Genomic DNA, 123,808 nt, shown 5'->3' on the forward strand with positions numbered 1-123,808 from the left:
GTATTTCAGTGATTCCCCATTATAGTCTATGACAGAATCAGCACCAAATCTTCCGAAGCCAATTCAGCCAAATCGATTTGGGACAGTGAACCCCAAATTAAATTGCTGTCCTCCAAATTGGCTGAATCCAAATCTGAATTGAATACTTCCGTATTCACACTGGCCTATCATACACCTTGTGCACTGAATAAAGTAGAAATTCTAAGGAAAAAACAGTATGTGATCATTAATAAAACTGTATAATACTGAATATTTTGAAGTCCAAATTAAGATTGTCTATGTTTTTATTAATGACAGCTACAGTCTATAGTAGTGGTTTTCAATCTGTGGTCTGCAGACTCCATTCAATTTTTTAGGGGTCCGCAAATGAAAAAAGGTTGAAACCACTGATCTATAGTCATTAAAATGTCTACAAGCCTTCAAGTTTGCCCCTCTTCACTGCTCTTAAATTTTCATGGTTATTGTCTTCAGAGAAGTCCTGGTGGGAGTTTCTGTTAATCTAGTAATGTACATTATACTTTGATATTTTTATAGGCTGAATGAAACCTCATAAAAGTTGGTGACACCCTTCATTTTAAATTTTTGTAAAAGCCATTAAGCACCATTATTGGACTGGGTAATTGAAACAATAGGGCCTCACCCCAAAATAAAGCCACATCAAGCCTGAAATAAAAGTCAAGACAGGTGGCCCTGAGAGAGGAGGCCTTAGAGCCTTCCAGTACTGGCTGGGAAGGGGCCTGGAGCTGTGAGTAAACGCTTGGTATCTTGCTGTTTGATTCCTTCTCTGTTCAGGGAAACCAGATTTGGTAAATACATAGGATTACATCAAAGAAACTTTTAACTCTATCAATCTTTTTCCTAATCAAAACAATCTGCTAGAACCAAATTTTGGCCTACCACTTGAATCATAATAATAATAATAAATTTAAAGGGCAATAATAAATTTTGTGTCCCATAATGCATTTCGCTACAATGTTCATACTTAGGGACCTACCAAAATCGCAGCAAAGTGTGCTGTACAACAGCCTTTTTAATCTTGCTATTTTCACCACATGCCTCCCCTGCCATTGGACAAGAGGCCCCAGCAGCCCTGCCACTTGCCACTTACTGGCCCGGATGCCAATACTGCAGTTTTAGATACACTAGTTTTTGCCTCCCCCTGCTGATTGGCTGAGGGGCCCCAGCAGCCCTGCCATCTGCTGATGATAGGCCAGGAGTCAAAAACCATGGCATATTTAACATCAGGATTTTTGCCTTCCAACCAATCAGCAGCAAATGATGGGGTCACTGGGGCACCTCCACCAATCACTCCGCCGCTCCCCCCGCAAAGAGATAAGCATTTCCCCTAACTTATTTCTTTATAAACTCCTTCTTGTTGGTTCTCCCTTCCATTGTTCATCTTTTATAGATTCATAGATGTTAGGGCTGGAAGGGACCTCAACAGATCATCGAGTCCAACCCCTGCATAGACGGGAAAGAGTGCTGGGTTCAGATGACCCCAGCCAGATGCCCATCCAACCTCCTCTTGAAGACCCCCAGGGTTGGGGAGAGCACCACCTCCCTTGGGAGCCCATTCTAAACCTTGGCCACTCTAACTGTGAAGAAGTTCCTCCTAACATCCAGTCTAAACCTGCTCTCTGCTAGCTTATGGCCATTTTTTCTTGTGACCCCCAGGGGCGCCTTAGTGAGTAGAACCTCACCAATTCCCTTCTGCGTCCCCATGATGAATTTATAGGTAGCCACAAGGTCGCTTCCCAACCTTCTCTTGTGGAGGCTGAAGAGGTCCAGGTGCCCTAGTCTCTCCTCGTAGGGCTTGGTCTGCAAGCCCTTAACCATATGAGTGGCCCTTCTCTGGACCCTCTCCAGGTTATCCACATCCCTCTTGAAGTGTGGCACCCAAAACTGCACACAGTATTCCAACTGCGGTCTGACCAGTGCCCGATAGAGGGGAAGGATCACCTCCTTGGTTCTGTCTGTCATGCATCTGCTGATGCACGATAAAATGCAGTTAGCTTTTCTGATGACTTTGTCACACAGACGACTCATGTTCATCTTGGAGTCCACTAGGACTCCAGGATCCCTTTCCGCTTACGTGCTACCGAGCAGGTCATTTCCTAGGCAGTAGGTGTGCTGGACATTTTTCCTCCCTAGGTGCAGCACTTTGCATTTCTCCTTGTTGAACTGCATTCTGTTGTTTTCTGCCCATTTGTCCAACCTGTCCAGGTCTGCCTGTAGTTGTTCCCTGCCCTCCAGTGTGTCCTCTTCTCCCAACGGTTTTGTATCATCCGCAAACTTGGACAGAGTAGACTTCACTCCCTTGTCCAAGTCACTGATGAAGAAGTTGAAGAGTATCTTCTTTCCACTGTAGTTTCATTCATTTCATCTCCCCTACCCCTCTTATCTCTCACAGGATGGTCATGTACATAGCACCCGCAAGTGGCTTGTGGTGCTGCTGATAGGAAGAAAAACCAGAATGTCATGAGTCTAGACCAGGGGTTGTCAACTAGGGGTACATGTATGCCTGGGAGTACTTGAGAAGGCCCTAGGGAGTATATGTGGTTAGGCAGGGACAGAGCACTGCCATGCATCATCCTGCGCAGGCAACACCTGCCCAGCTGGATGTGGGGAGCGGAAGATTGCATGCAGCGGCTGCCACTCTGCATTCTCCTCCACTCTGCATTCGGCTGCCTGCTACCCTCCCACCCTGCTCTGTGTCTGGCTGCCGGGGGTACACTGACCCAAAAAGGTTGAAAACCCCTGGTCTAGACAGTTTCACTATCTGCTGCTACTAGAGAAGCTTTGAATACGAGCATCTGTGGCACAGCCCAGTATTCTCTACTGATGGTAACAGAGAAAAGACTGACACAGACCCCTCCAAATAAGAGGTGTACCAAGCCTACCACAGTGCTAGAGGAACCCCATGCTGTACAAGGGGATGTCTTGGTCACATTTTGTGCTGAATAATGTTAGAAATATTATTAAAAATGCATTATCAATAAGTCTTGTTAAAACAGTGCAGCTGTCAGCCCTCCCTGGTGAGAGAACTGGGAGAGCTACTGAGAGCTCTTTGTATTAAGGTATCACTCCCTCTTTGTTTTGCAAAGTTACTATCTCTTTGTTACAGTAAAGCATACACTCCTCAGCTTTTCTCATGCAGATAAGAGTAAATTGCAGTTCTAGCCTTGAAGCAAGGAAAATTCAGACTTTTGTAACCTCAGGTACTGTCTGCCCATGCGTAATGAATTAATACATATAAGCCTATCCGCCCCGCATACTTAAGTAGTTAATTATAATACACATGCGACGTATGATTCGACGTATTCACATACATGTTTGTATGAATCGAAAATGAGTTGTAAAAGTTCCTCCTTCTGCACACGTGGTCAGGAGAGAGGGGATAAAGCCAGCTGGGCAGTTTCCCTCGGGGGCAGCAGAGTGTTTGATCTTTTGTCTCTCTCTCTGACCCTATTTGCAAATATATACCTTTTGTGTTGCTAATAGAGTGTGTCTGTGGCTGAAGGTTTTCTTCGCCTCCCAAGAAACGAACCGCGATTTTTACATCAATAATTGGCGCCCAACGTGGGGCTTCTCGAGGACTACCCCGGAATTCAGTGACGGAGCGCCTCCGGTACCAGGGGAAGTGCGCACCGAGCCGACTTTGGACTCGCCCCTGGAATTTGAGGTTTAAGTCCGAATATCCGGGAAGTTAAAGGAAGTATCCCATGTAAATTCTGAGTTTCTGGAGAGGCAGACACACTTTGGAATTTGGATCGAGATCTCTGGGGTATCTGAGTGAGTATACGAATTCCCTTTGCCCAATCTGGTGTACGGATCTAAAACAAAGGATGTGTAAGTTTGCTGAGAAATTCTAGGCTCAGCTCTCATTGTAAATCATCTGTTGTTGAGATCTTTTTGGTATTTGGTGTGCCTTGGGCGCATTTTTGTGGGCAAATGGGTACGAGTCGCTCTCGTGTAGAAAACAATATTGATACCCCTCTAAAAGTCTTATTACGTCATTTTAATAAATTTGCAAAGCCGGCCGATTATGGAATAAAAATGAAAAAAGGTGATTTAACTAAGTTTTGTCAACTCGAGTGGCCAACATTTGGGGTCCACTGGACCCCGAAAGGATCCTTTGTGCTAAAAGAAGTGATAGCTATCCATGAAATTGTTATGCAGAATGGGTATTGGAATCAGTTTCCTTATATTGATTGTTGGTTGTGGGTGGTTCAAAATCAGCCACCTTGGATTAAGAATTACTTAGTAAAGTCTCATGTGATGCTTGTTAAGAAAAAGACTCGGGGGGGGGGGCACCTGTACTTCCTGAGTCTAATGAGGGGGGGGATTCTGAAGTGGCTGAGTACCGGACCCGCGCTCCGGTTGCCCTGTCGGGTAGCGAAGATGAGTCAGATGCCTCCTCGGGGTCCAGTCCTTCTGCACCACTGCCCCCTCCCTTAGAGAGACCACCACCGACGTACCAATGCATACCTAATGAGTTAGAGCGTGAGCCTCAGCCAAGTGCCTCATCTGAATCAGGAAATAAGGGTTATTATTTGCGCAAGCCTGTAGAGTCACAGCCGGTGTTGAACTGTCCGATGCGAGAGGTTATTGGGGAAGGAGGCACTGCAACTTTTGTCTACACCCCATTTAGCACTTCAGATTTATTTAACTGGAAGAATCAGAGCCCCTCTTTTCGTGAAGACCCTGAAAAGATGAGGGACCTGTTCCGATCTATTGGGCAGACTCATCGACCCACTTGGGCTGATGTCCAGATGATGCTCCAGACCCTCCTAACCCCGGAGGAGAGGAGATTAGTGTTGGGGACAGCGGAACGTATTGCGGTGGCTAGAGTTGAGCCAGAAGGTGCTGCTAGTCGTACTTCGCGTGATACCTGCCCTGTAGAGGAGCCAAGATGGGATAATCATACTGCAGAGGGCAGAGAGCTAAGTGCACGGTATCTGGGAATTATAGTGGAAGCAATGGGAAAGGCAGTGCCTCGGGTTACCAATCTGTCTAAATTGTATGAGGTGGGACAAGGAAGAGAGGAGGATCCCTCAGCTTTCCTTGGGAGGCTGTATGAGGCGTTTCGCAGGTTTTCGGATCTGGATCCAGAAGCCCCGGATAACCAGCGCATGGTAAATCTTATGTTTATTGGTCAATCTGCTGCTGATATCCGTAAGAAGTTACAGAAAACTGAGGGAGGTGCTGGGAAACCGATTTCAGAGCTGGTGGAAATTGCATATAAGGTCTATGGGAATCGTGAGCAAGTGCAGGAGCGCAAGGAGGATAAAAAGGCTCAGCGACAGATGGCAGCACTAGCAGCTGCTATAACTGGAGGGAACCCTGGAAAGGCTGGGATACAGAAGAGGAAGGGAGAAAGAGTGGGAGCAGATGTTTGTGCTTATTGCAAGGAGAAAGGACACTGGAAGAGGGAATGCCCGAAGTTGAAGGAGAAGAGAGAGGGGGAACCGAGAGGTCACCTCATGCGGGCAGAAGACAAGGGTGAGGATTCAGAATGAAGGGGACAGGGATCTAAGACCACTACCCTTCGGGTTGGAGCCCGAGAAGATCCCATGGTAACCATTAGGGTTGGTGGCAAAAACTTTGAAGCCTTGGTGGATACTGGGGCTACATTTTCAATGATTCCAGAAAAACCCCCCTGTGCAGGAACTAGTGAAGAGCATGTACTTGTGGAAGGGATTGAGGGAATGCAAACCCGACTCCCTGTTTGTAAACCACTCCTCACCAAGGTGGGGGACCATTTGCTCGAGCACTCCTTTGTGTATTCTCCAAGTTGCCCGGTTGCACTCCTTGGGCGGGACTTACTCACAAAATTGCAAGCTGAGCTCTTTTTCAGAGACGATCAGATGGTGGTCCAGCTACCTGTCAAGCAGAGCTCGAACTATCAGATGGCTCTCCTGGAGGACCGATGCCCTGCAGTAAGTCCAGAAGATCACATGATTGGAGTAGACCCCTCGGTATGGGCTGATGGAACCCCTGCGCGAGCTAAGTTCGTCTCCCCGGTAAGGATTGTACTCAAGGATGGGGAGGGGCCCGTTTGGGTAAAGCAGTACCCACTTAGCCGAGCGGCCAGAGCTGGACTCAAGCCGTTAATAGAGAAATACAAGAGGTACGGATGGCTAGTGGAAGGGTCCTCACCCTATAACACCCCCATCCTTGGAGTGCCGAAGGCAGATGGGGTCTCATACAGGCTGGTCCAAGACCTACGGGCAGTAAATAAGAAGGTCCTTTCAGATCATCCTGTAGTCCCGAACCCTCACACGATTTTGAAACAAGTACCGGGGGAAGCTAAGATATTTTCAGTGCTAGATTTGAAAGATGCTTTCTTCTCTATTCCCCTTCACCGAGAGAGTCAAAAATTGTTTGCTTTTGAATGGGAGGATCCAGATACTTTCCATAAAGCCCAACTCATGTGGACAGTTCTTCCACAAGGATTTATAGCAGCCCCCCATATTTTCGGACTTGCCCTTCAGAAGGACTTGGGGGAATGGAAGGGATCACACCCTGCAGTGACTCTCCTCCAGTATGTGGATGACCTGCTAGTTGCAAGCCCAAACTTGCAGCTCTGCGAGGAAGCCACCAGGTCACTCCTAAACACTCAGGGGAAAAAAGGATATAAAGTCTCTAGAGAGAAAGCCCAAATATGTCAGCCTGAAGTCACATTTTTGGGATATAAGCTCTCAAAAGGAGTCAGAGCCCTGAGTGCAGATCGCATACAGGCGATTCAAGGTCTAACCCCACCTAAGTCACCCAAGGAGCTGCGGGCATTCCTAGGGCTAACTGGGTTCTGTCAACTATGGATACCAGATTACGGTGGGAAGGCTAGACCACTGTACGAATCCCTGACTAAGGAAAGTCTCACTAAATGGAAATGGAATAAAGAAATGCAGCATGCTTTTGATCTGCTGAAGGCAGCATTAACCCAGCCCCCTGCCTTAGCCATCCCAAACAGTAAAAAACCATATCGACTGTATGTTCATGAGAATCGAGGGGTTGCATCAGGGGTGCTGACACAGCCATCGGGCCCGACCTGGAGACCCGTGGGATATTATTCAAAGGTTCTAGATCCAGTTGCACTCGGGTGGCCAGCCTGTCTTCGGGCTGTGGCAGCCACAGCAGTGGTTGTTGAAGAGGCCCAGAAGATAGTCATGGGTGCGGATATGGAAATACTCACTCCTCATGGAGTTCCCCAGATCCTAGGGACTGAGGGAGGGAAATTTCTTAACCCCTCCAGACAATCACGGTATGAGATATTTTTGCTCTCTAATCCAGGACTTACTTTCAAACATACTACAGCCTTAAACCCTGCAACCTTGCTGCCGGAGCCAGGGCAACCGACGCATGACTGCCTTGAGGTCCTGAATCAGACCACGCAGGTGCGACCTGATCTTGCTGAGGACCCAATTGAAGACCCAGATGTTGAATACTTTGTGGACGGCTCCAGCTCTGTCATCGATGGAAAAAGACGAACAGGATGTGCAGTGGTAACCTTGGATAAGGTAGTATGGAGGGAGTCATTGCCGAGCTCATGGTCGGCACAGGCCACGGAACTCACTGCGCTCACCCGAGCATTACAGCTGGGGACAGACCAGCGGGTTAATATATACACTGACTCTCGCTATGCTTTTTCTACAGTCCATGCGCACGGACTATTGTGGAAAGAAAGGGGTTTCATTACTGCCTCTGGGAATAAGATTGCTAATGGCCCCCAGATTATCAAACTACTAGAGGCACTCCACCAGCCTAAAGAGGTAGCAGTCATTCATGTGCGGGCCCATGGGAAGGCTGCTGAGAAAAAGCATAAGCTTGGAAATGCAAAGGCTGATGCAGCAGCAAAGGAAGCTGCATTTATTGGGGGAGAAGCGGAAGAGGTATCCAAGCAGGCCATGTCCCATGCCATATGGCCATACGTTCAGGATTTAGTCCCACAGTATTCCCCTGAAGAAGATAAATTTGCACAGAAAGCTTGTGCAGAAAAGAACTCCCAGGGGTGGTGGATAGTACCAGGAGGAAAAGTCATGATACCCAGGCCATTACTTGCGGAGGTGCTGCAACAGCTCCATGCAAGAACCCATATGGGAGGTTTGGCCATGGGTGATCTAGTGATCTGCCAAGCAGTAGCCCCAGGGCTATATGTAGAAGCATAGCGCATTGCTACCAAGTGCATCACATGCCAGAAAGTAAACCCTCAGAGGAAACCCCCTGTGCCAATGGGAGGTAGACCCTGGGCAGCGTACCCTGGACAGGCATGGCAGATTGATTTTGCCGAGCTCCCACGGTCCGGACATCACGGGTTTTTACTTGTCATGGTAGACCAGCTCTCTGGTTGGGTCGAGGCTTGGCCCACCAGGACTGCCACTGCAGCTACAGTAGTGAAGTATTTGTTACAGGAGATCATTCCCCGGTATTCCCTGCCCGAGTCCATCGAGTCGGATCAAGGACAACACTTTGTGGGAAAAGTGGTTCAAGAAGTCGCACAAGCTCTCAAGGTTACTTGGAAACTACACACACCATGGAGACCACAGAGTTCAGGACAAGTGGAACGCATGAATAGGACTTTAAAGACTTTGCTTACCAAAATCTGTATTGAAACACGCCTTAAGTGGCCTCAAGCATTGCCGCTAGCTCTTACTTGCATTCGAAACACTCCCCGACGGGGCCTCAAATTGACCCCATATGAAATTATGTTTGGCAAGCCGCCTCGAGTCTTACCTCCTGGGATGCGAGAGAATGTAACTTTTGAATTAGGTAATAGTGAGCTTCATATGTATGTTATTGCCTTGCAGTCTGTCTTGTTTTCTCTTCACAGGTATGCAGCCTCCTTTCAGCGTCTGCCTTTAGATGTACCAGTACATGACTTCTCCCCAGGAGACTGGGTCTTGGTGCAGCGGTGGAAAAAGGAGCCTTTGACTGAGAGGTGGAGTGGCCCTTTCCAGGTACTTCTAACAACCCACACCGCTGTAAAAATTACTGGCCATGATCGTTGGATACACCATACCCGTGTGAAGCGACATCCACGAGCATTAGAGGACATCAACTCCCGAGACGAACTCACTCCGGAAGCTGAGTCGTCTTCGGAACAAGAAGCCAGCAAGTGGAGTTGTGAACCTACTGGTGATCTCCAAGTGCGCCTGAGACGGCTTAATCAAAGCTCAGAAAATTAGACAAGAAAGTAAAAGGGAAAATATGGTGGGAATCTTAATGTGCCTTGTTGTTATCTGCATAATGAAAGGAGCAGAATTGAGCAGCCTTAACCGCTGGCTCACACCCTCGCTTTCCCAAATTGCTCCCCCAGGGACAAATTTGTATGTTGATATGATGGAAAGAATTGCAGGTACTTTTAATCTTACCAACTGCTGGGCCTGTGGGGGGCTCCAAGAGGCCAGAGAACAGTGGCCTTGGAGGGCTTTTCCTTTGGCCCCAAAATGGTTGGTCAGTGACAAGGCGGATGTTAAGAGTACTGGTCAAGAATGGGATGAAAACCGCAGCTGGGATCTTTCCCAAGTGGCATTAGGAGAGTACTGTATTAGCAGTAATGGTACGGGGAGAAGTTTGGGACATAGTCAGTGTACATGGACATTGAAATGGGCCCAAATATGCACCAAGTATGCTGATCAATGGAATTCTGCTGTTAGCATCCCAATCTCCCCGCAGATGCAACAGACCAAAAAGACAAGAATAGTACCTTTCGATTCTAACCCTACCAGATGTCAGGCATATGAAAAGGCCCGAGGTGAACAATTTACCTATGTCTATAGTTGGAAATGGGTACACCCGAATGGCACGGTGGCAAAGTTTAATACATATTGGAGTGCCTTAAATGACACAAATGAAATAACCAAGTGCGAGTATAGGGATAAAGATGGCATATGGAAATGTCAGGTTAAACGGAGTAACTATTACACTGACCCTTTAGGGCAGACGGGCAACAAATACTATCCCCTTCTTTTCCACAGCCGTGACCCCCTAGCCTTGGGAGGGGAAAACAGGGCCCTGAAAGGACATTATTGGATTTGTGGAAGGAAAGCCTATACAGTACTACCACGAGGGTGGACAGGAACCTGCTATGTTGGAGTAATTGTACCATCTTTCTTTTTGTTACCATCTGAGGTCGGAAATAAGCTGGGAGTCTCTTTGTATGATGATTGGAAAAGAGCCAAGAGAAGTATTGATGTAAGTTTGACACAGGGTGGCTCCCAAAAGTGGAAGGAGGATGAGTGGCCTCCTCAGAGGATTATTGAGTATTATGGACCAGCTACATGGGCTAATGATGGAAGTTGGGGTTACCGGACACCAATTTATATGCTAAATAGAATTATCCGGTTGCAGGCCGTCTTGGAAGTAATTACTAACCAGACTGCCACTACTCTCGAGTTGCTGGCTCGACAAAGTTCCCAGATGAGGGAAGCCATATACCAAAATCGAATGGCTCTAGACTATTTACTCGCAGAGGATGGCGGAGTCTGTGGAAAGTTCAACCTTTCTAATTGTTGCCTCCAAATAGACGACAACGGAAAAGCAGTCTTAGAGATTGCCAAAGAGATTAAGAAAATAGCCCATGTACCAATACAAACGTGGGAACCCACATGGAGTAAAGACTGGTGGTTTCAATTATTTGGAGGACCCTGGTGGAAAAAAGTAGGATTTGTGCTTTTGTGTGCTCTGACTGGTTTGATTTTTATCCCTTGCCTTATTCCTTGTCTCACTAGATTGATAACCACTACAGTAGAAGGAATGCAGGTCGCAGCAGTTCCTTTGAAAGCACAGACTGTAGCAAAAGTCATGGTCCTCAGAAAAATTCCTCGTAATTATCTTGATATGCCCAAATGAAGTAAAGATCAGAAAGCATCTTGAGGGGGGATATTGTTAGAAATATTATTAAAAATGCATTATCAATAAGTCTTGTTAAAACAGTGCAGCTGTCAGCCCTCCCTGGTGAGAGAACTGGGAGAGCTACTGAGAGCTCTTTGTATTAAGGTATCACTCTCTCTTTGTTTTGCAAAGTTACTATCTCTTTGTTACAATAAAGCATATACTCCTCAGCTTTTCTCATGCAGATAAGAGTAAATTGCAGTTCTAGCCTTGAAGCAAGGAAAATTCAGACTTTTGTAACCTCAGGTACTGTCTGCCCATGCGTAATGAATTAATACATATAAGCCTATCCGCCCCGCATACTTAAGTAGTTAATTATAATACACATGCGACGTATGATTCGACGTATTCACATACATGTTTGTATGAATCGAAAATGAGTTGTAAAAGTTCCTCCTTCTGCACACGTGGTCAGGAGAGAGGGGATAAAGCCAGCTGGGCAGTTTCCCTCGGGGGCAGCAGAGTGTTTGATCTTTTGTCTCTCTCTCTGACCCTATTTGCAAATATATACCTTTTGTGTTGCTAATAGAGTGTGTCTGTGGCTGAAGGTTTTTTTCGCCTCCCGAGAAACGAACCGCGATTTTTACATGAATAAGATGCCACAGCACCAGACCTTCAGACGAGAGCAAGGACTCTAACCCTGATGTCCTATGTGGGCACCCCCTGTAGTTTCAGACTGATAAATTACTCTTTTTTTGTTCTGTGGTGTTACTGACACACCTTATATACCATACTTCACCTCAGAAAGGGCTCTATTCTGATAACAAGGAATGTGTCCCAAGACTACCATTGTCAGTCTTTTCAGGATCGTGTGGAAAGAATGTCTTGTATAAGTGCAAATTTATTTTTTATTTCATTTAGTTTGCCTTTCTGTATTTCATATATAAGTAGTATTATTCTTACAGATCCTTTTAAATACTTTTTCCCCTTTCTAAATAGTTTTTTTTTTTTTAAATCTTGTCTTGTCCATATATTTTTTCTTTCAATTTTTCCTTCCTTGGAACATCCCTTTTAATATATGGGTTTAGCCATTTACTGATTCATAACATATTAACTGTAATATGATTAATCTGCAATTTGCTAAAAATATAAATTTTGTCTCTTCTGCCTCCTTTCTTCCATTAATACTGCCAAGAAAAGGACTTACCTTTTTTCTTTCTTAGAATATTTTATTTATTCCCTTTCCATCGTATGTGGGTTTAATAGGTTAGTCTTGGCTCTTGTACTCCTGAATGTATTCTGAGAAGAATAGACAAATATAAATGTTTAAGATGTCTATCAGGTCAGATTTTTTTTCTTTCTGTTATTGTGTCCCTGTTCCTCTTTGTCCCAGTTTAGGTAAATATTGGAAGTTTAAATCTAAGTCGTATTGTTCCCTTGGTGATTATGTATTTGTTTACATACCCAGAGTTATTTATTTAGGGGGTTTTTTGGTGGGGAGGAGGGGTAGAGGATGGAAAGATGGGTTTCTTTCCCAAGTGGAGACTTGAATGAAAACTCCTCCACCTGTACAGTTCCATTGTCCTAATTAGGAGCTCTGTAGCTACACATTCGCACTCTTAAGAATGTTGCTGGGCCAGCTTCAATGACGGGCAGAAAAGCTGCTTTCCACTTTACATAGGAATTGACAAAACTATGCAAAGAGGGCATTTGCTGTTTCCCCTTTCCACGTAGGTGCTAGTGAACTCAGAGACTACAACATATTAGCCGACTTGGTTCATACTCCCCCATGAGGCTAGCTGTTAGAATAGGGGTGACTCACAACCTGATTTCTTCTTTCCCAGTAGCTGGGTGCAGAGGAAGAGGCAGGACAAAGCCCGGGTCCCCTTCCATCAGCAACATTTTCATTACTGTGTCTAGTGAGTCCAAACAACCAACTTCAATTTTTGTTTGGGACATAATGAATTGTTTGGCCAAAACTGGGGGGACACATGTTGTTAGCAGAGTTTGGGAAAATTGACCCTTCTTTTAGTACTTTATCCTTTTCCAGTGACTGCTGAGTAAGATTAGAAAATAAAGACCTAGGGAACAATAATGATTGATTAATCCATCTCAGTACTGTAATAGCTAGTTGGTTTGCTATTTCTGTGGTCTGCAGTGTTTGTTTATATAATGTTTAGGAGAGTTTTTTGCATTTTGCATTTTGATTTTGAAATTTGCTAAGAAAGAACCAAACAGTATTCACAGAAAGTGTAAAGCTTCTTATTCGATGAGAAAATGCACTGATCTCCTCCCTACTAATATTGTCGAAAGTGTTATACCTAAAGCTGACGTGCGGCTCGGTTCTCATAGTGTATGCCTCTGTGGTACAGAGAAGTTTATATGCGTGGGTTAACATGGGCTCATGGGATATAAGATATTACATGCCCATTATTCACTCTGAACTTGTGATAGCGCGGTTTTCTGGACTTGGGAGTATAGGTGCCCACTCTTTATCAGCTCATGGAGAAACCTAACGACATGAATGATGTAAGTACCTTAGAGAAACAGGCCCTAATCTTTAATCCTCAGAATATTTTAAATACTCCCTCTTCTAGGGTTATTGCTCAGCAGTGCTTCTCCCTAGGAGATTTGGGGCACCTCTCTTTTCCTGATGAGTAATAAGCTGTAAATGCCTGTCCTCTGCTACTGAGAGAGACAGGGGTCTCCTCCTTTCCGGGGGTCCTTCTTGAAGTGACAGGAATTTGTGCTCGGGGCAGATCCGTGAGGACCCTTTCCCCCTCCTAGTGCTAGCAGGAAGGAAGGGTCTGTCCTCCGCCATCCCCACCAGATTTGGGGTCGCCTCTATCTCCCCCCAGCAATGAAAGGCAGAAAGAAGGTCCGTGTCCTGCCCCTCCCCTGCGCGGGCAAGTCTCGGGGACCCGGGCACGAGGGCGAGTGGGCAGGGGCCAGTCTCCGCAGCGGCGATGGGGGGACGGGGAGGCGAGGATGCCGCCTGGCAAAGGGGCTCCGTGGGCAGCGGGGAAGGGGAGAGGAGGGGAGGAGGCCCCGCGAGAGAGCGGCGGGGGGCAGGTCTCTGCCGGGGCTGGGGCCAGGGTGACGGCGCCTCCCGGCCGCCGCCATCTTAAGCGCTTGTCTCCCTCCCGCGGCCGGGCCGGGGCCGCCGCCAGCGCCTCCCTCCGCCGCGCTCGCCGCCCTGGCCCGCAGCAGCGGCCCCGAGATGGCTGCTCCGCGCCGCCGCCAGCTCCCGCGGGCCGAGAGCAGGCCGAGCCCCAGACTCCCGGGCGCAGCGGCTGGCCCGGCACGCGGCTCCGCGCCTGCCGCGCGCCAGGTACGGGCGGGCCGGGCCCGGGGTCTGGCGCGGGCGGCTCCGCACCACCGGGGCGCCTCCCTGGCAGCGCCCGGGGCTCCTAGCGGGGGTGGCGGGGAGCGGTGGGCAGGAGGCTCCGCGCCCTCGCCAGCGGCACCGCTGCACGGCGGGGACCGCACACGTGTGTGTATCTGTTGTGCACTCTGCGTGTAGCAGAATCACTACCTGAGTGCGCGCGTACCAGTGTGCAGCACTGGGTGTGAGTGTGCGTGCGTACCAGTGTGCAGCACTGGGTGTGAGTGTGCGTGCATATCAGTGTGCAGCACTGCATGTGTATATGTGTGCATGTACCAGTGTGCAGCACTGCGTGCATGTATGTGTACGTACCAGTGTGTGCGCGCGTACCAGTGTGCAGCACTGCATGGATGTGTGTATGCGTGCGTATCAGTGTGCAGCAACGCGTGTGGGTGTGTGCGCACTCACATGGGGTAGGGGGGTGTTTATCCTCTCAACTTTACCTGCTAAGTCCCTTGCTTTGCTTGTTTTCTAGCACCGTTACCATGATGTGAATGCACTCGAGGGAGCAGCTGGCCACAGGGGTGAGTGTCTGTGTGTGCTGTCAGCCCTAGCTTGGACTCACTTGTTCCCTACTTTCATCTGTGACCAACATTTTCTCCTGTGAATCATCTGCTGCAGGCACCTTGCATCGCTCCAGCCTGCCCTCTTGCTTTCTTTTTCAGACTTTTATCTCCAGGCAGCACAGGGCAGTGCAGGCTGCATTTCTCAGATAGACGCTTCTCGTTTAAAATATTGGTTAATGGTATGGTGGGGTGAGGAAGGGGGGCAGTTGGCAGGCCTAGAAAATTGCAAAAAATGGCTAACAGTTTACAGTGTGTCACAGGGGTCAACGGAGTTGAGTAAACAAGGCTAAGCCTCCCCATCCTTTTACAAATGCAAGAATCTAAAGGCTTCTGTCAGTCTACACTCACCTTTGTCTGGAAAACCTGACAATTGCCTGAAAGTTCATAGCTATAGCAAACTTCAGTTTGATTAATTATAGCAAACAGTTTGACAGAATAAGAGGATATGGACAGATATTTGGCTGGGGTGATATGATCCCAGCACTCATTCCTGCCCAGGGCAGGGGGTCGAACCTGACGATCTGCTTAGGTCCCTTCCAACCCTAAATACTACGATACTAAGTTGTTTTTCATTTATTTTTTTCAGCTAGTATATTATTTGGAATTGGCAGCAGCGTATGAATTGTTGTTTTTTTTAATGCAGGAGTTTAATAGGAATAAAACATTTTCTAGATAAAACACACAAGTTCAATTGGAATAAAATAGCATTTTCTAGATAAAACAGTCTGAGGCTGAGTGTAGATCAGGCTTTAATTTCACTGCTTCTTCTACCTGGTCACTTATTTCTGGTTTCTCTGGTATCTAGGTATTCCAGTTTAGCAGCAGACAAAAGAAAAAAGAAAAGGAGAATATTAAAATTGAAAAAAACGTGTAGAGGGCAAAGAGGCTTTTTTAATATATGAAACTACAGTTGGAACAGATCCCATCATTTTGGAATCTAGTCAGTTTCTGGTATCTTGCCCAAGTTGATGCAATTACTTTGTATTTGCTTTAGAAGACACTGACTCTTGGCTATACCCTTAAAGTAAAAGAGTAAGAACTGTACTAATCACTTCTCCCCACTAACTCCAAGCTTTAATTTAAAACACTGTGATGATGCAATTAACTTCCTCCTTGTTGCTTTTATTATGCTAGAAGCTTTTTAAGGGAAATCCAGTAAGTCTGTTTTTCCTCTATTACAGAAGAGCTCTCTTTTGAGGAATGTTAGCCATTTCCACAGGATTTCTACTTAGAATAAAGCTTTGTCTCGCCCTCAGGGTCATTTTATTTTGTTGCATCCTGTGGCGAATCAGGTGACAGACATTCTGTAAGAGTGATCTCAGGATGCATTAACAATCTGTAGAACCTCCTCAACAAAATTAGCATGACACTGGTAGTGATCCCAACTGAGAATAGTAGTGATGGTAAGTGAGAAGATTTTTTTTATGGGCTTCCTTATACTTAATTTACTTTTAATGAAAAGAAGAGATGTGAACTAAAGTGGTTTTGCTGTTGTGAAAAGCAGGTCTCGATTAACCCACTGGCAGAATTGTCCTGTGTATTGGATCCAGACTCAGGAGATCATATGACAGCATGACAATTACATCAATACAAATAGCCAGAAACAGACAAGATGCTGAGTAAGCTGTCTCCTGTGAGGCAACATGTTCTGTTGCCTACACCACTGTGTAGTGTCTGTTTCCCTAAGCAGATATTGTCTATCTTAGCTGTTTGTGCTTTGGGAGGGGCCCATTGCCTGTCTAAGGAAGAGATGTATATTCAGAGCTTTCCAAAGAGTAGAAGTAGCAAGTTCACTCCATTGTAAGCTTCTTTCTCAGACTGCTTTGGTTCACCACAAAGATGACCCTGTCCGCTTAACAGTCCCATTGGAGTGGGAGTCTCACTACAAAATTTAAGATGGTTGAAGGAACGGAGAGGGTGTATCTGCACTGCAAATTCTGGTTCAGATTAAGTACCTTTGTTAGTTTTCATCTAGCTATCAGGGGCAACGATAATAGTAAAAACGTGCTACCGTGGACATCAGCACAGACTAGCAGCTGGAATAATTATACTGTCAGAAACCTTCCAAGTGTGATTAGAATTGAGGAACTGACACCAGAAATGGGCATAATGCCATTTTGATGATTCACAGTGGGGGTTGGGCTAAATAATGATGATGAGGCACTTTGGTCTACAGCAGTGGGGAGGGGGCCAAGCCAGCCCTTGACCAGTGGAGGTTTGCTGGGGAGTTGCATTGATATGACTATATGACAGACCCTCCTATACATCTAGTTTATACAGGCAATAAAGTGCTTTACATAGCATACAGGGGTATAGGTTGTAGCCATGTTGGTCTAAGGGCATAGGCAGACAAGGTTCTTTGGGTAAATCTGATATATTTTATTAGATCAACTCAAATACATACAGCTTATGCCAATTGATGTCCTAAGCAAAATAAGCTATATCAGCAAAATAACTTTATGCCACGGTAACTGCATGTATCCTAGAGCTTTCACAGTTATAAAATGTCAAGAAAATATCTCATTCAAGCCAATATTACTGTACTAGTAAGAGTTTTCTTGTCCAGATTAGAGTTCTCGCCAAATCAGATTTGGATTTGGATAGAAAAGGCACAAGGTAGAAGGGGGCAAGCCAGAATGTGGATGCAACAGACAGAATGGGTTGCTCCCACTAATCGGAAGGATGCTTTTGGCTGATAGAGAATCAAACTTAGATGATCTTTAGGAAGACACGAGACTAGAATATTTAGAACTACTGCTGATGGGAGCCTTGATTTTGTTTCATGCTCTTTTACTGGTTGCATTATTGTAATATGTTAGGTGGGATTATAGCCAAAGGCCACTTAAACTGCAGCTAGTGTAGTGTTTTGTGACTGCCTTCTTTCTGGAATTTCACTGTTAAAATCTCTTCCAGTCCACTTGGCATGGCAAAACCAAAATTTGGTGCCCTTCGAGACAAATGGCAAAATTGGTCTGTTTTCTGTTCTGAAAGTTCTGTTTAGGCCTTGCTAGAAGTGGCTGTGATGGTTTTCTAGTTTTTGTAGGCTGCAGGTCTGTGTGTCATGTGGTAGATAGATTGAACATCTATTTTAAATTAATCTAGACAAGTGTATACATTGTATGCACTAGATAAACAACTAAATTCCTCTAGAATGGTAACAGAACCTCTTTCTTGGAATGGGAAGGATAGCCCCAGACTAACAGCTAGGTTTGGCTGATGAAGCTGCTGAGTCTAAATGATTGATTTGAAATTATGCATTTATATTGTAGAGTTACTAGGCATTCTTTAAAAAAAATATGCATAAATAAAATCATGAAAGAAGTGTTAAGAAATAAAAATGCACAGCCAGTTCAGGCCTGAGGGGTCTCCTGGTTGGAGGGTTGTGCTTTGCCTGTCTTGTGCTCATGTGTCCAGACCCCAGCCTCTTATTCTAAGGATAGGACCCAAAGGGCTTGGAGAAGAATACTTTACTGTATATATAAAACTGTCATCAGTCTTTCTCCTAATGGCTAAAGCTCTGAATGAGGACTCAGGAGACTGGTGCTTTGGTAGACCTCTGGCGATCCCCATGTGTAAAATGTGGATAAAGATGCTGACCTTTGCAAACTACTTGGAGATCTTCTGGTGAATAGAACTTAGAGGTGGGTGGTAGTAGCACTGTCCTGGAAAATGTGAAAGTCTGCTCTTTATCAGTTTTCATGATAAAAGGATGCTGACTATTCCTATTTGACTTCCAGTCTTTCCACATCCATCTGTAGACTACTAGACTACACCGAATTGCTCATGCCCCCCCCCCCCCCCCCAAACATAACTTCTAGCCTATGTTTTCAAAAGGGTTCACTTTTTTAAGTTTTATGGACACATTGGGCAGGAATGAAAACCAGGAGTCATATTAAATATCTGAGGTATTGTAAAATTCTTAATCTAGTTTAGTAGGTAACTTAATTTTTGACTGTATTATGCGTAAAGAGTCTTACTAAATGGTATATATTGAGTTGGTGTGGTCCAAATGGCTTATTTGGATCATTGTTCAATCAGTAACATTGTAGCGTTCCGGAAGACTGAAGGATATAGTGTGTTAATTAAATTACAGGCTGACATTAAAAAAAAAAAGAAGAGTAGCCATTAATAATAATCAATCCTCTTAAGAAATACAAATCTGGGCATAGTTTTCAGAGTGAGGTGACAGAATCCTACCCCTCTCATCCCAAAAACGATCTCTTTCACGCAGGTTAGGGCTTGTCATCTAGGGCTAGAGAGCATTTATCCTCTGCAAAAGGTATCCTTCCCTGCCTGGCAGTCGCCTCTCAGAATAACTGTCTTTCTTCCTGTTGCTGTTGTAGTGAAGAGATGCCATAGTCGTAGAAAGAAGTCTAAGTCTGTAGTTAGTAGTTGCTTCCAGGCAGGGAGGTAAAGCAGTCTTGCAGAGGAGAAGTCACAAGGCTTGTCTTCACAAGTGATTTATACCTGTATAAACATGGCTGCATCTATGTAAAAAGATCTGTACCTACTGGCACAACTCTTTGCATTAGTGTTACTGACTAAACACTTTGGAGATTTTACTCCTCTTGTGTTGGGAGTGTTTTTACATTGGAGCAGATTGCTTGCTATGTTTGTAGTACTACTGTGCTTGGAGTCATTCCCATATTGCTGTGCCCTGCATCAGGTGACTGCTTTGTTTGCCTGTGTGGCCTTGACTGCTTTTGGCTCATACTGACCACATATAACCTCCCTGTCCAAGTTCTGGTTAACAGCTAAGTTTTGCCTTTTTGAGAGTGCCGAAAAGGAACAGAAGCTGATATTACAACCTTGGCACGCATGTGAGGACATCTTGGAAATGAAGGACATTCCTAAGGCAAGAGAAGGGAAAGAATGGAGAGAAGAAGAAGAGGTGAGAGGCCAAGAAAGAGGACATCACTCATGTTAAGGAGCTGGTGGAGAAGGCGTTTGATTAAACCCAGGAACTTGTGGCAAAAGGGCTTGCAATAACAGCAGAGTCTGGCTGTGACTGAGTGGATGATACAAATAGACTTAAAGATGTAACAGCAACACATAGAAATAATGAATAGGCAGCTGTTACTGGAGAGCTCCATCAGAGTTGCTTTCCACCTTCTGTCTCTTTGCCATTTGAGTAAGCCAAAAGATTTATCAGACCTGGCTTTAGAGCCATATAAAACAAGGTATTCTTCTTCATTTGGACTTCCTCCTGGAAAGAGCTCCTTTGACCTTTCAAATCCATATGCTGTATCTCCCACAATCCTGAGTGGCTACAAAGAGGAAAAGCGGCTTACTTCAGCCAAAAACCTTTCATCTCTGAGGGTCTATTAAATCTGGTTGATCTTTGAATTCAATACCTTCTACCCCATTTGCATTGTTTGCACTTTAAAAATCATATTTTATAAAATAAGAGTGTTGTTTTATATTTTCCAATCAGTTGAAACATTGCTGTCAAAACAGACCTGAATTTTGCAATGTAGTTTGGGAACAAAGATGTCAGTGCAGTTTTGGGTCATGTAAAATTATGGAGTAGAGAGGTAATAACGTATGGATACGTGGAAGTCAAGGAGAAAGGGATTTGGTGGTAGGGGTCTGCTACAGACCCCCGCACCAAGGGGAAGAACTAGATTTGGAGCTCCTGAGGCAGCTCTTGGAAACCATAAAGACTAGAGAGGCGGTAGTCATGGAGGACCTAAACTACCCTGATATCTGCTGGGAGACGCAGATAGCAAATTCCCACCGTTCATGCAGGTTCCTATCCTGTGTACAGGACCTCCACCTGACACAGGAGGTACATGTTCCCACTAGGGGGAATGCCTTCCTGGACCTGGTATTGGCAACAGGGGATGACATGGTGGGGGACCTACAAATCAGTGGTCACCTGGGGGACAGTGACCACCAAATACTAGAATTCATCATAAGACGTAGAGTGGGTAAAGTAACTGGTAGGGTGGAAGTGCTCGACTTCAGGAAGGCCGACTTCAGTGAACTCAGGCGTTTAGTCAATGATGCACTGCAGAGTAAGAGATTTGGCAAGATGGGAGTCCAGGAAGGGTGGCTGTGCCTTAAGGAAACAATCCTTCAGGCACAGAGGGAGACGATTCTGATGCAGGGGAAAGGGGGCCAAGAGGCTTCCTTGGCTGACCAGAGAAATCCAGAGCAGCCTAAGGGCAAAAAGGAGGGCATATAAGCAGTGGAGACAGGGAGAGATTACTAAAGAGGGAGTATGCCTCCTCAGCAGTTGTAGGGAAGCAGTTACAAAGGCCAAAGCTACCATGGAGCTGAGGATGGCATCCAAGGTAAGGATAACAAAAAATTGTTTTTCAGATATATAGGGAGTAAAAGAAAGGCCCAGGGTGGAACAGGACCACTACTGAATGGGCAAAAGCAATTGGTGACAGACAGGGAGGACAAGCCTGAACTTCTCAATGAGTTCTTTGCCTCAGTCTTCCTAAACAAGGGGCAAGACAGGTCTCACAATGGGATTGTAGAGAGGCAACAGCTGGGCGCCAGACTACCAAGCGTTGACCCTGAGATGTTGCGGAGTCACTTGGAAGGACTGGATGTGTTTAAGTCTGCAGGCCCAGATGAGCTCCATCCGAGGGTACTGAAGGCACCGGCTGATATCGTTGCACAGCCACTGGCAAGAATATTTGAGCACCCATGGCGCACGGGACAGGTCCAGAGGACTGGAAAAGGGCCAATGTGGTCCCTATTTTCAAGAAGGGGAGGAAGGAGGATCCAGGTAACTACAGGCGGGTCAGTCTCACCTCCGTCCTTGACAAAGTCTTTGAAAAGATTATTAAGGCTCATGTATGTAAGAGCCCAGCAGGAAAAATTATGCTGAGGGGAAACCAGCATGGGTTTGTAGCAGGTAGATCATGCCTGGCTAATCTAGTCTCTTTTTATGACCAGGTTACAAAACACCTCAACACAGGAGTAGGAGTTGATATTGTTTACTTAGACTTCAGAAAGGCCTTCGATAGGGTATCCGACTCCATACTGGTGAACTAGTTAAAAGGCTGTGACTTGGATGATTACACAGTCCGGTGCATGGCAAATTGGCTAGAGGGTCATACCCAGAGAGTGGTAGTGGATGGGTCGGTATCGACCTGTGAGGGAGTGGGTCGTGGGGTCCTGCAGGGTGCGGTTTTTGGACCAGTACCCTTCAGTGTCTTCATCAGTGACTTGGATGTGGGAGTGAAGTGTACTCTGTCCAAATTTGCAGATGATACAAAACTGTGGGGAGAAGAGGACACACTGGAGGGCAGGGAACAACTACAGGCAGACCTGGACAGGTTGGACAAATGGGCAGAAAACAACAGAATGCAGTTCAACAAGGAGAAATGCAAAGTGCTGCACCTAGGGAGGAAAAATGTCCAGCACACCTACTGCCTAGGAAATGACCTGCTCGGTAGCACGTAAGCGGAAAGGGATCTTGGAGTCCTAGTGGTCTCCAAGATGAACATGAGTCATCTGTTTGACGAAGTCATCGGAAAAGCTAACTGCACTTTATCGTGCATCAGCAGATGCATGACAGACAGAACCAAGGAGGTGATCCTTCCCCTCTATCGGGCACTGGTCAGACCGCAGTTGGAATACTGTGTGCAGTTTTGGGTGCCACACTTCAAGAGGGATGTGGATAATCTGCTCCAGAGACGGGCCACTCATATGGTTAAGGGCTTGCAGACCAAGCCCTATGAGGGGAGACTAGGGCACCTGGACCTCTTCAGCCTCCACAAGAGAAGGTTGAGAGGCGACCTTATGGCTGCCTATAAATTCCCCATGGGGGCGCAGAAGGGAATTGGTGAGGTTCTACTCACCAAGGCACCCCTGGGGGGTCACAAGAAATAATGTAAGCCATAAGCTAGCAGAGAGCAGATTTAGACTGGACATCAGGAGGAACTTCTTCACAGTTAAAGTGGCTAAGGTTTAGAATGGGCTCCCAAGGGAGGTGGTGCTCTCCCCTACCCTGGAGGTCTTCAAGGGGAGGTTGGATGTGCATCTGGCTGGGGTCATCTGAACCTATCACTCTTTCCTGTCTATGCAGGGATTGGACTCAATGATCTATTGAGGTCCCTTTTGACCCTAACATCTATGAATCTATAAGATTGAGCACTCGTGGCTATGGGAAACACCTCTACCTAAGATAGAGGATTACTGGCCTAGAAGGTTGGGGATCTGCTGTATTCTTTTACCGAGGCCTGATCTACATACTAAAGTGATGTCAACAGGACTTTCCTTTTGTTGTCCTAGGTCTGAATAAAACCTTTTCCAGGAACACAAGCCCTCACCTTACATTCTGCCACCAGCAGAGGTGGGTGTGGATTCAGTCCAGTGACAGCTCTCATAACAGCTATTAGCCCCTGGACTATTACCCATTGTGCAGCAGGTGTTCTGTCAACACAGTCTCTTTCAGTGAGGACATAAAGCACTGGCAAAGGACTCTGCGTGTGCTTGCACTTCAGCAACTTAGTAATGTCAGCAGCTGTAAACCTTAAAGATTTCTGGAGGCAAAACCTTTGTACATGGACATAACCCCTGTACAGTAGCAGCAAGCAGCCACAACCCTCTTACAGCCACAGCAGTTATGCTTGATTAGGACAGGGATTCCCATTTATTGTAGCACCTCTTTCTAATTCCTTTTTTTGAAAGAAATATTACTTGTATTAGTGTCAGAACTACAGTTATATGCCAGGCCGCATATGCACAGAGGTCAGTGACAAAACAGGACCTGTGCAGCAGGTGAGTAAAGGGAGAAGTTCTTTAATTTAGTTGGCCATACTGTTAGGTTAGAGACAGATATTCATAAAGTCTGAGCCTGAATTGATTTAGTCTTTGCAGGTTAGTCTAACCTGGCTAGGTTGGACTGGTTTGTAACTGGACAATTATTCTCTCTGGACTGAGGAAATTCAGACACATGCATGCAGTGGCTCATCATAGAAGCCGGGGGGTGCTAGAGCAGCTCCCCACCCCCTTCTCTTGTACAGTGCTGAGATGAGGGGGTGGGTAGGCAGGCTCTAGCAGGACCTCTGATTAGGGAGGTCTACCTGCACCAGGCTTTTCCACAGTTGCTGCTCAAGGGCCAGGAGTGTTGCCAGACCCCAGGCCCCTGCTAGCACTGTGAGGCAAGGGGGGAGTATGCATGTATGTGTCTGTTCATGATACAGAGCTTTTCAATCTCCTTCCCTACTTCTTTATAATGTCTGCAGCAAACTGACAGGTGAACAAGCCAGCAGGGGGCTGATAACAGTGTTTATCACCTGATCAGCAAAACAGTGACCTTTCTGATTTCTTCAAACTCTTCTTAAACAGTTTACCAGCTGACCTGTTGATTAGCTCCAAACAGCTCTGAGGTCTGTGTGGCTGGGGGTCCCTGTTGCAGGAGATGGGAGGGAGGGGGAGGATTTCCTGTTTGAGCAACCAGCAGTTGTTGGGGGTAGGGCAGGGGGAAGCCAGGCAGACCCTGCTGTCCCTACAAGTCTGTGCCAGAGCTCCAGCCAGAGAGCAGAGGGGAGGGGCCAGCTCTGCTGTGGAGTAGAGAGGTCTGCGCAGCCCAGAGAGCATGCCTGAATGCTGGGGGACTCTGGTTTATCTTAAACCAGCAAGGGGTCTGGGACAAACATTGCATAAACCATTTGAGCCAAATCAATTAAGTCTGATACTACATTCAGCCAGGTTTATCTCAAACCAGTTTCGGCCATTTTCAAACTGGTTTATGTACTGTACACTGACCGTTACTGTACACTGACCGTCTGTTTTGTTACACGTTTAAACCAGTTTCTGATCACTTAAACCAGTTTATGTGTAATGGCTGTCCCTAGCCTTAAAGTGCTTTATAACGTTAATGTGTAAGAGAAGAGAAGCTCGCTCCAAATTACGTAGAGTAAATAAGAAATTATTTTCCCTACTATTGGGTGTGATCTCCAGGACCTTATAGCATTAAAAGTCACATTGAAATCAGTTACCTTTTAACAAAAGCAAAAAGCACAGCCGGAGGTAAGCGGGCTCGTGGTGGGAAGGAGTTAACTCCTCGCTCCCTGGGAGGAGGCCGCTGCGTGCAGCCGGGCCGGGTCAAGCCCCCTCCCAGGCCTCTACTTGGCCCAGCCCCCCAGGGAGAGAACAGAGAAGGAGTGGGTACTCACCAGTCCCCCTCCGGTAGGGCAGGGCCCCCCAAATCCCGGGCAGGGCCCCCCCTGGCCTGAGAAATCAGCTTTCCCTGACGGCAGGCCCACTGCACATGCGCGCAGTTAAAAAGGACCCACCAAACCGGGAAAAAAGCTCAGTTAGGCTCCAGAGCAGTGAGAGATGCGTGGGTGAAGCCCACTGCGCCCCTGCTCCCCTGAAGCCCCCCAGACACCCCCTCAGCAGCCGCAGAGCCCCCTGCCAACCCCCAGCACAGCCAGAGGTAAGCGGGCTCATGGTGGGAAGGGGTTAACTCCTCGCTCCCTGGGAGGAGACGACTGCGTGGAGCCGGGTTGGGTCAAGCCCCCGCCCAGGCCCCTACTTGGCCCAGCCCCCCAGGGAGCCATGCGACCGGAGCCGCACGAACAGGCTGCGTAAACAGGCACTCGAGTTAGCGTGGAATTCGCGCAGGAGGGAGCGTGGGAGGGCACGAGACCCTGCCTGTGAACCCCCCAAGGTAGACAGTCCCAGCCGTAGCCAGCCTATCAGAGGCATGACACGGATGGGCACGTGCCGCACCCCAAGGGTCCCCTCGGGCTCTGCGGCACCCCCATTGGGCACCTCAGAGACGGCCACCCAGACAGAGCCCATGGTTCTGGGCTCCACGCAGACGGAGCCCCTGGCTCTTGGCTGCGGGGGCTGCCTGTCCCTTTTTCAGGCTCTGGGGCCCAGGAGCATGGCCACCTCCCCTTGCGGGGTCTGCTCCCTACTGGGGTCTCTGGCGCGCCAGCTGGAGGAGCTCCAGGCCACAGTCCAGAGTCTGCGTGCCATCAGGGACTGCGAGCAGGAGATAGACTCCTACTGCCAGGCCCTTCTCCCCCGGGAGCCACAGGGGAGAGGACTGTCTTCCTCCAGGACTAAGGAGGACTCTGGGACCTCCCGCTCTGCCCAGTCAGGGGCATGGACCAAGGTGGTCAAGGGCCCTAAGGCCTGCCGCACCAAGGCCCCTCCCTCGCCAGAGCTTAGCAACAGGTTCACACCTCTTGCAGCCCCAGCAGAGCCTGCTCAGTTGCCAGCTCCTGCAGGCAACCCAGGCTCAACCACAGCTACCGCCCCCGCTCTCCCCAAGACAAAACAAAAGGTGTTTGTTATGGGAGACTCCATCCTGCGGGGTACTGAGGGGGCAATCTGCCGCCCCGACCCCTTAGCCCGGGAAGTCTGCTGCTTCCTGGGGGCCCGCATCTGAGACATTGCGGAGAGGATCCCAGAGCTCCTCTGGCCCACAGACCACTATCCCATGCTCCTTATTCACGTGGGCCCCAATGACACGGCTTGGAGCACCCCCAGCCAGGTCATGAGGTGCTACAGGGAGTTGGGAGTGGGGGTTAGGGGTCTGGGAGCTCAGGTGGTGTTTTCGTCGATCCTCCCAGTCTCGGGCTATGGGCTGAGGACGGAGAGGAGGATCCACGTAGTGAACCAAAGACTGCGGAGCTGGTGTCATCGGGAAGGCTTTGGCTTCCATGACCACAGCCCGCTCTTTGGCGAGAGAGGCAGCGAGCTGCTGGGAAGAGATGGCCTCCACCTCTCCCCCCTGGGGAGGAGGCTCTTCTCAGCCAGGCTGGCTGACCTGCTCCACCGGGCTTTAAACTAAGCCTGCTGGGGGATGGGAGGACTACTGCCACTGCTGGCCCGCTGAGCAACCCTTGCAAAGCCAGCAGACCAAGGCACTTAAGGGAGCCCACCCCTGCCCCAGCCCTGGCACAATCTGTGGGCAAGGCAAGAGCCCCCAAGGGCACACTTGCCTGCCTGTACACTAATGCCAGGAGCCTGGGCAACAAGCAGGAGGAGCTCATCCTCCTGCTCCGTGCAAAGAATTATGATGTCATTGGGATAACCGAGACCTGGTGGGACTCCACCCATGACTGGACCACGGGTATAGAGGGCTATACTCTGTACAGGAGGGATCGTGTTGACAAAAGGGGCGGGGGTGTAGCTCTCTATGTCAAGGAAAGCTACATGTCCCTGCAAGCTGATGTTGGTGACCGGCATGGACAGCTAGAGACCCTCTGGGTAAAAATTCGTGGGGAATACGGCACAGAGGACACAACGGTGGGAGTCTACTAGAGACCTCCCACTCAAAGTCCCGAGCTTGACCAGGAGTTTGCCCGGGAACTGACTGAGGCCGCTTGCTCCAGGACCTTGGTTGTCATGAGTGACTTCAATTACCCGGACATCTCGTGGGAAGATCACTCAGCAAAAACTGAGCGGTCGCAAAGCTTTCTCTCATGCGTGGTTGACCTCTACCTGACTCAAGAAGTCTATGGGCCAACGAGAGGCAAAGCGCTGCTCGACCTGGTACTGGCTACGGGGGACGACCTAATCGGCGACCTAGTCATCGATGGGAAGCTGGGTGACAGCAACCACGAGCTGATCACCTTCACCATCCGCCGTAAAGCTGGCAAGTCAGTCAGCAACACAGAAGTCCTTGACTTCAGGAAAGCCGACTTTGACAAGCTCAAGAGGCTTGTCGGTCAGGCCCTCAGGGACCGTGACCCCAGGGAGATGGGAGTTCAAGAAGAGTGGTTGCTTCTCAAGGAAGTGATCCTCAATGCACAAGCTAAATCTATTCCAACACGGAGGAAAGGCAGCAAGAAGGCACAGTAGCCCTCCTGGCTCTCCAGGGACCTAGCGGACCTCCTGTGGCTAAAAAGGAAAGCCTACAAAGGATGGAGGATGGGATTCACCTCCAAGGAGGATTATTCTGCACTGGTCCAGTCCTGCAGGGAGCAAACCAGGAAAGCCAAGGCTGCAACTGAACTCCAACTAGCTTCAGGCATCAAGGACAACAAAAAGTCCTTTTTCAGATATGTGGGGAGCCAGAGGAAAAGCAGGGGCAACGTTGGACCCCTGCTAAACCAGATGGGTCAACTGACAACTGATGCCCAGGAAAAAGCCAACCTATTAAATAGGTACTTTGCATCAGTCTTTCATCAGTCCCATGGGACACCCATGCCTGCTATGGGACAGGGAGATCCGGGTGATGGGGATCCCCTACCCTCCATAAATGCTGACCTCGTGAAGGAACACCTTGAGAAGCTGGATACCTTCAAGTCAGCCGGCCCTGACAATCTGCACCTCAGGGTACTCAAGGAGCTGGCGAGCATCATAGCCCAGCCCCTGGCACGGATCTCTGAAAACTCCTGGTGCTCTGGTGTAGTGCCTGAAGACTGGAAGAAGGCCAATGTGGTGCCGCTCTTCAAGAAAGGGAGGAGAGTGGATCCAGCTAACCACAGGCCCATTAGCCTGACTTCTATCCTGGGGAAGATCTTAGAAAAGTTTATTAAGGAGGCCATCCTTGATGGACTGGCCCAGGCTAACATCCTAAGGGATAGCCAGCACGGGTTTGTTGTGGGTGGGTCTTGTTTGAACAATCTCATTTTCTTCTATGACCAGGTGACCAATCACCTGGATGAGGGAGAAGAGATTGATGTCATACATCTTGACTTCAAAAAAGCTTTTGATCTGGTATCCCATGATCATCTCTTGGCCAAACTGGCCAGTTGTGGCCTTGGCTTCACCACGATCTGCTGGCTGGGAAATTGGCTCCATAGTCAGACCCAGAGGGTTGTAATTGGTGGCAGTCACTCATCGTGGTGCCCTGTGAGCAGTGGGGTCCCTCAAGACTCTGTCATTGGACCCATACTGTTCAACATCTTCATTAATGATGTGGACATTGGAGGCAGGAGTGGGCTGGCCAAGTTCGCCGATGACACCAAACTTTGGGGCAAAGCATCCACGCCAGAAGATAGGCAGGTGATCCAAGCTGACCTGGACAAGCTCAGCAAATGGGCAGATGAGAACCTGATGGTGTTTAACACTGAAAAATGCAAGGTTCTCCACCTTGGGAGGAAAAACCTGCAGCATCCTTATAGGCTCGGCATTGCTACGTTGGATAGCACTACAGAAGAAAGAGACTTGGGGGTCATCATTGACCACAAGATGAACATGAGCCTGCAATGCGATGCTGCGGCTAATAAAGTGACCAAAACCCTGGCTTGCATCCATAGATGCTTCTCGAGCAAATCCCGGGACGTCATTCTCCCCTTGTACTCGGCCTTGGTGAGGCCGCAGCTGGAGTACTGCGTCCAGTTTTGGGCTCCACAATTCAAAAAGGATGTGGAGAAGCTTGAGAGAGTCCAGAGGAGAGCCACGCGCATGATCAGAGGTCAGGAAAACACATCTTACGATGACAGGCTGAGAGACATGGGACTCTTTAGCCTGGAAAAGCGTAGGCTCAGGGGTGATCTGATGGCCACGTATAAGTTTATCAGGGGTGACCACCAGGATCTGGGGGAACGTCTGTTCACCAGAGCGCCCCAAGGGATGACGAGGTCGAACGGTCACAAACTCCTGCAAGACCGTTTCAGGCTGGACATAAGGAAGAATTTCTTTACTGTCCGAGCCCCCAAGGTCTGGAACAGCCTGCCAGAGGAGGTGGTTCAAGCACCTACATTAAACACCTTCAAGAGTAAATTGGATGCTTATCTTGCTGGGATCCTATGACCCCTGCTGACTTCCTGCCCTTTGGGCAGGTGGCTGGACTCGATGATCTCCCGAGGTCCCTTCCAGCCCTGATGTCTATGAAATCTATGTGAATAACTACAAAAAAAAATTCACCTTTTGCACATTGAAAACTTGCTTTGTTGTTTTTCTTATCAAGTTATACCTTTTTGTCCTTTCAACATCAAGCTATGTGCTGGGTACATCCGCCCACATGTGTATTTTTGTCACTCTGCTCTGCTGTATGTGTACAGTATTCATAGATTCATAGATGCTAGGGTCGGAAGGGACCTCAACAGATCATCAAGTGCTACCCCCTGCCTAGGCAGGAAAGAGTACTGGGGTCTGATGACCCCAGCCAGATGCCTGTCCAGCTTTCTTTTAAACACCTCCAAGGTAGGGGAGAGCACCACCTCCCTTGGAAGCCCATTCCAAATTTTGACCACCCCTACCATGAAGAAGTTTTTCCTGATATCTAGCCTAAATCTGCTGTCTCAGTTTGTGACCATTGTTACTTGTTACCCCAAGAGGCGCCCTGGTGAACAGAGCATCTCCGATCCCTTGCTGCATCCCCCTAATGAATTTGTAGGCGGCCACAAGATCACCTCTTGCAGAGGATGAAGGGGTCCAGGTCCCTCAGTCTCTCCTTATAGGTCTTGTCCTGTAAGCCCCTAACCATACAAGTGGCCCTCCTCTGGACCCTCTCGAAGTCTATCAACATCCTTCTTGAAGTACGGAGTCCAAAACTGGACACAGTACTCCAACTGCAGTCTGACCAGTGCCTCGTAGAGGGGAAGCATCACCTCCTTGGATCTGTTTGTCATGCATCTGCTGACGCATGATAAAGTACAGTTAGCTTTGCTGATGATTTCATCACAATGGTTATTAATTGTTGATGGTGGGTGTGGTCAGCAACAATGACCTTTAATGGGAACACAGAATTAAAAATCAAAGTTTTCTCTGAAAAATGATTTAATTTGTTATAAACAAAAGTTTAAATTGTACTAGACTGAAGTATATCATTCACTTTGCATTTGACAGTACACTGTACATAAAGTGTTGTTCAGTATATGTTTATGCGACATCTTTGGCACTACTAGGAAGAGAGGCACATGAACAACCTACTTACACATCAAATCCAGAAATGCAGGAGTGAAATTCCTGTGGAGGTGCTTCCTGCGGCCACTGTGAAGACTGCTTGAGTGGCTATGGGAGATGCCCTGAATTGCTCAAGCATGGTGTGCTTGGATGGGAGCAAGTAGCTAAGAAAAGATAGGGAGGGAAGACATGGGCCCCAAAAGGCTTTGAGAATGAAGACGAATTGTGTAGGTATGATGTCCCAGTAGAAGGATGACAGAGAGATGAAAGAGCCAAATTGACAAGCTAGGAAAGCAATCTTTGCAGTAGCGTTTTGGATTAAATTGTCTGAGGCAAAATTGCATTTGTTGAGGCCAGATGCAATAGTGAGCAAGATGCCAAAGGATGAGAGTCTGGACAAGAGTTTATTTTAGAACTGTTATGCAGTAGGAATCTGCAAGACTTAAATGTAGCCTGGATGTGACAATTTGAGTGAAGACCCAGTCAAATATGTCACCCAGATTACATTTCTGAGCATCACTGGCAGGATGATGTTGTCCAGTGATTGAGAAAGGAGGCAATAAGAATGGCATGCTAAGAGATTAAACTGCCGAGCTTGAACTGACAGAATGGCATCAACAAAGAGATCTTTGAGAGCCAGGCCAAGATTTTAATTTGGAAGAAAGAAACAGGTCCAGACTAGAGAAATCAGATCTGTGAGTCATCCACATAAAATGAAATTCATGTTTATGGCTGAGGTTATTCAGGCATAAAATGTAGAGGAAGAGCAACACAGGACCAATGATAGAGCCTTGTGGGACTCCCACAGAAAGCAGAGGTTTCGTCTTCAGCAAGCTCTGAAGGAAAACATTTAAAGGTGGGAGGAGAACTGGGGAAGGGCAGAGTCAGAGAAACCATGGAGATGGCAAAATTTCAAGAGGAGCATGATTGATGCTATCAAAGGCAGGTGGAGAAAGGATGAAGATGGAGTATTGATTCTGAGATTTGGCTAAGAGGAGGCCATTAGAGATTTTGGTAAGGGATGTTTCATGTGAATGCGGTAAATGGTAACTGGAATGGAGAAGGTCTAAATCATGGATTCTTTGTCTGTTAAATACAAGGCACTCTCCATAACTTTCCTGAAATTGACAGCACCCTGTTGAGAACTAGTGTAAAGTCTTAGCTTATCTACCTTGGCTTATCTCCAGGTTGCCATTGCCACACAGAACTCCCACAGCCTGTTCTAGATTTTGCAGAAGCTGAATGTGACTGTGCCCTATACCCAAAGAATTTCCCCAGAAGCTTTTGATTGTAATTCCAATTTATTAATTGCCAGCCAGGAAGGGAGGGGAGCAAAACCCAGCTCAGACAGGAGTGCCTGCTTCTACTGCATAGCTGCCTGAAACAGAAGTGTGCAGGGCATTTTCGCCTAGCAACAGCAGTGTCAGCACCATGGTTTCTTCAAGGGGTCTCCAGCAACTTAAGTGCCATGGCACACCGGTTGAGAACCACTGGTCTAAAGGAAGGATTGGAGGAAAAGAACATCAGAAAGTGATTGAAAAGTACACTTGGTAAGTATAGAGATGAAGTAATGGTAGGAAAGGGTATCGGGGCCATGGTTGGTTTTTCATGTCAGAGAGCTGAAAGCATTTTGTAGTGTGAGGTAAGAGCCAGAGGTGAGCAAAGGTAGGAAAGGGAATGACAGTAGATGTGTAAAAGCGGATAATGTGCTTATTGGCAAGTGAAGATGGAACAGAGAAAGGAGGATGAGAAACTTTTTTGTCTGTTGAAGGGAGGAGAGAATTGCAGAGCAGGGTGGAAGGTTAGTCAAAGGTAGTGTTAAGCAAGTTACTCCTATGCGCTAGATGGTAGTGTGGCAGTCTGTTTTCAAAAGCAGTGTTATATATGATCTGACAGACCTGGCTATGTTAAATTAAACTAGTTAGTTAATTCTGGTCCAGTAAGAGAAGTGCCATAGTTTTACATCCTGTTGCTTCATGGTAATTTTGTTTTTCAATCAGAAGAGCTAAAATTACCTTCTCTACCCATGCCAAATCATTTTTTACATTTGAGGTCATGATTTGTGTTTTGGTTTTAATGTTTCAGTTGACATTTTTCTTAGAATTTAAAGTAGATTTCCTTCTGGATTCGAGCAGTAGCATTAGTTGTACAGCTCTTCACTTGGTGAATTTTGTGTGCTTGCTGCTATCAGTAGACAAGAATAATAGTCAAGAGGCAAGGATGTCTTCTTGGAATCCATCCAAATGATTTTGAAGCTTTTTATTTAATGAATTTTTTATTTCTCTCTCTTCAGATTTGCTCTTTGGACATATTCACAGAATCTGGCCTGCTGACAGAAACAAGGACTTTTGGAGGGGACTTAGAAATGCATTTTAAATAATCAGACAAACACCCACTCCAAGTTAATAAAGTGTTTGTGCTTTTCTCATTTCTTTTACAGATTAGAACATTCTGTACTTTGCTTTTGAAACAAGCGGCAAAAGAAAATGGATGGCTTTTCAGACTACAGTACAAAGAACTTCTCTTCAGCCAATATGTCTAATGTCTCATCTGGCAAATTGGACTACCAATTCAACACCACTGGTAGTCCTCCTTCAATGTCGATAAGTAGGCTTTTCCCAGCCCTGTTACAGTGCTTTGGCATAATCCTTTGTGGATATATCGCTGGAAGAGCCAACATCATCACATCGACTCAGGCCAAAGGTCTGGGAAATTTTGTCTCCCGCTTTGCACTCCCAGCTTTACTATTCAAAAATATGGTAGTACTTAATTTTTCTAATGTGAACTGGTCCTTCCTTTACAGCATCCTAGTTGCCAAAGCTTCTGTATTTTTCTTAGTCTGCATTTTAACATTATTGGTAGCCAGTCCTGAAAGTCGATTTAGCAAAGCGGGTTTGTTCCCTATTTTTGCAACACAAAGCAATGACTTTGCACTGGGATATCCAATAGGTAAGAAGTTACTTATACTTTCTTGTTTTTTTAATGTTGTTTTTCTCTGTTTAGGCATTTTGCTTATGCTTATACAGTTTTATGCTCTTGTATTTCTTAATTTGAGATGTCTTACAATCTGAACTGAAATCTTAAGCTATGTAATACAGCCCTCAGGCTTGTCTACCTGGGGAAGTTACTGCAAAGTTAGGTGAGGTATAGGATGAAGTAGCTTACTCCATTTTTAAAGAGGAGGGAGAATTTTATATACTGTTACTTTGCATACATGAAATGTAGCTTACTTAAAACAGACTATATTTAAAATAGTGTTATATGTACCATTACTGACATGGCCATGATTAATTAAATCAAGGTTGTTTAAGAAACTTTTAAAGTGAATACATTGCCTTGCACTTACTGCCTACTAACAGTGCACCATAAAGGTTTAATGCAGAGTAGCTAGTGCACTGCAAAAGTCACATCCTGTATTTTCCATAACCTGTCTTGGAGAAAAGCCCTCAGTGAAAAAACTGCATACATTTACCAGCACAAAGTTATGCATGTGGCTTCAGAAGTGTTGGCTAGATGTCTCTGGTGCTAGAAAAGCAGGGTACAGAAACTTTTAGTTTCTAATCTGTACATTCCCATCTGGTATGTGAGAATTTACCATCTGTTAGAGGTGAAGATTTTTTGTTTGTGGTATCTTTTGACCAATGGCATGGTTGGGATAGATATAGACAAGCTTTCAAATGCTAGGCCTTCTTCAGGTCTCTTCATTTATTCTCTATCATCTGTCAGTTTAAGTGGCAGATCCTATTCTTAATTTTAATTCTATTTTTAGATTTAAAGAAAAATATTAATCTCTACTTTTCTGCTCATTCATGTAGTCACTTACCACCACTTTTGGGAGGCAAGTTTTTTGTAGTTCTCACTGCTTGACTGCTAATGTACTTTTTGGTGATTCATGCAACATGTTTATTGCACATCCCACATATACTTGAAAGAGTGTGTTTTGTAAGTAATGCTGCATTTTTTTACTTTTAAAGACCTGTAATATTTTATAAAAGCTTTTTAAAAATAATTTTAAAATTGTACACTTTCAGCTGAAGTTCTGTAGAAAACTTCAAGAGTTAGCACATCTGCAGATTAGGCAGTGATCTTGAGCGATAATTAGTTTTTAAAAAACAGTGAAAAGCATCTGCTGGTTTCCAGACAAATTTTGTGATTCTTTTTTGTAGCTACTTTGTTCTATTCCTTTAAAGGTTTTCCTGTCTTGTGCTGTGTAAAAGTTCCTCACGTACAAAAGAATCTGACAGGTGGTATGGACAGACATTCATTGAAGTCCTTCATATCGCATTCCAATTTGGAGTGCTTTAATGCCACACAGACATAGAGGCCAGGTACAGACATTACACTTATAGATTCATAGATGTTAGGGTTGGAAAGGACCTCAGTAGATCATCGAATCCAACCCCTGCATAGACAGGAAAGAGTGCTGGGTTCAGATAACCCCAGCCAGATGCCCATCCAACCTCCTCTTGGGAGAACACCACCTCCCTTGGGAGCCCATTCCAAACTTTGGCCACTCTGACTGTGAAGAAGTTCCTCCTAATGCCCAGTGTAAATTGGAAACCAGCCTGTACCTGTAACAAAACAGAAGTTGGACACACACAGACTAAGAGATCATACTGGGCTTAGAAAATCCACTTGCTTCTGAAAAATGGGAATCCTCACCTAGACAGGGAGTGGCTGATGTCACTGTCTGCAAACTATAATTTTATTTCAGTTAATTTACAAGGGCTAGAATTATTCCGATAACTTTCCAGTTGTCACCTGATTATGGTGATTTGATGTGTTTGTTTTGAGTTCCCCCATAGCCTATAGTTCTGCGGAACAGCTTAAAACCTATAGTTTTCCTTGACAGTGTATCAAGATTTTGTGGCTGCTTCTGGATGATACTTTTGAACATTCACAGGAGAGTTATTCATAGGACTGGCTGATCCAAAAATGGAGGCTGGATTCCCTTCTGTGCTTCACAGCAGGGGTGGAGGTGGTGGAGCTGCATACTACAGACACTGTAACACCTTAGGAGGTTCTCAGGGGTTTGGATGGAGAGAGTGGTTTACCTTTTACAGCTAATATGGGAGAGATTGCATAATATAGGGCTCAAATATAACTAAAGCTTGTACATAAGATGGAGGCAAAGACAGCCCCTTCCTAGTTGCTAGTAGGTAGGCTGGTTTCCAACTGACAGCATATCCCTAAATCTCACTTTCGGGCTCCCTGCTATTGCATGTTTACTTCTGATTGATGGATCTAGTTCCTCTAGAACTATGAATATTTCCTCCTCTGAAATATTTTTCAAGTCGAAGCTCAGCTGTCCTCATAAACTAGAAAGCATTTCTAGTATGGATGTGTTTTCTGTTACCAGTGCTACACTTGTGCTGACATAGCTATTGTTTCCGCTGAATGAAACAAGCTGTACCACCAAAAGATCAGCTTTGCAGGTATAAGCTGTGTCTACACTACCAAGTTTTTGTTGGTACAGCTGCATCAGTCATAAATTGCACCTCATCACAGTTTTGACTGACAGCTGTGCCAGCAAAAGCTTGGTAGTGTAGACCTGGATCTAGCATAGTCCTGTTTTGTACATAGTACCAGTACTGTCCTTGGTTTGAGTTCTTTATAATACCTTCACTGAGCTGTTTTTGCCCAAGGCTCTTCAAGTCCTTGCCTAGTGTTTTGTTTTACTATATATTCAGAAATGTGCTGGACATTCTGAAGAAAAAAGACCCAGTTCTTTCATTGAAGAGTTTGCAATTTAAGTAGACATGACATAGCAAGGAGAGTGCAGATTGGTTTATGCATCTTAAATCTGACAACAATCCTGAGGGGATTCATGTTGCACTATTTGTAGTAGCTTGATCTTCTGCATTCAGTGAATTTTGGCTAATCATTGATTTGTTTTGCACTAATATATCTTTGAATTTATACTCCCTTTGTGGTACTAATTAATACATAGAGTATCATATATAATAATGCTATACGGTAAGTACAACCTGATAGTTTACACTTGTTAGTCATCTATCAGCAGTAGCGTAATGGGGGAGTGAGCATGGCACCAGCCTGGGCACTGGCTGTTGAGAGGGCGTGCCCCCCCTGGAGTTCTTGCAATAGCTGGAGAAGTTTTACACTGTCCAGTCGTAGGAATTGGGCAGGTGCTGCCTTCCACCCAGCAGTATATCTGGGGCAGGAGGGGAGTGAATAGGGCACCAGGGACAGCTCATAGGGATTCCACCGCACAGGGCTGCTGCAACCCGAGCAGAGGCTGCTACAGCAGCAGCAGTAGAAGAAACTGGCTTCGCTGTCCCGAGAGCTGAGGCAGATAAGACATGGCGACCTCTCCCTTCTCTTATCTCTGCCTGTCTCCAGTGGTCAGCAGACTTCCTCCCTGGGCACCGAATGAGCTCTCTATGCCTCTGCCCATCAGGCAAAGCACACAAAGAGATGCCTAGGCCTATGTGGCAGATCAGGCTAGGCATGCCAGTTTTTGTAATCAGTGGCACACAAGTGGCCAGCATTACAATGAGCCACTTTCAACTCCCTGACCTAAATGCATTTACAGCTACATCAACTGGTGATTGTCTTTGGTACAAGTCTGGAATGAGGGTTGAACTTGTCCGTTTGGATCTGTGGCCTTAACTGCTCTCCTGCCATGCTCCATGCTCATCAGTAGTTGGTTACATTTCAAAGTGAGCAGAAACATAAGCAAGAAAAAAACTTGCAAAGCAGGTCCTTAAAATGTGCTGGTAACATTCGAGAACTTATGTGATTCTGTAATGTGCAGCAGGTGTAACTTTTTCATCTCAAATGCTGAACAACCTATAGTGTAGGGCATGTGATATTGCTTGTAGCACAACAGTGACTACTGGCCCTGTGTGAATAGGGAAGTATTCGATTTGGATTTGGATTCAGCCGATTTGGAGGACAGTGATTCGATTCAGTGGTTTGAATCACTGTCTCCATTCAATTTGGCCAAATCAGAATCAGAGATTCAGTGCTGATTCAGAGATTTGGATTGGCTGGGGAGAGGCAGGCACAGCCAGTGGCTGCAGGTTCTCCTACGGCTCCTCCAGGTGTGCCTGCATCTCCCTGGGCAGGGGGAGCTGTGGGAGGAGCTGCCATGGCTGCCCTACCCAGCCCCATCCCATGCCTGGCCCCAACCTAGTCCTGGCACTTAAAAAAAAAAGAAAAAAAAAAGAAAAAAAGCCCTGTACTCACCAGCTGCAGCAGTGAGGCTTTGCGGTCTCCTGGCAGAACTCCCCCCTCACAGCCCTCACTCCCCAATCACCCTCCCCCCACCTGGCCCTGCTCCTGTTGGCTGCCCTGCCCAGCCCCAGCCTTCCAGCAGTTAAAATAAAAAAAGGGCTCCGCACTCACTGGCTGTAGCAGCGGTGGTCAGGGCCTCTGAGGGCTTGTGGCAGAGCTCCCCCACCGTGCAGGCTGGGTAGTGTGGGGCAGCGGGGATGGCTTTCTAGAATTGCCGGCACCCGCGCAGCAGTTGCCCCGTGGCACAGGTGCAGCATACCTCGGCAGGGCACTGCACCCTCTCTGGGAGCTGGGGTGGCTCCAGCAGTCAGCCAGAGCCTGGGACTGCTGAGCCCCAGTGGCCCCAGCTCCCAGATAGCTGCTGGTGAGTGTGTGGCTTTTTTGTTGTTGTTGGAAGGCTTGGGCCAGGCAGGGCAGCCACAGGGGCTTCTTCTGCAGCTCTCCCCAGCCGATCTGAATCTCTGAATCTTTTCCAAATTGATTTGGAGTCTTCAGATTCGATTTGGACCTTTTAATGGGTTTCCCAAGTCGATTCGGATTCAGAGATTTGGCTGCCAAATCAGGCCAAATCTCTTCTGAATTGAATTGGCTACTGAAGCTTCGCACAGCCCTAGTGACTACCTACAGACATGCAGTTTCTTCTGAGAGTGTCACTGCTCTCCCAGGAGAAATGCAGTGTATAGGCATTCATGATTGGAAGAATGTCCCAAAAATGGCCATTCTGGCAGAAAAATAACTTGGGAATAACCCACGTGAAGTAGTTCCCAGGAGAATCTCTCTCAGGAATATGAATATCTGTATAGGTACAGTAAGTATTACAGCACTGCTTTAGAGTGAATAGCTCTGCTGTGCTTCTTAGATATTCATAGAACTGTTAAGTAACACTGGATAGTTGATAACTGTTAACAATATATATTTTAATATATGTTTTTATTGCTTACTATTTCTATTTTTATTTTATTATTTTTCCATTAATTTCTCTGGCCTAAAATGGAGTTTCAGGTTGCTTTCATTTCTATCCTTACAATATCATCTACCACTAGTTGTAAATGTTCATCTGTTAATGTGGTTAGCACAACAAAGAACAATATTTTTGTAGTTTTGTGAGAACAATAGTGTTTTAATATGAATATCTCTTTATATTGTGAAGTATAGCCAATAATTACTTCCCTTTTCCTGTTTTCTAGTTGAAGCTCTGTATCAGACCACTTACCCAGAATATCTCCAATACATTTACCTAGTGGCTCCAATTTCTCTTATGATTTTAAACCCTGTTGGATTCATCTTCTGTGAAATCCAGAAATGGAGAGAGAATCGTAGTACGTCACATAACAAAATCAAAATAGTGGGACTTGCTTTGCTTCGAGTGTTGCAGAACCCAATAGTATTCATGGTCTTCATAGGAATTGCCTCAAATTTTATTCTTGGCCAGAAGATTCCAGAATACCTTGAAAACTTCCTTGATGGACTAGCCAGTTCATTTTCTGGTTCAGCACTTTTTTATCTTGGACTCACCATGGTGGGACAAATAAAAAAACTGACAAAGGGTATGTTTATTGCACTGATTCTTCTCATCACAGCTAAACTGTAAGTTTGACCTATTTACTTTTTGCATTTATGGTCTTTAGTATTTTTGTGGATTTCAGCATTCTGAAAAGCTTTAAAGGGACAGGGTCAAGATTATTCCGTTTTTCTTGAATAAATCCATAGCTTTTATTTTTAATAGTTAAAATTGTTTGGGTAACTTTTTGACAAATATACTCTTCAGCACCCTACATTATGGGTTGCCAACCGTTTGCAAACACAGGCTGCAGCTTGGAACCCTGAGGTCAGCTGCTCCAGCAACAGCGAGCAGAGGCTGCAAGGGGAAGAGCAGCCCCTCCATGGGGGCTGTAACAGTTGGCTGGAGGGGTGAGGTGACAGTTAACAAAATGTGAACCAGATTGAATGGCTGAGTAATTGGCCTGCCCTTAGTAAAATGTGGACCAGACCACCCTTTCATGGGCTGGATCCAGTCCCACTGTGGGCCGGCCCCTGCTCTGAACTGTTTGGTCTTCATAGGTAATGAAACTGAATTATTCAGCTTCACTTGTTCATAGTATTTCATAGAATAATAGTACTGGAAAGGGACTGCAGGAGGTTGTGTCCAGCCCTCTGCTCAAAGCAGGATCATTCCAGTCTAAGGATGCAATTGGATGTAACAATTTAGACATTTCTAAGGGCTAGCTGTTCTAACATTATAAAAGCCTACGTCTGTCTGTCTGTAACGCTCTAGTCACGCTCTGATTGGCTGACAGAAACAAGCATGGGAGAGTGCCACCATGATTCCATGAGGACCGGACAGAGGGTGGGGGAGCTGAGGCCAGCAGCGCTTCTTGCAGGGGGCAGGGTAGGGGAGCTGAAGCCAGCCAATTTTTGATGGGCCATTGGTTACTACAGATATACTAGACCTTTTAAAATGTTCCAGAAGTGACTGAAACACTCCATCGTCTAAAGAAGGCCAATTTTGGAAGTAGTATTATGAAGTGTTTCACTTCTAGTTACATGTGTACAGGGGCAGCAAGCGGGAGATGGGTTGGGGTTGGGATTGGGGCTGGAGCCAAGCATTGGGGTTCCCCCCTGTCAGCTCCCTGCAGCTCCCATCGACTCTGGACCTGGGCCCGTCAACCCCAATGCCCTCTAAGAGGGAGAGGCGAGGTTTAGGAGAGTTTGGGAGCTCCCTCCACCCTCCTTGCCTGTGCTCCAGTGCACTGTTCTTCCCACCCCTCTAGTTCCTGTCCCTATGAGGGGAAGAGGGAGTGGAGAACTGAAAGCAGAGCTCTCAATTTGGGAAGTACTTAACTGTTATTAATGCTTTTCTTTGCTTTGATTTTTTGTGTAGATCTTTTTCCTTCCCTTTCTCTACAGGCTCAGAGACCTTTTTGTTTGGTAATATTGGTCAAGATTTTTAAACCTAGTTGCCTAAAACTTGTCTTCTAGCTCCATATCTGAGGTCCTAAAAATAGGAGGCCTAACTTTTTCAAAGGTGGTAACATGCCTGTTTATTGATCTTAGCTCAGCACCTCTAAAAATAAGTCATTTATATTGACATACATAAATGTGAGGTTGTATAAAAAGCCTTTTAGTATATGATGGCAAAATGGGTTTATATGGTAGAGATTCCAGTTCTCAGTGTAACTTATGCAGATTTATTTGTTGCTTTTTTATTTCAGATGGTGTCAGATATTTGGTATTTGCATGTTAGTTTGTGCCATTAACCCTGTTTCAGGTTTACAGAAAATCTCTTGAGAATCTAAGCTTACCACCCACAAAACTTTCCCATCGGGACTAGTTGCTCACTGTCTTTTTCCTGAGAGAGGGCAGAATGCTCCCAATTATTTAATTTCAATATTTGTGGACAAAAAATATTTTTATCTGCTAGCATCCTATTCACCATGCCATGCTTGCGTGGTGATATTTTTCTGTCTGCAGCCTGTTGGGTTTCCTCAGTTCTAATACAGTTGTCCCCAAGAGTAGCTGCCACTATACAGCAAGTTTTCCCCAACTCTGAGAGCAAGATATACAGATTACCTAGCTTTCTGTGGCTTTGCTACTCTAGAGACTGCCTGGGAGATGATGGGAATGCTAAGAATAGAAACGTTCCCATTGTCGCAGCCCCAAAATCATGATAAGATCTAGATTGTTTTCATCCACGTAGTCCAGCTGCCTGAAATAAGGAGTTTTTTCTAAATTCTGGGCCAAATTCTAATCTCAGTTGTACTGATTTAAAAAAAAAAACCCTCACTGATTTCAATGGGCATTATATCTATCCTTAAAACTGTAATATGCTCTAAAAGATTTCTGGTGGTGAGTCTGAGATGGGAGTCTGAGGTTTTATTTGTAGCAGTTCATATAAATGTGTTGCAGTAGTTGGCCAGTATGTAAACTGACAAATAAATCAGTTTTACTGTCTTTCTTTAAAAATGGTGTCACCTTCATTTGGACATTGGTATATGCACCATTGTAGGCAGGGGGATGCAGTTGTTAAAAATAAATGCGCTCTTTTTCTCTGTATATCATTAACAGTAGTATTCAGACAACCTTAAACTTCCCTAAATTCCTTTTCTGGATAGAGCAGAATCCAGGAAAATGTGATTAATTGACTAACATGTGTCCCTTGTTTCTCTCCTTTTCCTTTTCAGACTGATGATGCCATTTCTCTGCAGAGAAATGGTGGAATTGCTGGACAAGAGTGACAGCTTAGTCAACCACACCAGTTTATCAAACTATGCATTTCTGTATGGAATCTTTCCAGCAGCACCAGGCGTGGCTATCTTTGCATCTCAGTTTAACATGGAAGTAGAAATTGTAGGTTCTTAATGCTTTACAAGCCCAGCACTGACCTTTGATTTTAATTTTACTGAGCAATAAAAAAACCCTTTCTATCACATTGATGCAGCTGGTTTGCTTACACTCTCTAGAAATTAGTATCTAAATTATATTTCAGATTAATAATTAAACTGTACCAAGGCCTTTTCTGCTTTCTGTTGCATATGTTCAGCTTGCACATTCTTAAAGGAAGTGCTGTTCCTAGAATCTACACTGAGAAGATGTAAAAACTTAAATCGTTTACATGTGGGATTTTTAGAAGTTTTCAGCATTAACCTCACTCTGCTGCTGCTGAAGGCAGTGTCACTGTTGGCTTCAGTGGGAGCAGACATAGGCTAATATTGAATAGTTAAAAATCTGATGACCTTTACTCCCTTTTGGTTCAATAATAAGATAAAAATTACATTCAGCTTTTGTTTCTTATTTAAGGGACACCAGTGCAATTTACTTTCTGGGTGTAAGATACAAATACGTTTTCAGCATATAACTTGTTTTATAAAGTAAGACAGGCTCTTGCAGTCATTATGAATGCCCTTTTCTGCCACTAGAAAACTGCCAGCCAGACGCTATGGTGGGAAGTTCTGGCAGCCAATGTACATTTTGTTTTCTTGTGGCTGCTATCCAGAGGTCCCCATCTGGATTATTAAAAATGCTGAGAGAATCTGGGAAAGAGCATGAACATGGTGCTGATGCTCCCTTGAATCTGGGCATGTGCTGATGCTGGTAAGAGCATTTAGCATAGTTACAAAATCTAGTTCCATATGCCTGGATGTCTGTAACTATTTGGATTTTTCACTTCTTTCTGGTTAAAGGAATATTAAAATATTTCACTTAATATTTAAAAATACAAGAAAAGTAAAAATAGCTGATTGTAAACTTGAATTTTGTGTCTAATGAGTGTGGCAATATCTGCTTTTAAAACAGAGGGCTGTCATATGAGTAGAAGCTACAGTTTCACTGAATTCCAAGCGTGTGGAAACCCTGGGAAACCAAATTATAAGTAGCTTCAATACATCCATGGCTGCTGCTTCTCTTTGAGTTTGTGGGACAGCTCAGGCATTTTTTTTCACAACAAAATATTACTCATTTATTTCAGATATAAATCTGTAGTTCAGAGGGAGGGGCTGTACTCAGTCATTCCAGTCCTGCATTAAAATTACTGGAATGACTCTTACTGGCATGGGGAAGCATAGTTAATGTGTAAGAATTGGCAGAGGTGGACCTCCAAATTGTAGTTACTTTAGAAGAGACTTGTTCTAAATGTTCTAAAACTTTCAACTGATTCTTAACTATCTTCAAAAAATGCATGTTCCCTCCAACTTATCACCTAATTTTTAATAGTCCTCTGTCCATATGACCCAGTGACTATAGTAGAATTGCCTATGGTATTTTAAATCAGGGTTAGCGCAGATGTTGCTTTCCTAAAAACATTATTTAATGAGAGATCTGATATTTTTACCACTGTTGATTTCCATTTGCAGATTACCTCAGGAATGGTGATAAGCACTTTTGTGTCTGCTCCTATCATGTACGTTTCTGCTTGGCTGCTAACCATTCCATCTATGGATCCAAACCCACTAGCTTCAGCAATCCAGAACGTTAGCTTTGATATCAGCATTGTCAGCCTTGTCTCCTTGGTAGGTATTGGCTTCCATTGCAGTCAGGCAAAGGAAATATAAAACCACAGTAAGTGGTGGTATGGTAGTGGTTTATGCAGACAACAAGCCAGGAGATTGAAAGATAAAACTGATATACTTCTTCACTCCCATATCCTGTTTTGAAAGGCTGAAGGGTGAGAAGAGAGATAAAAGCTCATACTGGAATGGTTAAGGGTCAACTGTAAAACTAATGTGAAACTTAAGTATTTGTCAAGTTGATTTTTGATGGTTAGGGCACCAAAAAAAGAGGCATGGGGAAGCCAGTGATTGGTTCCCAGTTCTTAGCTTCAAACTTCCAGTGTGACCTTGGGTATGTCATTTAGTTTCTGGCGTCTGTAAAAATAGGACTCATATTACCTCCCAACTTCCTAAGTATTTTATGAGCGTGAATATATTGAAGAAGATTAGCTGCTTGATCCTATGATGGGGGAACATGTAAGTGCTTAAGATAAAGATTGGAGCCCACTGTATGTGGACTGACTGCCTCTGAAGTTTGGGTCAGTGAGGACATTAAATGTGAAAATTGTTTTTGGTTTTTTTTGGAAAATTCATGCCCTAGCAATATCCTCTAGTTTCCTAGTTCAGCTAGGAAAGCTGAACAAGACACCCCAGTATGAATCCTGTTGTGACGCAGCTACCCAAGATAGCTTTTTTTCAAAAGATTTCAAATAAAACTTCTATTTTTAATTGTTCTGACAGTCTGATTCAGCATGGTTATGAGCACAGTCCTGTCTAGCAGTGCAGCACATTTTTTGAATGATCTCACACTTGAACTAGAATATAGGGCTGAGAGGGGCCTGCAAGGCATCAAGTTCAGTCACCTGCAAGGACAAGAAAACCACTTATTTAAAGGATACGCAAGACTCTATTTTTCTGAGTCCTCTCATGCACCTCAACCACAAAGCACCATGGGGAAAATAGTCCTACAGCATGTTCCATGTAAAAAGCCAGAAAAGCTAGGGTTTTGTTCTGTCATTCCAATGGGAGAGAATTTTTTTGGTTAGTATATGCTCAGTTGATCCTAGGAAAAGAACCATGCTTGGTGCTGTAAAAGAAGACAAAAAAATCCTATGGTCCTTGTCCATCTGACTTGACCCTTAAGAAGAAAGACATTACAAACCATGTGTATAGATGAGTTCATAATAAACAAAATTGTCCTAGTAGTCTCTTAGAGAGTTTGCTTCTGGACTTACAAATGCCAAACCATCTTGTATTTTGTTATGTCAGTATTGTTGACCTAAATCCTTGAGTATTTAAACAAAGACTTAAGTCTCAAAGCAACAGAATACAGAGTTGGTCATTGACTTTTTCATTAAGAATAAGGTAACACAGCCACAAATAGAACTTGCCACTTGCCATCACCAGGTCTTGGTAGGGTTTAGATAAGGACGAAAAGGATAGGGGCTAAGCCAAACAAACTAAAGAAAAGTAAAAGGAAAATAAGCCAAAGTGGCAGATTAGTACATTGCCAGCAAATTAGGTGGCTTTCTAGCCTTTTCTATGCTCTTAATCTTCAGTGGCAAGTAGCTCAAAATAAAAGAAATAGATGCTTTAACTTGCACTCCATTCACTATTTATGCAGCCTCACCTGGAGTGCTGTATTCACTTCGGAGCACTTTAAAGCAAGACATGGGCAAATTGAAGGACTCCACAGCAGAACAACAGAAATGATTACAGGTTTAAATGATATGAAAAATTGTAATAATTGGGATTATTTAGTCTGGAGAAAAGAGAGCTGAGAAGTATTTGATTTAATCTAAAGAAACAACGCTGTGATATAGAGGGTGCCCATCAGTTGTTCACAGGGGGTAGGACAATAAGGAATGACTTTAAATTACAGTGAGGAAAGATTGGATATTAGGAAGAATTTTCCAACTATGAGGGTGGTAAAGTACTGTAACTATAGAAATTGTGGAATTTCCAATATTTAAGTACAAAATAGGCAACACTGGGCTGGGGTGGTTTAGATAGGGTTGATCCTGCCTTGAGAAGGGCCTTGGACTGAGTATCTCCTGAAGTCCCATCCAGCCTTATTTTTCTATTTCTGTGTGACTCCCTTTCTCCAGACTCAATTACCCGTCCTCGGTGCATAAAATCACTCTGGCTGTGGGAATAGCAGCCAGTGGTTTAGATCTGCCTGTTCCAAAATTACTATCCAGAAACATAGTAAAAACTAAAGGTTTGTCCAGTATTTAATTTCAATCTTTATGTGCCTAGGTATTCATCTTAATTTTTAACTGTTAATTTGAATTCTTCTGTTTCTTCCAGATATGGTCTCTGGCTGTCATTCTTTTAAGTAAGAAATATAGACAGCTTCCTCATATGCTTACAACAAATTTACTTGTTGCTCAGGTTAGTATCATGTAAAATATATATATATTCTGTGCGTGTGTACACGTTCTGGAGTACTGCATCCAGTTTTGGGCTCCACAATTCAAAAAGGATGTGGAGAAGCTTGAGAGAGTGCAGAGGAGAGCCACGCACATGGTCAGAGGTTGGGAAAACAGACTTTATGATGAGAGGCTGAGAGCCATGGGGCTCCTTAGCCTGGAAAAGCGCAGGCTCAGGGGTGATCTGATGGCCACCTATAAGTTTATCAGGGGTGACCATCAGTATCAGCAAAAGTGAATTATGTACCTGTTCTACACTAGATATTTTTTGTAACATTTTGCCTTCAATATTAAAATGATTGGAGCTTCTCTCTTCTTTTACAGTTTATTGCCTGTGTTGGAATGGTGACGTGGAATTTCATTATTAGGGAGAGAGACATCACTGTGCAGATCATCATATTTAGCTTGCTATATAGCTCTCTTTATAGTACCTACTTGTGGACAGGTAAGTTAGAATGTGACTAATTTCTGATTTTGCATAATACAGATGGGTACTAAAGCATGTAATTAACATTCTGGAGTCATCCTTTCTTACATCTTATATTAATGATTTAATCATGTCATAAATATTCCCAGTTCTACTCAGTAGTAGATCGATGCAAGGCTGAAGTGTCCATATTGTATGACTTCAAAGCCCCACTTTGGTCATTTTTAGCTCATTGATAGGTTAGAGAATGGAGACAGTGGGTTATTGCTGTTAGTGTAGGCCAGGCAGATGAGGAAGATGGAAACAGGGTATCACGTTGGGCAGTAGGGAAGCCAAATGAAAAGTGATAGAAGAAATGAGGCAGGAGGCCTGAGGAGATTAAGAGGAAGGTGACCTGATAACAAGAACAGGAATCTTAGTTACGCTAGCTAGAAATCAAGGTGCTTCATCACATTGGTTTTGTGTTTCAATGTCCAACTCCTTTTTCTACTTGGAAATGTAGGACAGTCATCATTCACACACAGTTGTAACATACCTTTTATGCTGATTGTAGAAATGTGTGCTGGTTAGGTTTCTACTGTAAACGATGCAAAGCCTAAATGACTACATAACTAGACTTACACTTTTCAAGCTTTTTGTGGTCCGTGATGAAATATGAATAAGCATAGAAAATTGCTTGTAAGAAGTGTAGCCATTCTTTAAAAGGACTTTTAGCTCTTTTGCTACTTAATCATACATATATCTCATGCATATGTATGACTTGGTGCACTTGTATTATGTACCCACTCCTGTAGATTTGGATTCTTGCACTGTCTTACACAGAATGAATGAATTGCTAAATAGCTGGGATTGTTTGTACGTAGGGTTTTGGCTTGGATCTGTGGTGTCCCACCAAACAGTTCGTACATATACTTAATCATACATACCAGTTTTAAGTTGGCAAACTCTGCCCTGGCATGCCCATATTTTGCAAGATATTTCGTAATGGGGATAGCTGTTTGCTCAACACTTTTAAAAATCTGACCTCCTGTTTATGCACTCAGGGATTTCAGGTCCCAGTTTGGTTTCTTGTTTCTAAAAATTCTACCCACAGTCATACTTTCTCATAAATTATGTAAGAATTTTTTCAGTATCCTTATAAATAAGCTTTTGTGCCTATAACATGCTTAAAACATCTCTTTAAACTTTTCTTAACCTTAATATTAAATGTGATAGAGTTTTTCATATTTTTAAAATACCTACCTAGGTAACCTTTTTAAATTTTGTTAGAATAAAGCTGGAAAATCATTGTGGCTTATTTCTCTGACTTAATATATTAATAATATTAATAATAATAATATATTTTGAGGATCTGGAAAGAAAAAACTATCCAGCTGCATGAAGTGTAGTTTAGATTCTGTAATGCTTGTAGTACGTTGAATAATAACTAGCTACAGTAAATTCTGTTATCCAGCATCCCTGGGGTAAGGGGATTGCCAGTTGCATAAAAGTTCCAGTTATTTGAAATAACCCAGCAGGGTTTTCAAATACCACGGTGTAGTGGGGTGTGGTCGTGGCTGCATGCGGAATGGCAACAGCACAGGGTGGTGAGTGCAAGCTCCTCTCCCCCCCCGCCCCCCCCATGTCTGGCCGGTGGAGTGGGGAGGGGGTGTGGTGGTGGTGGCCACACACAAAACAGCGACAACGCAAGGTGCTGGGTGGCAGTGGCAGTCACTGCATGTGTCTTTTCCCCCACTCCCCCCCACCCCGCGTTCAGTCGGCCGGCTGGAGTTAATGGAGTATTCTGGTTGGTTAAGTACCAGATAGCAGAGTTTTTCATAAGGATCATAAAAAAGCCAGGCTGGAAGGGACCTCAGAAGGTCATCAAGTCCAGCCTCCTGCTCAGGGCAGAATCACCCCTGACTAGACCATCTAGTCTAGTCTAGACCATCACCATTTTATTGTACTCTGTTTTTGTTTAGGTCTCCTGTCCTTCTCTTTATTCATGTTAAAGAAAAGAGAAGTGTTAAAAATTCCTGCTGGATACATCATCCTGACAGGATGGGGGTAAGTTTGTATGAGGATTTTTTTCTAGAGAAAATGTGAACTTGCCACATAATTATTTTTGACGCTTTTTGTATTTTGATGTTTCAGCTTCCCAACACTACTAGTGGGTATCTTATTAATTCTTGGTGAACGTAACAACGATAGCATCGACTCAGCATTTTTTTATGGCAAATACCAGGTATGAATCTGTTCTGCTTCCACCTTTCCTGATACCTGTTTTGTCCAATACATTATAGAGAAAGTGTTTATATTCTTTGTTTGTTTCGTACGTAATTTAAAAACTTTCCTCCAAAGCATGTTTTGCATTTCTAGCAATACCAGATACTTAGGTTAAAAGAAGTGCAACCCAACTTGGAGGTTGTGGTTATTAAAATATATGTATAACAAACCATTGTGGAAGTGTGTTAGAAATAACGATATTGACATTTTTGGTAACACTGACTAGAAACGAGGGCAAATAGACCTCTTGGGAGGAAAGAGCATGGGCTGGATAGCTTGGGAATAATAATAAAGCCCTTCCCTAGTTTAACAGTGTGAATCTGGCATAGTTTGGTAATTATCTAAAACTGTTACTATCTAATGGGTAAATAGTTGTCTTGGTCAAGATCCTAGTAGAAGATGCAGTAATCTTATATGGACATTTACATGACAGTGGCTAGTATCCTTGTTCAAGTCATGTCAACGAAGCCAAGAACTGAAAGCATCTGGAGTATAAACTACATTTTGCTCCTTGCATCTTTGGGGTAATATATACAGTGGAAGTGTACCTTGGTAATGTATCTTTTCTATGCATAGAGAAAATTCCACAATACAGACCTGTCATCTGCATTGAAATAACTTTAAAATGGGTGGATGGGTATTGGTGACAGATTTGTCAGAAGGAAATATTAATGGGACTCCCAGGTAGAGAGGAGTGGGAAATGGAGCCTGGCAGGTAAAAAAAGAAAATGCTGTTGTCCCTGGGATTAAGGTGTACTTGGACAGAATCTGAAAAGAGGAGGAATGGTCCTGGGGCAGAAGGAGAAGGTGTGAGATCTGGTAATGTGGAAAGAAGATCCTGACAGAAAACAGGTCAAAGAAAAACAGTTGTTCAAATTATCTGCATTAAAAAAATCAGTGTGGCCAGGTCTTTGAAGTTCACCTCTTTAGCCATAAAACTTAATGGTAGTTAACACGGAAGTACATTTTGTCTACATTCAGATTTACTTTGGTATAAAGTGTTCTAGATTCGAGAATATTATAGATATCAAATGTAGAATTTTAATGCTCTTTTGCAGTTTTTTTTATATTCAGGCATATCTCTTTGTCTGTCTTCTGCCTTTGACAGATAATTACTACAGCAGTGACTCTATTCATCAGCTTATTGATGTCAGGCATTTCCCTTATGTGTATGAATCGAAATAGACAGGAATCAAACTATGAAGTCTTGAGCCCATATTCATCTAATAGCCAAATAGAAGAACCTGAAAGAGAAAGGAATGAAGAAAGCCAGGCATCAGTTGATAGCTCCCAGACTTTCACAGATATCTCTGCAGAAAGAGGTACAGAATAGGGGAGTTGGGGATAATCCAATTTAACTTATAGCTAAAAGAAAAGAAAACTTGTTTTCATTAATGCTTAAAAGTGCTAAGCTGTTGGGATGGGTTAATATGTAAAGACCTAGAAAATTGTATTTGGATTTCTGTAATATATTTTAGGGGAGCTTTCTTCTTTATCATCATATATAATACTATGTGTATGTGTATTTAAAGTGTATAATGGGGTATATGTGATATCCACATCATTAATTGTATTTATCAGGTATTTTTTACTATTTATCTGCATCTGGCTGTGTCTCTGAAGACAAACTAGACACCTACAACATGTTTACAGATTGCTTAGTGGTTAAACCATTCCTTATTTTGCTTAATTGGGTTTACTTTTCTTTATCAGTCATAATCTCCCCAATATTGTCTGCAGCTGACAGTGCTTATGTTGCTCCTGTAGTTGTAATGTCATGTTGAACAATTCTGTATATTAGATATCTGAAGTTGTTCTGCTCTGAATTGGAAACTAGAAGACGGTTCTTAGGTACTCTGGATTTGGGATGTATGCAGAGACACAGTACATGCTGTTACTCTTCCATTTAAAGCTATACGGATAATTTTCTCATCCATCACATCATCTGAAAGAGGCTATAACTGTTCCTATATTTTATATGTTAATAGGTTGCTGCTCCTGCCAAACAGTGAATGGTGGATTACGCTGCTCCAGAGAATGTGAGCCAGTGTCAAAAGCTAATACTAATGGTAGTGAGGATCCTTCAACTGAGATGGGTACAGTGATAATGTATTCTCACCTATTGTTCAGACTATTACACTAAGTTATTTAGTATTCCTGTGAGAGACGTAACATTGAATTTGGGATCTCACTTTAGCAACTCTGACTGTCCTCTAACTGAAGGTAAAATTTAGATACCTGGCATCAGCTTAACTTATTGTAATTTACTGCCTTCCATCAAAGACTATTATCAGTAGTTTCTGATGTCCAGGACCAGCAATTTGCAGCAGCCAGTTTGGAAACCTGCAAAGAATGCAGCTATTTGAGAGGATTTGGCTTCTATTTTTTCAATGCAAGTCCTCTCCAGTGCTGTGTGGCTGTCACAATGAGCTCTATCAGCTCATTGTTAATAATTGGAGTTCTGGAGGCCTAACCTCAAACCCACAGAAGTCTCTCTCTCTCTCTCGATTTCAAAGGGTTTGGAGTTAAGCCCTGTGGATCTAATTTTGCCATTTCATGTGATATTCTTCAAATATTTAGACTTCATTTTGACTCTACCATTTTGCAGTTTACCTTACCTACCTTTGTTTTTGGTTCCCAGAGGGTTTCTGACATGTAATGAGAGCCCTTGGTTTAAGCTACTTCCATTTCAGTAACTCGTAGTCAGTTATTCACACTGTAGCCTTCCTCTGTAGTGTGTTTTTGCAAGCAAATTCCCTTCCATACTGTTGGCACAAGAAACACATTTTCAACGCGTCTGACTCTGAAGTGAAAAATATTTCTCACAGTAACACCTCAGTAAAGACTGATTCTACACAAAATTACATCACAAGGGCATGTTTTATTGGTTTAAAAAAAGCACTGCCTTTTTAACTTCAAGACCTTAATTTGCTCAAACTTTTGAAAAATAGTAGGCATAGCCATGCAGGGAGCGCTCAGCTAAAATTGGGATTAGAATGAAAGCAGTTAGGTTCAGCTTCAGTGATTGCCAGCACTGCTAGTACTCCTATTGCAGCTGCTATGAAAGATGCCCATTTTCACCTGTGTAATACAACTGCATCATGCAGTTATTTTACTGCCATCTAGTGGCAGATACTGAGAGCTCCCAAAGTACTGTGAAAAAACAAATATCCATTTTGTAAGCTTATTTTTAGCTCTGTTTAGTTGGTTGGGATTATTGTAGTATATTTCAGTATGCGTCTTAAGAAATCTAATAAAATGTATCCAGCTGCATTGAGTTTGCATATTGACAGAAATAGGAGGAGATTCATTGGTTGATGAAGAGCAAAAGAAAACTAAGCTTTACAGCAAAAATTAAAAGTGATACTATTTATTGAAATATGTCTTTCACTGTGTAATAAATTCTGCAAAACTTACTACTTTAGTGTTAGGTATGATATCTCTGTGCTGAGTACTACTGAACACTGTGAGTGTAGAGATGTAATTTCAGGAAGCATACTTTTATTTTATAAGATTTCCTTAATTAACTACAGAGTGAGCATATGTGCCAAAAATCAGCCATCATGCAGGTTGGTTGGGACAGGTGTCTGAGGAATTCATTATCAAAGCTAGCATTAACATTTAATGTACACACCCTTAGAATAGGAATTTAAAGCTAATATATGTGTGGGTTATACAAAATAAAAAATGTTTTCTCATAAATTTGGAGGCAGAAGCTGTTCGAGATTAGTGTGTGGTGGGGTTGGGGAGTGGTATTTCAGCTGTGGGTAAATCACCATGCTACTAAATATGTAAAGAGGAAAGACTGTCATTAGATTACATAGGCCACAAATATGGTAAAAATTCTGTTTGCAAGTTCTGCTTATTCACATCCTTTTCCCATCTCTCACCAAACTTTCTCCTCCATATTTTTTAAAGAGCTGCTATAAGATAACTGGGTTCTTGACTGAGTGTTATACAAAAGACCTAATTATGAATTCTGATTGACTTCTTTGCAGATCAGTGTGCAAACCAGTGTAGTGCTCAAACCTGCATATTGGCACAGGAAGAACAACTTCTACAAACTGGAGACAAACAGCTGGCTAGACATGTGCTGCTGTGTTTACTTCTCATCGTGGGCCTGTTGGCTGTAAATTTCCTCTTTTTGACACTGATTAAATAATTGTTCTGGGATAATTTACTGGGAAAGCTACATAAACAGCCCAAGTTCTGTTTTTTGTTTTGTTTTTATGAAAAAGAACTTCTGGGTCTGTGTTTACTTAGTCTGTGGCATTACATTCAATGAATGGATAAGTCCAGGTCACTTTTAGCAAATGCTGTAGGGATGAGCACAATACAAGGATGTGCATAGAATGAACTACATGAATATAATTGTTTCATAGATATAGATATAGACACACACACACACAGAGTAAAAGCTTTGTTATCTAGCATGAGTGGGGTAAGGGGGGTGTCAGTTATCTTAAAATTCCAGGTATCCGAGAGTTATACCGGTCGGTCCCTGCCGCGCACAGATCCCTTCCTGCCTCTTCCTCCACACCCGGTGTGGGGGGCGCACACATGCATGCTCAGCTTCCCCTTCCTCCCCCCTCAAATTTTCTCCCTCTGTCTATGTGGATATCAACTAGAATGGCTCCCAGCAGCTCCTCTGTTGGCAGCATCACTGACTGTAAACAGTAGAAATACTTGATGTGCATGCCGGATAGACTGAGCAAAAATTCTGGTTGCTAAAGTGAGGATTTGTATCGGGGTATATTGAAAATTCTGGTTAATAGAGTATTTCAGTTAGTAAAATGCCAGTTAACACAGCTTTTACTCTGTGTGTGTGTGTGTGTGTGTGTGTGTGTGTGTGTGTGTGATCACACAGATAAAATAATACACTGGACACTTCAGTAGTGCAGGATTATTTATTGTCTTCCAATTAAAGAGCTGAATGGTTATCTTCTGCTATAAAATATGTAGGTGCAAGTGAGTCAGGCTTTATAGATCTGCCTTGCAGATTCTTTGTTATTGATGGCAAGGCAGGAGAAGGTACACCCAGTTTGATTATTAGAATACAAGTTATACATGTAAGGCTGACTATAAGAAAAATGCATCATTTTTGCTAGTAAATGGAGCACAGAAATGAAGAGGCAGCAAACATCAACATCATGGTGATCCATGGTGTTATTATTAACATTTTTCAGCATTAATTAAATTATTGATCTTCTAAATATTAATTATCCATTGTTGTATACAAATATAAATACATTTGTGGTTATTTTTTCATATGGGATGGCTTAGCCTGGCTTTTGACCCCCATTTTGAGTTTTACTAACAGGTACTCAAATTCACAATGTTTTTTTAAAGTTGTAGAAACTTGAAAAAAAATCCCATTTTAAAAAGAAACCCTATTACTATTAAAGAAATTACTTTTGCTTATCAAGATTGTGTAGCACTGAAGCACATACCAGCAATGTTATATCTCTTAAAACTTTAATAAAATTAAGAGACTGTCAAAAACATTGGTGCTCAGTTCAGCAGGAATATTTGCTTTCTCAGATTTGGAACAGTCAGTGATTAACTAAGTATGCACAAAGCATAATCCACAAGAACAAACTCCTTTTTTTTTTAAGGCCATAAAGGGTGCAGAGCCATCCACATTAGTGTTCTGCTTACTTACCTTTAAAATTTACTGGAACATATGGCCCCTTTTACAGCTACAGAAAGAATACATTTGGTTACTTATTTTTTCAGTTTTTGCATTTGTTGGAAATGACTTGTTGCATTAAAGACAGTAAAATTGTTTGGGGTTTTTTTGTTTATCCATTTTATAATGCTCAACTTACAATTTTTTTTAACAGAATCTGTCCAGCTGCTTCTGGTGGTTGTTCAACCAAGAGCCAGGAAGGCTGTATGTGGAATTGCAGTTCTTTTGCGCAGTATTTAATTTTGGACAGGTACTTATCAGTCTCTGCTTTTGAAATTGCTTGTTTCTGGGTATCTGCTAAAGGTAAGAAGCTGCCATTTTTGTACATCTTGGCAGCTGGCAACAATTCTGTACTGATTGAAGTGTCCAGCATGCTGAAATTCCCTATTTTCTGCTATTATTTTGTTTTACTTCCATTGTTTTGGCTTCTGGTTTCCTGAGAGTTTTCAGTTTTACATAATGTTTATGTACACACTGGGGGAGAATTGTCAAAGACACAAATGGCAGCTGAGCACCCAGTGCCTAATGCAAGGTCCTGTCTACAGGGAAAAGATGCACCATTAAAACTCCAGGGTGTGAATTTATACCGGTCTTATTACCCTAGTGTAAAAGGCTGAATGTATATTCTTAGTACAGCGTAACTGTGGCTTATTTCAGTTTAGCTCATGGTGATGAGGAACAAATTTAATTAAACTAAAATAAGCCACTGTCAGGGTAGAAACAGACATTGCCTAACATTTCATTTCTAATACCATAGAAATTTTTATGGCCACACAAATGGTGAGCAAATAGGTGTTCCTGCTCTGTTGCACCACATCAATCCTGCGCACCCAGGGAATTACCACCCATTATTCAGCCCCTTGAGTCTCCAGAGCACCTAGTTTCATAGTTTCTAGGGTCGGAAGGGGCCTGAGGAGATTGAGTCCGACCCCCTGGCATGGCAGGAAAGAGTACTGGGGTCAAATGACCCCAGTGAGGTGTTCATCTAGCCTCCTCTTAAAGACCCCGAGGGTAGGAGCCTGCACCACTTCTCTTGGAAGTTGGTTCCAGATCCTAGCCGCCCTGACCGTGAAGTAGCGCCTCCTGATATCTAGCCTAAATCTATCCTCTGCCAGCTTGTGACCGTTATTCCTGGTCACTCCTAGTAGTGCTCGGGGGAACAGGGACTCCTTCTCTTGTGGAGGCTGAACAGGTTCAGGTCCCGTAGCCTCTCCTCATAGGGTCTGCCCTGCTGCCCCCTGATCATGTGTGTGGCCCTGCTCTGGACCCTCTCCATGTTGTCCACATCCCTCTTGAAGTGCAGCGCCCAGAACTGGACTCACTACTCCAACTGCAGCCTGACCAGTGCCGCATAGAGGAGGAGGATCACCTCCTTGGACCTGCTTGAGATGCATCAAGCAAATGCTCAGCAAATGGGCGGACGAGAACCTGATGGTGTTTAACACCGAAAAATGCAAGGTTCTCCACCTTGGGAGGAAAAACCTGCAGCATCCTTATAGGCTCGGCAGTGCTACGTTGGATAGCACTACAGAAGAAAGATACTTGGGGGTCATCATTGACCACAAGATGAACATGAGCCTCCAATGCGATGCTGCGGCTAGTAAAGCGACCAAAATGCTGGCTTGCATCCATAGATGCTTCTCGAGCAAATCCCAGGACGTCATTCTCCCCTTGTACTCGGCCTTGGTGAGGCCGCAGCTGGAGTACTGTGTCCAGTTTTGGGCTCCACAATTCAAAAAGGATGTGGAGAAGCTTGAGAGAGTCCAGAGGAGAGCCACGCGCATGATCAGAGGTCAGGAAAACACATCTTACGATGACAGGCTGAGAGCCATGGGACTCTTTAGCCTGGAAAAGCGTGGGGTCGGGGTGATCTGATGGCCACCTATAAGTTTATCAGGGGTGACCACCAGGATCTGGGGGAACGTCTGTTCACCAGAGCGCCCCAAGGGATGACGAGGTCGAACGGTCACCAACTCCTGCAAGACCGTTTCAGGCTGAACATAAGGAAGAATTTCTTTACTGTCTGAGCCCCCAAGGTCTGGAACAGTCTGCCAGCGGAGGTGGTTCAAGCACCTACATTGAACACCTTCAAGAGTAAATTGGATGCTTATCTTGCTGGGATCCTATGACCCCAGCTGACTTCCTGCCCTTTGGGCAGGGGGCTGGACTCGATGCTCTCCCGAGGTCCCTTCCAGCCCTAATGTCTATGAAATCTATGAAAATCTGTGGATGCATGAGAAGGTACGGTTGGCCTTCCTGACTGCATCCCCGCCCATGTTCATCTTGGAATCAATGATGACTCCAAGATCCTTTTCTGCTTCTGTACTGATGAGAAGGGAGTTCCCCAGCCTGTTGGTATGGTGCCGGTTGTTCCCCCTCCACATGCATCACCTTGCACTTGTCGGTGTTGAATCCCATCCTATTCTCATCCACCCACCCCTGTAACCTGTCTAGGTCCAATTGCAGCCTGTTCCTCCCTTCTAGCATGCCCACATCCCTCCACATCTTAGTGTCATCAGCAAATTTGGACAGGGTGCTTTTTACCCCCTTGTCCAAGTCGCTGATGAAGATGGTGAACAGCACAGGCCCGAGGACCGAGCCCTGCAGAACCCCACTGCCCACATCCCTCCAAATCGAAAGTGACCCATCCACCACCAAAGCCAAACCTGCCTGGCTTTTCCTGCTTAGAGACATGCCCTGGGGAACCTTGGGGCACCTTTCTGTAAGTGGAGAAAGGTGGGGTTCTTCACTTATGAAGACCTGTCCTGGTCTCTGTAAGTGGGGAAAGCCTCTGCTGTGTGAAGGCATGGGACCCACAGAATCCCTGGCACCCCATACCTCCATGCCAGGGCTTGCACTGACCTGTGCTTCACACAGAGGCATGGTTCAGCAAGGAGATGTGGGGAGGCATAGGACCTGTGTGAAGCATGGGTCACTGCAGGGCATGGGGCACTAAGAATTCCCCAGGTTCTGCATTGCCATGTGCCTTCTTGTTGGGACCCACATTACCCCCTACTTCTAGGGCTGGGTGAAACGGTTGTGTTTTGATTTTGGATTTGGACGTTTCAGAGGACAATGATTTTGTTTCGGTGTTTCGGATCACTTTCCTGTTTCATTTTGGCCAAATCTCCTCTGAATCAGTTTCAAATGGGCTGCAAGCTTCACACAGCCCTACCCAGCTGGGTGAGGCTTGGTGCCAGAGGCTGAAGGGCCTCAGTGGGGAGCAGGATGGAGCCATGGGTGGTTCACCTGGGGAAGAGCAGGCAAGGAGACCCCCGCATGAATCTCTGATTCCTGTCACGCCGGGTCGCGTGGCAGGGAAGCAGCGCAGAGCAGCGAGCAAGCCTGCTGGTCCCTGCCACACATCTTGGCTCCGCAGGGAGCAGAGATCCATGCTGGGGGACTCCTTGCTGCCACTGCCCGCCCTGTGCTGCCCCAGCGATGTGGAGTGGGTAGCAGTGGCAAGGAAAACCTAGCCTGGATCTCTGCTGCCTGCAGAGCCAGGTTGCACGGCAGGGATTCCCTAGTCCCTGGTGCGATTTCCCCCTCTCTCTGATCATTTGCCCAGCTCTTCCTGGAGGGTGCGGGCCTCTGGATCTGAGTGTCAGGTTTCAGTCTGGCCCCTGGATCCGTGTGTCAGGTTTCAGCCACACCACAGTCTTCCCAGCACTCGGCACAGGCTGTGCCAAGCATCTGTTACTGGTTCCAGCCTGCAGCGGCAGGCTGCTGAAACCCTGCAGGCAGACCCCCTTGGGAAGAGCTGGGGGAAGTGATCGGAGAGCTGGGGAATGGAACCGGGAGCTAGATGACTACTTTGATATTGACCTTACCCTCCCTCTTCTTAATTTTTGTTTCCCTGCAAGCCCAGCTCCAAAATTCTCCAAAACATTTCCAAAACATTTTGGAGCCTTCTGACTAGTTTCGGAGCTGTTTCAGAGCTTTCCATTTCAATTCGGATTTGGTTTTTCGGGTGCTGAAATAGGCCAAAACACCTCTGAAATGAAACGACTGCTGAAATTTTGCACAGTCATACCTACTTCATGCAGAGACATGGGTCCTGGCATGGAGGCTTAGGGTGTTGGGGATTCCCCAGGTCACACACCAGCTCATGCCCTGGCACAGAGCACAGGGCGATGTAGGTCCTGGCAAGAAGGCGTGGAACAACAAGGAACGTGGGGTATTTATGGGCAAGGGGAACACATTGCTTGTTGTCCCATATTGGGCCACTGCCCAGTGCAGGACAATGGGTGACGTTTGTTTTGCCCAGTGCAGTGGAGTAGCTATGGCAGGATGAGTTCTGCCCTGGCTTGATCTGCTTCATTTGGAGAGGTTTGTTTTTATGCTCAGGGTCTGGATGCAGATATGGTTGGAGCCATTACATAATGATAATGTTTCAAAAGGGTGGCAGCTGTTGCCTTCTAATTGTAATGTGTGTCCAAGCCAGGAACATAGTAATGTAGCCAGTCACTTCAGCTTTAACACTCCTTCATCCAGGATTAGAGTTGGAGCAGTTTTGCTGTATTTGTAGTGTCCCAGCTTGTCCATATGCAACAAGTAGAATGTAACAGCTTTTGAAATGTCCCCCTTTTTGAAGTGCTCTAGCTGTACCTGTCCATGCCCTCAGATAAGTATCCACTGAGCCTCTTGAATCTATATAACTACATTGGCTGAAAAGACAGCCCAAAGTTATGGCAGCACAACTGTCTTGAGTTGACAAGCCCTCAGGTTTTTGTGGCTTTGAGGTCTCCCTCTTACTTTTTCTAGTAGCTGTCATTTGGCTAAAATGGCAAGAACTGATTTAGGAGTATTTTCCTCCTGTGCTCACCAGATGCTGTGGTGAAAACATTGCTGGAATTATATGAAATGCTCTTGCAGCCAAAATGGAAGGTAATCCCACCTAGTGCTAGTGCTTCCTAGGAGCTGCAAAATGTCCTCAGCTCTCCATGATGTCGGTTAACATTTGACACTGATAACAGATGATGGCAGATGGCGCTTCCCGGAAGGAGCTAGTAGATTGCAGATCGGAACCATAATTTGCTTGCAGACGCTGGTTTAAATGTGTCAGATTTCATATTGTTGCCCTGCTTTGATAAGCTGTTTAAAATGTATAATCAAAATACCATTATATTAAATGTCTTCAATATTATTTTACTAACATATAAACTGAAGAAGTTACATTTAAAAAAAAATCCTTTCCAGCCTGCATTGATCATTTTAATGTCATAAGTTAGTCGCTTCACTATCTGAGAAGAGATTCTGATGTTACTTGTGTTGGACTGATGTGGAGAAGCCTGATAAGAGGGTCATATCTGCATGTATATACACAGATAGATCTCTTAGTTATCTGCTGGTTAGTTAATGCTGGCAGTTTACATGACCTTTGGATGGAGGTCTGATCAAATGAGATGCATGTCAATTTTGCTAGAAACAGCTGGTAATTTTTTTTTTTTAAAACAAATCACTCATCCTTGGCTTCTATAGCATGATATTTTCTGCTCTGCAAGTTATTTATATAATGCCTTCTGTTTGCAAGTAAGTTGCTATCTGCGTATTTTTCCCATTATTTTAACTGGTCCCTGAATGCAGACTCTGGAAGGATTTTGCTATGTTTGTAGCATCATGCGAAATAGTTATCTTAATCAGTAAATTTACCAACTCTTTGAGAGGCTCTTGGACAGCTTGTTATATGTACCGGTCTGTCTCTTTTAGACTTTTGGTTCTAGGTTTATCATGCTGACATTTGCGTGTGTGTGTGGTTTTTTTTCAGGGCTTCATTTCATTTGGTATCTTTGGTTTAGATAAACATCTAATCATTCTGCCATTCAAAAGAAGGTAAATTGAATCTTTAAACATTTATCTAAGCAGAGTAAATGCAAAAGACAGTTATAAAATGTTACTGGTTTTCTAAAATGTCAACCTACATTTCAGCTTTTGCTCCACACTTCTCCTCCCTTTTTGTATTAGGCTAATTCAGTGCACAAAGGCTGCTTGCAGACATTTAAAAATAAGTAAATAAACCAGTGCTTTACTTTAAACTTAGTGTTCCTGTGCTGAGCCCTATGCCTGCGCAGAAGAAGTGGTGAATTACTTCAACCTGGCTTTGCAGTTTCTGGAAAGATTGAGTGCTTTAGTGTCTCTCTCACCTCCTCTGACCCTCACTGCCACACATTTGCATTTTCGCTGACCTGCATTCAGCATGAGATACTACTGGCTTCTGTCTCATCCAGGAAGAACACAAAACAACTTCAGACTGTCCCTCTGTCTAAAGAAGGGTGTTTGTACCCAAAAGCTTGCAAAGAAGAATTTTTCCAACTATTTTAGTTGGACTAATAAAAGATACCAGATTTACCCAAAGAATCTCGTCTGCCTTGTGCTTTAGGGGGGCTTTTTGACGGTTTTATCTAAAAGCTGATTGACTCAGCTTTAGCTAAAAATGCCAGAAAGCCCTGCTGAAGTGCCCTATCTCCACAGATGCTTCAGAGCCAGGTTGATATAACATGCTGATGCTGCTGGTAAAATGCATTTTTTTTAACATGTGCACCCATAGTGAGCTACAGTTTTCTGGTCCTGCTCTAATGTCACTGCCACTGGCTACTGGTGAATTGCAGTCTCAAGACACCAGTGCAATCCCTGGCTGGAACCGACAACCACCTGATTGTCAACCCCAGCCCTGACCTGCTACACATTCAGTTTAAGGCACCATAAATTGGCCATAAAAATATTCGTTGTTATATGTAGAACATTTTAGGGTTGTTTTTCCATGTTATAATGACTTAAATTGGGTGCACATGTAGTCTCCTTGCCATTAATGCCATGCTTGATGTGTTAGTCACAGCATAAATGTAACGTGTAGAGGGGGGCCACAGAGAGATAACAATTTTATGCACAGTACTGATGACAGAAATAACTTAGAGAAAGTCTGTCTGAGTTCTACATTTTTTAATGTTTTCTTTCTAAAGTGCCAGTTATTTTTTTGATGTTTGTTTTTTCTTAATTACTTTTTAGATTTGAATTCCTCTGGGGTGGTAGAACAGCAGCAGAACATACAGATTCCTCTGTTCCTGAGGAAATCAGAATGACATGCCAACAATTTGTTCGCTATCATAGAGATCACTGTGTCAGGAGCATTGTCAAAGACAGGAGGTGAGTCTAGTGCTGTGGAGAAGTTCATGTAAACTGCATTAGAATGTTCAGAGACCATCGTATAGCAGTAATAATGCAGCATGTCCCTGAAAGGAGACATCAGTTTGAAGACTGAGAATGTAATTTTAGGCAAGTGTTTTCATACCTGAATTTTACATAAGTAGCCATATTGTTACGTTCAGGTGGAATGACCTGAAAATTGGACCCAACAAATACTACACCGAAGAGCCTTGTTCTGCCAGACTTCAAAGAATGTTGAGTTTAGAAGCAATATTGTGTGTGTTAAATATAGATCTTTTCTAGTTCTGTCCTGCTTTTGGTTTTGTTTTCTAAAAGGTTGTTTTATTACTAGATATGTCTTCTTCAGTTGGGAACTTCTAAGGCTATAGATGTTCTGGAAGAGTGGGGATGCAGCATATGGTGGCAAAAGGGATTTTTCTGCCAGTCCAGTTAAACTGCCTTCCAAAAAATACAAGCTAAGCTAACTGAACTGATATCAAGGTTTTTATTCATTTAACTACACTGGTCAGGGGATGTCATATTTCCTCATTTCTAGCCAGTGTGCCTGTGCTTGCAGAACTTTGCAGCACAGACCACACCTCAGAGTATTTGCAGGGGAAAAATTTTTTAGCCTAATCCCAAAAAGCCTATGCTCCTGAGTGTGTACTTTTTCAGGTGTTAAGGCAGTGGTTTTCAACCTTGTTATACTCCAAACACCCCTTGGAAAATGCAACTGGTTTGAATTTGGTAGCACCCCTGGTTCAGGACCACTATTGTATTGCTTCCACCTACCTCAGTGGTCCTCAACCAGGGTTCTTCTGCAACACTCCATCCTGTATCAGGGTTTTTTGATGAACCTAAAGCAGGCAGGATGTAACTAATGACTTTCATGTCTTAGGCAACACTCCCCTGTGCCCCTTGGGAGAAAAGGAGGGTGGTCTTACCTGCCCTGGATGTCCCCACACCTGGCTTCTGCAGCCACATGGTGCACAGGGCTGCTCCAGTCCAACTTGGCTCCTGTGGCTGGGTGCTGCACAGGGCTGCTGCATCCCAACCTGGCTCCTCTGGCTAGGCAGCACAAGGGTCTGCAGCTGGAGCATGTGCTCTTGTTATAGTCCCTTCCTGGCCCAATCCCACATGCTCCTCTGAGGAACAGAGGGGTAGAGGACAGTCCCACCTGCCTGACACCCCTCTGTTTCCAGGAGTGTAGGATCTCAGACCAGGAAGGGCTGCAGGTAGAGTGCATGCGCCAGCTGTAGCCATGTCACGATCTGCCTTTGCAGGAGTCACACAGGGCAGTTCAAAATGGCTGAGGTGGCACCAGTGCCACCACAGCTCTGTTGAGAGCCTCTGCACTGGAGCAGTTGTTCTCTTGCAAGAACTCGGAGCACAGCAGGTCAGACATTTTTGACACTATGATTTCCTCTGTGAAATCCCTGAATTTACCTTGTGACTCATGTAGGTGTTTACACACCTAATAATGCTAATATTGTGCAGCACCCTTAAAAGGAATCTCACCCTGGTGAGGAGTTTTTCTTTGCCAGTTACAAGTTCGCACATTCGTGTTGCTTAGTCTTTGACATCTCTCAGAGCTTTCAGAAATACATTATGATGCCCCAAATTGAGGATTATGATTTCCAGTGCTGGGGCGGGAGAGAGTTAGGATGGAATTGGAGGAAAAGCAGCAAGAAAAAAAATCTGTATAATAGATAGATAGTTCTGTATAATATCCATTGTGTTGTCACAAATAAAGAGTGGTTCTAATTAAGATGCTTCTGATTTTCCTGTGATGTATAAGCAACTTGTAAGGAAGGTGAAGGAAAGCAGTCTATGGAGCCTATTTCATCTACACAGAGGCAAAATATGGCTCACCAGAAAATAGTTTTATAAAGTAGATGAAGTATGCTTTATACCTACCTGTTAAGATAAAATGTTTATCCTTCTCATTATTGAAAATTGTTGTGCTTTAGTTTTTGTCTGTCATCTGCCAACTAATTGGATTTGACAGTAGTTCAGTTTAAGAACATTTTCTCTCCAGACAAAAGTGCAGCTGGATAGACAGTTTAAATGATGGAACAGACTACTACGGAACAGAGAGAAATGTAATATACATTTTTGGGTTTTAATTTCTATTTTTGGAATCAATTTTTTTTTTAATTTTATATTTGGATATTACACAATGTTTCCAATCTTTTTGTCATTTGTGAGAAAATAATGTGCATCCTTTTATTGCACCTCTGAATATCCACTCATTTAATTTTTCACTCATTTCTCTTTGATTTAAAGATACTTTTTCTGTGATACTATGTTTGTAATATATTTCTTCTTTTGTTGCTCCATTACTAGGTGCTAACAACCTTACCTTGTTTTCACTATTTGTTTCTAATTAAAATATAAAAATGTTCCTTGACTGTTGCCGTCTCATATAGCTGTTAATCATCTTTGTTTGCTCAAACTTCAGAAACCCTGCACTTGGGTTCCATAGAACAGATTTTAGATAACCAGAAACATTCATTGCTAAAGGTAAATTTCTGAATAATACTTTTAAAAGTACTGGCTAGAAGTCAGTAGCATTGCCTCATTAGCGTGGTGGAAATGAACCCAGTCTTATCCTAAATGTTATATTATTCTTAGTAGTTCCCCTCTGGCAAATACTTAGCTGAATAAGCCAGTTAAGTTACTTACTTACACTATATAAAAAGTCCATCCATGACCACACACAGGTAAAGAAAAGTTTTATAGATGGGCATTAAATTGCAGCCAAATAGCTATTGCTACTGGCACACCATATGTTATTAAATCAGGTATTTTGTTACAGAAGTGGTCATGCTAATGAATACATATGAAGTAAGTATCCAATAAATATTATTAGTGTGTTTGTGTGGTTTCTTAAAATTGATCTTTAAGTTAAGCTTATTCTCACAGGCATAACAGCTTTGCATGCATTTTGCTTTTTTACTGAGGTGTTTTATAGGATAAGGTACTGAAAACTGGCATACCCGTAGTATACAAAACTTGCAGGTTCCCTTCTAACATACTTTTAACTATCATGCTGTCTTTCCTTGTTTCCCCCTATTTTTCCTTGCTTTCCCCCACTGTGCAGTGGTGATACCAGATTTACAGAACATATGGGTGAATCCTTCCTTTGACATACAGGTGTGGTGCAAAGATATCAACTGGTATCTTCTTTGGCTGTGACCTGGTGAACTGGCTTATCCAAGTTGGCCTTGCCTCTGACCGTGGTGAAGCTGTGACGTATGGAGACAGACTGGTGAAAGGAGGAGTTGTCCAGCATATTACCAATGAATTTGAATTTCGGGATGAGTACTTGTACTACCGCTTTGTTCGTAAGAGATCTGCTGTGAATGAGAGGTACTAACCTGGGCACGTACTCAAAAGAGAATCAAGAGCAAGCAAGTTCATCTCCCCTGCTCTCACTACTGACACCTGATGCATTCTGTTTCTTCTGATTCCTGCAGAATTCTGTTTCTTACTTGTAATGCATAAGAAATGCTGGTTCTGCCTGTCTCTCACTCTCAAAAAACTGTAGCTAATGACCTGCTTTGAATGCTCACTCACGCCAACATCTATTTTTAAATAATGTAACTTAAACCACTAGAAGATACTTGGCATCAGCTATTTTTCCAGTTTGAACAAAACAAACAGGAGTTAAAAGATTCCTCCCCTCATTAAATCCACGAACAATATCAGTGAAACAACTGATAGTTGCCAGTGCCATATAGAAAATGTATGCATTCTAGTGGGATTATATTCTGTATTTTACCATGTTTTATGCATTTACTCGGGTGAGATCCTGACCCTGAGTTCAGACGGTATGAGTTTCTCCATTGATTTAATGGAGCCAGTCTTTCCTTCTACTGCCCTTCCACCATCTTCCTGTTCTTGTCACTTTGTACACTTGCATAAAAATGAGGAACTTTTGCTCAACTGTTTATTTATTAGCCTAGGTATTTTATTCCTCCCATAAACATGAAATCCTCTGCTTTTAATGACATAATTGGTGTGAATATGATTTATGTCAAAGGTTTAGGAGCAAGAAATTAGCAGCTGAACAAATAACAACAAAGATCCTGGTTTTATACAAATTAATCAAGTCTTAAAGAGACAAAAAATGTCTTGCAGAAACAAAAAAAGATGGAACTAATTCTAAACAATTTGTTATCCAGGGTGTTTTTTTTCCATTTGATGCATGTAACTCTGTAAAAGGAGAATGATTACCAGATTATTCATTCCTTCTGAGTATCAAGTCTTTTCATCTTCAAAATCTGGAGGTAGTAAGCTACTGTGGGGAGTTGAAGCTGTGGGTATCTATGCAAATCAGGTCCAGAACTTTTAACGCTCTGACTTTTAAATTTGTCTAAAGAAACCTTATGGAATTTCTGAACATGATTTTAGAATTTCTAAGGATTTGAAAAAATAATGTTCACTTTTTTGTCAAACATTTCTTTCATGGATATAAGGTAATCAAATTCTACTAAGACTCAGGTATCTCCCTAAAAATTTCAAAGCGCTCTCTGTTGTTTGTATCCTTTCGATATACAAAATAGAGTTTGAGAATCCATATTATCTGAAATATTTTGAAATGGCTAATAGAATCGATGTACGGAATAACTAGTGCTCTTTTAAAACTGCCAGACCAATACTAAATTATTTCTACCAGACTTTTAATCAACACTGTAACTGGGGGGACCCACAAAATAGCCTTTTACTCGAGTAGAGTAGCCAAGTATGAAAATCTCCCTTTAAATCTTTTTTTTTTTTAAGGAATTTTTTCTTTGACATGAGAAACCAAATCCTTTTGCTGACAAACATGTAGTCTTTCTTGCACATTAATCTGCAGCGTGCATAGATGCAGACAGCGTACTATTGTGTGCGGTACAAATTGGGATATTTTACCTTTTTTCATAACCAAACAACCTGACGTTTATAGTAACGTGGCTTAGTATACGCCACAGATAAAATGGATGCTTTACTCTTGTGACATTGCAACAGCTGAAAACAGATGTGTTAAACTATTTTGGAAGAAATTTTGAATCTATATGCATATATACACTTACAGTATATATATATGGAAGCAGTGGTTATCACTGGCTTCTAAATGTTGCAAATTCTCAATAAATCTATAGTTGTTTTATCTGGTGTTTCTGAATATTTTGTTGTAAAATGCGATGGGGTACTTCTGTAAGGTAAACACTGCAAGAACTATTTCTGTCCTTTTTGAGGGTCCTCTTATATTAGTGATTTGGCAATCCCATTTGTTTTCTCAACGGATTTTATCAGTGTGTCTTCTTAACTGGCTGGAGGACCTACTGTGAATTGATCTCTTTCAAGTGAAGAATAACTGACTTATACCAGCTATGAAATACTTTGGGACTAAGCTGGGACTAAGCTCCTTTTGATTGGTTTTCTGCATTTGTTAAATTATCCACTTGATGACTAATGGCTAGTTTCTTGAAAGTGTGTTGTCAGCCAAGTAGTCATCTTTTCTCTGATTTTCCTTATTTAAAATGGTCCTGCTTATTCCCTTTCTTATGATGCATCCAGTCTGCCCCAGGTTTACATGCAAAATAATCAGTCTCTGAGGGAAAAAATTCCCAAACTGTCTCTCTAAGGAAAAAGCTCCTTATCACATTGTTCTCTTTAATTGAAGTGGAAATCATCATCTTATTACTGAGTTACAATATTGTGACCATTGATACTATACCATCATCCAATTATATAGTCTGCAATAGTTAATTAATTTAATGAAACCGTAAATTAAATTCAAGATATTTATTTTATTTTTGAGCACACTCGGCACCACTAGAAAATGAGCAGATTTTAGACAGTGCTCAAAAGCTGGTAAGCCCCCATGACAGGAAGGCAGGTACTTGCTTCCCAGTGGTGTGGAAGCATTTAAAGTAGCGTGAGTGCCCGCTTCCCAAACATCTGAATGAATGGGGACTTTTGTTGTTAAAGACCTGAAAGGATGTATTAGGCTCTTCTCTGTTTCAGGTCAACTAGCTTGGAATGACGGGATTAATTTATAAACTGGAACCTATATGTCCAAAATACACTTCCACCAATTCAATTGCTCTGTCCTGTGAAGCACTGAGGTTTAACCTTTTTTTCCTGTAACTTATTGAAGAAACCATGGAAGAAACATTTAATTCATACATGCTTTCACAACAGTAGAACACATTAGGTCATAAGTTCCAGTGACCTATTTAAATAGTCTCTCTCAACTGCCTGGTGCTCCTAACCCAAATGTGTGTTAAGGTTGCCTCCTAGAGGTCACTTAAACTTTCTTACCAATTTCTTTTAGTTCTTTATTTTTTTCCTAAAATAATTCTTCCCAAGAAGAGCTCATCCAAAATAAATCCCATATGACAGTAAAAGGAAGTGACATCCATCACTTCACCCACCTACAGACTGAAGCAGGCCAATTACAATGGTATATCACTTAGACCCAGAAAGAGAAAACAATATGGCAGCTACAGGGGAATAGTCTAAGCGTAATTGCCTGTGTTGGAATCTGGGCTGACCTCCCTGCTTATTACCATGAGATTATGACTAAGTGGTAAGCAGTCCACTTTGTGGGCCTGTTTCACTACTGTGTTACTTCTGTTTTATGCTTGTATAACTTCATTGATTTTACAAGAGTTGCATAAAACTGGAATATAGCAGCAGCAAAGCAAGTACCATAACAGATACCATAACTTTACAATGCTGCCTAACACTGTCCAGGGGCAGAACCTAATTCACCACAATAACCAATATAGCTGTTTGTAGCATCTGTTTTAGGACTATTTTAGGTAGTGTAATGAAGTCAAAATTCAAGATGGAATGACTGCTAAATGATTTGCTGTCAAATAAGACCTACATTAGGAACTGAGAAGGAACATGGCAAATAACACTTTATTGAATCATTCTTTTTCCATTTCATAAACATTTCTGTATTATTGAACTCCCAAGAGATCTTGTTCTTTATTAGAAGAATATGATGGCAATAGAGATGCAGAAGGATGCAGTTAACTGAAAAAAAAAGTTTTTATGGAAAATGTTTTATGTAATGTTGGCAACACCTAGAGTTACTATAACTAAGCAACAGGAATTTTCAGATTACTTTGTATGTTCAGCAGCCAGTTTCATCCCAAGACGGGGGGACGAATCAGGGCGACCGCCCTGGGCCCAGAACTTTGGGGGACGCTGCCACCGTCAAGCACTGCCGGTGGCAGAAGCAGGGGGCTAACAGGGCTTAGCTCCCCCAGAGGGCAGTGCCTGTTGTGCACGGGCTGCTGCAGAGGGGGGGCAACAGGTATACTCAGCTACCCTGCACTTACAGCCAGCACTGCAGCTGGCCCAGCTGCATACAGGCAGGTAAGTTTCTTTTAATCTTCTTTATCAGCCTGGGGGGGTAGACAGGTTGAGACCCCCACAATGCAGGGGGGAGTGGGACGGGGGAGGGTGAATCATTCACCCTGCCCCCTTCCTGCTGCACAATGGGTATTATCCCATGACACAACCCAGCTGAGGCCCCATTCACTGTGACTGGGGCCCCAGCCAGGCCGGGTCATGGGACAGTCAGAGCCTGCTGGATCCTTCGGGGATGCAGGGAGGCAACTTCCGCCACTACGCGCATTGTGGGGAGCCAAGGGGGAAGTGGGGGGAGTTCCACCCTGCTCTCAGCTCCTCTCCACCACAACCCTGGACAAGCCACTGGGCTCTGATTGTCCACAACTGGGCTGAGTCATGGGACAGTTGGAGCCCAGTGGCGCCACTTCCCAGCGGCAAGATCCACGTTGCAGCACCCACCACTTTCAAAGCAATGGCAGCATGGAGGCAAGGAATCCTCTGGCCCAGTGGTGCAGTCAAGGCTGGCCCTGCTCCAGCCCCCCACCCCCCGCAGGGGCAGTGCACACCTGGGGCCAGGAGCCAGCCAGGGTCAGGGCTGGGACTGCTGCGGCCAGGGCCGGGAGGCAGCCAGAGCCAGCCAGCACGGCACCAGCCAACGTGGCACTGGGCAATTCCACTCCCCTCCGTGCTCTTTCCCCTTCCCCACAAACTTTTCCAGGGGTGGGGGTGTGTGAGCATGTGCACATTCAGCCCCACCAATGTTTTTTTTTTTCCTTCTTCCACCTATGCCGCTCTCCATTCCCACCCTGCCCCAAGCCCCGCACAGGCTAATATGCCCCCAACCCTGCACACCCCTAGGGACAGCTCTCTTAGCAGCACTTTGCTTAGTTTCCTAATTTCACCTTTTCTATGTTAATCCATCACACCCTAGGGAGATACAAGATACAGGAGTTCACAAACAGGAAAACTGGAATTAAATATATAAATCAGTGGTTTTCAGTGACAGATGCAGCATCTAAAATAACAATGTGAAACTGACCCAGTTTCATGTTCACTGTCTCTGTTGATTTTTTCCCCCCCATTTATCTGTGTACAATACCTTGTAAGTAACCTTAAAATACAAAGGTACTGGAAGGAAATGGTCATATCAAAAGTAGCTGAGGTCTATATAAGCTTTTTCATATAACAGAACACTGATAATTTTTCATGCAAGAAGTGGAGAACTTGGAAAGTCATTGGATATATAAAGACACAGAGGAGGATAGGAGAGGTAAGAAGATGCATACAAGTATGCCATTCTGCTAATACGACCAGTGTGTGATTTAAATATAAAGAAATATGTAGAACAGGTGGCCTTATTTCTAGGGCACTGTATACATCCTAAATCTGCTGTAACCATTATGGAAAGAGAAGCATCCGCATTAACTGTTCTAAGGCTTTATGGAACATTTACCATGGCCATAATCTTGGTTATAATTTTAGAGCTTCTATCGAATACAATAAAAGTATGCTAACTGTCACTTCCAAATCCATGAAAGGGTTCACTTGCCTGAGAATGGCTCAAAAGACTCCCTTCATAGGAGATGGTTTTCATATTAGCTGTAGGGTGCTATGGTTTCTGTTTGAAGTTTTCATAGTTTTGCTAGCGGGTACTATCCCTGTATCAGAGACTAGATTTTTTTTTTTTTTTACACTATTTCACATTTTCACTAAACACAAAATAATCAGATGTCAATATGTCTCAATACAATGTTAACCTGTATGAAGCTTCCCAGCCCAAATATCACTTGGCTTCTATCTGTCTATCCAATTAACTATAAGGTTTTTCCCTAGGGAAAAATTTGAGTTTGTTTAAACAAAAAGTTTTTAAAAATCTTCAAACCATTTTTGTATAGAAGGAACCTCTTCCACATTCTGTGATACTTATTTACAGTCTATATCATCTCATAAATTATTTTTATATACTCTGTTCTTCAGATTCTTGTTTACCACAGATATTTACATCATGTCATAAATTTATCATTACCTTACAAAAGGATCAAAGAAAGAGTGGGGAAGGAGCAAGGCATGATTAGACTGGTAACTTTGGCAAGATACTTTAGATTTAATCCATAATTTATTAGAGTTTAAGTGGAAAAGTTTAGAAAGTTAATTTTTAAACTGCCATGGTATTACTGTACACGTACTCTATACCTTTACATACCTGGCACTAGTTTTCATTGTACTTGTGTGTTTAAACGTGTAAAAATTCATTACTCTTTACAAAACAATCCAGAGTTGTATTCTAAAGTGCATTAGCAGAATTAATTGAAGCACACAACTCTGAAAACAGTACATGAAATCGAAGATAATTTATTTTTCAGTGTGAGGGTTAGCAAATCAAAACATAGGGGAAATGCCAACTTTAATGTTTTACTGTAACTGGCAGGATATTTTGTACCCCTAGAATACTAGCTACTTACTAAGTATATAATCTATCAAATTTCAAGACACCTTATTGTAGAGATGAGTTAAAACAACTTACCTAAGGGATACTCTTTGCATTTTTTGTTAAAAGATGCATTTGTTATTTATAATTGTGAAACTGGTAACACGACTGTTACCCATATGTCCTGTTAGAGGAGGATTTATCTTTAGTCCATTCAGATGTATACTAGCTATATAAACTTAATGACAGCTAAAATATTTTGGTGTAGAGTGGTAATTGCACACTTGAAAGTTTAATTAGGTTGAATGATTTGCTTGTTTTATGCAGAATCTCAAAAGGAAACTGATACATATTGGTAATGTGTATTATAAGGAGTCCTCAGACTTAGCTGTTTTAATAGAGATGCAATGAAATCCTGTTCCTAAGATCCACGTGAGTATTGAGTCGTCTTATGAAATCTGCATGCGCAGAAAACGTTGTCCAAATCAGTACTGTATACAGAATGAAGATCTCCATCTTAATACTTCTAGTAGTAAAGTTAGTTGTCTCTATTCAGTGCTCCCTCAGCTGCCAGCCTACAATCATGTGTCATGTACATGGCAAACCTATTCCCTACTTTTGAAAGACTTTTTAGTCTGTTCCTTCAAAGCTAAAGCTCCTTTACAATATGTGCAAAATATATAATTCTTAATGGGAACTGGCTTTTGAAAAGTAAGATTTAATCCATAGAGCCTACAAAGGCTGATTGCTGAAGCTGAATTTTGCTGCATTTGAGTTGTACCCTTAAGCATATGCACTGATTTCTTCTTCTACACACTCTGAAAAAAGGTGCACGGCTTGGTCAACATCAAGGTATTTGTTCTGCAGGATCAATTCCATCTCACTTATTTTCTCTTTCTCCAGCTTCCTTATCCGTTCCAGAATCTCTTTTCCTTTCTCCTACAAAAAAAAAAATCTGTATTACAAATACAACAGGCAGAGAAAGGAAAGGAAAGAAAAGGAATGCATTGTTTGACCATTTTAATCTTTCTGCATAGATTAACACGTTGTCTGTAGCAACAGTGCACTGGGGTAAAAGGCAACGCTATCTAGTTTGTCCAGATTACTTGGTGTTCTCATTCAGATGCTATGTTCTCATTCAGGTCCTTAGGTCTCTACTTACTTCATTTCCCTACAAAAATGACAATGTTTTTGGCGGATGGAACACCTTTTTTGAGTCAGTAGATTCTCAGTAGCTCTTTCTTTTGATGGTATTCAATCTTGGATACCAGGGCCATTTTAGGAATTAACTCTATTTTCTGTTCCTCACAAACCTGGTATTTCTGCTCATGCTTCCTTGCACAAGTTATGTCTATGCTGGATACCTAGGAACTGTAATTCTCTATGGTGTTGACATACAAAAAAGTGGCATATCATAAACATGGTTCCTTAACCTACTCAAAGCTACTGATACCCAAGATCTGTCTACTACAGCTTTCACCTTTGCTACCATGAGCGTATTTGTGTTGATGCAAATTACAGCTCATTATTGCTACTGAAAATAGTTACTTGGATACTAGTGCTATAAGTATGCTTTAAAATCCCCATTTGTGCCCAGAGCTATATACAACTCAGTTGCTTCACAGATCTTGAGGGAATGATTAGTGTTGCTTGGTTACTATGAACTACAACTGGAAAGTAACTAACAGTGGAAAAAGAAAAGGAGGTGACTGACATTAGGAAAAAAAGGAAAAGACCAGAACCAAGAGTCAGAAAACTGGGAAGCAGTGTGGACATTTGACAGGCTGGGCCTAAGCCTGTCAAATAGAGAAACAGTTAACATACCAATTGGGCCTCAACATTTCTGAAGTGCATACTAAAGATTGGACTCTACTTCACTGAATTTATATTCTTTGCTGCCCAACATCAAACTGAATTTAACGGAACCTTAAATAGTCACATCTGTAAAACATGTATGATGCTTGCAATTCAACCTGTGTTGAATTATAATTTAATCAACATACCTTGCACGCTTCCATTACTTTAGCTGCATGTTCATGTTTTTTATAGAGTTCATGTCTTCGATCTGGCTGAGTCAGAAAACGTGGTTTCTTTTTAACCGGGTCATTCTCACCAAATGTTGGTGAGTTGGTTTTTAGTAACTGAGTAATATTTGGCACAAAAATAAAAGGCTTAAATACAGACCTAGAGGGAAAAAATAGAACATCCTTCACCGAAACAGTTTTAGTACAATTGCCAAATAAAAGTCAATGAGTCACTATTTCTTCTGTCTCTCCCTTTAGCTTCCTCTGGAGAAAGACTTCAGAAAACTCATCTTATTTCTGAGTTAATTGGCACAGGTACATGAAGTCTCTTAACAGGTAAATTAATGTTATACATGTACACAGAGGAGCTGTAAGATCCTAATTAAGACTTACGCATCCTGCTCTCACTACATGTTTGGAGTTAAAAGATTTAAACAAAAATTGCCATTTTAGACCCTACTGAAGTTTTTATTACCCAAGTTAATGCATCACCTGTCAGGCTCTGGGGTTCCTGTAAAGAAATGAATACAAGGTAGACTTGAGTCCTGAGGTAAAATGGAGACCATACTTCCAGTAGTCATAAATCCTCCTTCCATATTAATGCCACTCTCTTTATCTCGAAGAATCTCCATCATTGTTTCAGCAGTTATATTGCCTATTTAAGATACAAAACAGGTTAGTTATGTACAGTGCCACTGACTTAAAGAGCATCTACTCTAGAACCTTTCTTGTTTATTCATTTTTCACAGGGAACGTCCATTTTGCCTTTTTGACAAAACAGCAAAACAAATGTGAAATGACAGTTATCATAGTAGCTTCTTACCCTGGTACTTAGTCTGAAAGATGTTCTCTTTAGCTATGTCATGAAAGCAATCAATTACCTACCCCATATAAATATATCAAAATAAGCAACATGTTGAAAATACCAAATGAGAATACTATTTTATTTTCAAAATATACCTCCTCTGAAAGGAAAATGACAATGAGCTACTGTATTGGACTCAAAGTGTTTTGCAAATCCCAAACACATTTGTTAAGTGTAAGACTAGCAAACAGTTGTTCACATAGTAACTTTCCAGATGAAAATTAATAGCTTTGGATTAAAAGCTAAACTTTAAGTGCTGTGTGGGAGTTAAGCAGACAAAACACAATATTGGCTATTGGGGTTTATATACAGATAATGCCACTAGACTACATTGAAAATGCAAAAATAATGACAACTGTGTGTGGATTTCCTGTGCATCATGTTGAAAAAAATGCAATTCTAAGAGACTAGAGTGTTTCTTATCATTTGACTTCCCAGGTAATTTAGATTTCAAGATGACAGCTGAAATGATGCATTAGAGAAAAACAAGTTTTATGCCTTGAATGAAATGGAACCACACTAGCGTATCCATTTGTGAGGAGGGCAACATAATTCCTTGTCAAGCAGCCCACAGTGAATAAAGTATACCATTCAGGTAGTTTGGGGTTCTTGTGGAAATTGTTCTGAGACGGGGCAAAAGAGACCCCTCCTTTGGGGCTGTCTGTATCTGTAAAACTTCTCATAGTACAATTTTTAAAGTAGTGTTTAACGTTCAAATACTGGTGATATTGTATCAGTTTGTATAGGAGTTCCTAGTGAAGTATGCCTGATATTTTTAGAGATGGCAGTTACAGGCATTGCCTTTTTTCTGGTATAACACATGATGGGTCACACAACAACACAATCACATAAAGAAAGAAATCCAAATAATCTATTAATTGGTTTTTCCACTTTAATACTGGCACGGCCAACCTTAAAATTCCTAACTTTACTATGGTCACTTCAAATAATTTATCTTTGAATTAGGATTTGCATTTTAATTTGTCTTGATGTTTTTAATTATAATGCTAAAAATAGTTGCACAGACTTCTGCACGGCTAGAAAACTGACCTACTTGGCTAATTTTCCCTGTAAATGATGCAAGTTGAAATCCATACTTGACTTCCTATATAGCATATGAATATTTAACCGTGTCCACGCTCTTGAGAATAGTGGGCATAACTATCTGGGGGAAGCCTGAAAAAGGCAAAACCAGCTATATGAAAGGAATGACAAACGAGGTAGTCTTCTTATTTAGTCAATCACCAACTGGTCCAGCAGAGAATAAGTAGTACATTTCTCTTTTGTAAACTTTTTTAAACTACTTATCTAAACTTCTAAATATATATATATATATATATTTGATACTCCTAAGTTCACAAAATAGAATACTCAGTGGCTGCTTTTCAGATGTAAAATATCATAAGTATATCCCCACAGGCTGAAGATCAGTGGTCAGGAAAGATTTGTTTTTAAATCCCCTGGGAGAAAAAGCTTAGACAAGTAAAGTATGAAGCTAGTGGATTTTATCTTAAACTAAATAGAGTTTGCTAGTCTGAACTGAATAGCTTTTAAGGCATGCATTTAAAAACATCTACATGAAATTAAACTACATCAGCCTGATAACTTGAACACCTAGCGTGATTTAAAAATGGCTGAGGTAAATGCTTGAAATTGGAGATTTAGAATGAAAGTGTTGATAGAACCTTAACACTACTATAATACAGGTAAATACAGGTATTATGAAGATATGTTCAGTATTCAGAACCTGCAGTTCCCAGAATGAATGCAGGATTTACATGATCACTGGAGTAGGATAGCTACAGGCAATTCACTCACAAGCATTAAATGAATACTGAAGCCGAGCCAGCAGAGCTCAGCAAAATAAATAAAAAACACACCAGAGAGCAATTTTATTTAGATTCAAATTAATTATTTCAAATGAACAAGCAAATAGAGATACAACTTTGTACTGTTTGAAGCATAAATAAGAGCTGCCATGAAGCAGCAGTTGGAAGAGATGGTGGCAGTTTCTCTCTGCAGAAATACATAAGTTCATAATTATGAATTTTTGCTGAAAGTACTGCGATTCTTTATTCTGTTTTCAGAGTGTGTTTTTTATTAGGTGGTATAAGTTTAACGGTTACATTTTTAAACTGGTTTTTAATGTTGGTATCATCAGATACAGTCTAAAAATGAATTATATTAAGTAGAATACTGTATTTTCTAACATAATACATGCACCTTTTTTCCCCAAAATCAGCCGCCCCAAATTGGAGTGCATGTTTTGACCAAAACTAAGCTAAAATGTTGTTTAGTCAGGCTCTGCTTTATTACGTTTTATTTTATTATTTATTAATTCTCTTTTGCTATAAGCCATCTTGAGCCTTCAATGGAAAGGATGGCATATAAATTTCATAAATAAATACTCAAGGAAGCTGTTTTCTTCACTGGAAAAGGAGCACTCCTAGAGAGACTGTGCATGCCATGTGGGTGCCAGGATGGCTGCTGCTTGTGTCTGCTCAGCAAAGCGAAGGGTAGTAGTTTTGCGTTAACCCTCTCACAGCTGTAGCTATTAGCTGAGCACTGTTTCTGTCTTGTGTTCAAAGCAGCAAGTGAGCTGCTGTTTGTACCTTGATGAAGCTTACAAATGTGGAAACATTTCATTTACAGGAACTTATATAAAGAAATACTTACAGTAAAGAAGTAATTTGCTACCGTCCTTTGCAAAGGCCCGAGGCCTAATCTTGTGACACAGCAAGCCCTCCTGGAAACACAGCATCCAAGTATAGAATCGCAGGAGACAGTCTGGCATACCAGGGAGTTCCTGATACCATACTTTGTGGACACTCTGGCCACGTCCACATGAGCATGGACATTTGTTTCCTCAGGACAAGAAACAGTGGCACACTTTGTGCCTCTGCTACTTGTCCCTCGGGAATGCCTGTCCCATGTGCCCTTTGGCACATGGCAGGTTACCCTGGGTGGGGTAGCGCAGGCTGGGGCTAGCAACTATGCTGGCCCTAACAACCTTACCCAGGGTCCTGGGGAATTCCTGGGGCTGCAGCCATGGCAATCCTGCCTCTTGGAGACTCCAGCAGCTGGAGTGTGGCTCTGGCTGGCCCAGCTCCGGTTTTGGGTGGCGAGTGCTGACACTGTGTGTACTGCCCGGCTTTTTTCACACCATTTGTTTGACCCCAGGATCTTCCAGAGTCAACCCTATAGTTTCACAGTTTCATAGTTTCTAGGGTCGGAAGGGACCTGAGCAGATCATCTAGTCCGACCCCCTGCCATGGCAGGAAAGAATACTGGGGTCAAATGACCACAGCAAGATGTTCATCCAACCTCCTCTTAAAAACCCCCGGGGTAGGAGCCTGCACCACTTCTCTTGGAAGTTGGGTCCAGACCCTAGCTGCCCTGACCGTGAAGTAGCGCCTCCTGATATCTAACCTAAACCTACCCTCTGCCAGCTTGTGACTGTTATTCCTGGTCACTCCTGGCAGTGCACAGGGGAACAGTGACTCCCCCAATGCCCGCTGATTCCCCCTGACTAGTTTATAACAGGCCACAAGATCCCCCCTCAGCCTTCTCTTTTGGAGGCTGAACAGGTTCAGGTCCTGTAGCCTCTCCTCATAGGGCCTGCCCTGCTGTCCCCTGTTCATATGAGTGGTCCTCCTCTGGACCCTCTCCATGCTGTCCACATCCCTCTTGAAGTGTGGCGCCCAAAACTGGATGCAGTACTCCAACTGCGGCCTGACCAGTGCCGCATACAGGGGGAGGATCACCTCTTTGGACCTGCTCGAGATGCGTCTGTGGATGCATGACAAGGTGCGGTTGGCCTTCTTAACTGCCTCCCCACACTGCCAGCCCATGTTCATCTTGGAGTCAATGATGACCCCCAGATCCTTTTCCACTTCCGTGCTAACAAGAGGGGAGTTCCCCAACCTGTAGGTAGGGTGCTGGTTGTTCCTCCCGAGGTGCATCACCTTGCATTTGTCTGTGTTGAAACCCATCCTATTCTCATCCGCCCACCCTTGTAGCCTGTCAAGTTCTGATTGTAGCCTGTTGCATCCTTCCAGTGTGCCCATGTCCCCCCACATCTTAGTGTCATAAGCAAAACAGGGTGCTTTTTACCCCCTCGTCCAAGTCACTGATGAAGATGCTGAACAGCGCGGGCCCGAGGACCGAGCCCTGCGGAACCCCACTGCCCCCGTCCTTCCAGGTTGAGAAGGACACATCCACTACCACCCTCTGGGTGCGGCCCTCCAGCCAGTTGGCAACCCATTTGACTGTGTGAGTGTCTACACCACAGCCCCCCAGTTTCTTAATGAGAACGGGGTGAGAGACAGTGTCAAAAGCCTTCCGGAAGTCCAGGAAGACTATATCCACTGCTACCCCTGCATCTAATGATTTGGTAATCTGATCGTAAAAGGCCACCAGGTTGGTCTGACAGGACCTACCACTGATGAACCCATGTTGGTTGCCCCTAAGCATGCAGTACCCTGCTGGCCCCTCCTGGATGTGTGCCAGCATAAATTTTCTCAAACAGCTTGCCTAGGATCGAGGTAAGACTAACCGACCTATAGTTTCCCGGGTCCTCCTTCCTGCCTTTTTTGAAGATGGGAACCACGTTGGCCCTCTTCCAGTCCTCTGGTACTTCACCAGAGCACCACGAGTGCTCGTAAAGCTGTGCCAGGGGACTTGCAATGACCTCGGCCAGTTCCTTTAGAACTCTAGGGTGGAGATCATCCGGACCAGCTGACTTAAATACGTCCAACCCTCCAGAAGCTCCCCAACTAAATCCTCGCTAACCCGTGGCCCAGGTGTGCCTCCCCCGGGGCCCGAGGGGGGCCCAGCAGGGAGGTGGCTGTTCTGGTCCCTTCTTAGGAAGACGGAAGCAAAGAAATCATTAAAACCTCTCCCCTTGCAACATGGAGAACATCTGAATATGTGGTGTGTGTCATGGCAGATGGGTCTGTGGAGCCACATACCTCATGGCCACGCTTGTCTGGACACAGCCTCTGTTTCCAGGAGGATTTACTCTATCACAGAAAACCATAACTCTGGAAAAATCTTTTTTTTCCTACCTTCTTTTGCCTTCCAAAAGCAAGGTGTATCCCTTATTTGGAAGCATGCTGTATGTGAAAAAATATGATAATATTTATATGAATACAGCACTCAATGGGTTTCTTGTTTTAGACACTATCTAAATCTATATTCTCTGCTACAAAGTTCTACAGAGTCTTATCTGTGTAGCTGTGAATTGAAGTAAGTCTACTTCTTTATTTTCTCATAAAGTAGGTGGTTGGTAAGTGGCCCATCAGTACAAATCATTGTGGAAGATACAACGAGACCCTGACTTGACTTGGCTTAACCTCTAGGTGTAACTGCAGCTTTGTATGTTTTTGTGTACCTGTTTTCTCTAACCCCAAAATGGCAAAAACAATTAAAAAGCTTAAAAACAAACTAGACTGATTTTTAAAAATATTATCACTCCATCATTTTCAAGTCACTTATAATCAATTGCATGTATTTATTTCCCATAGCAGATATATTAATCAGATTTGATTTAAAAGCACACAGATTTTAACATAAGTATATGTTGCCATTATCTTGAGTCAGATAGCAACAAAAACATACGTACCTTTGTGTTTATTCAGTAGCTTATAACCTTCACAGTATCTGCCCCTTGACATAGTCATTCTGGCTGTATTTACGTAGGAATACACAGCAGCAAAATCAAATTCTTTTTCACCATCCCACCAGCCTTTGCTCTTTGCATATGCTCTCATTTCTGGGTGTTCCCGATCAATCTTGGTGGTTATGGAGAGTTGGTTGGAAATATTCCGCACGCCCTCTGTTTTGTAAGTGGGAAAAGAATGTATTTTTTTGTATGTTATGGACTGATTTTCTTCTCGTGTCTTATTTGTCTATGGTAAGCTTACTAGAAAACATGATATATTTAGCAACTTCTTAAAACTTTTTATTTTTGACTTCTCTTTCTTTGTCTCAAGTATCCAGACAATATACAAATTATACTGTTGCTTCCTTAAGCAGCTCCAAGATTCATTCTTTTAATCTTCACACCCATATTCTTTGTTCACTGTTTCTTTATATTCTGACACTAGCCTTCCTCTTCAGTCTTAAAAACTGAACTTCTTAGTCCTTTTAAATAACACTTATTAAAGTCATATTCTCCATCTATCAGTTAATTCCTCGTTGAATTTTTTCTAATGTTCCCTATTACTGTATCAAATTCATCAGCCTTCTATCCTAAATAGCACTATGTATGTTAAGGCCTCCATCACCCCCGCCCACCATCCATTTAAGCCCCTTTTAAAGAACCATTTTTGTGCCATACCTTCTATTTTTTCTGCCGCCCAGTATTTTCCAGAAGTCTCCAATACCCAAGCCTCCTTTCTGTCAGCTATCAAAAAGCTATTATGGTAGGTAAATGCCATTTGACTCTCCATACAGTTTCCACCCTGTCCATATTTTTCTAGCAAGTCAACAATGACAGTAAGGGCCTTTTCAGCTGTATCAGCTCTTTCAAGTCCAAGTCTAAAACAAAATTAAGATGTTTCATTTTGTAATAATAAGCCTTAAAATTGTTTTCAACCTTAATATTCAAGTTAGATCTGAACAATAAGTGATATTTGGGGGAGGAGACCTCTTCACTGGGCAGAAGGAAAAAGCTGCCAGACCTGACAGCTAAGAGTCACTAAATTGCAGCAGGATGGAACTAACTTCCTGCCCAGCCTGGACTGAGGAGGGTTATGCTAGTCTCAGAGACTGTCACTGCACTTATGACACCTTCATTACGTTTTTCTGGCCAAATGAACTAGGCAAGAATAGGTGGTCTTTCTGTGTCTCAAAGTCAGGGACTTGTGACAAAGGCTGAAACTAAAATATTGGGAGTAATTCAGGCAGTTGAGACAGAAACAGACTTAAGAAGGCCACGGCCCCAATCCTCCAGTGCAACTGGTGGCTAGAATTTTGATGGGTACCAAGCCACTCAAAACTCCTTGAGGACCTTCCTTTGTAGAGTCTCAGTGACAGGTCAGTGTCTGTGGGATAGGTATCTGTGTCAAGAAATGTTTGTATCTGAAGATGAACAGGACAGGCAGCCTTGTCTTCAGAAGCAGGGAGCCAACATAGTAAGACTGGCTTATCATGACTTGACAGACATGAGGCCAGACCTCCTCCAGACTTTCCCAGAACTGCCCCGATCAACCTAGCTGTGGGGGGGAGGGAAGAGTCAAAACAAAGTCTCAGGTGATACCTACTGTGCCAGTGGCTATAAAAAGTACTCTACCTTAACTGCAGCAACCCAAGCACTGACTGTGCATTTGAGTTGGACCGCACGCCTGGAGTTTAACTCCGCACATGTGAATACTGTCAGCCTCTCCACCAACCTGACGAGGTCCATGCCCAGGAGAGCTTCTTTGTCTTGGATTTCTTCTCTCCCCCACACGGCTTCATTCCCGATGCAGACCCCATGATCGTTGGCTCCCATTTCGGCCCCCCACAGCCAGGCCGGGCGGCTCAGGACCACGGCATGCGTGAGGGGTGCCTGCTCGATCTCGATGTAGGTGCACTGTAGCAGGGACAAGCACAGGCCCAGGGGCCTCACAGCTTCCCTGCGGCTGCAGCCCCCACCTGCCCGCCCGCGGCTCCCGCCCTGCTTGGAGGGCAGCGTCCCGGGCGCGGGTTCCCGGTGGCTGGGCTCTGCCTCCCCTCGCCCCCCCGGGCAGTCCCGCCTAAGCCGCTAGTGCTGTTAGCGAGCGGACGGGACGGGGCGGGGCGGTACCTGGAGGCGGGCGAGCGGTGCATGGCGGGCAGCGGGGCAGTGCAGCACCTCCTGCACCTCGCCGGCCTCACGGTCCGAGTTCTTGCCGAAGATGAGGCGGGCGCCGGCGGTGGCGGGTGGCAGCGCCACGAACGTGTCGCAGGAGCACGGCTCGCCCGACCCTGCCACCGTGGCCATGGCTCTGACCCTGCCCGGCCGGGGGTCACGGGGCGGGGCCGCCGGGTCACGGGGCCCTGCCCTTGCCGGAAGCCCCGCCCCCGCGCCGGAAGCGGGGCGCAAGGCCGGACGGGAGGGTCGCACGGACGCGGCCGGGCTCGGGGTAGCGGCGCCCTTAGCCGTAGCCGCAGCCGCAGCCGCAGCCCGCCGCCCGCCGCCCGCCGCCGCCGCCGCCGCCGCCATCATCATGGGGAAGTCGTTCGCCAACTTCATGTGTAAGAAGGATTTTCACCCGGCCTCCAAGTCCAATATCAAGAAGGTGAGGACGGTGCGGGCGGACACACGCCTCCCCCTCCCCCGGGCCCCACCTCGCCAGAGATAGATACCCCGTGGCCCCCCGGGCAGGACCGACGGGTCCCTCCCTGCCTCCCTGGGCTCCTAAGGGACCAAAGAGTGGGAGAGGGACAGACTGCCTGCTTGCCGGAGTGTGACCCGCTAGACCTCTCCCCCCCGCACGGGCACCCTAGGGGCAAGGGGAGGCTGAGCCCTCCTGGCCCCCCAGGAGGAACCCATCCCTCCTCCCCTCCCCGCTAGCTGTTCCCGGGGTCATAACTCTCTTTCTAGCAGCTCAAACTTGCCCTGGTGGGGAGGGTGTGGGTCATGACCTGGCCCTCCTCCAGGGGCATGCACAGGCCTGACTGAACCTGAGCTGCAGAGCTGTCCTGGCTGTGGAAGGCCCCAGCTTGGAGCATTTCTGGATGTAACGCAGACAACAATAATGCTTAGAAGTGGCAGCGGCAGGGGGACACTTTCCGGCAGAAGAGCTGGGGTCAGACCAGGAGAGCAGCCAGGTTGGGGAGGTGGGAAGAGACACTAGGGCTTGCAGGAAGGTTTATTCAAAGAATTGTGATTCCTTCATGACTCCCTAAGCAAGCCCATTTATCAGCATCAGCACACTCTGCACATAGTCCTCAGCTTTGTTTTCTGTTGGCAAAGCAAATCTAAAAAATAGCAAATTTCCTAGCATAACAGCATGCTACTGCTGGATGTTGCAGCCATTGACATACCTACGTTTGTAGGTTACAGGTTTCAGCCTGTACTGAGAGGTCCAAATCATGGTTGTGGGCACTGTAAGTAATAGATAGCACCCTATAAAAGACCAGAAGTGGGGAAATGATATTTTCTAACTTTTCAAAATGGAGATTATTAGATTAGTGCAGGAAGGAAGTATGTTGTCCTTTTTATTTTAATACTTTAACACAGTTATCCAACTTATCACAGGCCAGTAACGCTCTTCAAGCTTCTGCCCAAGACGGATTTTTCACGTGGATCATATCTGTGTAGAAAATTATGCCTGGTTCAGTTAAAATGCAGTAATACAATTCCAGAACTTCCTATTTATGTGCTCTTATTCTAAAGCAAGTGCCATTTTTCTGTTATAACTTAATATACAAGTATCCCCACACTCAGTTATTAAGAATACCTATTCCTGAATAGCTGTTTTGGAATAACTCCATTGTGGACAGACATAACTGTTAGTTTCTTGTGGAATTATGCCAGTATAAGTTGTTACAATGGAATTGTTCTTGTCCGCATGCTGCTATAGTTAGGGTCAAGCCTCTGTAACTTCAATTCAGTTTTGACTGTGCTTTCTGTATTTTTTTTCAACAAGTGACTCTGACATAACTGCATTTTCACTGCGGCATAATACATACTGTAAGGAGAGTGGTCAGTATTTTTCTGTGAGATTAAATTTGCACATAAAAATCAATATATGATAAATATATTATATGTGAAATTAACAGCCCAAAGGATAGCATGTAATACCAATATTAAATGAGACTACTGTTTGCTAAAATTTACAATCACAAGATAGGAAATTACACTGGCTAAATAAAAAGGTTGACCCTGCAAAGGGTTCATTGGCTGAAATGAATATAAGAAAAATGTCTGCTTGATAGGGGTGTGCAAAATGGGCTTATTCAATTTGGATTTGGATTCGGCCCAAATCGGGGGACAGTGGTTCAGATAGTTGATTCGGATGACTATCCCCAATTCCATTCAGCCGAATCTGAAGATTTAATGCTGCTTCAGAGAATTGGCAATTAAAGCTGTGTCTATGGCTGAAATGTTTTTTCTACATACCTTGAGATACCAGGCGTGGCTCATGAATGCTGTGATGCTGGGGTGGATGGAGTGTCTCATAGGAGTGCAGGGGGCTCCTCAGCGTTCTTGGCGACATACCCAGAAGTGGACCATAAGTACTTCCAGTCCATTTCTGGGGTCCACCAGGGAGTGCACAGGGGGTGTCTCCTGCACCCTCTATTAGGCAGCCAGCCTTGGGAGGGATCCCAGGTGCCCCCTCAGTCCCAGGAGGCACGAGTCACTGAGCCAGGGGGTCGAGAGGGAAGCCTCCCAGCACACTCCCCAGCAGACCCAGAAGTGGACTGAAAGTGCTTCTGGTCTACTTCTGGGTCTTCGGCCAAGCGTGCTGGGGACCCCCTGTACTCCTGTGAGACGGTCCGTCCTCCCCAGCTTCTCAGCGTTCATGAGCTGCCTCGTACCTTGAGGTGTGTAGAAAAAATATTTAAAGCTGTGTCTATGGCCAAATTGCTGATTCTCCGAATCGGCATCAGTCTTCAGATTTGGCTGAATCGAATTGGGGACAGTCATCCAAATCAACTAACTGAATCACTGTTCCCTGATTCGGGCTGAATTTGAATCCAGTATGGCCTGTTTTGTACCTGCCTAGTAACAGGTACTCAGATCAAAGTGTAGCATCAAGCCAAACCAGTGACTGGCTTGCCTTCTAATTGCACTGAGCTCAGCATTGCACATACCCATTTGTGAAAGAGTGCACGGAAGCATTTTTTGTCTCCCTGTGGGCAAGGGGGGCGTTAAGTAACTTACGAGTTCTTAAGCCATCAAAGCTTTGCTTACAGCCAGCCCTCCACCTCTTGGTTCATTCTGCTCTTCAGGCTGCTGTTGTGACCCACAAGGATGTTGTGGCATGGTTTTTTGGGACGGATTTATTTTCCTACCCTGCTGAGATTCATACCTCTAGCTGCTTCTCACAGCCCATATCACCTTACTTCCTGCTGTTGCCATGTTCTGAGAGGGGTGTAATATAATTGACAAATCCATTTTTATCATTTCTGTTTCATCTCAATAGAGGAAAACAAGCTGATGTTGAATGATGATATTACCTCTGCTTAATACCCTTGCATACTATTGATTTCCTCTTATTAGCTTACTGGAATCCTGCTGGTTAGAATTCCATAAGTCTTATCCCATTGCAATACATGTTTTAATTTTAATTGTATATACACAATCAGGAAAAAATGTCTTTGGAATTGTATCACACTTACTTAATATTTGTAACATAACATTCGTTTGTTCTACAGACAAAGCACGCATTGACGTTATTTTTCCAGATGTGATTTATTATGGTTATCCTTTTTCTTTTGCATAAGTGGTGACTCAGTAAAAACATAATTCTAAACATGTTATCAAAAAGTATATTGATTCTAAAGTAATTTTATGTGCAGTAATGTTTTATTTTTATAAAGAAAGTGCAATTAACTAGTTTGTGTGTTTTTATATAGGTATGGATGGCAGAACAGAAAATATCTTATGATAAGAAGAAACAAGAAGAGCTAATGCAACAGTATCTTAAAGAACAAGAATCTTATGATAATAGGTGAGGACTAAAAAGAAGTAAAAACAAAAACCAACAAAACTGTAGCTTTCCCTTTCCTTGTATATAGCTGGGTTGGCCAACCGGCAGCAGGGATGCCACAAGTAGCAGATAGGGTAGGGAGCAGAAAGCACAGCAGAGAGCACAGGGCAGGGGGCAGATTGGGTATGGGAAAGGAATCAGAGTGGCACTTGAGGAGGATGTGGGGTTAGTTTGTGGCATATCTACCAAAAAGGTTGGCCACTACCGATATGTAGCGATGTACAGAAGGGGGCAGCTTACCCTCAGATGTTTTGAAGCATCTCCTGTACCAGCTCTTAAATTTCCCCTTAGCGGAAAAGAGTTCTCATTCCTTTGGGACAGTGATTTGCTAATTTGAGTCTGCCTGAGGGGTCACGAGCGTATTTTATGAACTTTCTTTTTTTCTCCTACTTGCTCTTCCAATATTCCTTGTGAATTTGAGTAAGTGCCATACTACATTCTCTGCTTGGGGTAACAGGTAACCTTACATGGTTCTACATTTCCATTGTGCATAATCTGTTTTGCACAGTGCAGTTAACACAGAATTGACTTAAAACATTCGTTATGCTGTGCAGCATTGTCTGCAAAGTCTTTGATTAGTGTCTACATTCTTTTGATATTTAACCCATTGTATTAAAATTAACAGACAAGAAATTGTGAAATGTCACAATTCCTTTGTGAATCTCTTTCATGTGTTTTACATTATTCCTCCAAAGAGTTATTTTTAAAATGTGGATATTTCATATCCTGTGTCCTAAAATCCATTTAATTTTTAGATTGCTTATGGGTGACGAGCGTGTGAAAAATGGTCTTAACTTCATGTATGAGGCCCCACCTGGAGCAAAGAAAGGTACTTCTGATTCATTCTTTTGTTACTGCTAACAAGAAAAAAAGAATTTTATACACAACTTCTTTAAAAAAATTGAGGTTGCAAAGTCATAGGCAGTCAAACTAGGAAATGCCTGATTACAAGTTTCCTGTGTAATCGCAATTTAACTCCCTCATTCCACTGTGTGTATGCTGTATGTATTCAATTCTTAACGACATAATCGCATACTACTCTTTTTTTTTTAAATATCTTGGATCAAGAAGAAATTAGGGAACAGTTTCCCTGTGGGAAGAGAAAAATAAAAAAGTTTCACAGCCACGAGAAGAGACATCTTGACACAAGGGTAGCCCTTCTGCTGAGTCTTAAGCTTCTGCTTTAAGGCATGCTAGAACTCAACAAATTAGGAAAGGTAGACCCTCATTTAACCCTAATATGATTCTTGAACATGTCTGAAAAATATAAAAGGTTCCAAACAACTTTCAGTCTGATGCCAACACCTAGAAAACTTCCATCTGCGCAGTTAGTTTGGTGAAGTTAGGCACCTTCCATTAATTTGCTTATATTATGAAGTATTGGGCTACCTTACTTATTGCAGTGCTTTGAAGTCTAAAAAACTACTAGTTTTTTTTTTATATGTTGTGCATTATTAAAAGTTAATGGGTGGCATGAATAAGGTAGCAGCGGTAGGGGAGAACAAAAAAGAAATTACAATGGAATATGCAAGTTTAAATCCCATCCTCATCAATAAATTAAGCAACTGTGGCATTGATCCCTGCACAGTGGACAGGTGTACTCAACCTGGCAAGATGTGAGCAGTGGGGTACCCCAGGGCTCGGTCCTTGGGCCCGTACTGTTTAACATCTTCATCAGCGACTTGGACAAGGGGGTGGAAAGCATGCTGTCCAAGTTTGCTGATGACACTTAAGATGTGAGGCAAGGTGGACACATGTAAAGGGAGAGAGGCTGCAGACAGATTTAGACAGGCTATAAAAGTGGGCAGACGAGAATAGGATGGGGTTCAGCGTAGACAAATGCAGGGTGCTGCACCTTGGGAGACAGAATCCACAGCATACATACAGGCTGGGGAGTTCCTTCCTTGAAAGCACAGAGGCGGAAAGGGATCTTGAAGTCGTTATTGACTCCAAGATGAACATAAGCCGCCAATGCCAGACCGCAGCCAGCAAGGCCAGCCATACCTTGTCATGCATCCAAAGGTGCATCTCAAGCCGGTCCAGAGAGGTGATTCTCCCCCTCTATGCAACTTTGGTCAGGCCGCAGTTGGAGTACTGTGTCCAGTACTGGGTGCTGCGCTTTGAAAAGGATGTGGCCAGCCTGGAGAGGGTTCAGAGGAGGGCCACCTGCTTGGTGAGAGGGCAGCAGGACAGGCTAGATGATCTGTTCAGGTCCCTGCTGACCCTAGCTACTATGAAACGTTTACGAAATAGGCTTTCAGTGGGTTGGTCTTATCTGGAAACTTTGAACAGAAAAAATCTGAATCCACGATACAAATTTTTGGAAATCAGTGGGATTTTTTTTTTATTTTTAAGCATGTTTTAGAGTTATTATAATAAAATATAATTAAAGTCAGGGGTGTTGAATTCATCTGTCCCCTACAGCCAGATGATTGGCACAAGGCTGGTCCATGAGTGAGATCAGCCATATAGATACCCCCACTTACATGTTTGATCCAGCACATGCAGCACCCACCCAGGCTGGTTTGGGATGCTGGCCCAAGTGGGCACCAGAAGTGGCAGCACCACCTGGGACCCAGTTGCAACGAAAGCTGTGGGTGGCAACGGTACCTAAGATCCAGTTGTAGCACAGGGCTAGTCCAGTGCAGCAAATGGGTCAATGGGACAGCACTGGGGGCCAGATTATAGGGCTCCATGGGCTAGGTCTGGCCTACAGCCCATATGTTTGACACCTCTTATTTAACTTAAAGACTTCTTAAAATAATTCTTAAAACACTGCCAACTTAATTTTTTTCAGACACAAATATAATAACTTCTATTTTTATTATTAGCATTAAAATTACTTTTTTAAATTACTGTCAAAATATGGGAAGTCTTGTTTTTCCTAATTTTTCTGATGGTATTTTGTAGACACTATATTCTCTTTCCCTGTGGAGCTAGTTTTCCCTGATCTCCTGATTATTCTCAGTGAGAAATGCTTTTTTTTATACAGAGCCACAAAACTAAGCAATGAACATAGAGCCTGACATGGTGTCAGAATAATTGAGTAGCAGAGAAAAAACACTTAGCTAACTATAAATCTTATTGTTGTCTTAAACTATGTTAGACTTACTTACGTTCTGCTGTATCCTTAAGGTAGCAACCCCTGGGGGGAGCAGCTAAATGGTTATCCAGAAATACAAATATTTTTAAAACCTATTCTGAAAGTATGGGCAAGAAACTAGTAACCACAAAGGAAAATGGGGCAGTGATTTGCCATACTTTTGCTAGTCCACAGAAACTACTAGTGTGAGTGCTCTTGCCCAGTGCTAGATGAAATATAAGTTGAGGTAACTCTAGACTGTGAGGCTGGAATGCAATATAGGCATTTACCATAGAGCAGCTGACACATAGCAAAACCCTGCCTCCTTTTCTCCTGTAATAACTTTTGTGTCTGCCCCTGCCCTAAAAATTCCTTAACCATACTTTAACAAACAATGTTGTTAAGTTACAGGATTGGTACTTCTGGCTTTCAAGTCTTCATAACATATTTGGAATTTCCATTTAAGAAGAAATGTGTTCGCATGAAAAATATCATTTTGTTAAATAATGTTCCTTTATAAACATTTATTTCAAATACAGAATGCAGTCCTGCAAACATTTACACACTACCTATTGAAATAAACTAGTCACTGTAGTAAAATATAAGTTTTTGGAACATTAGCAAAATTAAGGTCCTAGATATTGGCACATCAGGTGGTTTTGATACTTTGCTTCCACCAATAAATGTAGAACTGAAAAACAAACTGCAGAAGAACTATATGATTTCACTGAAGTACTCCTGAATAAAGTTGGAAGAAAGAATACTGTATATATTTGCCACAGCTATATAATTAGATGATTGTTATTTTTCAGTATTTGTAATATTGATTTACAAGAGGTTAGTTGTATACTAAATTGATCTTTTAATGTAAAGTATTTCCTGACAATAGGTAGTGATATTATTCTATAAACCATTCATATTTAATTTTCAAAGTATATATAAGCAATCTGTTGAGTGTATGATTAATGTAGTCTTTGTTGTTTTTTCCTCCTATTTTTCTGACATTCAAACAAGAAACGAAAGAGGTAATTCAATAAGTCAATTCTTAATACTTTTTATTTACTTACTTTTGAAATGTGATGTGGGATTTTCCATACTGCTGTGTTTGTTGTTTTTACAGCAAGAGGGAGAGACTGAATACAAATTTGAATGGCAGAAAGTAGCTCCGCGAGAAAAGTAAGTATGAAATCTGTTCTTAGAGATAATATACAGGCCTCTCTTTATTTGCTTTTTCTTCTGGACTATTCCTGGAAGGTGGTTTTCCTTTGGTTAATCTATTAAGTGCTAATCTTACTGCCTTCTACTTCTCTTACGCTATCACAGTTTCACAGTTAAGCTTCTAATGTTGGAATACATCACTTAGTCTGTCAGCTTAGTTTTGTCTCTTGTCCGAGTTCTGGGTTCACACTTCAACAAATCAGTTTTACTATTTGACACTTAAGTATGGCTTTGAAATAGACTTGCATCCTCTGTACTACACTTTTTGTAGTAGTTATGGATATGATATTTTTCTTAGTTATTTGATTTCTATTTGTTATTTGGTCTTGAAAACTTAATCTTTCTTTCTGTGTGTGTGTAACAGATATGCTAAGGATGACATGAATATCAGAGATCAACCATTTGGTATCCAGGCAAGTTGCATAAATTTCCCTTTGTGGGGATCTTAAGAATATGTTAGATGTTTGTGTAATCACTGGACACTTATGTGGACTTTTAATTTTCCTCATCTCTCTATCAATTTATAAGCTTTGCGCCTAAGTACTAAAACAGTACTTGGTGTCTAACTGGTGGGCTAGGGCCTACATGCAACTCCTGAGGAGTTAAATCATGGCCCCCGGCTCCTGATCCAGGCACTGTTCCCCCCTTTGTTTGTCTTGTTGCTGCCTCCAGAATCCCCAGGCTCTCCCCACCTCCAGTTCCTGTCTCCCCACCTCCACTGCCCGTCTCCACCCCTGGGGGTGGAGAGGAACAGTGCACCTCATGGAGCCAAAAAACCCTCTGGTCATAGGGCTTGGGAAGTCTGGGGCGGGGACCGCATCATGTCTGTACACACAAGAGACCTGCATGGTATGGCCTGCCCAGGATGGTACAGCTGGGGCAGCACAGGAGATGATTGGTTTATGTGGTGGGTGGCCCCTTCAGCCACTCAGAAGTTGGACAGCACTGTACAAGAAGACAGGAAGCTTTGTTAGCTCAGTTCCATCAATACTCTTTGTTCTTTAGGTGCGGAACGTGAGGTGTATTAAATGCCACAAGTGGGGCCATGTAAACACTGACCGAGAATGTCCTTTGTTTGGTCTTTCTGGAATTAATGCAAGTTCGGTTTCCAACGATGGTGCAGGTAGGCATTAAGAATGTATTTTAAATGTTTTGAAAAGATACTAACCAGACTTGTTACAGGTTTCTCAGTTCTAAATTAGGGATGTATGATTACATCCTACTTCAAACAGATGAAATAAGCAAGGATTCTTCATTCAAATGCAGTTTCTTTTTATAATATCACGATAGTCATATTTCAGATTCAAAAGATCCAATTAGTAATGATTGAAAAAAATCTTTTGAATGTTGTGGTGACATTGCTCTGTCCCTTTTCATGGGCAGTTAGGTCTGAAGCAGCCTGATTCCCTACATCAGATGTAAAAGAAGATACGTTTGTATTAAACAAGTTAGTATGATCAGTCATCAAAATCATACAGCCACAATTCAGACTGAAACCGAGTGCAAGGACAGGTAAGGGTACACTGATTCAGACTGAATCTAAATATTTAGACACTTCATAGATCTAATAGGCAAATAATTCACAAGTTAATAATTTCTTTTTGCCTTCTTGCTTGTTGAGTAGAAATATGCTTTCAGCATTCAATTATATATTGACTTATATTATTTGGCCTTTCTCCATTAATAGGTATGGCACTAAATTTATTTTAAATGAATAAGATGACTAATTTTTTTTCGGCAGTCAAAAAAGTCATTTGTACCAACATTGTGACATCTTAACCCTTTTTTGCAATCATAATAGAAAAATCTGTAAGTGACTCTAGATGCCCTGAAAGGGACATGTACTAAAAACAAACAAAGCAAAACAAGGAGTCTTCATACTGAGATGTTCCACTTTGGATCATACAAAATGTTATGGTGATAGAATGAATTGTATTTTCAGTTCAGATGTTCATTAAGATCTTTGCAGTCGGTACCCTTGATAATGTTCTGAGAGAAGCTATAGAGTTGAGTTCTCTCTTGGCATATGCACTCCCTTGCTGTATCTAGCTGGACTGGTTCCAAAAGGCAGAAAATGGTTCAGTGGGGTGAAACATCAGAAAATATTTAAAGAAATGGTGTGTTTTCATCCATAGTTGCTACAGTACTAGGCATTGGTTGAAAATTGTACCATCCTAATAATAGCCTACTAGTTGACGGCAATTATCCTAAGCCTCTATTCAAGGGCTAACAACAGGGGCAGGCAAAATAAGGCCTGCGGGCTGGATTTGGCCTGCCAAACACTTTCTTCTGGCCTGTGGCACCCACCAACTAATTGTACTCCGCCAAGCCCTTCCGCTCACAAAGCGCCCACTGTACACACCCCAACATACCCTATTGCACCTCACTTCCACCCTTGTGGACAGAAGGGCCCAGCCCAGCCAGCACACAACTTCTGAGCATGGCTGCTGCTGTTGCCACTGCAGCTGCCAGGGGACCTGCTACGCTTCATCCGCATCTCACTTGCTCTGGGCAGCAGGTAGGAAGCAATGGGGGCAGGGTCAGCAGAGGAGCTGCAGCTGGGTGGGAGCATGGACCATGGGGCTGGCAGCAGCGTGAAGCCCGTGCCCGGGGGGGGTGGCAGCAGCACAGAGCTTGGGTGGGCAGGTTGTGGGTGTGGGGGACAGTGAGAAGGTGTGGGCACCCCCCTGCTCCTACCCATGGCACACAACCTGAGTTGATGGTAGCAGTAGGCAGGGGTGGTTGTGGCCAACTCTGGCCAGCACTGCACACGAGGCCAAGGAGCACAGCCCTGCCAGGCCGCCACTATCACCAGGGCTTCCCACAGGGCACATTCAGTTTCCACGTTCACATGCCAGTGGAGAGCAGCTCAACACGCTGGAGCCAGCTGCCTTCACCACTCCCTGCTGCACAGGTCCCGGTACTACATGGGAAAGCTGGGGCCGGGGCTCCTCTCCACTTCCAGCAGAGTCCCAGGACCTGCATGGCAGGGAGCAGTGAAGACAGTCGCTCCAACGTGTGGAGCTTCCCTCTGGTGATGTGCAAGTGTGGAAGTTGTACACGTGAGGTGGGGAACCTTGGAAATAGAAGCAGCTCAGCTGGGCTATGCTTCTCACTGGCCAGAGCCGCACACCACCAGGCACCCCCACCTGCTGCTGCTTCTGTTGGGAGCTACACACTGTGGGGAGAGTGTAGAGGTGCCCCCACAGCCCCCCCAGTCCCCCTCAAACCCCACAAATGCCACATACCCATACCCTACCCCCACAACCCCCCCCACATATGTACCCCCCACAACCCACCATACACACTCTCCTACACAGTATACAACACTAAGACTTTATTTTTGAGTTGTTATACAATCACTACACATCCCCTCCCTAGTTGGTTTATGTCAGTGTAAACCCATTGATTTAAATAGAGTCCTATAATTATAATTATAAGTCAGGATTAATAAATAAGATAATTTTGTGCCAGTAGAATTTTAACAATGTTCCTACATTCCTTCTCCCTACTTACACTGTCCTCCTTGACTGATATTGTTTACTTCTTATCATAGTCTCTCATGTTGAACACTTTTAGTAATTTTAGATGAATTTTTCACTTAGATCAGAGGTTCCCAAACTCTGACAGATTGCATACCACCAATTTAAAACAATACAACCTTACCACCAGCGATTTGTACAGTTCAACCTTCAGTACCACCAGCAATTTTTATCATATAAAGTCGTAATAAATCTGTTAACGCGTACCACTGACAGGTAGTCTGCATACCACTAGTGGTATCTGTACCACAGATTGGGAACTGCTGACTTAGATAAACTGCTCCTGATATATACCACTCATTAATACAATGTTGAAGCTAGACTACATGAATGCTGTAATGGTTGGTAATGAATCTCAAGTTTTTCAGTAACTAATGGTATGATTTTGCAACTAGGACTCGTTGTCTCATGAGTAAAAAGCTGCATTTCTAGCTATGTTAGCACCGGTGGGTAGTAACACATTTAGCTCATAGATGATAAGGAATGACTTACCTTGCTCATTGCCTATTCCCTACACTTACACAAACACTTAGGCTGTCCTGTCTACAAAATACAATAAGAGTGTTAAAAATGTAATTGCAGACTGTTTAAAAGAAGGGTTGAAACATGTTGTATCTACATGATAGGGAACCATGTAAAAATCATATTGCCTTCTGTCTCCAGCTATATTTGGAATCAGTTGCATTGTAACAAAATTCCAAAGTCTTTAAGGGAATGTTATACTAAATGTAGAACAAACATTTTCTTTCCAAGCCTAGTCTGGCAAATAAGGTGGCAGCAATTATGCTACTAACAAATCTTTAGTGCATGGAAGAAGAGAGGGGACTTGCCTAACTTCAGAGAGATTGTGAACATTCTGTTTTGTCATAATCAGGAAACAAAAAGAGGAATTTATTAGCTAACCCTATTAAGATGCAATTGGATGTTATTAGAGGACTGCCTGTTTTGTTTTACATAACATGTAGTTTGAAATGGTAGTTTTAAATCTGGTGAGTCTAAGGGTATTTTTTTTAAGTATATAGGTGACTAAGAAACCTAAGTCTGTTTGAAAGCCAGTACTATTTATGGTTAATGCAAAAGCTGTTTGTTTAGTGGAGGCTGAGATGCTATATCAATTGTGCTGAAGAGACTAAAGGGGTGAGTAGAATCATGAATATTTGCTTTACATTATGATGATCTGCTGCTAGGCAAAATTTTCACTCATTTCAGTGATTTCTGATATTTTCTTGACAGTCTTCTTGGTTAGCCTACTATTAGAAGGTCCTTTTTAAAAAAAACAGTTCTGTGTGCTTTGTTTTTCAGATGGTTGAGAACAATGTACTTGACTCTTAATTGCTTGTATTAAGTTTGTCAGTTACGAAAAACAGTCTTTAGAACATTGGCTTTTCTTTGCTTTGTGTCGAGTACTCAGTGCTAAATATGAAGCTGCAATTGAAAAACAATAATTACTGCCACTACAACATGTGGAATAATTTTTAATAGGTAATCAATCAAAAGTTTGAGTGGTGGCATGTTAAGGAGATGATGTGGAAATACCTTCCTATAGGATTCAGTACCATATCATTTTGTGTACTGACCAACACTGATTTCAGTAGAGCAGTTATTCTCAACTAGGGTGTTAGGGCACCCTGGGGTCCTGTAAGATTCTTTGAAGGGTGTCACAGGAAGTGTGAAGAGGTAAGTGAGGTATGAGGAGGAAGGCAGATATGGGCAGGCTCAGGCTCTGGCTCCCCCTGGCCTCTGCAAGGAGGGAAGTACCATAATGAATAAATTAGTATTTGAAATAGGGTGCTGCTTAATTCAGAAAAGTTATGGAAGGATGCCTTGAGGTTAAAAAGGTTAAAAACCACTGCACTAGGGATTCCCAAGGTGGAATTGCAGTAAAATTGACCTATATCAGGGGTGTCCAAGATCCAGCTTGTAGGCCAGAGCCAGCCCACAGAGCTGTGCCCTCTAATCCATGGAGTTACCCACCATTCAGAAATCTGGTAGCATGGTGGTAAGCAGTGGCAGCATTAATTGCCCCGGCTCCCAGAGCCACAGCAATTTAATGCTGTGACTTCCAAATTGTAGCCCTCTGGGCCAGACAACATGGCTCTGTGCTCTGGATCTGACTTACAGATTGGACCTGTGCCATTCATCTAGCCCACGGGGCTGGAGAAGTTGAACACCACTGGCCTATGCAAATTTAAAGTACATGTATGCTGCTAATGAGAGCCCTGTGTTTGAGGGAGGAAGCTGGTATTTCTCAACATGCAACGCTGCAGTAAACAGCAAAATAATAAAAAGTCCAGAAAGTTGGGGGTATGAAACAAACCAAGGAGTAGAGAGCATTTTACTAATCCAGTTGGTGATTCAGGCAAAAAAAAAATGATCTTACCATTTAAAAAATACTCACATTGAATAATATCTCACCAGTGAATAGAGATTATTTTTGCAATAAGGCAATTTCGGCGGACATGGTTATCATGGGATAATCACACCCCTGGGGTACAGCCTTGTCTGTAATCTCCCAGGAGTGTAATTATTTCATGATAACTGCACCCCCTGGTGTTGCATTATTTCCATTATGAAATTCTTAGTTTGATATATCAAGTAACTTACTTTGATCACTGGAAACTACAAAGTAGTTAGAATGTTCCAGCTGTGAGGTTTACAGAGACCAACTATAAGATTTACTATTCTTATGCAGTTAAATTAGGCAATCAAAAAAAAGCTTCTTTAGGCTAAGCTGGTTTAAAATGTTTGGGTTTTTTTTTTTACAGATAAAATCTTAACTTTTAAGATTTATAATCAAGATGAGAAATATATGCAGAACTATATCACTTGTGACTGAGCTGATTTATATCTACACTTATTGAATACACAAAATAGCCCAATAACCTCTTAAAATTGTTCGGATTTTTACACAGTCCTTGTTTTTCTAATTTGCTACTAGTTTCTGTCAGTTATTTGTGCTTTTGGTACTTTCTGGCGTTCAGACAGCAATTGTTTTTCCAATTTAAATCCAGTGGCTTGTTCATAATACTGAAAATATTTCATAAGGCTTTGTTGGTTTAATTCCAAAATGTCACTTAATGTGGTACAGGGATAGAAAACGTGTCAAGCCAGTTTGTTAATAGAACTCATTTTATTTAGAAAGCAAAATGATTATGGTAAAGCATAAAAGTTAGTTTCAAAACTAGATGATTCCAAGGCTGTAGGTCTGATGTGTCCAAATAAATCAGTATTAAATTTCACGGAAAAAATGTTTTTTTTCACGTGTGTGGCAGTGCAGTAATAGCTTAAAATGAAAATTGTTAACATGTTATGATTCTTTAAGTTATCTCTGAGTTTCTCCTTTTAAAAAAGAGAACATCCTAGACAACAAGACAATTCAGTATTTGCTCCATTCAGTTTTTGGAACAGTTGTAAATGCTAGTTAAATGTGCAAAGCAAAAGAACTATAGCTAAATTACTGTTTTCTTGGTTGCACATTTAGAGTTATAGCATTGATTTCAATGAAATTTTCTGTAGTTACTTCAGTTCTTCACAAATCTAAATAAAGTCATAATCCATCCCAGATCATTAATCTGTATAATTCTGTACTAATTATAAGGTCAAGTTATACATAACACCTTGAGAAGCCGCACCTGTCAGACTTCATGAAGATCATCATTTCATAATATAACTAAAAAATACTTCACTTAAAATAGTGTTGGACCAGCCAAGTGGTTTATAAAGGAGGCGGTGCAAAAGCAAATGAAGTAAAGTGTTTATTCATGATGTAATATGAGAATAAATTTGGTAATAAAGTAAAACTCTTCATTATTCTACTTCATGAATTACACCTTAGGAGTTTTTCTACTTCCAAAAGAAAATACATGGCACTATGCAGTTAGGCAGAGAATGCTTTCCTCACCTCCCTCATCCCTTTAAGCTAAACATTTCTTTACATAACTGCTTTGAACTAGTGTAGCTTTCCTTGAATGCAAGGGGTTGAAGCAGAATTTCAGTAACACAGGATTCGAGCAGCCCTCCAAGCTTTTGATACTGAAGTTCTACTGAGCTAATCTACAATAACAAAACTGATGCAAAAGAACTAATATTTCAATATTTTTCTCATGCTTTAAAATTGCCTGCGGTTTTTCTGTCCTGCTGCAATGTGGGTTGGAGTGGGGAAAAAGCAAGCACCTACTAAACTCTTTTGTAGAGCTGTCTTTTTGAATAGGGCTTGAAGAATGAACAGGCCTGAAGCAGCGAAAAGCAATACAAATTTAAGTATTTAGTGGCTCTATATGATCTTAATTGAACTGTTCATAAAATATTTACTATTGTGAGAACAAGTAGGTTAGAGAGTGTTTGTCTTTCTGACTTTTGACAGGAGAACAAAGAATTCTCTAAGAGGAGCAGGGTATTAGACACCCAGTTTGTGGAATACAATGCTGGAAGAAACTGGATGTGCCCTCTGCCAGTTACCATTTGGAAAAAAAAATTGTCCTGTGTGTGCCTTGATTCTGTGAGGGCAGCATCAAGAAAGAGAACTTCTGACTTTGAATATTTTGTAAAATGTAACTACTTTAACAATAACAAATACTGGTAAAAATGTCATGAACCCTCAGCAAACAAAGTTTCATGTCCTGGCAGAGTGAAGAGATAATTGACATGCCTATACAAACACAACCTTTTACTAAGCCAAAGACCATGGGACTATGATCATATAGAAAATCCTGATCCTATGATTCCTACCACTAGTATCACATATAGGTACCCAGAACAGGTCAGTGTGTATAGCTAGCTCCTGCTACACCCTACATTGCAAGTGATCATTAGCCATCAAGCAATTCCTGCAGCCATGTGAAAATAACAAATGAAGGTCCTTCACATCCATAAGTGCTGTTGATTTTTCTTTAAGTAACACACTTTTTTTTAAGAGTGTTTGTGTTTCCAAGCAGGGAAAAATATTTTTCAACATCCAATAGGAAAGTAGAACTTAATTCTGACTGCTTTGTTTAGTCTATAATAATATTTTATCAAGTAGAAGTAGCTTAATGTCAACCAGGAAAATTTGTGGAAATCATTCTCTGTATTAAGGTGTCTGCAGAAAATGCATAGAAAATAAAACCTTCCCTTAAGATCTGCAGCTGAGCACTTTGGTGGTAAACAGTAGGGTCCTATCTTCACAAGCCTGAGTACCAATCAGATTTTAGATTAACTTCAAAGCATTCTTCAAAATTCTCAATATTAAGGTGTGTGCACATTTAATACAGATTTTATGAAAGTACTAGAACTCGCCTAAGTACATAGTTCATGTTACACTTTACATTGTTAATAAATTTTCCTTCAAGAAAGAGAAACCTCTAAAACCTTCCCAAATATGGCCTCTGACAAAAGCCTGTCACACTGTTTTGACATTTGTGGTCTGTCAGACCAGCACATGGAAGAATGCTCTATTCTGTTTAAATTTAGAGAATTGTTAGCTCAAATGCTTCTGCTGGTTTGCTCTGCCATTATATGATATTAGGAAATACAGTTTATAAGGTAATCAGGATGCAGAACCAAACCATTCACAACACTTGTAGTGAAGATAATGAGTATTATTCATAGATTCATACACATTAGGGCTGGAAGGGACTTCACAAGATCGAGTCCAGCCCCCTGCCTCAGGGGCAGGAAGTCATAGGATCCCAGCAAGATAGACATCCAAATGTCTCCTGAAGGCGTTCAGAATAGGTGCTTGAACCACCTCCGGCGGCAGTCTATTCCAAACCTCGGGGGCTCAGACAGTAAAGAAATTCTTTGTTATGTCCAGCCTGAAACGGTCATGGAGGAGTTTGTGACGGTTTGACCTTGTCATCCATTGGGGCGCTCTGGTGAACAGACGTTCCCCCAGATCCTGATGAGCACCCCATATAAATTTTTATGTGGCCACCAGATCACCCCTGAGCCTGCGCTTTTCCAGGCTGAAGAGTACCATGGCTCTGGGATTTGCTTGAGAAGCATCTATGGATACAAGCCAGTGTTTTGCTTGCTTTACTAGCAGCAGCATCACATTGAAGGCTTATGTTCACCTTGTGACTCCCAAGTCCCTTTCGTCCGTAGTGCTACCCGAGCCTATAAGCATGGTGCAGGTTTTTCCTCCCAGGGTGGAGAACCTTGCATTTTTTGGTGTTAAACACCATCAGGTTCTCATCTGCCCACTTCCTGAGCCTGTCAAGATCCACCTGGATCACCTTCCTGTCTTCAGGTGTGGACACTTTACCCCAGAGTTTGGTGTCATTGGCAAACTTGGCCAGTCTGCTTCTGACCCCGATGTCCACATCATTAATGAAGATGCTGAATAGTATAGGCCCAAGAACAGACCCTTGAGGGACCCCACTGGTCACAGGGCACCACAGCGATTGACTTCTGTCAACTACCACCCTCTGGGTCCGACCACTGAGCCAATTCCCCAGCCAGTGGATCGTGGTGAGGCCAAGGCTGCAGTTAGCCAGTTTTGCCAAGAGTTGATCATGGGATACCAGATCGAAGGCTTTTTTGAAGTCAAGGTATACAACATCAATCTCTTCTTCCTTGTCTTGATGATAGGTCACCTGGTCATAAAAGGATATAAGATTGGTCAAGCAAGACCTACCCACAACAAACCCATGCCGGCTATTCCTCAGGATGTTGCCATCGGCCAGTCTGTTAAGAATGGCCTCTTTGATAATCTTTTCTAAGACCTTCCCCGGAATAGAGGTCAGGCTGATGGGCCTATAGTTTGCTTGATCCACTTTCCTCCCTTTCTTGAAGATAGGCACCACATTGGCCTTCTTCCAGTCTTCGGGCATTTCACCAGAGTGCCAGCAGTTCTCGAAGATCCGTGCCAGGGTCTAAGCAGTGATGCTAGCCAGCTCCTTGAGTATCCTGGGATGTAAACTGTCAGGGCTGGCTGACTTGAAGGTGTTCAGCCTCCCAAGGTGTTCCTTCACGAGGTCAGCATTGATGGAGGGTAAGGAATCTTCCTCACCCGGGCCTCCCTGTCCTGTAATGCACAGGGGTGTTCTATGGGACTGGGGATCCTTTTATGGGATACACTCTTTCCCCATCTACCATTCCCAGCTGCTTAGTTCTTTAAATATTTTGTTTGTCAGGAATACAGCTCTATAGAGCAGTGGTCTCCAAAGTGGGATGCATGCACCGCAGGGGGTGCGCAAGATGATCCATTGGGGTGCGGGAAGAAAATATTAGAACTTCTATTTAGATGTATATTTATATAAATATACATATATTGGGGGGTGTGCTCAAAATTTTTTTACTGATAGGGGTGCAGGTTCAAAAAAGTTTGGAGACCACCGCTATAGAGAACTACTGTTATAGATTGACCATAGTTTTGCGAACAACTGACTATATATAGATCCTTAACTCAAAACTGTACCTGGAAGTAAATTCAAAACGAGTGCAGACTAAGAAAAGTTGAAATAAGTTTTCATCCCTGTTCAGTAGTAGATGAAGTCTGAGAAGGGTATAGAGGGTGTTTTCACTAGGCATGTTGCAGTAACCTGTTCTAGGAATGGAACACTCCAACCAAGTCTACTTCAACGTAGAGAATCCTCTAAAAATGTTATTTGCTTTCGCTTGGCTTTCTTTTCAGAAAGCAGTTGGGAATCCAACAGGACCTCATTCACCCACAGTCAGTATGTGCTTTACAGACCAAAAAGGAATAAAATCGTTATTTCAACAGAAGGGAGAAAGACTGCCAATTCTTCTATATTCCTCAGTGAATCCAGCCATATTCTGAAGAACCTCAATGTCAGACAGAAACTGGAGAGCTAAGAAACTGTCCTCTACAGATCTGATTGAGTGCAATCAGCTTATAGGCAACATTGCACTCTAAACAGCTTTACATGCATATTGAGCTGGAAAGATGTCAGAATAGATCCTTTGCACTTTCCAGCACAAGACAATACTTGGCATGAAGGAGCAGTTGTCTAGTGCTTTTTTCTGAGAGAAAAGAATGGAGGGAGGGATATTGAAAAGTGCCTATGTTAAATGAGTTGCAAGCGTGTTTCAATGAGACTTATGTCTGTATCTCACCTTCATGCTTTTAAAAATGTCACTCAAAATCATTTCAGCAAATGTCTTCCCCAAGCTTTTCTGACATGCTGTCAAACCTTATAGTTAAAAGAATCAAAGTTTGCTGACGGAAATAATTAATCTTTACAGATATTTGATCTGTGTCCATTACTAAGATAAAATTCACAGAGCTAGTTCCATAATTTAAAAGTCTGTTGAAGAGATCCAGATACTCCAGCTATTAGAAAAACTTTGTGCTGCAGTCCTCACAAACTGTCCCCAAAAAGCTCTTCTACCTCAAATGGTAGCCCTTATCCATCAGTCAGAGGAGATAATGCTCTGATATTCCAATCTAAATTGAAAAACTAATTCCAGGCTGGTATCAGCTTAATATATTCAGCCAGCATACCAGAGAAATAAGCTCCACATTTGTTACAAGATCTTGGGTCAAGTTAAAAGGGGGATTTTGTTGTTTTTGTTGCTATGGTCATTGAAGTCACTAAGAACATTGAGATGTCGTGACTTTCCATTGTTTGGCTTCATGAGTTCATCTCCATCTGCGTCAAATGCAGCAAGATCCCTCACATTGGGAGAGAGGCCATAGTTGTTGCAATCCTAAATGCAAACAAGCCTAAGGATGATGAAAAGAATTATAGACCTGTCTCCCTGCTGTGCTTGCAGTCAAGCTACTGGAACACCTCATTTATGCTTGGGTCCACCCCATTTGATCCACAGCTGCCTAAGGAGCAGGCTGGTTTAAGATGTGGAAGGTCAACAGTGGAACAGGTAACTCTCCTTACTCAAGACATTGAAGAGAGCTTTGAGGCTGGGGAGAAGGTTGTTGTTGTCCTGGTGGACCTCACAATTGCATATGACACTGTCTGGCTCCACAGCCTCTACTAAAAATTCCTCCAAATGATACCTGACAAAATGATTGGTAGCTTTACTATGCTCATGCTTTGTGCTCCATCAGTGGCCAGGAAAGCGGCCCTAGAAATCGTAAGAATGACATTCTGCAAGGCTTTGTACTTTCTCCATTGTTTTTCAACATGTACATTGTTGACTTGCCTGACACCCAGTCTGAGAAGTATGGCTATGCCAATGACCTGGCTCTCACCAAGTCAGGCAAGCAATGGAAAGACACTGGATCCACTTTGACATCAGACATGAATGACTTTGGCTTACTACTTCCATAAATGGTGTCTCCACTTCAGCCTCACTAAAATAGTGGCAACAGCATTCTACCTAAATAACAACCAAGCAAAGAAAGAAATAAAAGTCAAAATTAGCAACCTGGCACTTGAACACTGTTACACTGTTACTTATTTAGGAGTCGAGCTGGGCCATACCCTTACCTACCGCCAGCATCTGGAAGCGGTCCAGGGTAAAGTTAACTGTAGAGGAGCTCTTTGGGGTGCAAGTTTCCAAACACTTTGCACTTCCACTTTGGCTCCTGCGTATCCTCCTGCTGAGTACTGTCCACCAGTATGCGACCAGAGCATGTGTACTAAGCTAGTGGATTCCAGCCTTAACAGCATCATGAAGACAATTACCTGATGCCTTATGCCAACCCCAGTTGACTGTTTACCAGTTGTCTCAGGCATTCCCCTCCTCCCCATTTGCCCCCCATCCCTAACATCCAGAGACAAGCTGCTATCCTGGCCCAAGGCCTCAAAGCTCAAGTTCCAAACCATTCTTTGCACTCCAGCCTACTAGCCCCAAGACAAAAAACCAACTACCGCTTGAAGTCTCAGAACCCGTTCTCCACTCAGGCCAAGAAACTCCTCAGTCCACAGATGGCATGTTACCTACAGCATGAACCTTCCATCAGTGGAGCAGGAAATACACTGCACAAGAACTGCAGCTAAACAACTTCATCCCCAACACTAACTTTTGTCCCTCAGGCTGACAGCTGCCTGGCAGGGCCTGGACTGCTCTTAACTGTCTCAGAAAAGGCATTGGACAGTTTAAGGCAAGCTTGTACCCTTGGGGCCTCTCCAACAATACTGGCTGCAGCTGTGATCCTCAAGCTCAGACCACTCCAAGCTAACCTAGACTGACCACATCATCTACGAATACCCTTATGGCCCTCCATTGGGCACCTGAAGACTTATTGATATTGACTATTATATGTTTTGCTGGCTTTCTGGCCCTTATGCTTCCACGGTATGAGTGTGGCGATGCTCACTTCATCATCATCATCATCATCATCATCATCACTTTCCATCTGACAAGAACTTTGAGCTTCTCTGCAAGTACATCCAACATGAATTGTACAACTTGAATGCTTCCCATTTTAATTCAGTCTTGAGACCATAGTACACAGCTACACAGTGTTTTGGTATCCAATTTGTGAACATATATTGTTCATACTTGATGGGTAATGTAATCCAGTGGTTCTTAACTTTTTGCACCAGGGCCCATTTGTGAACATCGATGGCTAGTCTTGACCCAGTGCCCTTCACTCCCAACCTACTGCCCCCAGGTCCCAGCCCCCCAGTGTTTGGGGCCAGGGGGTGGGTGTGTGGGACAGGGTGGGGTATGTAGGGGAATGGGGAGCCCCAAGTAGCCCCTTGCAAGCTGCAAAGGAATAACCACAGTTTCCTGCATTTTTCTTCTTTAAAGAAGAATCCATTATTTAAAGTTTGTTTGTGACCCTTTCATATATTCTTGCAACCTGCTTTTGTGTCATGACCCATGGGTTGAGAAACAGTGATCTAACCAATCCTTGTTTCTTTTGTTCAGATTTCTAGAAGCTAGGTCTAGAGCTTGGCTGGTGGTAGATTGTAATTTTCCCTCTGTGAAATAGTGGGGCGTGTTCCTAGAATCATAGCTACATTGGGAGTAAAGTACTGTAGAGCTGTTCCTTTTGATGAATGCAATTGTGATTTAAGCTACTTTTGAGATGTCAGAGATGATGGTATGCTTCTGCCAGACTTTATTCCATAAATAATTATATACCTTACAAGTAGTTGGTCTTTAATCAGATCAATGTGTTAGGGCTTCTCTTTCACAAAAAATTGTGAACTGGAAAAGAAGTAAATGTGGAAAGCAGATGTTCATGTGCAGTGGCTATTTTTCATTAATCTTCATGTAAAATAAGTAACTTTACACTTTCATCATAAGTTTTTGTGAACACTTGTGACGGTGCAATTTTAGGGTTGTCCATTTTTTAAATGAACGCACACATTTAAACCAGAAACATTCTTCCCTCAGACTTTAGGAAAGTTTGGACCCCAGCTCTGTGTCTTATTCAGAACTCTGAACCCTACTCCAGACTTCAGGATCTGCACGTTGTGTTCCGTTACTAATCTAAGCAATCTGTGTTTTACTAAAATCTACAGTTTGTACACACAGCAAATGCACACAAGTGGGATACATTAAAGTGTCGATAAGATCAGAATATTGCCTATAAAAATAACTCCTTTTAGGTTTCTATTACCTTGTATCAGTGACATTTCATATTAAATTGGCTGTTTTCAGTTAAGTGGAATATTTAACTGCCTTCACTATTTAAGTACAACATGATATCAGAAAGTCAGTTCTACTAATCTTTCTTTGTCTCTGGTAAAAATATAGATTACACTATTACTACTTCTAACCTCATTACTTTCAATATATATTCTAGAATCAAAACCTAGTTGGTAAGATAATTCAGCTTGTTCTTTTCAGTGCTAATAGAAATGAAAGCATTTATCAGTTAACTAAGCAAACATTATCAAGATTCTCAGATGCAGATAGAAATAGTGACATCTTTGGCCTTTGGTATCCTTTCTTCCGTTGAATCAGTTCTAGTAAAGCCTGTAATTTAATAATAGTTATTGTTGTTAGGGGTTTTAACACTTTTCCCCTACCACAGGGGATAACACAAAAATTATGCTTTAACCTCTTTATGTAGACGCACATCAGCTAGCATTGTTCTCATAAAAAAAAAAGGCCCTGCCAACACTCATTAACAAAACCGTGTTAGAAAATACTACTTGATAAATGCAATTTTGGTCTTCAGCCGTAGTAGTGGACATGACCAAAAATGATAAGTTTCATGTATAATTTCTAATTGACTTGCGTACAGAAGAGGGGGGTATTAGATGGGGAATGGGAGAGCTTGTTGAAAGTTAAACCCTTAGCAAGTGAAATACACAATTTTTTTACCATTGTCATTTAATAGTGATCAAATTGATTTCAGTTAGGTATTACAGGAAATCAGAGTGCTCTGTTGTCCTAAATTGGCACCATGTTTAAAAAAAATCCCAGTGTGATGTACTTACTTCAAAGAGATATAGTTAGCTGTGTTAGTTTGAACTTAAACAGAAGTCATGGTAGGTTGATTAATCTATAAAATGCAAATCTACCCTGCTTTCTACCCTATTTCAATCCAGTATAATTTCCTTTTTTATGAGCTTTAGAAGAATTTTGTTTGGAGAAATTTGATTCATTTACTGAATCAGCAGAGCAGGCCTGTTTGCGGTCCTAGAAAAGACAGGATGCCCACCAATCCTGGTAAGTTTTATACGTTCCTTCCACAACAATATGAAAGCAGCTGTTCAGTTTGATGGGTCCACTTCAGATAGCTTCAAGATGAAAAGTAAAGCAAGGATGTATTCTTGCCCTTACAGTCTTTGGAATGTTCTTCTCAGAATCCCTGAACTGCGCATTTAAAGATGTGGAAGGTGGAGTGTACCTTCACACAAGATCGGATGGGAAACTGTTCAACCTGTCACGACTCAAGGCAAAGACTAACGTTAGAAAGGTGCTTATCAGGGAGCTTCTATTCAATGATGATGCTGCCCTTTTTAGCCCACAATGGAGACTTACTACAAGAACTCACGGATTGCCTTTCAAGAGCTTGTCAGGCATTTGCTATCACTATCAGCATAAAGAAAACAGTTGTATAGGGAGTTCAGCAAGATCCATCAATCGCCCTTAATGAGAACCAGCTAGAAGTAGTCCAGACATTCAGCTGCCTAGGCTCCACAATAACTACCAGTCTCTACTGGATGAAGAACTTAATGTTCTCATTGGAAAGGCTATTACCACCTTTAACAGACTAATTAAAAGAGCATGGAACAACTCAAAGTTTACCATCAAGACCAGAATGTTAGTGTACAAAGCTTGCATACTCAGCACTCCCGTGTATAGTGGGAAAAAATGGACAACTTATGCACATCAAGAGAAAAGGTTAAACAGCTGCCACCTGCATTGTTTGCACTACATATTCAACATCAAATGGCAAGATAAAGTTACCAATGCAGAGGTTCTTCGAAGGGCAATGGGAAACCTTGGCAACTGATCAGAACAAGTGGCATTATTGTCTCCACCAGGGCATTAAAGTCCATGACAGGAATTGGCTCCAGTAGCTTGAAGAGAAAAGAGTTCGTTGGAAGCAAGCAGCTCCCAAGCCACCCAACTGTGACGCATACGTTTGCAGCCACTACCACACATCATGCAAATCTCGGATTGGACTATTCAGTCACATGAAACATTGCAAACCATCTGTGTCATAGGCTGCAATTTCCACCGTCTCTTGCAGGCAAAAGGATGCCATAAATAAATACCTGTCTCATACAAGTCCTTGTGGGGAAGGTGTCTGAAGGAGAAGTTTCACAGATTTAAAAAGCCAAAGTTATTGTCTGATTGAATAACTCATTAAAAATGTTAAGTGTATTAAAAGTCTTGAGCCACTGGATTATCACCTGGAATTTCCAAATAAGGTTTATTAAACTTCTACTTATTCAGACTTTAATAAAGGGCTTTGATATTTCTGCTGTGGGCGGGGGCTGGAAGGGAAGGAGTAGCCATTACTCAAGAATTGGAATCTAGGAAAGAATCATAATTGTTTCTGATATTTTGTTTCAGACATAAGGTTGATAACTTAACATTAGGCTTATTAACCACTAGAATGAATTGATTGACCTGGCTAAACTTTTTAGTTGGGATTTGTAACTAAGTAGAAAATGACTACCTTAACTTCTCGGGCTGCACGCAGATGGTTTACAAAAAAGTGCTTTACTGGAAGAAGCAGAGTGTTACTTATACCTGGCTCTGCAGCATCTTTATAGATTAGGCACTTCAGTGGGGATTCTTGGTGCTTTTATCTAATAGCTTATTCAATTTGATAAACGTCTCATAAAAGCTCCGCTAAAGTGCCCAATATACACAGATGTTGGGCAAGCCAGGTCCTGCTAACTCTTCTGGGCATAGGCAGGGGCGTGTGGAGTTTAAAGTAAAGTGTTTTATTTTTTTTAACATCTGCAAGCAGCCTCAGACTCTTTCTCAGAATGTATGAAGACTGATGATTTAACTGCAGGCCAATACTAAGACCACTCTAGTTTGATTTTGTTTAGTAGGCCTCTTGCTTTATTCTTAGTTTAGTTTAATTTAGTTTAATATTAATAGGAATTTAGCTTTTGCCAGTGTTTTCTTGATTTTATTTTTGAGCATGTTAATGAAATTTGTAAGTCTGATATTCCTTTCCGTTCACTAAGCAGAATGGGTCCAGAACCTTTCTGGAGCTGGGTGGATATTTGGTCACCTAAAAGCTTGACAAAGCTACCTTTAATTAGTTTGTGGTTCTTACAGTTGCAGTTATTAAATAAACTAGTGGAGCCTGGATAAAATCGTGTCTTCACTTCCAAAAAAACATAGATCCCTTCTTTTTAAGAGGAAGAGCTTTTTCAGCTATAGAAAAGTTTGTGATGCATATGCAATCAGCTCCACCCCCAAGTCAGCAGCACTGCTGCAGGCAGAGGCCAGCAGACAGGGGCACAGGCTCAGTCCAGCAGCGAGGTAGAGTGGCTTAGCGGACCATGCTACTCCCCCTCCCCAGCAAACTGTGCCTCACCCGTGCAGTTCCAGGACTTGTGTTTAAATTTTGACTGACCAGCCAGTACCAGCCTATGAAACCCAGGCTGTCTTGGCCAAACTGAGATGTATGGTCACCCAGCTATGGGCATGTGCTTGCTGTGAGTGACTGAGATCCCTGCACTCTTCCCCATGTGACATGCATGCCGAGTAGTCCTGTTTTCAGTTCTTGCTTCCATTCATGAGGTTTGCTCTTGTTCTGCAGCTTTAAAAACATGTCTGTGACAAAACCTTAAAACAAGACTCTGTTTAAACCTTTCCCTTAACCTTCAGTCAGTCTTCTCTTTGCTGTTTAATTCCAAGAGGTTCTGCCTAGTTTTTCTTGTCCTCATCCTCATGCACTTCCTCTTTTTGCTGAGTTGATTCTAATGAAATCACTTCATCTGGTTCTGAAGTTGGGGAAAATAGCTGAGTCAGCAAACCAGCTCAAAAGTTTGCTGCACTGATGCACATATCATAACCTTTTAAAAAGAAATACAACTGTCAGTGATTTTGTGAGACTTCAAGGCAATTTCCTCAAATAGCCCGTGCATGGGTTTGCACAGACTTGATAGAGTTAAATGTGGGGAGGACTTTAAACATCAACAACTAACGTTTTTAAGCTTGAGGGATCTAAGAAATTATAACACTTTTTAAAATTCCAAGTAAGTCATTTGTAATGGCTTACAACTTAGAGTTTAAGTCCTTCTCTTCATAATTGATAGAACATTCCCTGTTGCCTTCAGCACACAATTAGCAATTTCAGGTCAAGCCAATTTTTCTAATCAGAATTATAGGGAGATTAAAAATAGGGATTATATTTATTTTATCTGTCTGATCTGGTTTGTGGGGCCCCTCAGAGCCAGAAATTTTGGTGGCAGAGGAGCCGGTAGACAGTGTTAATTGCTGCAATCTCCAGACCCATGGGAAGCCTTATGAACTGGATGGCATGACCTAGTGTGCTGGATTGTACTAGCATGTGGGGCTGCACCAGTGAGCAAAGATATGCCATGGCTGGATCTGGCATGCAGGTCTGGGCTGATGCTTCAGCTCATATCTGTGTGTGCAGTGACCCTGTGCACCAACCCAGTACTGGATCTGGCCCACAGACTGGCCCTATGCTACTCATCCAGTTTAGTAGGTTGAGCATTATTGGTCTAGTCTGATTTGGTTTTAAGTTTCCCTACCCTGTATTTTTCCCCACAGCAGACTTCATACCATGCTGATTTATAACTACTGTCCATGTACGTTTATAGAATTGAAAAATGTATTTGGAGTTTGGGGGTTGTGGGTGACTTGGTTTGTTTAACTGGCATAGTTTGAGCAATGACTCGTTAAAGGTTACGACCCTTATCTTTTATTGGTCCGTGCCTCAAAATCCAACTGAAGTCAGTTTGCCACAAAAGTCATTAATGGGCAATGTCCTGCACAGTCTTGTTTGCTTGTTCGTTTGTTTTGTAAAAAAGGATGGGGGTAAATGAGGTGTTTTCCCCTTTAGTATCATGCACAAAGAAGGCAGAAGTAAGTGGAATTTTGTTTTTGTTTGTTTTGTTCTTAAATTATTTCTAGAAAACTGATTTCAGTTCTGAACTTCATTTCAGGAAGCACAGTCTGGGAGATGGGTTGACAAAGGTCACTGAAATCTTTCTCTTTGCCTTTCTGATCGTGAGCCTTGTCCTGATATAAGATAGAACAGTTCTGAGGATTGTTCAGAATTTCCATTTGGCAGATTAGTTAGTCTCCAGTGGGCCCGTCCCTAAGTCCAAAGTAATCTGAGGACTTGGTGCTCAGGTTGTAGTCCTGACATGCCCTGCTGGTAGTTGGTTTTCAAGTCGATTTCATCAGGCCTGTGCTGTGATGAGAGAAGCCGCCTGAAAAGAAGGTATTCCTCACTTGCACCAATTCTCTGGCTACTTTTCAAGAACCGAGTCAACATCAAGGACCCATATCAGGCCACTGTATAGAAGACTAATTAGAATGATGACTAGGGACCTACGGAAATCATGATTTCTTGATTTTCACAGAAGCTGTGGTTTCCGGCAGGCCCCACAAAAAAACATGGGCTCTGTGAAAAAGCATGAGGTCCACACTTTTGGCGGGCTCCCTGGAAAAGAAAAAAAATTGCTGAAAATAAAATTCTGGCGCTCTCTGGAGAGCCAGCTGTCCTTGTGGCCACTGTGGCCCAGCCACATAGCCCATGGGGGGCGGAAAAGGGGAAAGGGTAGTTGTCAGAACAGCAGGGTGGTTGCCACCCTTGCTGCTGATCGGCTGTGAGGGCTGTCTGTCATGTAGCCGCACCCCTTGCCACCACTCAGCGGTGAGGGGCAGGACATGTCCCCCCCAGCCAAAGGGGTGATGGGGAGTTACTGGCCCATGGAATCGACTGGCAGCTGCTTTGACTTCGGTAGAGCCCCTCATTATGACACCGTGAGTACCAAGAGAATAACTGAAAGAGGAAACGATATTTATTCTGATTGTTCAAAGCTGGTGTTTGCCTGTTCCTTCCCCAGCCGTAAAACATATTTAAACACCTGGGGGACAGCTGGGAGAAAAGAGCTCTGTGAAAGCCTGTTGTAGCCTTTTCATGGGAGGCTTGAGAGAATTCCCACTCTTGTTTCCAGCAAAAAATAAAAACGGGGAAGGACAAAACTTGTAGTTTCTAATTTTTCTACAGTAAAGAAACAAGATGGCAGGTGAAGAGTGGAATTTTCTTTTTTCCATCATAAAAAATTAAGTGAAGCATATTGACCTTATTTGTACAAGCTTTAAAAGTGTAGACAGTTGCTCTGGTTTGGGGGTTTGTTTGGTAATAGGCAAAAAACATGCTTCCATGAGCTTACCAATACCCAGGAATGACATACCGATTTTAATGGGTTTTTTTTCTTTGTTCAATTTTATCTATCCAGTAGGTAAGTCCTAAAAAGGAAATGGATCTGACACTTGGCTGAAGTGTCAGCCTCTTCTTCAAAGCACTGACATCTGGAGATTAAAATACACACTGGCTTTATTCTACTGCTTACTTTAGGGAGGAAAGTATTCTTGTGACTCAGGTACAGAACTAGGGTTTTTCTTTCCCTTTGGCTCTGCCTAAAATTTCTTGTGTAAACTTGGACTAGTCACATACATTCGTCATGCTTCAGCTTTTCCCATCTGGCAGCTGAGAATTACTAGCCTTACCTTACTGAATAAGCAAAACAGCTTGAGATCCTGAGGAGTGCTAGAATTACGATTCTGCCAGTTATACGGGTCTTATATAGTCATTTTCCAAATCTAGAAGCTTTAGAAAGTTGCTTCAGATACTAGTCTGAAACATGATGATTTCTCCAGATGTCAAAATTTGTCTCTACTTTTTATGACTGAACTTATTTTCTTTTTTCTTCTTAGAGAGCTATTGTAAAGACTTTTTTTGAATTAAGATGTCATCTGGTACTAAATTTGGTTGCTGTATTTATGTCAGGTATAACTGGGTACCAAGGCAACACATCAGGAGCAGTTCTGGCCAAGCAGAGTAAGGTCGCAGTAGCAATTCTGACTTAGCTCTGTTCTGTGTCTCTCACCTTCCAAATTAGATTTAAAAGGCTGCTCTTGACCTATACACTCTTTTGGGATCCTGAGCAGTGTGTGCTCTCTCTGATCTGCTCACCTGTGCACCTCCTGGGGCTGGATTTGAGGTCAACCCCTGCAGGCCTGTTTGTCTCCAGATATATAATAATACAGCGGTGTGTGGCTGCCATTTCAAGCTTTTGGATTCTCTCCTTGAAAATCCCTTGAAAATGTCAGAGAGTTCTAGGATAACCACCCCTTCCCTTTATATCCAGTAGTTAATTTGATGTTACAGTCTGGATAATTTCAAATATAATTTTGAAAAATATCTGAGATTTCATGGCGTGCTGAGCTGCTACATATGCTGAATTTCTTGTAAATGGCTCACATCAGTATAATTTGTGCGCCTGCTACCTAGAAAATCATAAATTCTATTTCTGAAGCAGTACCTGCATAAGGTAAACACTTGTAGGCCCTGCATGGTTGCCATGGCTCTGACGTATACAGGAACAAGCATACAAGGAACGCTGAAGAGTTAAAACTCACGTTGATGTTTGCTGCCTCACGGGCAAGTATTTAAAACGTAAAGTAAACAAAGCCATCAATGAATGTGTACTGTGCACCACTGACTTTACAATTACATTACATGTTCTGAAGGAAAACTAGCTTGATGTATAAAGGCATTCTTTAAAAATCATTTCTAAGAAATCCAATTACTAGAGTTATAAACATGTATGGAAAAACGGATTTAAGGCCCCAGTTCAACAGAGCACTTAAGCCCACGTTGAAGGCCTCTGATGACTTAGGAACTAAAAGTACTTCACTAGAAAATCCTTTCCTTTGCTGAAATCATGGTGAAATTATAAACATCTGAAGAGAGCTTGTAAACAAAACACTAAAAATAACCATAAGTCTAGTGGCATGCAATGAGTTGTTTTTTTGCGTTTTTTTTCTTCATTCCTGGCTTGTGGATATGTTCATTTGTAGTTGCATGAACTGTGTCCATGTGATATCCAATAGAATTGTGGGCTAGAGTTAACTACTTAGAAACTTGGAGACATGGAGGTTTTACTTTGCATGTTGAAGATTTGTGAGGAAGTTTGTTATCCTCCAAAATGGTACATTCTGTAAGCTTCTTAAAACTGAAGAACAGGAGTGATATATTTGATAATATATTTCTAAACAAACTCTTAAAGCATCAGTAATATATACATAACCAAATTCCTCATAATTTCTCTTATGAACGTATCAGTTCATCTATATGGCAGTAACTGAATCAATATATGATCTATTGTTTGGCAGTAAAATTGACTGATGAACATATTCTAATATTTTTCAGAATAAATATCATTTTCTATTTAGCTTGCAGTAAAGCATCAGGTCTAATTAAAAGACTCTTTGTGATATCTTAGTTACTTCAGTATTTAATTAAAAGGATCGGGTTGTGTGGGGGCTTTATGACGGACAGAGCCAAGCCTGAGAGGTCCAAGATAAGGTTTGCATTTTAATCCTTTTTGTATTCCAATATACATATATGTATGTTTTAATGTAATATATTGCATTGTTTTCAGACTGTTCTGAGAGACACATGAACAAGCCGGTGATAACAATCTAAGGACTGCACAGATTGGAGAGGAAGGAATAAGCAAAGATTCTGACTGGGGGGTAGGGGGGTTGTTTGCTTGTTTGTTGTTTTATCTCCCTTATCTATCCCCCAACCACCACATTTATAGCTTCAAAGGAAGGGGCTATGTTTGAATTGTTTAAGTTGTTTAAGTTTGCGTGTTTCTGAAAAATGTCATGACAGCATTCTCAAGTGTGCCTTCCTGTTGCTTTTGGGAAAAGGGGTTGTTTAAAAAATTTAGTTAATGTTGCTTCTGTAGGCTTCCTGTATTTTTGTACTATAACAAAAATATGCTACCAGATAATACCAATATATATTGTTTTCAACAAGACAAAGTTACATAAGAAGAGAATCCCCTTGCACTTAAAAATGCAATTATTTTCTATTCTGAATCTCCAGACTGCTGTTTTAGAAAATCATATCTGATTATTTGCTCAGCAGAAGATTATTGAGTTGATTTAGCTGTGATTTTACTTAACAAAGCTTCAACTGAATTCCCACTGTGGAGTCCAAAAAAGGTAGAGAGATATAAATGATACATTCAAACTGTGATTTTTGTGAACAGGGCCATCAATGCACCCCTCGGAGCTAATAGCGGAGATGAGAAACAGTGGGTTTGCACTGAAACAAAATGTACTGGGGAGAAACTTGACCGCAAATGATCCATCACAGGTAATGATCTTTTTACCAGTAAGCTGAAAATGTCTATAAATCTAAATGTGATTGCTTGTGAATTGCTACTTAATGTTTTCTGATATGCATATCCATAGGAAGGCTCAATAGATATACCAGTGGAAAAAAATATCATGAAACTTTTTCTGTTTTGCTGCTGCATTTTACCCAAAGTGACAAATCTGAAATAATTTTTTTAAAACCCATAGTTTAATAAATTAAATGCCTCCTGTGGGTGACTGGAGACTGAATAGCTCCTAGAGCGGGTGGTTTGGGCTTTTGTCACGTACTTCAGGTGTGATATTTGCCTTGCTTCTTAAGGGGCTTTCAATGAAGCCTGAGAACAGCTTGCAAAAAATAAAATAGCATTTTTGCATAATGTGTAATGTATTACAATTTTATTACAGGATTTAAAACATAACATTGTATTTATTTAGACTTTCACAAAGCACTTATTCTAAATCTTGAGATGCTTTCACAAAATGTTAAGGTACACTATCATGTGTCCACCATTTTAAATAGTGAGCCCACTGTGAAGCAGCTTTCTTCACATAACAGGATAATCAAACCACCAAGTGAAAAAAATCAAAAGAAGAGTGCTCAACTGCTGCAAAAATGCTTGAATGAATTGATAGTAGATTATGTTCCTTCCCTTTAGAGGAAGTTACATACTCGGGGCAAAATCTAATATATGGGATTGGTGTTAAATGTATTGGAATGTTATCAGCTGTTTAGAAAAGTAACATATGGAGACTTTCTGCCTTTGCTGCTTCTCTTGTACAGTTGAGATTACAAAAAATGTTAAGGAAGAGAGAGCATTCCAAGTGCATATAATCTGAAAGGTCTGGATTTTAAAATTCCTGACGTTACCCCGACCTCATTTTATTACTAAGAGTTGAAGATGCACTGCTAATTTGAAACTTTGCGAAGTGTGAGGTCAGTTGTACCTGTGACTTCAGTAGGTATAAAACTCATTTTCCAAATGGGCAATTTGAGGCTTATAGAAGACTAAGTTACTCCTCTAAATTCTTTTTGTGGTTTATTGGTATCTAAAGTCTTCCATCCCTTGGCCAGCATTCCTAAGTGGGCCGAAGTCAAAGAAACTTTCCATAAATTACTTTGAGGAAATGTAAAACTGTTTTCCCTATAACTACAATGTTTTCCCTTTAACAGTGTGAAAGTTACTGTTTAATATTTGACTATTACATTAAATAGCAGTTCTATTTACGCTTGGTATATCTAGTAAACTCCTTTCATTCTCCAAAAAGACAGAAACAGATCTATCAATATTTTTTTATGCATACATAGGTATATGTGTACATATTAAAATAGAAAGGCATGTTAAAACAAAACATACATTTGAAGGGCTACATTATTTTTATTTACATACATGGTGTTTCATTACTTCTTCTGTTGCATAGGAATTTGTTGCAAGTGAAGGAGATGACGACCCAGAAGTTGAATTTTTAAAATCACTGTCAACTAAACAAAAACAGAAGCTTCTGAGGTAATATCATAGATAGATGGCTCCTATAAAGCTGCTGCTATCTTTTTGATAGTTTTAACTCCTTGGCATTCTTGTGCATGCTTGTTACAATAACTGAAATCCCAGTTTTGCTTCTATGGGGAGGAAAATCAGCTTAGAGTAACCTATATTTGACCACAGATGGCTCAAAATACACTTTGTATTTATGCACTGCGTTCCTTCCTCATTTTGTAATCCAATTGATGTACTGCAGTTTTAGTATATTTTTGTTTTCAGTTACATTTCAGATTTAACTTCAAATAACCACTCGCATTATATATGCATTGGCTGGTAGAGGACACTAAATGGGTATTTTAAAACATTGCTTTACACTCTGTTGTTTACAGTGCCCTCTTTCAAGATTGAAAATGAATTTTCTTTTCTTATTGATTTTTATACTTGGCAAAGCTTGATGCATGTGCTTTGTTCCTGACAGAAATAAACTTAACCTTCTTCTCTTTACCAGCATAATTGGTGATGTCACCACCCCTGCTGTAAGAGTAAAGTTTCATACTTTGTTGCTGCAAAACCAGCAGAGGGAGCCTCTCACAAAAGTTTATGGGGGGGCGGGCAGGGGGGTGTTCTTTACCTATTCTTCCCTTACTGATTTCATATGCTAAGGTTGGTCACACCTGTTTTCAAAACAAAGTTGTATTGTCTTTTTTTAATTGTTTGAAGGGATGTTTTTAAGTAAAATTTGTAAATGCCTGATTTAATAAATGGCACCTATGGTAGTCTAAGATATTCACGTAGAGAAAAAGGCCAGTGTCAACCATTTTAGGTCTCAATACATAATAAAAAATATAATTGTATATTTAAGAAATAACCTCTACCGATGTTAGAAGCCTCTTCCCTTGCTTTCAGTGAGGAATGAGTTTGTATTATCTGGTTGTAGGTTAAATAAAATAAACCTATGTTGCGTTTAGCCTTCTGGTGGTCCAGACACCTTGCATACATTTTAACAGTTCTGGTTTAACAAAATGATTAGGTCCTTGCGACTACTGACTTCTTAAAGATGTAATCCAGTGAAACCCATTTACTTAGCGTGTCAAATTTAGAGGGTGATTTTTGCTAACAGTGAACAAAATAAGTGAGAACAAGAGATTAAAAGTATATGCTAGGTGAAGGCTGTTACAATTAAAATGTGGGGGGTTTTGTCTGATAGAACACTGTACTGTAGGGCAGGAGTTTTACATTTATTTCTGGTGGAATAAATGATTGAGTTTTCCAGACAGCTAACAACATTGGATGAGATTTTCAAACAACCAAATGGCAATTAGGCTCCTACCTTCCATTCAGGGTCAAAGGGACTTGAGCACCTCATTGCTATTTATGCCTTTGAAAATGTTTCTTAGTATTAACATAAAACAGCAAACAAACAACAACAATCCAAACCCTACAGAGCTAGTTTGAAAAACATCAGCTGATTGTGCTATTAGTAATGAGGCCTCAATTCATGTTTTCTATGTTTTTCCTAAATTTTAATACATTTAAAAGCAACATTACTATTTTTGAGGGCACATCCACAAGTTAGAGTGCTACATGTTAAGTTTGGCTTAGGACAGAAGCTTAATAATATTTTGAAATAAAAAGTTCAATGTGTTAAGAAAATCTGAAACATTTACTGTAGAGGATCATCTTAAGTAAGCAGTGTTAAAGGACAGACATAGTTTAAAATGTCTTTAAAGTGCCTGATTGTTCTACCTTTCTGTTTTGAAAATAAAAGGAAATTGGATCGCCTGGAAAAGAAGAAGAAAAAGAAAGATAAAAAGAAGAAAAAGCACAAGAAAAAAAGCAGAAGTAAACACAAAAAACATAAGATGAGATCCTCTTCCTCATCCTCCAGCGAAACTTCAGTAAGCAGCAGTGATAGTGAGACTGACAGTAAAGATAAAGCAGCACAAAAGAAGAGGTATTCTAAGAAAAGAAAAAAAGACAAGTTTTCAGAGGCAAGCAGCAGTGATTCAGAAGAGAAGGCAAAGACTAAGAAGGAAAAACTTTATGAAGAACCCTCAAGTAGTCACGGTAACAAGGACAAGGATAGAGAGAAGTACAGACTTTTGAAGCAAGATAGTTCTGGAGAGAACAACAAATGGAGCTCCTGCAAGAGCGAAAGAATGTCTGAAAGCAGAAACCATGGCGCTGACGAGAGAGAGACCGAAGGGCATGAGAAGGCTACCAGAAACCCATACAAGGATGAGCAGAGCTGGAGAAGTTCCCGCACAAGTCACAGGAGTTATAGGCACAAGCAGATGAGACGAAGTCCAAGTCAAAGCCCCAGTGGCAAACGACACAGAAAAAGTGGAACCAAAAGCCCCAGTGCAGATGTATACAGAGAGAAAAAGAAATATAGAGAAAACTATAGAGATCAGCGCAGTAAAGAAGAACACAGGGAGAGGAGCAGAAGCAGAGAAAGAGAGCGAAAAAATAGGTAGTGCAGCTGACCAAGGCAAAAAAAAATGTCTCCCTTTTTGTTTTAATACCTTGTAACAAGGGCTCACTTATGCACTGCTGTCTTACTGAATAATCTGTTTGCATTTCTCCAACTCTTACAGACTATCACTTAAATAAAAGAGCATCCCTTCTGTAATAATTTTGGAATATTTGTAAATTTACAAACTGTGGTATTTTTGAGAGAGAGAAATTGTTGGTAAATATTTCTTGTATTCATGTAGTAAGCCTTTTGTAAATAATGCCTACTTTGTTCTGAAGTATTAAGTCTGGTACATATGCTTGGATTTTATGGGTATTATTTTTCATTGCTTTTAAGATGCTACTATTTTGGGAAGAAAAGGGTAATTCTGAAAGAGTCCCAGGAGCTTAAGCAGCGCCAAACAACGTTTTGGAAAGTGCAAGATACAATCACGACTACTTCAGATCTCAGAATATTAGTTGTTTGGTTTTCATTTAGTGGGACTATTGTTTTTAGAAGGAGCCTTTATACTGAAACAATTTTTTCAGAAGTTCTACTTAAGAGGGCAATTTCATGAGTTAAAGTAACAGTGAAACATAGATTCTCATAAACATATAGCTAACTTTTTTGACCTGCAGTGTACAACTTAGCCAGGAGTATTTAAACATCTTGAATCCCTGTCAGTATGCATCAGTACCATGTCCAGTTATTGTTCAGTAATTTTTGAAGATGTAGCAGCTACCCTTTTCATCTCAGCTGTTTCCAGGTATTTTATTTTATGAAACTGAAGGATAATTTAAATACCCTTTTCTTGCTTTGACTTGCAGCAGTTTGACCTGATTATTTTTCTGAAGATTTTGTGGATTATTTTCTCCCATACCACAAAAATAAATGTACTTAAAATAAATTATTTTATTCTCTAAAATCAGAATTGCCTTATTATCCAGGGTCCTAACTCATTCTAAAGGGTCAAACAGACTTTTAAATGTTTTTCTCCTTGCAAAGGAAACCTTTCCTTTGGAGTGTTTAAGGAGATGGAAAACACATTAATGAGTGGACTGGAAAAAAAAGGTGAAATCAAACTTAAAACATGGGCAAATAACTTTGTCCCTTCTTTCACTCACATGACAAGGTTTTCTTTTCCTTATGACTGACTGACTGAAAATTACCTTGCAGAAATTTAAGCCACATGGAGGTAATAAGCTGTAGAAGTGGTTTGACCTACCTTATAAACACATACTGACTGCCTTTGAAAGGCTCAGCTTTCACAGATGTCAGTTTTCTTTTTCGTTTTTGTTAAATACTTTGCACAGATTTATCCCTTGGGAGCACTGAGCTGAAGGCACGTAGCACTTGGCAGGATCAGGCCCTGAATTAGTTCACAGTGTGTTCAGGAAAGCTGTCAGTTACAAGATTTGAGACATTTCTCGGGGTGGTATTTTTAACCAAACAGGTTGTAGCATTTGTACTGACTGATGCTTGTTAGGATGTACCTTTCAAAATGCGCTCACTTTAACTTGCCTGTGTGTTAGACATATCTGTTCCTACCCACTGGAGATGGTGACTCCATATAACCAAGCACATAATTGCTACCACAAGGGTCTGTAGAACTTGGAGAACTTCACTGAAAGAAAGCCCTACAGCAGGGGTTCTCAATCCTTGTGCTGTTGGATGCTGACCAGCAGTGGCTGCAGACCAGCAAACTGCAGCCCCCCCAGAGCAGGGGGGAGAGGCTGCAGCTCCTTGTACAGGCCTGTGGCAGCGTGGGATTTGGCTTACCCCCACATTACGTGTCTGCCAGCCAGAAATTCCAGCCCTAGGCAGCTGTGACTGCTGGGCCACGACATAAAAACTTTGAGAACCCCTGCCCTTGGGTAGGAGGGGGCAGCAAGTTTCACTGTGTAGTTGGGAGAATAGCTATGCTGCTTCAACACTTTCAGTTGAAAGGGCACAAAGAGTAACAACCACAAGGATTCACTTACCCTCTAGTATCTGAGGAGGTCAGTTGATCTTACCAGAGCATGGCTTGCTTCACACATGACAGATGGCATTAGACCAGAACCATCTCTGCTGTCCTTCAGCTACTAAGGTTTCTCTTGCAAGGAAGGGCTCAGCCCCTCTGTTCTCAGTAAGCAGTTTTGTGGACTGTGATGTCTATTTGCAGTTGGTAAAATGCAGAGTGCATAATTCTGACTGTGCTTCCATCGTACCCCTGCTTGCAGCCAACACCTATTATTCTGTGGTGTGGCTCTGTTATCTGCTTAGCTATTCAGAAAGAAATTTCAAACCTACAAGGTAAATAATGCAGCTTTGGATAAGTCTGATTCCAAGGCACCTTGTTGCAGGATGATGGATTGTGCATCTGTGTTTAAGACACCCCTCTTGCCTTTATCAACCCTGGCCCTTGAAGATATTCCCAGCACCTTGCTGCCCCTTAACGTTTTTCTGGGAGGGAGGCATTCTTCAAACTTCAGTTCATGTGGAAAGAGGCCTGAAGCCCAGGCCGGCATTTTCTCAGCCTATGAGTAAAACTGTAATGATACTCCAAGCAGATCAGAGTGAGAGGCAGAAGTGTTTTGCTCTCACAGCAGACGTGTGACCCTCCCCTTGCAATTGTGGGGGATGAGTGGTGGCTGGGTCACAGCCTGGAAGGGAGCTGTGCTTCTCGGCAGGGAGAGGCCTAAAGGACTTGAAGCAGGCCCAGCCCTGGCCGAGAGGTGACTCTTCCCGTTAACCCCAGCCCGAGACTCGCTTTTCCCTTCAGCCGCATCTGAAGGGGACAAGCTAGATGCGGAGGCGCAGGGGCAGCCACGGGACTTGGGAGCCGGTGAAAGGGGCGGGGGCGCCCGGGATTCACCCCGCGCGGCCTCTTCCCCCGCAGCGCCACGCACAGCTATCGCCCGCCTCCCGGCCGCGCAGGGCCCCATGCGGCGAAGCCGCTCGGCCGCTGCCGAAGGCCGCGCTGGAGGGACGGGCGGGCCCCGCGCCGCGGGGAGCCGTCGGGGCGCCGCGGAGCCTCAGCCCGGGGGGTCGCCCGGCTCGGGCCGTCGGGGAGCCGCCCGGGCTGGGCGTCGCCGCGGGCTCGGCCTCGTCCTCCCCCGTCCGGGACTGGCGGTGACCAGCCCGACACAGCCCGGGGTACCCCGGGGGAAGCGTGCTCTATTTATGTTGTCATTGATTAATTCGCGCTACCTCATTTGATTTCGATTTAGAAGCGATTTGATTCTAATTGAATTAGCATGTAATTTGGATGTACATAATTACTGTAATTATGACATTCAGGTAAGGCAGCTTTAGGCTGAAAGGCAGCTCCGGTTTCCGAGCCAGCCCGCCCGGGAGCGGGCGGCGGACACGGGCGGCCCCGCGGCGCACGAGCCCGCGCCTCGCGGGAGCCGCCGGGGCCGGGGCCCGGGCCAGGCCTGGGGTGGCTTCACCCCCCGACCCGCACGGCACCGCTCAGCCCAGCCCCGCCGCCTCGCGCGCGGGCCAGCGCCGTCGGGGCCACACCCCGCGCGCCGGGGCCGCTTCAAAAGCGCGGGAGCGGTTGCGGGGGGTGGGAGGACGCGGCCGGCCCGCCCCGGGACTGCCCGTTCTTCCCACTGCCCGGCCCGGCCGGGCCTCTGGGGGTGCGCGCCCCGCCGGCCCCGCGCCCCCCTGCAGCGGCCAAGCGCGGAGGCCAGGCTGCGCGGGCCGCGCCTGCTCCCCGCGGGGGCGGCGGCAGTACCGGGAGCGCCCCGCGGGCGGCCCGGCAGAGAGAGGCTCTGAGCAGCCGTCGGGCCGCGGGGCTGCCCCGGCGGAGCTGGTGAGTGGAGCCGGGGCCCGGCCCGGGCCTCCTGCGCTGCGCTCGCGCGGCCTCGAGATGGCGCCAAAGAGCCGCAATTGGCGGCGCCGGGGTGGAGGGCAGCGCCCGGGGCCGGCTGGAAGCGCCCTGCTCCCGGTCCCGCTCCGTGCACCTGGCCCGCCCCGGCCCGGGGAGCGCGGGGACAGCTGCGAGCAGCCCGCGGGGCAGGTCCCGCCTGACACTAAAGGCAGGAGCCCGCCGCGCTGCCCCTGCCCCGGGGCCGAGCACGCGGGAAGGAGAGGAGCCTGGTGTCCCCGACGTGCCGCCTGCCCGGGGCGGCCCCGCGCCTCGGCTGCAGCCCGGGGCTGCGCTCCCGCGTAGGGGCCTCGCTCGGGCCCAGCCCGGCCTGGCCCCCGCGCCGCGAGGTTGCCCGGCTCTCGCAGCTCCGTGCGCCTCGGAGAGGCGAGGCGAGGCGCCTCCTTGTTTGGCCGGGAAGGCTCCGCGTCCTCTATTTTCCTGGGTAAACGAACCGGAGCTGCTCCTGCCTCCGTTCCGGGGAGCCGGGAAGTGATGGACGTTTTCTGACCTGAAGGGGCAAAAGCAATGCAAAGAGGTCCTTGATCACTGAGCTGAGACCTGTAACCCCGGCCCGGCAGAGACCGGACCTGGCTGCTTCCCTTTGATCTGTTTTATTATGGAGGAGAAACAAAGCTGCCTCCTGCCCGGCACCCGGGGAGCGCGCATTTCTCAGGGACCCACCGCTGCCGGGGAGGCAGCCCGCAGCCGGCGCTGCCTGTTACCTCTGCCCGACCATGTCATCCTCGCCGGCTCCATTGTCTCCTCTCCTCCCCTGCCCCGGGAGAGCCATCTCCGCCCGGCGCCCAGCACCTGCTCCGGGGAGATCGGCCTCCCTCTGACCCGGTTAAAAAGGGGGAAGGAGAGAATGGAGCGGTGCTCTCGGATGACCGGGAAAGCTCCGGGCCGGCTCCTGGGCTGCAAGGTAACGGGGTTGCTCCGCCGCTCGGTTCCGTCCAAGCAAACGACTGCTTGCCCCGCGCTGCCCGGGGAAAGTTCAGCCCCGCATTCATCTCCGCGGCAGCTGCGGGGCTTGATCCAGCCTCTCTGCGCCTCAGCTCCCGCGCTGGCGTTTATTTCCGTTCTCTAATTCGTGGGGGTTAAGATTTCTATTTCTCCACTCCGCACCTACAGACTAAATTAACTTTTCTTCTCCCTCCCATCCCCCCACGCCGTGTTGTTGTTTTTTTTAATGGCGCAATTATCTCATTTAACAATTTTCTTTAAAAAAAAAAATACTGTGGCTCTTAAGTTGGTGGTCAGGAGACAAAGGGAGTGAAAATAATTTTCATTTCAATAATTGCCTTCTGGTCAATTTAACTGTGCCTTATTTTGAAAGAG

At 43.2% G+C, this 123,808-nt stretch overlaps 3 protein-coding genes across 7 annotated transcripts; 2 read left to right on the forward strand and 1 right to left on the reverse strand.

Annotated features, from left to right (window-relative positions):
* Positions 1–13,210: 13,210 nt before the first annotated feature.
* Positions 13,211–66,916, forward strand: GPR155 (G protein-coupled receptor 155). 4 transcript variants are annotated; one of them, XM_090045442.1, is made up of 17 exons: positions 13,211–13,362; positions 14,694–14,742; positions 33,005–33,513; positions 39,009–39,408; positions 42,003–42,168; positions 43,671–43,826; positions 46,116–46,199; positions 46,562–46,682; positions 48,626–48,710; positions 48,798–48,888; positions 50,038–50,251; positions 50,918–51,025; positions 52,928–53,058; positions 54,773–54,868; positions 60,386–60,450; positions 61,624–61,761; positions 64,918–66,916. In XM_090045442.1, exons 3-17 carry the CDS (start codon positions 33,051–33,053, stop codon positions 65,138–65,140), a joined length of 2,541 nt encoding a protein of 846 aa, XP_089901568.1. In that variant the 5' UTR covers positions 13,211–13,362; positions 14,694–14,742; positions 33,005–33,050; the 3' UTR covers positions 65,141–66,916. The 4 variants fall into 4 exon arrangements, with proteins under 4 accessions (XP_089901568.1, XP_089901569.1, XP_089901570.1 ...); XM_090045443.1 differs by lacking the exon at positions 13,211–13,362 and adding an exon at positions 13,625–13,711; XM_090045444.1 differs by lacking the exon at positions 13,211–13,362 and adding an exon at positions 13,903–14,164 and having other exon boundaries at positions 64,865–65,001.
* SCRN3 (secernin 3) lies at positions 65,531–82,456 on the reverse strand. The gene is made up of 7 exons (XM_090045447.1): positions 82,224–82,456; positions 81,829–82,010; positions 80,775–80,974; positions 80,058–80,270; positions 74,062–74,224; positions 73,549–73,729; positions 65,531–72,484 (listed from the first exon to the last, which is right to left on the reverse strand). Exons 1-7 carry the CDS (start codon positions 82,398–82,400, stop codon positions 72,329–72,331), a joined length of 1,272 nt encoding a protein of 423 aa, XP_089901573.1. The 5' UTR covers positions 82,401–82,456; the 3' UTR covers positions 65,531–72,328.
* Positions 82,457–82,489: 33 nt separating this feature from the next.
* On the forward strand, positions 82,490–119,536 carry CIRSR (corepressor of RBPJ and splicing regulator). 2 transcript variants are annotated; one of them, XM_090045446.1, is made up of 10 exons: positions 82,490–82,698; positions 85,985–86,079; positions 86,874–86,947; positions 87,219–87,232; positions 90,321–90,376; positions 90,783–90,831; positions 91,424–91,541; positions 114,567–114,673; positions 116,095–116,180; positions 117,925–119,536. In XM_090045446.1, exons 1-10 carry the CDS (start codon positions 82,627–82,629, stop codon positions 118,631–118,633), a joined length of 1,380 nt encoding a protein of 459 aa, XP_089901572.1. In that variant the 5' UTR covers positions 82,490–82,626; the 3' UTR covers positions 118,634–119,536. The 2 variants fall into 2 exon arrangements, with proteins under 2 accessions (XP_089901572.1, XP_089901571.1); XM_090045445.1 differs by lacking the exon at positions 87,219–87,232 and having other exon boundaries at positions 82,654–82,698.
* Positions 119,537–123,808: the final 4,272 nt, after the last annotated feature.

The sequence above is a fragment of the Crocodylus siamensis genome, chromosome 4, assembly GCF_052110815.1.
Source record: "Crocodylus siamensis isolate JL-2025a chromosome 4, ASM5211081v1, whole genome shotgun sequence".
In the NCBI taxonomy this organism is placed as follows: Eukaryota; Metazoa; Chordata; order Crocodylia; family Crocodylidae; genus Crocodylus; species Crocodylus siamensis.

Coding starts and splice junctions, on each gene's coding strand:
- SCRN3 (XM_090045447.1), bottom strand. CDS start 82,400: ATGGCCACGGTGGCAGGGTCGGGCGAGCCGTGCTCCTGCGACACGTTC. Junction 82,011..82,223: donor CACCGCTCGCCCGCCTCCAG/GTACCGCCCCGC, acceptor TCCCTGCTACAG/TGCACCTACATCGAGATCGA. Junction 72,485..73,548: donor AAGTAATGGAAGCGTGCAAG/GTATGTTGATTA, acceptor TTTTTTTTGTAG/GAGAAAGGAAAAGAGATTCT.
- GPR155 (XM_090045442.1), top strand. CDS start 33,051: ATGGATGGCTTTTCAGACTACAGTACAAAGAACTTCTCTTCAGCCAAT. Junction 48,889..50,037: donor TTTTTTATGGCAAATACCAG/GTATGAATCTGT, acceptor TGCCTTTGACAG/ATAATTACTACAGCAGTGAC. Junction 51,026..52,927: donor GGATCCTTCAACTGAGATGG/GTACAGTGATAA, acceptor ACTTCTTTGCAG/ATCAGTGTGCAAACCAGTGT.
- CIRSR (XM_090045446.1), top strand. CDS start 82,627: ATGGGGAAGTCGTTCGCCAACTTCATGTGTAAGAAGGATTTTCACCCG. Junction 90,377..90,782: donor AAAGTAGCTCCGCGAGAAAA/GTAAGTATGAAA, acceptor TGTGTGTAACAG/ATATGCTAAGGATGACATGA. Junction 114,674..116,094: donor CCGCAAATGATCCATCACAG/GTAATGATCTTT, acceptor TCTGTTGCATAG/GAATTTGTTGCAAGTGAAGG.